The sequence below is a fragment of the Notolepis coatsorum genome (genome assembly GCF_963971535.1).
Source record: "Notolepis coatsorum genome assembly, chromosome: 12".
NCBI classification, from domain to species: Eukaryota; Metazoa; Chordata; class Actinopteri; order Aulopiformes; family Paralepididae; genus Notolepis; species Notolepis coatsorum.
In genome coordinates, this window is record NC_140176.1 from 29365613 (window position 1) to 29490611 (window position 124999).

General features: G+C 43.6%; 2 protein-coding genes across 5 annotated transcripts in view; both read right to left on the reverse strand.

Annotated features, from left to right (window-relative positions):
• Nucleotides 1-9036: 9036 nt before the first annotated feature.
• On the reverse strand, nt 9037-66972 carry LOC311237623 (serine/threonine-protein kinase tousled-like 2). 4 transcript variants are annotated; one of them, XM_084325563.1, is made up of 21 exons: nt 66654-66972; nt 64372-64466; nt 58993-59061; nt 54786-54864; nt 54537-54574; nt 54298-54378; nt 52301-52408; nt 50168-50260; nt 48767-48877; nt 48058-48194; nt 40147-40299; nt 36703-36769; nt 35476-35573; nt 34968-35049; nt 32676-32767; nt 29472-29561; nt 29054-29223; nt 28638-28776; nt 26548-26659; nt 12065-12172; nt 9037-10211 (listed from the first exon to the last, which is right to left on the reverse strand). In XM_084325563.1, exons 2-21 carry the CDS (start codon nt 64462-64464, stop codon nt 10035-10037), a joined length of 2097 nt encoding a protein of 698 aa, XP_084181689.1. In that variant the 5' UTR covers nt 64465-64466; nt 66654-66972; the 3' UTR covers nt 9037-10034. The 4 variants fall into 4 exon arrangements, with proteins under 4 accessions (XP_084181689.1, XP_084181688.1, XP_084181690.1 ...); XM_084325562.1 differs by having other exon boundaries at nt 66625-66972; XM_084325565.1 differs by having other exon boundaries at nt 10039-10211; nt 26529-26659; nt 66625-66972.
• A 21108-nt stretch (nt 66973-88080) lies between these two features.
• Nucleotides 88081-124999, reverse strand: part of LOC311238235 (integrin beta-3-like) — a 97942-nt gene continuing 61023 nt past the window's right edge. The window contains exons 11-15 of the mRNA XM_084326258.1: nt 120462-120684; nt 113394-113494; nt 110954-111070; nt 102397-102563; nt 88081-90937 (exon numbers count right to left, since the gene is read on the reverse strand). Coding sequence (XP_084182384.1) covers nt 90869-90937; nt 102397-102563; nt 110954-111070; nt 113394-113494; nt 120462-120684 — 677 coding nt within the window. The 3' untranslated portion in view covers nt 88081-90868. The remainder of the gene's footprint in view (nt 90938-102396; nt 102564-110953; nt 111071-113393; nt 113495-120461; nt 120685-124999) is intronic.

Sequence of the window (124999 nt, forward strand, 5' to 3'; positions counted from 1 at the left end):
ATGGCGTAGATACAGCCGCCCAACACGGCCACACTGACGTAACAGCGGCGTGAGTGCATGGGAGCCGCCTGCAGCCAGCTGCGAGTGACAGGGTTGAACCTGCACACACTGCTGAGAAAGTGTACACCGTCCCGGCCGCCGACGCAGTAGACCAGACTGTGGAGATAAGCGGTGCCGTGGCTTTCCCGGGGACTCTCCCCCTCAACGTTCACGTCCATCCAGCCACCGGCTCGTATATCGTAAGCCTCCATGGTCATGCTGCCGCCACCGCAGCCTCCGATGGCCAATAGGACCTCCTGGGGCAGGCGTGGACGCATCAGGGGGTTTGGGAGCCTGTCGGAGCCAGGGGGGTTCAGGACGCTGAGGATGAGGGGCCTGCAGTCGTGGCTGTCCCTCACCACAGGGTTGTTCTGGACGTTGTTCAGCAAGTAGTCAGGCCTCATCAAGCCAATGCGAACCTGGGAAGAGACAAGCAGACAGCGGGTACAACTTAGACATCGGTTGTAGACGGTTTCTGTTGCTAGGGAACAGTTTGGACCCAAATGTTTGAGAACCACTGTACTAGGGAACCTAGTGTTGTTTTAATGTAATGCACAGTAATACAATTAGTTACCTTGGGCAGAAGCAAAGGGATGTGTGTTTTACGCTCCTCACGGGAGTGGTCGATCCAACGGAGGACGGCCTCGAACACCGTCTCCTCGCTCTTCACGTTCAGATCATCCCTCTCGATGATGTCCACCAGTTGCTGCAGGGACAGCTCCACAAACTCCTGTGAGACGCGCAACATCTCCTCAAAGTGGCACACGATGAAGAGATGGGCCTTGCGCCTCAGGTCAGGGCAGTAGTAGATGCCCGCAAACCTCCAGATGCCGACACAGTTTTCCAGAGACAGCTGGCCTTCTAGGAAGTCAGAGCACGCTCCTACTATGCCAGTGACACGAAGCTGGTCTGCAGCCACCAGAAGCTCTTCCACGTTCTCTGCTGTCACCGGCACAAAGCGTGTGTAGGAGTACTCTATGATGAGCTGCATCATACCCGGGGACACCCCAGGGATAGTGTAGACTGGTTTCTCTGAGTCGCTCCAGCGAGTGAAGAGGGCTCTGTCGGACGCAGAGTATAGAGATATCTGATGAGTAAACAGTAAGCAACATTCTGTCCTGTGTAGTAATATATGTTCACTGTAGAAGTATAGGGTCTTAGCACAGTAGAAGTATAATATCTGTTTACAGTAGAAGTACAGTATAGTATCTGTTTAGAGTAGAAGTGCAGTATAGTATCTTTTTACAGTAGAAGTGCAGTATAGTATCCGTTTACAGTAGAAGTACAGTATAGTATATGTTTACAGTATAAGTACAGTATAAGTACAGTATAGTATCTGTTTACAGTAGAAGTACAGTATAGTATTTGTTTACAGTAGAAGTACAGTATATTATATGTTTACAGTAGAAGTACAGTATAGTATCTGTTTACAGTAGAAGTACAGTATATTATATGTTTACAGTAGAAGTACAGTATGGTATATGTTTACAGTATAAGTACAGTATAGTATCGTTTTACAGTAGAAGTACAGTATAGTATATTTTTACAGTAGAAGTACAGTATAGTATCGGTTTACAGTAGAAGTACAGTATATTATATGTTTACAGTAGAAGTACAGTATGGTATATGTTTACAGTATAAGTACAGTATAGTATAGTTTACAGTAGAAGTACAGTATATTATATGTTTACAGTAGAAGTACAGTATAGTATCTGTTTACAGTAGAAGTACAGTATAGTATCTGTTTACAGTAGAAGTACAGTATAGTATCTGTTTACAGTAAAAGTACAGTATGGTATCTGTTTACTAACAAAGTTAACCTGAACCAAGCTAACCTGAACCAAGCTAACCTGAACCGAGCTAACCTGAACCAAACTAAACTTACCTGAAATAGTCACTGCAGTCACACAGGAGGGCCTTGTGGGCATTCAACTCAGTGCTGTTGACTTTAATAACCACATCACAGAGCCTTCCCTCATTAAGGATTGTACAGGACATTGTTTCCTTTTGCATGTGGGGATTTTAAATTGTATCTACAGAATATATTCAAGCTTACAGACAAATAGGACAAATAGCCGGAGACAACAAGTGATATCTTCACTTGTCTTCTGAGATATGAGATCTTCTGAGAGAATTGTTGAATATATACTGTACACAAATGTTCTAGAATGTTCTATTATGACATCATACTGCACAAATGTTCTAGAATGTCCTATTATGACATCATACTGTGACATCACAAATGTTCTAGAATGTTTGATGAGATTATACTGTGACATCACAAATGTTCTAGAATGTTTGATTATGACATCATACTGTGACATCACAAATGGTATAGCATGTTTGATTATGACATCATACTGTGACATCACAAATGTTCTAGAATGTTTGATTATGACATCATACTGTGACATCACAAAATTTGTGATGACATTTAATGTTCTAGAATGTTTGATTATGACCGATCTATTTGAATAATTTAAATAATATGTTGACGTTAAAAAAGAACAAATAAAATGATAAAAAAAACTACATAAAACAATGATACAAATTATAATAAAATATTTAAGTAAAATGTATAGAAATAAAGAAAAATAAGACAATGAAATAAAGATAATAATTAATTTAAAAGCTATTTTAAAAAGGTAAGTTTTGAGCAGTGCCAACCGAGTCTGCTGTCCTAACAGACTTGGGGTCTGTAGGGTAAGCACTTATTCCCTCCGCCCTGAACATTTATGGAGATGTATGGGCCTTTTAAGTCAGTGATAAAAGTGTCTTTCAAGGATAAGTGAGCTGCTGCACTGATTATTATAGTTCAATATTCAATATTTGATCACCAAAAACCCCTAAAAAGCATAAAAAGGCCCCTCCCGCCCAAAAAGGGCCCCCAAAAATAGCACAGGCCCAGTGCCCTTTTCAGCCTTTGAGCACCTGCCCCTCTAAAGTCCTGTGCACGGCCCTGAGTGGGAGGCATAGTCTAGCAACGTTCAAGACAGGGGAGGGGAGAATTGAAGGGGAGAATTGGCGATAAAAAACGTCCACTTTCAGCGCCAATCACGACTATAGTCGGGTTATCTCGCCATGCGCCAGTATAGTCGGGTTTTCATCGTTTTTTCTTTTATTCGATCTCACAGACCTTGGTGTATCATTGGGACTCATTCTGAGACCGTGAGATTGCAATACCGGCTGAATCCTGCTAGGTGGCAGTATCGCCTACCATTTGAAACCTTATTTCACACTGTGTTACATTTTATATGGTCCAGGCGGAGAAATGGTAACCGGGCAAGTGAAAGGCTTCATTCGAGCCAATTGGAACGCATCCAGCACACGTTTGTCCCATTTCATGTCAGGGACACGATGGACATCAATACTGGAAATCGCGATCAGACAATTGGAAAATTCATTTTGGAATACCTCCTAGCAACTGTGAATCTTTATCTGCAACTGTGAAGAAAAACCCCATTGGTTTAAACAGAATGAATAGAAAAGAATATTAAAAAATATATATATATATATTATTAATTTTGTATTCGTTTTTTTTTTTTATTCAAATGTTGATTTAGAATTCAAATGCCAACGTAACGAACGAAGGTTCAAACGTTCGAACGTTTGGGCTCAGCCCTATATGGTATATGTAATAATAAATGTTTGTGTTCAGGTTGCCTGGCAACGGTCGAAGTTCGAGAGCGCATTTGTGTAAGTATTTGTTGGCGGAGCTAAATAAAAGATTAAATAAACAAACTAATCATAATCCGTTAGCGTTATGCTATAAATAGCCTACTTGGAGGAAGTATACAACTGATTTTCGTCTGGGAGATCGGGCGAAAGTCAAGGATTCACTGAAACACGCAAGCCCTCTCGCCTCGCCGCGACAAGGAATCAGTTAAGAGAGGGAAAAATCTACTTATTTACTCCTCTCACAGTCATACCACTACCAAGAAGAAGCAAAATAAGGACCCGTAGGTGCCAGGGGTACAGTCAGCTACCTCTCCAGAACCCGCCCCACCGAAACCAGAGGCCAAACCCCTGGGCGAGGTAGCTTCATCCTGCACCTGCACACTACCTGCACTCCTTAAGAGTGGCTGAGCAGTAGACAGCTGCGAGCTTATATAGCCTGATGGCTGATGACGTCTCATTATGACCTGTCTGAGCAGCCAATCAACATCAAGTTCGCTGATGAGGATTGATTGATTGATTGATTGAAAATTGTATTAACAGATTGCAGAATGGGTACAATACAGTACAGCTCAATACACACAATTGTTAATGGGATGCAGACCAGAGAAAGACTTTAGTCTTGTTTACATCAGGGTCCCCCATTTTCAATTCATCATAACATGACATATGACATACAGATAGACAGTACTGCTACATCTATACATTTATGACATACCAGATTTACAAATACAGCCTACTGTTTGTGATACAAAAAGCGTCTAAAAAAGAGAGTATATACATTTGACATAGAAACTGTACATTGGAGGAGGTTGGGTAGGTGGGGTGGGGAACTGTACATTGGAGGTGGGTGGGGTGGGTAGGCGGGGGGGGGGGGAACTGTACATTGGAATATCGACAAAACCTTACTTGGTCCCAAGAAGAGGGTCTTGTGTATTATTGAGTTAGGACATTTACTGTACATTGGAGGGGGTTGGGTTCGGACATTTACAGGGGCCAGTTTCGAATTGCAGTCTCCCGTAGGTGCTCTTTGAGAGTGGTTTTGAAAGTGGGTAGTGATTCACATTACTTTACAGCTTTGGGTAGGGCATTCCACATTGATGTGGCATAATTGCTAAACGTGTTTAGTCCCTTGTTTGAGCCTAATCTGGGTTTAACATGATTTGTGGAGCTCCCTCTGGTGTTGTGGTCGTGGTATTCACTGACCTTTGGGAAGTATTTTGACATGTACATGGGTACCTTAGTCGTGTGGTGTATCTTGTAGACCAGGCCCATTGCAAGTTGCTGTACTCTGTCGTCTACTCTAAGCCATTTTAGGTAGTCAAAGTGTGCAGGGGTGAGGTGGGTTCTAGGAGTAAGGTCAAGTAGTAGTCTGACCAGTTTGTTTTGTGATGTTTGTAATCTTGTTTTTAGCGCCTTTGAGGTGCTTTGGTACCATGAGGTGCAAGCATAGTCGTAGTACCCTTGAATGAGTGCTCCTGCCAGAGTCTTCAGGGTATTCTTGTTTACCAGAGAGGAGATCCGGTACAATAATCTAGTTTGTTGGTTGACTTTTTTGATTACATTGGATGCCATTTTGTCACAGGAAAGATTTGCCTCTAGGATGGAACCGAGGTATGTAATTTCATCTTTCCTTGTGACAATATTGTCACCCACTGTAACTGAGTCGGTCTTGCTGAGTTTGTTATTTGATCCGAAGAGAATGGACTCTGTTTTACCCAGGTGTAATGATAGTTTGTTATCAGCGAGCCAGGTGCAGATTCTGCCGAGTTCTGAGCTGAGGGTTCGGTCAGGAGCTGCTGTTCGGTCACGGTGATGGATTTCTGGATTTTGCTCCTATCGTATTATTTCGTATCATGTTCATTAAAAAAATACATGGAGCAAATAATTTGACAAACTATTTGCAAGTAACGTATATTTAGTTCCTACATGGAGCAAATAATCACACATTTGCAAGTGATGTTAGTAATTAGTAATCATGCTACATGTCTGTGACCTGACCAGCCTAGTCAAGTCGGATGCAAACAACTCTGTCGCTAAATAGATGACCGCGTCAAAAACAAGAGGTAAATGTCAATGTATTTTCTATTTTAGATTAAATGTTGATTATTTTACCTCTATAAATAGGGAATGCTGGAATGCACACTATTAGCAGGGAATAGTTATGTTAGTAGCACGGTTAAAGTTACGAGTTACGTTAGGCAGGCAATTTAAAAACAAAGCATTCTGTTGCTGGTCCCTGCTGTAACAGGTGGCTGTTTATGCCCCTAAAGTTAAAAGCTGATGGATGTCTGTCTCTCTTTGGCTTCGCGTTGTGCGATAGATCAGGAGGGTTGAATTATGTCACAGTTCCATGTGCAGCCCCGCTGGGTGGTCATAGATCAGGGTTACTGTTTGAGCTAGTCAAGTCAAGAGTTTTATTTGTCACGGTATACAAGTATACAATGAAATGCGGGGGGGTCTTGCCCGCAACGATTGTGCATAATACAATAGTAATATATAATAATATAATAAGAATCCAATAGAATAGAATCCAATAGAACAACGATTAGCTATTGGCTAAGCTAATCTTTAAATTCAGTTGTTAGTACTTATAACATGCACTGGGATAGCCTTATATTATATTTTGTCTACTCAAGTCTTATGAGCATGCTGTTTTGATTTAAATTTAGGCTTATATAAATAATATGTTAGACTGTCACTTAAAAGGGATGATTCTTGGTGTACTGGCTGAACATTCTCCGCCATTTAATATGTGCTCCTGTGCTTATTGATGTGACCAAAGCTCTCAGCAAAGATCCAGGAGCCTTTCAATGTCCCTGTCACAGTGTCACACCCTCATATAAGATGAAGCTTTACAGCAGCTTTCAATGTCCCTGCTGTGACACCCTCATAAGATGAAGCTTTACAGCAGCTTTCAATGTCCCTGTCACAGCCTCATATAAAATGTGGCTCAGGGGTACACATCATGTCAACAGATCTAAGTAAATTGATTTGTATAATTGACCCCTATTAATCGATTAGTCGACTAATCGGTCGAAAGGGGCCGTAGTCGACTGGCCAACCTTAGTCGAATATAATAATAAAAAAAAAAAAAAAGTATTAATTTTTCTCTTTTTTTTATCATTCTTTCCAAAAGAAAATAGGTCTAGAAGCGTGGCTAACGCTAATGGCATGCATACCAGAGGCTAACTGCCTATGAAAACAGGCACAGAGGCACTGAAAGAGGATTTCACCCATCTAATGAACACACTAGACTAGACAAATATCAAGATGTATCCATCAGTGGACCAATTGCATGCTTTTGCAGAGGACAAGAAGCCTTCAGTCGACTCCTTCAGACATTAAGCACCCCCCACAGCCCAAAAAATTAAATAAATAAAACTTTAAAAATATTATACGTTTTTTTTTTTTTTTTTAAGTCAACCAATAGTCGACTAACGGCAAATTTTGGCCAATCCTAGTGGACCATCCAAATCCTTAGTCGGGGACAGCCCTAGTATAAATAAGCATAGTGTAATGATGCATATCAATCATGAGACAAGAGGAGTGCAAGAAAACAATAAACGCCCCCTAGTGGGCTAGTTAATACTACCAGCCCTTCCAATACACAGAAGAATATTACAAAATATACACTATATACAAGATAGAACCATTGTACAGCTGAACATCGGAACCCAAAGGGCTTTCATAAGAAGCTGGACATGACCAGGCATAAGGAGACAGAATATTCAAATAATAAATATAGAAGTTCTCCCTTAGATAAAATATTCTCTAGTCTAGATCACTGCTCCTATGGAGGTATAGACCTTTTTCTATACCTATAATATATTATATCTAAGAGAGGAAATGGGGTGTTTTTCCTCTACAAAGTGAGCTGCTACATGGTCATTGAGATTTTGATAGCCACATTTCTATACAGGTACTATTTATACTGGTTTTAAATATACAATTTGATAGTATCTCCCATCTTTGCTGAGCAAGAGTTTTGGGTGAAAGGAATAGAGGCCTTGTGAGGAATGTTTGTGTAGTTCTCTTTCTTACAGAATGGCTGCCTGTAACCATTGGTAACCACTTTCAAAAGAAAATGCCAAATTTCTGTGCAGTGGTAGAGTAGGAAAACACTGGAAAAGCACAATATTGTTATTCTACTGTGAATAATTTTCAAGATCCAGTAATAAGACACCAAATTATGTTTTCTTTTCATATTTATAAGACCTAGATAAACATTCCATGCAAGGCCTCTATTAAAGGCCGGTTCCATATAGACGCCCGTCCCAAATATAAGCCGGTTGTGTTCAATGTCCATTCATATGCACGTAGACTACAGTATGCGCGCGCGTGTGTGTGAGCGCGCTGCTGCGGCAGGTGGCCAGGAGCGCGCAACAAGATGGTATAAATCTGTGTTGTTGAATCAAATTGTTTGCTCCTTGGGTCATCTGGATTATTGTACAGTGCACACACATGACAAACGCATGGTACCAGAGCGGCCAGCAGAGGGCAGATGACTATCCCCAACCTAGAACAAATCACCTGAAAAACACTGTAAATGACAGGGCTGTGAGGTCATGGAATAACCTTCCAAGTAACATTAGTTCCATCAGTGGAAAGGCATGTTTTAAGAAACAACTCAGAATCTACCTACATTCTTTAGTTTAAATAGAATGAATGTGTTTCGGTCTTTGAATTTAAATTTTGTTCTATGACCAATGAAATTTATTTGATCTTTTTGTTATTAGGATTATGTATGCGTTTATGTTTTATGTTTGTGTATGTCTGTCCAACTTGGACCCCAGGAAGACTGGCTCGACGTCAAGGCGTCCAGCTAATGCGGATCCTTTTAATAAACAATAAATATGGAATATTAATACTAATATTAAGTCTATTCCACTATAGGTATGTAGTGTGATGACAATACACTTGAATCTAATCTAATTTTGATCGGTCGCAAAGCGCTTCCTCGCTACCTGTTGAATACGGGGCAATGCCGACGCTTGTTTTCCGCACGGCCCTCGCATTATAATGAGCTGGACGGCCGTGCCTGTATGCAAATAAAGTAAAGTGGAACGCGCGTTCAAGTTTGTGAATGAGTGACGCATCGCCGCTGTAATTATTTTGGCAAGTTAAGACAACCTCTCCACACGGTGAATCCGGGGGTAAATGTCTACTTTCTCTTACGACTATCCAAGGAGGTTGTCGTAAGAGAAATCGTATGACAATGTTGGTGAATGAGGTCCATTAAATCCTTGTGTTAATTACAGATCAATGAAACAAACCAGAGTTTGAACCAAATGTTGGTTTTAATGATTTCATAATGCAGTTCAGTAGAGGATGTTCTCTCCTCTCATCCCTTCAGTCGCCCCCCGTAAAGTTACCAAGACATTGAGGAAGGGGTCATGAAAACATCTGAATCAGTGAAAAGAAGCTGATTCCAGTTCCATATCCAAGAAAGTATTCAATAAGGGTGAAAGTCAGGCTTCCTGTAGAACTGACCCTTCGCTTCAGTCATTCCTGAACTTCTAAACGGTGCCGTATCATCAAGGGAAGCCTTGAACTTTGGTCATGAGAACCCCCCCCCCCCCCCCCCATCAGAAACTCCTCCCCCCAGCTCACAGGAGCCTAGGTTCTGACTCAGAGAGAGGGGGGCGGGACACTTCTTTGAAATTGATAATTCTAGTATTGAGAAAAATAGGTTTTTGATGGATGATACATTTCAAGCAGAGTTCTGGGTGCATGTCATTGCAGAACCTCCACAGAACGGAGGTGGTCGATCTTCCCAAGAGCGGCAGGACCTTTATGCCCCTCAGCTGGGGACATGGAGTGCTTTCGCCACATAGTGCCTTGCGGTGGGCGAACAAGGGGTGGGGGGCTTCTTTGCAGTAGGGGTGTGCGTGTTCGGGATGGTTAACGCTAGATCAGACCGCCTTTTATTGAGGGAGGTGGTCCGTTTTTGGCTAAGCTGCAAAGCCGCATGTCATTATAATTTTAACCATAAAAGGTTGTTTATAAACCTATCCCTATGTAAACATTTTCTTCCAGGGTGTCCGATCTAGCATTTATCCCTAACCATAACCCACTACCTAAAAATGTAAAATACATGTAAACATTTTCTTCCAGGCCGTCCGATCCAGCATCTACCCTTTGAGATCCACTGCCCCAGACAGGCCCCCTTCTGCCCCCCAGCAGATTCCTTGCTCTCTCTCTCTCTCTCTCTCTCTCTCTCTGTGTAAGTTAGAGAGCTGAGGAGGACTCTTGAGGAATAGGGTGCAGCGCGTCCAGGTGGCTTGGTCCTCGTCTTCCCCGGGTCTGTACCGCTCCCTTCAGTTGGAGGCACTGTTGTTGTAGGAGCTGGAGGTGGAGGCTGCGGGGGCGTTCAGGGGAGAGCTGCCGACGGCCGGGGTCTTGCGGATGTGGGGCATGAGGAAGGGGTCGCTGGCCAGCTGCAAGACGTCCACGCGCTCCTCCTTACGGTAGGCCAGGCAGCGGCGAATGAAGGCCTGGAGGGACGAGACACAGGGATGAGCATGCCGTGTAGTTTAGTAATAATAATATAATAAACTTTATTTGTATAGCACCTTTCATACAAGAATTGCAGCTCAATGTGCTTCACAGCAGTAAAAGAAGAGCACAAAATGGGCAGATCAAGAGCAATGCATAAAATAGACAAAGTCTAGGTAAGACATAGATCCTAATATGAAAACTATGTGATTTTAACATCCCCACAGGCCTCTTTGTTCACAGTTTGATCATCACATATAATATAGAAAATGTTCAAATAGACCAGTCATAAAAGAGCAAAATAGAGTAGACAAGAGTAAAATAGTGCAGTTCTCAGTAGTGTTGACTTTCATACCGGTTCTAAAACTATACCACGGAAAAAACATACAATATCAGGACAAGTAATGGGATATAATATTAGATGGCAGAACATGGAAAAATCTTTATATATATTTTTTGTATTAATGCTGTTGAAACTTAAATAATAAAATGGTTGTTACAGCTGCTGAGCTATAAACTAACCTCCATGTATTGTTATGAGTTATCTCGATACACCCTGCTCCAGTCACGCATCCACTCAAATACGGCATCAGGCTATTATTCTAAAAGTATCAATACTAGAGTATTGGCCTGTTTTTAACGGCTGAGTATCGCAGTACTTTTCTAGTATCGGTGTATCGTGCAACCCAATACTCAAGTAACACATGAAACATGAGTACCGGTACTCGTAGAGTCAAGTTGGAAGGCAGGAGTCATGTGGCCATACGGCAGTCTGATGAGCATCATCAGTTCATTCAGACAAAACAAAACCTTCAAGCACAGGCTCATCAGAGAACATGAATAAAGTTCTAATGGACCACAGGAAGAAAGGTACATAATGTACGTTATGTTAGAGCCATAATATATTTACATGTTGTATTGGGAAGAGTCCAAAACAAACGCTGCAACCAGGAGTTGAACCAACAATTGGTTGTCTAGTACTTTGCTAGGAAGTACGCAATTATATCAGTTATTATTACCAGCCTAAAACACAACTGCATGGTACTTCGTTAAATTGATGGTAATAGTGGAGGTTTTTCTTAGTACTTCAGCTGTAGTTTCTCTGTATTTACCTACTTATTTACTACTTGTCATATAGTCATGTTATATGGTTGTGTCATATGGTCTTACACTATCTAGAAGCACACAGGGTGGCGGCATTATACCATCTGTTTGTTTGTTTCAGTGTAAAAAAAAAGCTACGCAGGCAGAATGGCCGTTCTTCTTAAGGTAATATTGCAGGATCTCCGTTTGACCACAATCTGTATTATCCACATTATCTCGCTTTCACTTGCTAAATATTCACAGCACAAAAAGCCGCCCGCAGCAGCTAAGAAGCCTCTGACCCAGGGCTCCGAAAGTCAGATGAGCAGCTCCTACCTTGAGTAGGGTATATCTGCAGAGCCGCAAGCCCAACGTCTGAGCGGGGCTTCGGGGCTTGTACTCTGTGTGAGGCGGGGCTTCGGGGCTTGTACTCTGTGTGACTGTGCGTAGGCGGGGCGTCTGGGCTTGTACTCTGTGTTGTTTCCTGTAAAACCCGGAAGTAGTCAGTTTGTGCCGTTTATTTTTAACCCTAACCATAACCCGCAACACAGAAATGCAAATGCTGTCGAGTCCTCACTGCTTGTAAAAATAAACAGCACAAACGGACTACTTCCGGGTTTTACAGGAAACAACACAGAGTACAAGCCCTGACGCCCCGCCCAGTCACACAGAGTACAAGCCCCGAAGCCCCGCCTCACACAGAGTACAAGCCCTGAAGCCCCGCCCAGACGTTGGGCTTGCGGCTCTGCAGATTTATGCTATTGCCTACCTTGGCTTCTGTGGAGACCACAGGCTTTGGGGGGAACTGCACCTCGGTGGCTTTCAGAATGGTGTTTTCCTGCAGGATGTCTTGCTGGGACTGGTTGTGGCCAAATGGCTGGAGAGACAAAACAAAGTCAGAACATCACCAATATTCCTCTGATGACAATAAGACAGGGACAGAGTAGGAGACACAGGAGAGAACGTTCTTTATTGAGACAGTAGGAAGGCTGAGAGGGAGACAGTAGGGGAGACACGGGAGAGAAGGTTCTTTATTGAGACAGTATGAAGGCTGAGAGGGAGACAGTAGGGGAGACACAGGAGAGAAGGTTCTTTATTGAGACAGTAGGAAGGCTGAGAGGGAGACAGAGTAGGGGAGACACAGGAGAGAAGGTTCTTTATTAAGACAGTATGAAGGCTGAGAGGGAGACAGAGTAGGGGAGACACTAGAGAGAAGGTTCTTTATTGAGACAGTTGAAGGCTGAGAGGGAGACAGTAGGGGAGACACGGGAGAGAAGGTTCTTTATTGAGACAGTAGGAAGGCTGAGAGGGAGACAGAGTAGGGGAGACACAGGAGAGAAGGTTCTTTATTGAGATAGTAGGAAGGCTGAGAGGGAGACAGAGTAGGGGAGACATAGGAGAGAAGGTTCTGGTGGGATTCAAACCCAGGCCAGCAGGAGTACTAGGGCTGTCACTAACGATTATTTTGTTATCGATTAATCGGTTGATTATTTTATCGATTAATCTAAACAAATAATTTACCAGAAAATCAACAACAATTGATTCCATTTGCAATTGAATATTTCAAAATGTTTTACTAGTATCCTCAGGTCACATGGGTAGTTGCCTCTTTGACACCACCTACTGAATACCCAGAGTAGGAGATGAGCCATGAAGTTTATTTATGTCTATAAATGCTGTGTAGTGTGGATGCCTACTGTACATGAGTAACCTATACATTAATATAACAACCGCCCGGCAGTGGTGAATATTCATGTTAGCCAAAAATATAAACAGTTAAAAAAAAATATATATATAGTTTACAATAATAATAAAAAAAAATCATAATTTTTCATCTGTGTTATAATAATTGTCTCTCTCCTGGAGAAATTAACCGAACGAGCGAAACTGTGCCCACTCTCACTGTCACTGACTGAGGCAGCCCATACCGAGTCTGACTGAGCCCAGCAGTCTGCTGGTAGCATTATTTTGAGATATTTGGAGGCTTTTTTGACGCTAGGCAGAGTTTTTTTTGTTTATTCGTCCATTACCTCCTTATTAGCCAATAAGATTTGAGCTTAATAAATGGGTTGGGCTTAGCTCCTAAGCCTAGCACCGTCGCAGCCTGGTACTAGGTTAGAGATGCCAAGCACTCGATTATTCTTCCAATCAAATCACATTAAAAGCTAAACGTGACAACGTCATCGCCTCGCGGGCAATATGATTTAGGAAGGAGGAAACAATGCTCTTTTAATGTTCAGAACTACAACTACAAGAAATAGGGAGATATTTCAAGATTCATTTTCAAGAGGTTTACCGTACTTTTCGCACTATAAGCCGCACCTGACTATAAGCCGCAGCAGCTAAATTGAATGATGTGTACATATATAAGCCGCACTGGACTATAAGCCGCAGGTGTTTTAATGTTTAATTACCATATGTAATTAGCATTGGGACACAATACTGTCCGACAAATAACAAGCATTAACTCATTTACAAGTTGTATTAAGTTTAGCAAATAAGGGAACAGATAAATAACATTTCAATGCAGTCAAAAAAGCAATATTTAGATGTTTACATTTTCGAGTTTGGTCACGTCGAGTCACATATAAGCCGCACCGTTATATAAGCCGCAGGGTCAAAAAATGGGGGAAAAAGCCGCGGCTTATAGTCCGAAAAGTACGGTATTTTCGGCCGGAGGGACCTACTGGGGACCAGCACACCACTGTGGATATTCTGATTTAACAAATCTATCTGTCCAGGAGGACCGACATTGGCCAGGTAAGCTTGCATAGGCTAGCTTGCTTGCTAACTAACGTTATCAGAGTCAGTGTTAGCCCCTTTCGTGACTGCTGATGATACAGCAGTCACGAAAGGGGCTAAGTCAGTGTAAACAAACAAAACAGCATTGTTTGATTGATTGACTGGCATGCACAGGTATAAAAACTGCAGGATGAGAGAGACAAGCAGTTTGAGTGACATTATGGGGTGATTCTGGACTAGGTTACCCATCTCAACTCTATCTTAAGGCGAGACACTACAGGTGAATAGGGTAACATTTTTTACTAATAGATATCACAATGAAACTTCCCCAGTTGATTACTTATATTAAGACAATACTTTATTGTATTACAAGTTTTCTGAAATTGTATGTTTAAATATGCAAATGAGGCATGCTCTACTTAAATATGCACTAATTTGCATATAATTCCAGGACAGAAATCTGAACATTGGATAAAGCCATTTTCAAAATTATAGTTTCATTTTGTTGACATATTAGAGCAAAAAAGTTATTACAGAGGGGATTTTGGATATCTCTTTTTATCACTCCATAAATCAGAAAATACTCCATTCAGTCCATTTTTATGGTAAAATTCCATATTTCGCCATGTTTTTAGGAATAAAATGTGATATAAATCAGGGTATGAATGCGATATCAACAAACCCTTCTGTAAATACCTTCAGAACATAGATATGAATAGAACTGGAAGGTTTGGTGTATGTGAGTGCCAATGAAGTGGAGATTTCTGGCTCAGAGTATGAGGAAAAACTCATTAAAACAAATTTTTGGGAAAACGCCTTCAAAGTTCTGTATTGTAAAATGCCATACTTTTTTTTTGAAACAGATATTTACAAACACAATACCTAATCAAACTATTAGTAATTGACAACCTAAACACATGCCTGATAACTGAATAATAATAATAATGATGTTATTGAACTGAACAGAACTACACTTCTGGAATTTCCCCAAGGGGATTAATAAAGGAATATCTTATCTTATCTTACACACAGGCTACAAACAGTGTAGTACCCCCTAATAGGCAAAGAATATTTGAATACGGTAGATATCACTATGAAACTTTCCCAGTTTGTTATGTACATATAAACTAAGAAAAAATATATTGCAAGTTTTCTGAATTTTATGTTTATATATGCAAATGAGGCACTTCTCCATTAACACTTTCGCAGCCACTGGGACTAGTCTAATTAACACTTTAATCGCCAAAAACGCTGGAACACGTCTTTCTCCGCCATGCTCATTCTGCCAAAGACGCTGGACCACGTCTTTGATATCAATATTTAAAAAATCTGTGATCGAAATCATATTTCTCCCCCGGAGACCTGAGATCTACTGTTGAGCCCCTCTCAACTCTCCAACGGTTCAAGAGCGCCATCTGGTGGCCGATCGGCGGATCGCCCAGGGCGGAAACAGGAAATGAAAGCTGGTGCTCATTTCAATTCGGTCCGATCACTCGGTAATAGTCTCAGGACTCGAGCTGATCACAACGGATAGCAATCCGTTACCAATAACTCGATAAACAACATGATTTGGACGTATAATACTATTATACAACCTGGAAATGGATCGGATATTTCTACATCCCATAATAGGAAAATGTCTGTTCCACGCTCATCGCCCAACGGCGCGAAGAAGATACGGTAAGATTCAACGTTATTTTTCAATGTGTTCGATACTAACTGCTCTAATGATCATATCACCCACACTAGATGAATCATATAACGTTGGCCACGGAATTATAAACGACCCCCCCCCCCCATCCGGTCATCATCAGATCATACTTAGTAACTTCTAGAAGCACGTCCAGTTGAAATTTTTTATCTCGCGCAGATTCCTATCAAACTGTATTTCATCATCAATATAATGCATTTGGGGCTATAAATCAAGTTCTGGAGAAAGCTGCAGAAAACGATAAAAACATACTTATACTTTAGACCAGGGGAGGAAATTAGGCCACTTTACTCGCCAATTGCGAGTATTTTTTACGTTTGGCGAGTAATTCATGAAGAGCACTCGCCAGTCTGGCGAGTATTAGTAATTACAAAACAAAACAAAACAATCATTCTGCAATCTGCTGATTCGCTCACTGGCACAAACCGAACTCTGACTCCCCCCTTGATTCCTCCCATTTGCGCCACATAATAATCAGACCATAACCAATGAACATCATCGTTGTACAGATGCGCTCTAAGCTCCTCCAATGAACACTCATTTTCTAGAAGATGCCGCCCATCTAGGGGAAGTGGACAGACCACTGCGCGCAGACCTACAAACTCCTGCCACCGGCAGCCGGCTTGACAACGTAGACAAACTTACAAAAACACATCAGTGGATGAAAATAATTGCATGTAGAGTCGTCGCTTTCGGATATCAGTGCGGTCTGACATGGGGGCGAACAACAGCACGCGACGCGTCTCCTTCGAGTCGGATGAGAATGACAAGTCAACCAGCATTAGCCGGCTAGCTACCTAGCATGTAACAAGCTACCATAACGCGCATTCAACATAGTGGACTATACTGAGCGGCTTTGCTTAAATGCAGCCGAGTGACATTTTATTATTACCGGGGTTCCCCCCATATCACCACTCGCCCATATGCCCTTCACAACGGTGATGTTGTCATACTTGGCATTCAGAATACACCTGCTGAACCCCTAGCGTTGTCGATTCGGTTCCAATGTATTGTCATCTTACAGCACAAGTACAGTACAACCAGAATACATTTGGCATACAACCAGAGTGCAAATGTAACAAGTCAAGTTCAAGTTGTTTTATTTAGCTATTACATTACAGTGAAATGCTTGGTTCTTTCACTGCCCAACTCAGTCCAACCTAAACCAGCCCAATCCAGTATTGATTGATTGATTGATTGAAAACTTTATTAACAGATTGCAGAATGGGTACAATACAGTACAGCTCAATACACACAATTGTTAAGGGGATGCAGACCAGAGAAGGACTTTCGTCTTGTTTACATCAGGGTCCCCCATTTCAGTCCTGTTTGCTTAATGCCTTGTCCACTTCCTCCACACTCCAATATGCCCTTCAACCCTGCTCCTGTCAAACCTGCTCTTTCCATTCCCTCCATCATGTCCCCCCTTTCTGATGAATATTTCCTGCACTTAAGAGTCAGACACACATTCCTAGTAGTTGAGCTGTGATGAATGAATGAATGAAAACTTTATTTAACAGATTGCAGAATGGGTACAGTACAGTACGGCTCAATACATGCAATTGTTAAGGGGATGCAGACCAGAGAAAGACTTTCGTCTTGTTTACATCAGGGTCCCCCATTTTCAATTCATTTTCAATTCATCATTCAGTATAACCTAGACCAGCCCAACCCAGCATCTTTCACTGCCCAGTTCAGCCCAACCCAGTCCAGAATAGTTCCCTCTTTCATGTTAATATGTGATTTAATGATGTAATATTTTGAAGAGTAGAGACAGTATGATTAATTTACTATGATTGAAAATCAATTTAGACGAAGACGTACAAAGAAGTAATTATCACAATTAGCGATTTTTTTTGTCTGGTAAAAAATCTGTTTGGCTGGTAAAAAAAAATCAGATACTCGCCAGTTGGCTGGTAAGCCAAAAAGTTAGTTTCCTCCCCTGCTTTAGACCGTATTTTAGTATGAATATGTGAATGAAAAAGTATAACGTTGCTACACCCTGAACAATAGATATAGGACGTTGAATGGGCCATAGTAATGTCAATTTAGCAATACAATTTAAAAAGTTATAGCCCTGCAAAGAAGGGGAACTTCTCCATGTTAAATAGGGCTGGCGAAGGATGGTAAATTATGAATTTAACCATGGCGATCAAAGTGTTAATCTCAAGAGGACCGGGAAATGTAAACAGAAGTGGGGCTGTTTGTAGAGCTAAATCTATACTTTATAGTATTGCTATCTGTCCATTCTCATTGTGAATTGAGACCATAAACCGTCCCTTCAAAATGGCTTAAAGGAAAAAAATAATTCATCAATACGTTCTCATTTTATAGCGCAGTGAATATAAGCATTATACCGGATTTGGTCTAGTATATTTCATGGAAGCCGAAACTCAAACTGCATATGATCGGCACGATCCTCACGCATGTACGCGTGAAAGGGGGGGGGGGGGCGGGGGACGTCGTTTCTGATTATTGATTACCAATAACCGCGTTAGCCTCATAGGCCGAACGCCTGGATGGCTATCAAAACAAGGCCCGATCGGGATGTACTTTACGTGAAAAAGATCTTACCATGGTCCGGTGGGATCCCCCCCGAGCATTTCCCCGTTATCGATCGCCATCTGGTAGATCGATATGTCCATTGGCTGATGATAAATCCCCTTATTGCATGGTGAAATCTGCGATGCAAAACGTAATCCAAGCTACAGGCTGCCGATCCAGAATCGAGCTAACATAAAACTCTATTGAAAGTAAAAAAATTAAATAAAAACAGTCCACCGTTCGGCCACAGGGAACACTGCATTATCGCGATAGCGCCCCTAAGAGGATCTGGCCGGTATTACACTTTGTCGAATTCAAAGAGTAGGGCACATCTGCAGTGCCGCTCGGCGACCTTGAATAGGTTATTAAAATGGAATAAAAGCAATAACAACTTGCCACGGATTTATCCGTGCTTCTGTCCACAACGGGTGGAATCGAAACACGGAGATCTCCGTTGTTCGTCCCCATTGTGTTAAATATGTGCACATTTATGGTTGCAATAAGGCAAAATTAAGTAAAATAAACAACTAAATGTGTGTTGACGTTTTATTGTCACTAGTTTCATAGAAGACATGTTTAGGAAGCAAAATATAACAAAATCTCAAAATCAACAAAAAATAAGTATATTTGCCTATTCACCTGGGGTGTCTCGCCTTAAGTACACAGATCGTGATAGCCTGACTATAATCAGATCTTGACATATTCCTATTCCCATTAATAATGATACTGTATATACTGTGGGATTAAATGTATAATTTAGGGGGCTTAGGGGGCTTTTTACCCCCAAATAGGCCGTTATTGAAAATAAGACCTTGTTCTTAATTAACCTGCCTATTCAAATAAAGGTTTGATGATGGTGATGATAATTCACTTTCAATGTTAATTTATAATGTTATTCTGTTTAATAGGTTGTTTATACAACTAAGTGGTTCCTTATCTCATTGTGGTGTCCTTTATGTATGATAAAGACAGACCACTTTGTGACATTATCCTAGTAGTGGCTGTATATAGTTTAATAGGAGCCTAGTACTGCTCTTCTTAACACTTTCAGAGCCACCAGGGGGTGTCGTACTTACCTGGCAGAATGCCAGCACCCACTTCAACGATAGCGTTGTGAACGCATAATCTCTGTCTTAAATTATGGCTATGTGTCTAATCTGCCCGTCGCTTATCAATGACTTGTTTGCAGTCAACATTGTCGAAACGGATTTTTATTTTAATTGCTTAATTTCCGTTTTATAGCATTTTGAAAAGCCCTTGTTTTTCAGGAAAATATAAAGATTCCGTGATAAACGGCATTTACTGGAATATTCTGGCATACACAAAAACGTTGTAATTTTTCGGCCTATTTATGAATAGTTTTCAAATAAACGCTAGATTATCAATAGTATGTGTACTTATGCACGCTATAGAAGCGGGCTGAAATATCGATTCTCTCATTTCCTGATCAGCGGCACACACACACACACATATGGGACACGTTGATATATCTGTGAAAAAAGCTCTGATTATCCCAAGACTGGTAAAATAGATTCCTTACCTCAGATCAGATGTTCTCCAAAAAGATTATTCCAATTCCTGATCGCCATTCCAAATATCGGTCGTGTTTATTGATCCAACACTGGGTACTGGAAATCCATAATCCACGCTGGTGGGCAATGACTGGGATCGTCTCTGGTTACATGCCTGACAAGTAAAATATGGATTCCAGACTATTTTTTTCCCATCCATTTCATTCAGTCCAATCCAATGGGGTGCAATACCATCCGGAGAGACGATAGGGGGCGGTATTTTCCCTGTCCGAGCTCAGACAGATCCCCACTGGTAACGTGAGGCTAGATTGATGGAAAATGAAGGAAATCGATAAAAAAAATAACGATTAAAAACTAGATTTCTCAACGCATGGCATGAACTAACGAGATTTCTCGTGGCTGGCACTCAAGGTGTTAATGTAAAATGTAAAAACCAGTGAATTCCCCTAACAAAGAGCCCTGGAGCTTTTCTTTCAAAAGCCCAGGAAAATGAAATGCTCTAAGGCAGAATGTAGCCTATGCCACTGAGACTTCTTAGGTGTAAAGTGCTGTTGTAGTGTTATGATTTGTGTATGTTAGACAGTTAGTATTTATATTATCTATTAAATCATTTATATCTATGTTCAATACAAATAGTGTACAAGTGTTGAGGCATGTCATTAATCTTGACATTTACTTTTATTACAACTACACTGCAAAAAGAAATGTATCTTATCAAGTGAACATATCTTGTATTTGGTACAATAAGTCTATATTGAGTAGAATTATCTTATCCCACTGGCAGATAATTTAACTTTTTTCTGATTTTGGTAAATCTTGTTTTAAGAAAAAAAGATTAACATTTTCTTAAAACAAGATTAAATTGACAAAAATCAAGAAGGAAATAAGCAAAATTATCTGTGGAATAAGATAATTCTACTCAATATTGGACTTATTGTACCAAATACAAGATATTTTCACTTGATAAGATATATTTTTTTGCAGTGTACAAATATGCAGCTACCTGGGCCTCCAGAGCACTTCTAGTGTCAGCGGACACACCAAAAACATCCTAGCAAATTTACACGCACATGAACATGAATAACCTATCTCGAACAATTCTAAGGTAGTTTTAAGTTATTTCTCCGGCAGCGTGCGCCAATATGGATTCCGGCGGCACGTGCGCATGCACAAAAATGGATTCCGGCAGAGTGCACGCAGCACAGCTGTTGATTTTTTTTTTCAGGGGAAACACTGAATAGTATAGGCATATTATACATTTCCTGAATCCTTATTGGTCAGAAAGATTCACATCTTAGCTTGAATTAAAGATGACATAGTCCCCTTTAAAATGATACCAAAGACAATATGGTGAAACATTGACAGATGTCCTCTACGCGAGTCTAAAGCAGGATATGTACCAGCATCTGAAATGCAATTACCTGAGGGGGTGGGTATACTTCATGACTTGATAATTATGATAAAACTACCACTCCGGAAGGGCTATCATACCAAAATATCATCTACAGACATAGATCTTGATAAAAATGAAAGTTTCGTCACCTTGAGTGGTACAGATATCTGGTCTGGCCCATGGAATAGTAGCTAGCTGTATCTATTGTATATTATTTGGCTTATAAAAAAATATATATTGATCCCGGTACTACGACATTGTTTATCATTAAATACAACGTATCCATACCTGTAGCTAAATGCTGAAAAACAGGGAACAAAACTTTTTTTTAGCTTTACATTTACATTTAGTCATTTAGCTGACGCTTTTATCCAAAGCGACTTACAAGTTCTGTACGACAAGCCATCAGGAAGGGCACAACTCTATCAGCTGAGCAACAATGTTCATCAAAGTGTTGAGTGCTACAGTGTAGGTTAGTTTATTAGGACAGTGCATGACAGTACGGTTAGTTAGGGTTAGATTTTTTTTTTTTTTTTTTTTTAATTCAGATAATGGTTGAAGAAGTGCGTCTTTAGTCGACGGCGAAAGATTGGACGTGATTCGGCTGTCCTAACTGGGGTGGGTAGTTCATTCCACCATTGTGGGGCAAGGACTGAGAATAGGCGACTTCTCTTTGATGACCCTCCCGGAGCTTGGATAGGAGTAGGTCTGAGGCGGCCAGAAGATGCAGAGCGTAGGGGTCTTGAGGGTGTGTAGTTAGAGACCATTGACCGGAGGTAGGCGGGAGCGGTTCCCTTTGCCACACGGTATGCTAGGTCGAGGGCCTTGAAGCGGATTCGTGCAGCAATGGGGAGCCAGTGCAGGTCCCTAAGAAGTGGGGTGACATGGGCCGACTTCGGTAGGTTTGAGATCAGGCGGGCCGCTGCGTTCTGAATGAGTTGAAGAGGCTTAGTGGCAGTGGCCGGGAGGCCAGCGAGCAGTGCATTGCAGTAGTCGAGGCGGGAGATGACTGTTGATTGGACGAGGAGTTGGGTGGCTTCTTTTGTCAGGAAGGGGCGGATCCTTCTGACGTTGCTCAGGAGGAATCGGCAGGTTCTGGTCGTCGCTGCGATGTGAGCAGAGAAGTTCAACTGGTCGTCGAGGACAACACCAAGGTTCTTGGCGGTCGGGGACGCAGTCACAGCTGCATTCTCGACTGTGATTGAAAGGTCGGTTAGGGGGGAGGATTTGGCCGGCAGGTGGAGCAATTCTGTTTTGCTTAGGTTCAGTTTGAGGTGGTTGGACGTCATCCAGGCTGAGATGTCGGACAGACAGGCCGATATCCGCTCAGAGACGTGGATATCTGAGGGAGGGAAGGAGAGGAAGAGTTGAGTATCGTCGGCATAACAATGGTAGGAGAAGCCATGAGACGTGATAATGTTACCCAGTGATTTAGTGTAGAGGGAGAAGAGAAGGGGTCCTAAAACCGAGCCCTGGGGGACACCCGTCCGCAGGGGGCGGGTGGCCGACAGGGTCCCTCTCCATGACACTTGGTAGGAGCGGTCATTGAGGTATGATGACAGCCATGTCAGCGCAGAGCCAGCCACTCCCATTCCTGCGAGGGCCGCAAGGAGGATCTGGTGGTTGACTGTGTCGAAGGCTGCAGATAGATCTAGGAGAATCAGGACAGAGGAGAGGCCTTTCGCTTTTGCTAAGTGAAGTGCCTCTGTGACCGCAATGAGGGCTGTCTCTGTGGAGTGACCAGTCCTGAAGCCTGACTGATTAGGGTCTAGGAGGTCATTCTGTAAGAGATAAGCAGTAAGTTGGTTGGATACAGCACGTTCAAGTGTTTTAGAAAGGAAGGAGAGAAGAGAGACAGGACGGTAGTTGCCTATGACGGTAGGGTTCAGGGTTGGTTTTTTTATGAGCGGCGTGACTCTGGCTTGTTTTAGGGAGGTGGGGACCACCCCCGAGTTGAGTGAGGAGTTGATGGTTGCAGTTAGGAATGGGAGGATGTCTGGTGCTATGGTCTGGAGGAGTGGGGAGGGTAGCTGGTCCAGCTGGCAAGTAGTCGGACGGTTCGACGTTACCAGTGTCAGGGTCTCTGCTTCTGTAATGGGAGAGAAAGATGACAGAGTGAAGGATGAGGTTCTCGATTCAGCATTTGGAATGGGTGGGGGTTGGGAGAAGGAGCTGCGGATGTTCTCCACTTTTTCCTCAAAGAAGATCGCAAAGTCTTCGGCAGAGAAAGATGAGGGAGGGGGGGGTGGGGGGGGAGTGAGGAGGGAGGACATGGTAGCATGCAGTTTGCGAAGATTCTTGGCAGAGGCCTCGATCCTATGGTGGAAGAAAGAAGCTTTGGCATTAGTGATGGTTTTGGAGAATGTTAACAAGAGGTTGTGATATGTGTCGATGTCAGCAGTGAGGCGTGACTTTCTATACTTCCTTTCAGCTGCTCTCAGGACCTGTCTTTGTTCTCTCACTGGATCTGTCAGCCATGGACTGGGTGGGGAACGGCGGGCAGGTTTCTCAACGAGGGGACAGAGCTTGTTGAAGGAGGTTGCAAGGGCTGAAAGGAGGGTGGAGGTTGCCATCTCTGTGGAGAGAGCAGAGAAGGTGTCACTCAAAGGTAGAGCGGATAGTATGTCAGAGGAGAGGGTGGAGGGGGATAGGGAGGGCAGGTTGCGTCTGAGTGAGACTGTTTGAGTTGGGGTGAAGACCTTTCGGTTAAGCATGAGAGTTAGTGAGAAGGATATGAAGGAATGGTCAGATACATGTAGGGGAGTTACCGTGGTGTTAATGATGCTGGAGTTACGGGAAAATATGAGATCCAAGGAGTTGCCTGCTTTGTGGGTGGGAGGCATGGCAGTGGGAGTCAGGTCAAACGATTGTAGGAGGGAGACTACTATGACTGACTGAGATGAGTCAGGCAGGTTGAAGTCGCCCAATAGAAGGAGAGGGGTACCATCTTCCGGTAAGGAGCTAAGAAGCATGTCCAGCTCATCTGTGAAGTGATCGAGTGTACCTGGAGGGCGGTAGAGTGTAACAATGGTGAGATTGAAAGGATTAGAGACAGATACTGCATGATATTCGAGAGAGGAGAGTGACAGTTCTGGGAGTGGTGTTACGTTTGTAGCCCATGAAGGAGATGTCATGAGGCCAGTGCCTCCACCCCGTCTGGAAGGTCGAGGTGTGTGAGTGAAGTTATAGTTTGTAGATAATGCTGCAGGTGTTGATGAGTTATTGGGGGTTATCCAGGTCTCAGTTAGAGCCAGGAGCTGCAGATTTAGACTATGGGCGTAGGCAGTAATGAAGTCAGCTTTCTTGACTGCTGATTGACAATTCCCTTTAGATTTAAAGGGGAACTATTTTACTATTTCTTTCACTATTTGGGCACTTTGCACCGTCGTGTTCACCTGAACATTAACATGCAGCAGTGACTATATGACATCACATATAGGCACATTTTCAAACGACTCAGTTCAGTGAGGGTGAATATTGTGAGAGGAGAATTGGAAGAATGCGCCAATATGAGAATTTTAATATAAGTTCACATAGCTAGGAAACAATGCTAAACACTCAAAAAGGCCATTTATAAGATAGTTCCCCTTTAAAAAACTACCAGCCAGAGAGATTTTTTACCAGCCAAAAATAAATAGCTTTTTAGTATATCTCCATGAATTATTATATTGTGTGTTATCTCTCCACTCCACGCTATGGTAGTGCCAGCACAGGAGATAAAAATTACTTTTTATATATAGGCTATATACATATTTAAATCAATATCTTCCTTTTGAATAAAATAGGCTCAGGAATCAGGATTGTTAAATATTTTACAATATTTGCTAATGAAGTGAAATATTATCATCAACTATCCAGTTATTTTTATTTTTTTTATAAACACACATAAACAAACATGACAACACACGATAAGATACACAAGCATTAATATACAGTGTATATCCAACGAAATTACCATTTATACCAATGTCTTATACAGGATATACCCCTAATACCTGTTAGCTAAAAACATACACACATATGCTCCAGCTCGAACCCCCCCCTCCCGGACAGTACCTCCATTATCCCTCGCTCCTAACCAGACACTACCATTATAAGCTAGCTTTTATTCTCTCCACCACTTCTAACCACATTGACATTTTGGATTCATTGAGACCCAGAATTCTTGCTGTAGATATTTCTTGATAAATCACATCGAGATATGTAAGAAACCAAACTTTCCGGCACATTTTTTCCGGTTGAAACCAGCGTGATGCGATCAGCTTTTTAGCTACTGTGATACCCGATAAAACCAATTAGTTTTTATAGTGTAGCGCTACTTCAAATAATTAAACGTACAGAGAGAGAGACGGGAGAGAGACGGGCTACCCCACCCCCCCCCCCTTTCCTCATTATTGGAACTCTTTCCAGGGTTAGCAGAGGGGCATAAAGGAATGGCGAGAAGCCTGTTAGACGCAATTATTGGACCCGTTGCTCGCGGAGTTTACATTGAAACGGCGCGACTCGCAAGAGGAGTTGTCACAGGCTGTAGAACGCAGGGTAGCCCCTTTCGTGACTGATGCACCGAGTGAATCCACAGTCACTTCCTAGCCCATAGCAAACCAACCTAGGTTTACCATGAAGGACTGGTTCTGCCCAAACCGTTCGTTATACAAGTATCACAAAGAAATTTCTGGGGGGGGGGGGGGGTATCGGGCTTTTTATTATCCTCGAATAGTTATTTATATTTCGAATGTGATTCATTGGGCACTAGTTATATTATATGTTGCACATGTTATGACTTTGAACGTCTGCCATTTCCACCACAACAAGGCATACAAGTAACAACAATACGATGCGTCAATCATGAATATGCAAATCGACGAAATTTCGTCAATTACGTCGACATGAACGACGAATCGTGACAACCCTAAGCGGTACATATACTATCGTTTCAGAGGCAGTCATTACCTAGGGGTGTGGTCATTACCTAGGGGTGTGGTCATTACCTAGGGGTGTGGTCATTACCTAGTGGTGTGGTAATTACCTAGGGGTGTGGTCATTACCTAGGGGTGTAGTCATTACCTAGGGGTGTGGTCATTACCTAGGGGTGTGGTAATTACCTAGGAGTGTGGTCATTACCTAGGGGTGTGGTCATTACCTAGGAGTGTGGTCATTACCTAGGAGTGTGGTCATTACCTAGGGGTGTGGTCATTACCTAGGAGTGTGGTCATTACCTAGGAGTGTGGTCATTACCTAGGGGTGTGGTCATTACCTAGGGGTGTGGTCATTACCTAGGAGTGTGGTCATTACCTAGGGGTGTGGTCATTACCTAGGGCTGTGGTCATTACCTTGCGTCCATACAGGCTCTGGTAAAAGATTACCCCCACAGACCACACGTCCACCTTGTTGGAGATCTTAGGAGGCTCCTTGCCGACCACAAAGCACTCAGGAGGCAGGTACCTGCAAGACACACATTGACAACTCAACAAAGCCTGAATACAGCAGCCACAAAGTAAAACCACAAGGTAAAACCACAAGATGGGGAAGAGCTAACATTATCAGCTCAAATGTGAGTTGAGCCGGGAAGCGGCAGACAAGCAGGAAAGGGGGTCACAGGGATGGATCAAGTAAGATATTCCTTTATTGATCCCCATGGGGAAATTCAGGCATCATAGCAGCATGGGGGAGGGGGGATACAGGTAGTAAAAAGCAGTGTAAATAATATAACAAATCAATATAATTAACATAACATAATTAACTCTGGACATGTGCGTAATGGTCAACAAGGAGCGAGATGAGGGTATGTATGCCCTCTCAGTTATATTTGCCCTACAATAAATAGTTACAATATATAATCTAATCCAATAATCTAATGTATAGTCTGAAAAAAACTAAATCTGTCTGGCAGCAGTCCCTGCCCACTGTTGTGGAGCCTGATGGCCGCTGGTATGAAGGACTGGCCGAGGCGGTTAGTCGAGTGTCGGGGGGGTACGAGTCTGTGACTGAACGTGCTTCTCATCTTGACTAGCTCGTCGTAGAGGGGGTGGGAGGGATTCTCCAGGATAGCAGCCAGCTTCCTTCTCATCCCCCTCTCTACCACCACCTCTAGTCGGACCAGCTCGACTCCCACCATGGAGCTAGCCTTCCTCACCAGCTTGTTCAGTTTGTTGGTGTCCCTCGAGTTGATGTAGCCCCCCCAGCATAGAGGATGCTGGCCACTACAGACTGGCCGCAGTCTATTGCAAACATTGAAGGACCCGAGTCTCCTCAGGAAGAACAGCCTGCTCTGTCCCTTCCTGTAGAGGGCCTCTGTGTTGTCCGACCAGTCCAGTTTATTGTTCAGGTGTACCCGAGGAAGTTATATGACTCCACCACCTCCACCTCATCCCCTCGGATGGTGATGGGAATCGGGGGGGGGGGGGGGGGGGGGCCCTCTTCTTGCCCCTCCGGAAGTCCACCACCAGCTCCTTGGTTTTACTGGTGTTGAGTTGGAGGTAGTTGCTGTCGCTCCACCCCACAAAGCTCTCCACCAGGGCTCTATACTCCTCATCGTTGTGTGTGATGTAGCTTACAATAGAGGAGTCATCAGAGAACTTCTGCAGGTGGCACCCGCTTGAGTTGTGGCAGAAGTCTGAGGTATAGAGGGTGAAGAGGAAGGGTGACAGCACAGTTCCTTGGGGGGCGCCGGTGTTGCTCACCAGTACGCCAGACTGACGTACTGTAGTCTGACGTACTGCGGTCTGTCAGTGAGGTAGTCCTTGATCCAGGCCACCAAGCCGTGCTCCAGCTGCATCACGGAGAGCTTCTCCGCTAGCCGTGACGGCTGGATGGTGTTGAAGGCACTGGAGAAGTCGAAGAACATAATCCTCACTGAGCTGTGCGGCTTCTCCAGGTGTGTGTAAGCTCTGTGGAGCATATCGATGATGCCATTCTCCACCCCGATGTTTGCCTGGTATGCAGTAAGTAAGTATGCAAGGAGTAACTCACCAGGGGCTTGAGGTGTTGCAGGACCAGTCTCTCGAACTTCTTTATGACGTGTGACGTCAGAGTGACTGGCCTGTAGTCGTTGAGGGTGCTGGGTCGTCCCTTCTTGGTTCAAGTTCCAACATGAATCAAGTTCCAACATGAATAAAGTTCCAACATGAATAAAGTTCCAACATGAAACAAGTTCCAACATGAATAAAGTTCCAACATGAATCAAGCTCCAACATGAATCAAGCTCCAACATGAATCAAGCTCCAACATGAATCAAGCTCCAACATGAATCAAGCTCCAACATGAATCACGTATGTAAAAACTCCAGGACCAAGGAGTTTAGTTTTTAATGATTGAAGCTTTTGCCTGCATGTTAAGGTGGATAAACAGTTTTTTGTCTCGCTTTTGCCTGCTAGATGGAGAATAACAGCAGTTGACCCTCTGTGTGTGTGTGTGCGTGTACCAGTAAGTTCCTGCTCCCTGAGACGTTAGCTCCATGCCGTCCACAGAGTTGTAGCTGTCGTCGTCCATGATCTTAGACAGGCCAAAGTCTGTGATCTTGATCTCTCCACACGCCGTTCCATTCACTAGCAGGATGTTCCCTGAGGAGGAAGCAAACACTGGTGGTTACTAGGAACACTGTGGAGCTCTAGTCTATAAGGAGAATGCCTGTATGGAACACTGGAGCTCTAGTCTATAAGGAGAATGCCTGTATGGAACACTGGAGCTCTAGTCTATAAGGTGAATGCCTGTATGGAACACTGTGGAGCTCTAGTCTATAAGGAGAATGCCTGTATGGAACACTGTGGAGCTCTAGTCTATAAGGAGAGTGCCTGTATGGGGCTTTGGTGGTATTATAAATGAGGGACTGGGACTAACCAGGCTTGAGGTCGTAGTGGATGATTGGCGGTCTGATCTGGTTGAGATACTTGAGTGCGTTGACGACCTGCATGACAATGGACCGGCTCTCCTTCTCCGACATCAGCTTGTGCTGCTTCAGGTAGAAGTCCAGGTCGTTGCCCTCACAGAACTCTAGAACCGTACAGAACCTGGTGAAGAACCACAACACAACACTTATTCTCTCTCTCTCACATGTAGTTGTACTTGGTCATTAAAATATGTAGTTGTACTTGGTCATTAACACTCAAGTAAGATGTCATTCTGTAAAATGTGTTGCAACGTGCGAACAAACAACACAAAACAACAGACTGCCCGGTTAAGTGATTAAAACATGTAGTTGCACTTGGTTATTAAAACATGTATTTGTGGAGTACGAGGTGCAGAGTCAAGTACTTACGAGTCTGTGTCAAGCGAGAAGTAGTCGTAGAGTTTGACTATTCTGGGATGGTCCAGTTCCTTGTGGATCCTGTACTCCCTGCAGGCATGTCTGGACAAACACAATGCAGTCAACATCAGTAAACATCAGTATATCTACATATTCAAACAAAACAGTCAACATCAGTATATCTACATATTCAAACACAATGCAGTCAACATCAGTATATCTACATATTCAAACACAATGCAGTCAACATCAGTATATCTACATATTCAAACACAATGCAGTCAACATCAGTATATCTACATATCAAACACAACACAGTCAACATCAGTATATCTACATATTCAAAGTACAGACATGAAGAAAAACTGACAAAAAGGACTTTTTGGAAAAACATAACTAACTTATGGAAGGTGTGAACTTGGTGAAACAACATGGCAACCGTACAAAACGTTGCTACCATGCAACATCTCCAGTCTCTCTTCATCTTTTTTCTGTTCTCCCAGCTGTTAACAGACTGTTATGCTGGCTAGCTAGCTACCTGTATGCTGCATGCTGTTCAGCGATGTAACAATTAATTATTATTATTATTTTTGGATTACCTTCTGGCTATGGTAAGGACCCCCCTATGTCTATTTTACCGAACGTGGAACATGTTTATGTAACTATCACAAGTGGGTTATTGTACCGGTCATAAACGAGGCTTTTCGGTTAGAAACTTTCTGGTTTTCGCTAGTCAACTTTCACCTAGATTCCTTATTCGCTATTCCACTAAAGATTCCACTAAAGGGCTATTTTCGCATCTTTTCCTGGGATTACTAAGAATCACCCAAACTATACTCTTATTCAAAATGGTATAAAACGGAAATGTACAGATGAAAAAACAATCAGTTTTTTGCATGTTGACCAGAAGCAACTCACTGACAATCTACGGTGTTATTAGATCCATAGCTATTATATTTCATATATTTTAAGTAGGGATGCTCGATATTGGTTTTTTTACCGATACCGATATTCCGATATTGTCCAACTCCAATTTCCGATACCGATACCGATATCAACCGATACCGATATATGCAGGGTTTCCCCCCCAAAAAACGGAATAATTTCAGGTAACTAATAATTTCACTGGATGCATTCAAAAGGCTTTCTAAATGTAAGCATTATCTGTGCAAAATATGATAATTAAAAAAGTTAAAATGAACATTTTAAACCAACATGCATACTTTTGACAATAAATAAAATAAGAATTGGTTCTTACTTGCTTGCCTGGGTAAATAAAGGTTAAATAAATGTTAAAAAAAAAAAAAAAAAAAAAAAAAATTGATGTAAACTATCTCTCTGTGTCTTTGGTGGCAGAGCTCTGGCTTTTGGTGCCTTTAGGTAGAGCTGGTGAAAGCTTGTTCATTGCGCTGGTGGTTTCTAGAACCTTATCTTTAGTGTGTTGCTTTTGGGGTATGTTTGGTAGAGCTGGTTAACGCTCTGGTTCATTGTTGTTAAGTAGTAGAAATATCTTTTGTGTTAGCCTTTATAGTAGAGCTGTGTCTTTTGTGTAGAGTTGGTGAAAGTTCTTTGTGCTTTTTGTTGTTTAGTGAACCAGTATCTTTTGTATTCCTTATTGTTGCACATTTCTGCCCTAACCTTGGTATTTGTACATTTGTTTCCCTGTTCACCCAGCCTATGGTGATCGTCTCATGTATATTAATTAGGGGTGTAACAGCACGTGTATTCGTCCCACAAATTTACGGTGCGGCCGTCACGGTGCGGTACGCGCAGCCATACGACGAATACGCCCCACAGCGCAAGCACACCAGTCGCACATGCAGGCACTCGCGAGGTTCCGTGCGAGAACAGTGCGCGGCACACCGAGTCCCCGACTTCAGTTCAGAGCGGGCGAAAGTGCACGGAGAAAGGCACATTTACATTGGAACAGCTGCAGGGTCATTCGAATTTTACAGTTTTCTTTCGTTTTCTTGTTCGCCCAATAACGTTAACCCAATGGAAAGACACACACATGCCGACACACACACGCGTCGCCAACAAACGCATCAACATTCTCCATTAAACATTAAAGGGGCAGTAGGCAAGTGGATGCCTGAACACAGAATGACACCAGTATCACTGACTACCACGGCAAGCCTATAGAAAATTATTCTATTTAATAATAATTATAATCATAAATATAATATATAAATTTAAAAGAAATTACATTAAAAAAATAGTTTAAACAATTATATTAATAATAATAATAAATATTTTGTTTCTGTTGTACCGAACTCGTACCGAACCGTGACCCCGTACCGAACCGTGGTGTACCGTTACACCCCTAATATTAATGTTTTGTTTCGCACACAGGGACAATTGAGGACAGGAAGATACCCTGGGGTCTACATTTTTGCATCACGTAGGTGACCTGATGTTAAAGACACCATCTTAGAGTGAGCACCACCACCTGTACTTTTGGGCGCTTGACGCCTGTAAAGGGGGGGGTGGGTTTCCTTTTCCTTTTTGTGTATTGATTTGGTGCCACTGGTAGTCCTCCTTGCTCTCTGTGTTGCTGTGTTTTTGTAAATAAATATGGTTATTTTGGCAAACTTTCCTGGTTGTGTCACTACACCCTCACCTACCATGTCTGTTGCCTTGTGTTGCGTCCCCATACTGGGGTGCGTAACAGTCTTCATCATCTTCTCTACTAAATGTCTTCATCATCTTCCTTCTTCTCTACTAAATGTCTTCATCATCTTCCTGCTCCTATACTAATGTCTTCATCTTCTTCTCTACTAAATGTCTTCAACTTCCTGCTCCTCTACCAATGTCTTCATCATCTTCTTCTCTACTAAATGTCTTCATCTTCTTCTCTACTAAATGTCTTCATCTTCCTGCTCCTCTACTAAATGTCTTCATCTTCTTCTCTACTAAATGTCTTCATCATCTTCCTTCTTCTCTACTAAATGTCTCCATCATCTTCCTTCTTCTCTACTAAATGTCTACATCATCATCTTCTGTGCTGAGCCGGTGGTGACTCACTGTGCTGAGCCGGTGGTGACTCACTGTGCTGAGCCGGTGGTGACTCACTGTGCTGAGCCGGTGGTGACTCACTGTGCTGAGCCGGTGGTGACTCACTGTGCTGAGCCGGTGGTGACTCACTGTGCTGAGCCGGTGGTGACTCACTGTGCTGAGCCGGTGGTGACTCACTGTGCTGAGCCGGTGGTGACTCACTTGTGGTAGTTCTCCTTCTTCTCTTCCCTCCAGTTCTTGTTGAGTTGGTGGATCTTTACGGCCACGTACCTCTGCTCTGTGATGTCGAAGGCCTGTGAGGGAGACACACGTTACAGTGAAGTCCATCAGGTAAAGTAGAAAGCTTTATTGTCATTGCACAATACAGTACAATAAGATTGGTTCGTGCAGCATAAAAAAAACGATACCTACAGTACATACCCACTCTACCACTAGCATACCGTGCGGCAAAGGGAACCGCTCCCGCCTACCTCCGGTCAATGGTCTCTAACTACACACCCTCAAGACCCCTACGCTCTGCATCTTCTGGCCGCCTCAGATCTACTCCTATCCAAGCTCCCGGAGGGTCATCAAAGAGAAGCCGCCTATTCTCAGTCCTTGCCCCACAATGGTGGAATGAACTACCCATCCCAGTTAGGACAGCCGAATCCCGTCCAATCTTTCGCCGTCGACTAAAGACTCACTTCTTCAACCATTATCTGAAATGATAAAAAAAAAAAGAAAAAAAAAATCTAACCCCGACTAACCTTAATGTCATGCACTTGTCCTAATAAACTAACCTACACTGTAACACGCAACACTTTGATGAACATTGTTACTCAGCTGATAGAGTTATACCCTTCTTGCTGTCTTGTCGCACAGAACTTGTAAGTCGCTTTGGATAAAAGCGTCAGCTAAATGACTAAATGTAAAAATGTAAATGTACCACACAACACATCCATGATGTAAACTGAGGTCCTCAGGTAAACTGAGCTGAGGTCCTAGACTGAGGAGTCCATCAGGTAAACTGATCTGAGGAGTCCATCAGGTAAACCGATCTGAGGTCCATCAGGTAAACTGAGCTGAGGTCCATCAGGTAAACCGATCTGAGGTCCATCAGGTAAACCGAGCTGAGGTCCATCAGGTAAACTGAGCTGAGGTCCATCAAGTAAACCGAGCTGAGGTCCATCAGGTAAACTGAGCTGAGGTCCATCAGGTAAACTGAGCTGAGGTCCATCAGGTCAACTAAGCTGAGGTCCATTAGGTAAACTGAGCTGAGGTCCATCAGGTAAACTGAGCTGAGGTCCTAGACTGAGGAGTCCATCAGGTAAACTGAGCTGAGGTCCTAGACTGAGGAGTCCATCAGGTAAACTGATCCGAGGTCCATCAGGTAAACTAATCTGAGGTCCATCATGTAAACTGAGGTCCTAGACTGAGGAGTCCATCAGGTAAACTGATCTGAGGTCCTAGGCTGAGGCTGACTTTAATACCTTACTTAATACCTTTTAAGGCCTTATATTGAGAATTATGAATTTAATACTGGTTAAGACTTTTTAATACCCTGCAGATACCCTGAATTAGGTGAGGTACGAGTTCACAGTACAATACAGTAGGATAACATCATGATACTTCCTCTCATGATTTAAAGGGGAACTATCTTACTACATTTCTTTCACTATTTGGGCAATTTCACACAATTCCTGAGAGTCTATGGAACACATCTGTACTTTTTCTTTTAAAAAAAATGCATTGTTTTGTATTTCTAATCAAGTGCTTTTGAGCAGCATTTTCTGCATTCAAGATTCCAAGCTGTTTTTTTTACTAGCAATGTGCTTTGAGTGACAGTCACCCACACAGCGTGATACATATGAGAGAGGGAGAGAGAGAGATAGAGAGGGAGAGATAGAGGGAGAGATAGAGAGATCGCTCCGTGTGTAAATGCAGGGGAGAGACAGAGCCTCTCCGTATGAGAGCCTCTCTATCCGTCCGTCTCTCCCTCTCCCTCTCTCTCTCTCTCTTTAGAGGAAGTGTCAGTGACAGGGAAACCGCTTCCGCATTATTCCCACTTGCTCCGTTGTTGAGCGAATTGTTGATTGTGAGTGGTGGAACTAAACCACAGAAGGGGCGGAGGTACGCATATAATTCTGCTTCCGTCACAAAAATTCAGAATGGCTTGCTTCAGTGGGGGAGGATCTTGTCTCATCTGAACTGGAGCAATCCGCCAAAATGAGAATTTGAGACAGTGTTGGTACAACCCCACATTGCTAGAAAACAATGCTAAACACTGGAAAAGGCAATTTATAAGATAGTTCCCCTTTAATATTTCTATAACGTGAAACCTTGTCTTGTCAATATTTTAGACCGTAGAATTTCCAGGCCTTTGATGAAAGATCATACATACTATAATCCAATGTCAACATTGTTGCAGATGATACATTTACCATCTGTTTGACTTGGTTTATTTTTGCATGTCTGCTGCTGATATGAGAGAAAGGAGAGGACGGCTCTGGTTACCTTGTAGACTTCACTGAAGCCGCCTCTTCCCAGAAGATATAATAGTAGATATCGCTCATTCAGCGTAGGGTGGTCTTTAAACCTGCAGGAGCACCAAAGAGTGGTTCGATCAGCCATGCAAATCAGATTAACATCAGTAATTACAAAGTACAATAGTCAAATATTCAGGGTTCCTACCTAATTTAAATGTATCCACTGTTTTTATTACAGTATCGTCCCGAATATAAGACAGTGTTTTTATTACTATATTGTCCTGAATATAAGACAGCTTTTATTACCATATTTTTCCGAATATAAGACAGTGTTTTCATTACCATATTGTCCCAAATATTAGACAGTGTTTTTATTACCGTATTGTCCCAAATATAAAAAACAGTACCTTATGGTCAGGTCAGATAGGAGATGTGATTTTCCAAAGATCTATCACTTATAATCAGGTTGTCTTATAATCAGGGTTGTCTTATAATCAGTGTAGAGCAGGCAGGAGAACAGAAACCAGGCCACGTACTGAGAGTTGTCCTCGTTGTGGATTCTCTTCAGCTCTCGGATGTGCAGGTTCCTGACACGTTCCAAACGCTCCAGCTCCGCCTGGATCTCTGCCTCCTCCTGCAAAACACCACCAGGCACTTCAGACACCTAACCTACTGCTGGAGACCAAGAGGCCACTTCAGACACCTAACCTACTGCTGGAGACCAAGAGGCCACTTCAGACACTTAACCTACTGCTGGAGACCAAGAGGCCACTTCAGACCCCTAACCTACTGCTGGAGACCAAGAGGCCACTTCAGACACCTAACCTACTGCTGGAGACCAAGAGGCCACTTCAGACACCTAACCTACTGCTGGAAACAAACCAAGAGGCCACTTCAGACACCTAACCTACTGCTGGAGACCAAGAGGCCACTTCAGACACCTAACCTACTGCTGGAAACAAACCAAGAGGCCACTTCAGACACCTAACCTACTGCTGGAGACCAAGAGGCCACTTCAGACACCTAACCTACTGCTGGAAACAAACCAAGAGGCCACTTCAGACACCTAACCTACTGCTGGAAACAAACCAAGAGGCCACTTCAGACACCTAACCTACTGCTGGAGACCAAGAGGCCACTTCAGACACCTAACCTACTGCTGGAGACCGTGGGAAAGAATATATATATATAATAAAAAAAAAAAAAAAAAAAAAAAAAAACCTACCTACCCATGGCCTTAACTGACAACCAACAGGAAACAAACAATATTTTCTTTTATACCCTACTACTGGAAACAAACCAAGAGGCCACTTCAGACACCTAACCTACTGCTGGAGACCAAGAGGCTTCAGACACCTAACCTACTGCTGGAGACCAAGAGGCTTCAGACACCTAACCTACTGCTGGAGACCAAGAGGCCACTTCAGACACCTAACCTACTGCTGGAGACCAAGAGGCTTCAGACACCTAACCTACTGCTGGAGACCAAGAGGCTTCAGACACCTAACCTACTGCTGGAGACCAAGAGGCCACTTCAGACACCTAACCTACTGCTGGAGACCAAGAGGCCACTTCAGACCCCTAACCTACTGCTGGAGACCAAGAGGCCACTTCAGACCCCTAACCTACTGCTGGAAACCAAGAGGCCACTTCAGACACCTAACCTACTGCTGGAGACCAAGAGGCCACTTCAGACACCTAACTTACTGCTGGAAACAAACCACCCAATGTTGGTGGTGGTTATGGTGGTGGTGGGTGTTTACCTTTTTTAGGTGACCGAGTCTAAGTTTGAAAATCTCCTCCTGCTCATGGTATTCTGCAAGCGACAACCTGTGTGGAATATAAAATATTAACATTTATATTAATAACACATGTGTGGCCAGGCACAGACTTTGGGGCCTTTAGAGGGAACTTCAAATGTTAGTTTTTTTTACATTATATGAAAGTACAGGTTCATACCTTCAAAATAAGCCATCACTTGTACAAATCAGGCGGATACTTTTCAATCGGTGTCTTATGAATCATGCTGATAACACTAGGGCTGGGTATCGCATGTTTTTTTTTTGACGGCGAGATACAATTTAACACAAACGTTTCTAAAGATATTAAGCTTACTCTGCATATTTTCACACCGTCAACCTACTGGGTCCATTGTCTCGGAATGGATTTGGTAGCTGTCATTTCAGCGTGTCTATCACCTGAGACTGAGCACCTGAGACCTACGACACAACTGTAGTTCTTTAAACAGCGAGGGAAATTATACAGCCGGACAAGTTAACAATAATTAACACATTTACAAGTCATATTAAGTTTTGCAAATAAGGAAACAGATGGAACATTTCAAAGCACTCAAAAATGCCAATATCTATTTCGGCCTATTTCTGAATGGTGCTACGTTTTCGGCTTTTCTGAAGACCACACGAGTCACATATTAACACTTTGAGCGCCGGACCCGAGTATACCGTAGTCGGGTTAACTCGCAGAACGTTAGGCGCCAGACCTGAATATAGTAGGGTTTTGGTCGTTATTTCTTTTATTCGCTATTTCCATTGATTATCCATCCAGGGAGCCTGATGTTATCATTGGGAATGGGTCTGAGATCGCAAACGTCCAATACCACCGCCTGCCGCCTTGCGGCCGGTATTGCACATCCTTGGAAACTCTGGCTTGGGCTGTGCGTCTATCTAAAAAGCCCGGTCCGGGTTTTCCTTGTCGGGCAGGACAAGCATTTATAATGCATGGATTGAGGAGAATCAAGCACTCCCGGTTCATGTTCTTTGGTGGATTATGTTGGCAACACGATCGACATCAATACTTGGAATGGCGATCAGATAATTGGAATATTCTTTTTAGAGTACATCCTAGTCAAGGTAAGGGCTATATGGTATCAATCTTGCGTTGATCCAAGAATCCATTGACAGCGATCCGACCGTATGTGTGTGTGTAACATATTCCGTTGGTGGCGATCAAAGCATGGAAAAACGCCCCGCCCCCACCCTTTCATGCATTCATGATGAAACATAATACCGATATTATAGCGTTGATTTCAGATTGATTGTTGACACAGGCGAGAAACTGCACGGTTTTGAGTGAAATGCACTAAACGCAGGGATTAAAGCAAAAAAAAAAAAAAATCTCTTTTCAGGCCAAGTCATATTCTTATTTTAACCTCCACTGTTTTTTTTTTTTTAGCGTTAGCGTTTTAAGGGAGCCTACTTGTAGAGCCTACTGTCCTGACTGACTATAGACCCTACTGTTGTGGTTGTTGTGCCAGGCAGGGAGGCTGTGTGCTGGAGAGCGTGAATGCAAGTCTTGTGGCTAGCTTCTGATTGATGGCGAGCTAGCACCCCTTTCCCATTACTTTAAACCATGAACTAAAAGGCTTGTTATCATACAAACAAGGGACTAAACACGTTTCGCAATTATGCCACAACAATGTGGAACGCCCTACCCACAGCCGTAAACAAATTTGAATCCTCAGTGTTTCCCACAGGATTTAGTGAGACTGTGGTGGTGGGTGAACCTCGGGCCCTCTAGGGGGGTCCGGGGGCATGTCCCCCCGGGGTTTTTTTTTTTTTTTTTTTTTTTAAGTTAAATGCATCAATCTGGTGCACGTTGAGAGCAAAATTAAGAGGCTAGATCTATGATGAACGTTGTGCTCAAAACACAAAATCGACTAGACACTAGAGCAGGGGTGTCAAACTCATTTTCACAGAGGGCCACATCAGCATTATGGTTGCCCTCAAAGGGCCAAAGACCGTATAAATGTTAATGTAATGTAAAATAAATGTCACAGTCAAGAGGGGCAGAACTAACAACTGTGAGCTGCAAAGAACACGTGGGACAGATGTAGCAGATGTTACAAAAACAAATGGCTGCACACAACCTTGCAGAGGCCATACATCCAACTAATGGAAGATAGTTTAATTAACTTTAATTAACAGATTGCAGAATGGGTACAGTACACTACAGCTCGATACACACAATTGTTAAGGGGATGCAGACTGGAGAAAGACTTTCGACTTGTTTACATCAGGGTCCCCCATTTTCAATTCGTAATTAAATTGCTATTATGTGTCTGCATGAACACACAACTGTAACTGTATTCAAAAATAACAAAATAAGGGTTGTCTCAGTTCACAACTATATTGGTCAAGTTTTGGGTGGGACTTGTTTGCGTCCCTACAGCTTCTTATTCAATTGAGCGAGATGCTTGTTTATGTCACACAGCCAGTTTGCATCAGACAGTTCAGACAATATTTCTTCAACCCTTTGTTACCTATTCCGCCTGGAGTTTGACACCTATGCACTAGAGCATACATTTGAGCCATCAAAGAAATTAAGCAAAAGTGGTTACCTGTGTTGAACTAGTTTATTTTTTAGAAAATAAAAAAAATAGACTGGATTACTATTACGACTACTACCACTGCCAATACTACCGATACATCCCTATTGGCAAACTTTATATAAAAAAAATATAATAATAAAAGTAGGAGATATAATGTATATATATTTTTTAATATAAATCAAAATATTATATAAATATAATCAAATTGACGGAAATCCGTCTCAAGACGGAACGCTTTAATGCCTGACTAAACGCTGCATAGTGTCGTTTTCTGGGATTAGACAGGATTACTCTAAAACTATACTCATTCACCACGGTATAAAACGGGAATGTATGGTTGAAAAAATTATTTCTTTTTCACAAATTGAACAATAGATACTCGGCGCTGAAAGTGTTAAATATTAACAACACATAACATTGCGCATCTTTTCAACTATTTTATATGATATGCTTGCTAGGTAAATAAAAAAAGCCTAAATCTCATTTTAGTGGCTCATTTAGCAACTCCTTCTCCCCTTGTTGTAGCAACAAACCACATTTATTATTAATTATTTCCTTCCCTGCCTCCCACACCCAAGATTAGGTAGGAAGTGTTCCTGGCTCCAAAAACACAACTGATTAATCAAAGCCAATTAATTCAACTGCTTGTTTATTTAGTCCAGTGCTAGTTTATTTAGTGCAGGACAGTCCTAGAGTTTATTTAGTCCAGTCATAGTTTATTTAGTCCAGTCCTACTGTTTATTTAGTCCAGTCCTAGAGTTTATTTAGTCCAGTCCTAGAGTTTATTTAGTCCAGTCCTAGAGTTAGCATCATTCTCTGTGCTGATCGTGAAAAGGATTTGGTTGTTAACTTGTCTTACGCCTCGCTCTCCTGGCCGTTGCTCTTGCTCTTGCGTTTGTTCTGCTCCAGGCTGGGAGGAGGCGTCTGGGCCAAGGAGGGAGGCTTCCTCTTACCCAGCAGCTTCCTCTGGCGCTCGATGTCCTCCCTCTGAGAGTTGATCCTCTCCTGCTGCCTGCAACACACACCAGGAACACACAATATCAGGAACACAATCACAATATCAGGAACACACAACCACAATAGCAGGAACACAATCACAACATCAGGAACACACAATATCAGGAACACACAACCACAACATCAGGAACACACAAGATCAGGAACACACAACCACAATATATTTTTAAGACCCTTTTAAGACCACTTTGAATATAATTGAATACCTATTTCACAGCCATACTGGCGGAAAGGTATGAAGGAAAATTCTTATCAAAGAAGGAATTCCATACGAGCTGCTTACTTTACTACTAATGACTTGGATTTATATATAGCACCTTTCAAGAAACCCAAGGATGCTTTACAGGCAAAGACACAAAGGAATAAATAAAATAAGGGGCGGCTACGTGGCGTAGTGGGCAAGGCACTCGCCACGAATGACGGAGACGCTGGGCTTGCCTGTTCGAGCCCAGCGCTCCACATTGCTTTCAGTTTAGCTGGCCGTCCATACTAATACACATTGGCCGTATTAGGGGGTGGGAAACTGATGGGTGGGTATCGGGCGTTGTGGACAGCGACTCCTACAGGTCGGTTGGTGCGCCTGCGCAGTAGAATCAGGAAGTGTCGGGGGCAGCGTGAGCCTCCCACGCGTTACTCCTCGCCACTGAGAGATCGAGCTGCGCAGGTGAAAAGATGCGACTGCTGTTACCTCAAGTACCGGAGGGGACTTGTGCTATGTATGACTTAGTCCACATTGCAGCCGGCTTGTGGGAGGCAAGAAACAGCGTTCGTGACAGGGGAGGGTTAAATTGGATGATACGAAATTGGGATGGGAGAAAATATAGAAAAATGGGAGAAAAAGTGGATAAAAAAAAAGGAATAAATAAAATAAATAACAAAAGGACAGGGAAATGACTAGTCGATGGGTGGTGATTTGGACGTTGTGGACAGCGACTCCTACAGGTTGGTTGGGGGATGCCTGCACAGCAGAGACAGGAAGTGGCGGGGGTAGTGTGAGCCTCCCATGCGTTACACGTCGCCAATGAGAGTCCGCGCTGGCAGGTGAAAAGATGTGACAGGCTGCCTCCTCGTGTACCGGAGGGGACATGTGATGCAAGGCTTCTATCCTCCCTACAACCGACCAGTGGGGGGCATAGTCGAGCAACGTTCAAGACAGGGGAGGGGAGAATTGGAAACACGAAATTGGGATGAGAGAAAAAATAGAAAAATAAGGAGAAAAAGTGGAAAAAAACATGTACCGGTATATTACATTTTAAAAATATATATAATTTTATATATTAATAATATATTGTTATTGGATTCGCCTGTTCGAATCCAGCTCACAGCTCCGGGGTTGTCACCAGCTTGGCTGGCCGTTCACACTAATACAATTGGCAGTATTAGAGGGTGGGAGAAGCTGGCGGGGTGGGTCCGGGTCGTTGTAAACAGCGACTCCTACAGTTCGGTCGGGGCGCCTGCTAAGCGCGGATAGGATCTAAGTGGGATAATGTGATCCTTCCACACGCTACGCCCTCTCAGTGAGAATCCGCGCTGCCAGGTGAAAAGAAGCGGTTGATTGGCTGGACGTGTGTCGGAGGAAGCACGTGGTAGCCTCCACTCTCCCAGACCGACTGTGGGGGGTAAGTGCGCAGCGACCAGGAAGGGGATTGGGAATTGGCATAACGACTAACATTGGGATGGGAGAAAATTGGAGGAAAAAGGAGGGGGAAAAAGATCAATAAAAAAATAAAATAATAATAATATATTGTTATTCTGTTTCAGTTTAAATTCAGTTAAAATGTTCAATTTCAGTTATTCTTTTTAATAGAATGGATCATTAAAATCAAAGGGTATTGCACATAAATAGGCACTTCAGAATCTGAAGTTCAGATAATCCTTCAGAACGTTGATCGGCTCAGCTGACCGACAATAAATCTAAATGACACCATTCACCATCGTAGCCTATAATAACAGCATTGCATTGGCCTATCAACCGGCTTTAATAAATAAACAGAAACAGTAGCATGTGCATGTTTTAGATCAATTAGGCTATGAAAATTAGGATGCCTCTAAATATAAAAAGGAATTAAATAATAAATAATAAATTTGCTTAAAAAAAATAAGCATTTTATAAAAAATAAAGCAATTATATGAGTCTCAGCAGTCGAGAAAGTTAAAGCCACTATCTAGCAGTGGAGCAGGGTTGGGGTGTTGGTCCTGCAGGGTTCGGAGGTCCTGGGGTGGGAATGGGGGAGGAAATGTCTTTTGTGGCGTCTGTAGTAATATTAAATTTATTTTTAATTTAGATTTTTGCATCTGTATTTAGTATTCTATTGTCATTATTGTTAGTATTATTATTGTCCTGTGAAGTCATGTATATTATTATTGTATTGTGTGGAGTCATGTTTTTTATATTTCACGTAAAAGAAAATAAAAAATGTATAAAGAATATTTTTTAAATGACACTATACGATGTGTCGACTAATTTGTCAAATTGGGAGTTTTCCACAAGTAAACAGTATAATCTAGTGCTTACCAGACATTTTATAAAAGCATGCCTGTGTGTTGATTACAGTCGCTGCTACTGTGCTCCTGTCCATTGATTGGTCAAGCTGCAGTTCTTCAGTCGTCATCAGGGGGTTTGTTGCCGACTAGCCCAGTTCTAGAAGCAGCCATATAAAATACTGGCTTTTCTAAATAGGGTCAGACTTTTCTCAATTGAGCACCTCAATAAAATAACAAAATAAACGAATAGAAAACATGCGTTTTTATTGGAATAATAATATATAAAACGTTTCAATACCCTTTGATGCCTTAAAATTCACTAATACCCGAAACTGGTACCGTACTGAGAGGTATGATATCATCACTTCTAAACAGTCATCAGTTAGCTCCCGGTTAGGGATTCAGGGAATCAAAATGCACTGGAATTGACTCACGGACCACAATACTTCCAATGTGAATCCATGGCTGACCTGCTGAAAATAACTGACTTCTGAAAGAATACTTCTGATGTGAATGTTGGGGGCGAGTCCATTCCAGAAATACTAGTACCAGTGTGTGCGTGGACTGACTTGAGGTTCTGGAAGGCATCGCTAGACCAGTGTGTGTGAGGTACCGCTAGTACCAGTGTGTGTGTGAGTGGACTGACTTGATGATGTTCTGGAAGGCACCGCTAGACCAGTGTGTGTGCGAGGTACCGCTAGTACCAGTGTGTGTGTGGGTGGACTGACTTGATGATGCTCTGGAAGGCACCACTAGACCAGTGTGTGTGTGAGGTAACGCTAGTACCAGTGTGTGTGTGAGTGGACTGACTTGATGTTCTGGAAGGCACCGCTAGACCAGTGTGTGTGAGGTACCGCTAGTACCAGTGTGTGTGTGAGTGGTCTGACTTGATGTTTTGGAAGGCACCGCTAGTACCAGTGTGTGTGTGTGTGTCAGGGTTTCCGTTAGAAAAAATTGTTGCCGGCCTCAGTGTCCGGTACAAATGAGAGAAATTCCGGTCAGAGTTTATTGAGCTTAAAAACAATTGATAGGCAAAAGAATGACAACAAAACAAAAGAATGACATCAAGGCATGTAGATTTATAATATTTTTACTTAAAACTAGGCTACTTTTGCGTATAAAGTCATTATATTCCAAATAAAATAAGTCCCGAGACTCCGTGCTGCTGCCGACTTTAAATCAAATAGGTGTCTGTGGGCAGTCGCCCGACATTAATAAACGGCAGTCTGTTATAATCACATTTTTATGAGCTAACGAATTCCGTTATATTGGACATTTGTATTAATTATATCAAGCAAAGAACTGAGAAATTTGGCAGAGAGAGATGGCAACATTATCGTGGGTTTGCGTGACGACTCTCTCTCTCTCCACCTCCCAACGACTTATTTGCGAGAGTATGTCGATGCAGAGCAGCAGATTCAGCTGTTATTGGCTCTTTTCTGGCTCTATCTGGGAACCGCACAGCAGCGCCCCCCCACCCAACAGCTGAATTGCCAATGGCTGAATTGGAGTACTGCACTGTGCTGCTGCTGCTCCGGCTCTGCAGCTTCACATGCACTCGCACACCCAGCACTAAGCTCTCGCTGACAACGTCGTTGTCATTATTAGAAGCAACGATGAAACAAATGTAATGATTGTTTCGTTGTTTCGTTCATCGCATAGGCTATTTAATTTTAGCCTATTTTAATACAATTCAAATAATCAAATTGTGCTTGGACTCAGGGAATTATTTTCACCAGTGCCACTCACGAGATTTCTCGTGTTTTTTTATAGGTGGTTGCTAGCCACTCACGAGATTTCTCGGAATTATTATTATTATTTTTTTTTTGCGATCTGAAAAATTATTGCATCACCCGAGCCTACCCGAGTATTGCCGAGCTGCGCCGGTGATCACTGTGGAAAAAAGCGCCCCCTGTCGTCTCCCAGATGACATAAGTGATTTTGGAATGGACTCAATGAAAATGAAGGGGAAAAAAATCCGGTACTCGACATTTTCCAGTTCACTGATCCAGCCGGGGTTACTAGAGTTCATTCTGGTGCCTCAGATCCCCGCGGATCATGGAGATCCACTGTGTCGCGTTGGATCCATACACGTATCGATTTTTTCGAATGGTGATCAGGAATTGGAATATACCAGTTGGATACCATCTGATGTCAGGTAAGGACTCTATGTTATCAGTGGTAGGATAATCAGAGTAAGTTTGATGAAGTTATAAGCTGTTTTGTGAAATGTCTTCTTTCGGTTTCAATGTAAAACTCCGAGAGGAAATCAACGAGGCGATTATCCGCGCGCGGCCGTAATGTGCGTGCGTGCACGTATAATATTGATCATCTAGCGTTTATTTGAAAACGATTCATAAAAAGGCAGACGAATATCAACGTTGTGGAATATTCTACTAAAAGACGATTTTCATAGAATGCTCCAGAATGAGCTGTTTTTTATATCAAAACGGGGGCTTTTCTAACTGCTCTGAAACGGCAACGACGTGATAAAAAAACAATCTGCCTTCACAGCACTGTCTGGAAAATAGTCTTTGATAATGCGATGGGCAGATTAGACACATAGCCATAATCTAAAACATAGATTAGGCGATATTAACGTTAACATTGGCGCGGATGGTGGCATTCAAGCGGTAAAATGGAAAACCAGGCGTGGCACTGAAAGAGTTAAGACCGGAGAGATTAAATATGTCGGACTTCAACAGATTTTGCCGGTCAAATACCGGTAATTACCGGCTAACGGAAACGCTGGTGTGTGTGTGTGTGTGTGTGTGTGGTACCGCTAGTACCAGTGTGTGTGTGAGTGGACTGACGATGTTCTGGAAGGCACCGCTAGTACCAGTGTGTGTGTGTGTGTGTGTGTGTGTGTGTGTGTGTGGTACCGCTAGTACCAGTGTGTGTGTGAGTGAGTGGACTGACTTGATGCGGTTCTGGAAGGCACCGCTAGTACTTTCATTTCATTCCAAACCTTTATTTGAACTCGAAAGGCAACTGAGGTTTCCCTCATTTACAGTCACGTCGAGTGTACATACAGAAATGAGCAACAAAAAAAGCATATAAAATCACAACAAAGAGACAACAAGATGAGGCAAAAAGCAAAGATAACAAATCAATTAAAACACGTAGCTACAACTTGATTGACAAAGGTTGGAGACGAAGGCTCCAAACTTTGCAACATAGGGGAGAATCCCAGCTCCAAGGACTGTCTTAGTTCATTCCATGAGCTAGAGGGGCATCATAATAACAAAATGCAGATGTACCCTGTTCAAAGCAAACTCAGGGGACCTTAACACTTTCAGTGCCAGCAGGGGGCGCACGATTTAGTGCTTGAATGCCCACCATCCACTTCAATGTTAGCGTTAATAACGCCTAATCTATGTTTTAAATTATGGCTATGTGTCTAATCTGCCCGTCGCTTATCAATGACTCGTTTTCCAGTCAACATTGTCGAAGCGGATTGTTTTTTTATCGGTTCATTTTCGTTTTATAGCATTTTGAAAAACCCTCGTTTTCAAGGGAAATTAAAAGATTCCATGATAAAAGACGTTTACTGGAATATTCTAGAATACACAAAAACGTTGTAATTTTTCGGCCTATTTATGAATCGTTTTCAAATAAACGCTAGATTATCGATAGTATATGTGTACGTATGCACGCTGGGGCCGCGAGCTGAAAATCGATTCTCTGATTTCCTCAAAGCGATCGTGCACACACACACACACATATATAGGGGACACGTTGATATCTCAGCGAATACAACTCTGATTATCCCAAGACTGGTAAAATAGATTCCTTACCTCAGATCAGATGTTCTCCAAAAAGATCATTCAAATTCCTGATCGCCATTCCAAAAATCGATACCGTCTACTATCGATTGGCTACTGTGAATACGTATATATTCCAGGCTGATTCCCGTCCCGCGATGACTTCCATGTTCATCAGACGGCTTGCCAGCTCAGGGAGCCAGCTGGCTCCGCCTCTACATATCGACTGATCCCAGGTCAGTCTAAGCGACTGACGTGCAGTTACTCAGGGATAGACGATAGGGGGCACTTTTTTCCATTCTGAGCTGCTGATGGGGCTGGTGTACCAACGGGAGACTCGGTTGATGAAATATGAATTCAGATCGCTAATAAAAAAATAAAACGATAATTGTCGTCGTGGGCATTCAGGCTGATAAAACGTCATATGACGTGATGGGCACTGAAAGTGTTAAGGACCAGCCAGTCACTAGAATGGGTTCCGTAGGTTGTTTGTAACCTTTATTTTAACTCGAAGGACATTGAGGTTTCCCTCATTTACAATGACTACGAGTTACACACATGAGCAACACAATGAAAATATAAAAAAATAATAGAAGAAACTAAAAACAATTGCAATTTGACAAACAGAGATTTAACACCAGATGTTTAAAAGCAGAACCAGTACCAGTGTGTGTGTGTGTGTGTGTGTGTGGACTAGGGCTGTCCCAGACTAAGGATTTGGATAGTCGACTTTGATTGACCGAAATTAGCCGATAGTCGACTATTAGTCGACTATGAAAAAAATTAATTGAAAATATATTATTTTTTATTTATTTTTCATCATTCCATTGGGGCTGTGGGGGTGCTTAATTTGTTGCATTTAAACCAGGTGTCCACTTTTTGTAGTTCTGTGTTGAGTAGATCTTGTAGCTAGAGTAGATTTTTATGTGACAGAAACAAATTAGTGTCATCAGCGAATATTACTTTGTGCAGAAGTTCAGATGAGTTGACAGTCATTTATATATAGAATAAATAGTAAAGGCCCTAGAATTGACCCCTGTGGGACCCCATATTTGATGTCCATTTTTATTGATTTGTGATTGTTTATATCGACGTACTGTTGCCTACCATGTAAATAGCTACTGAACCAGTTGAGAGCCAGACCCCTTATGCCATAATGGTGCAGTTTCCCAAGTAGAATAGTGAAGTCAATGGTGTCAAAGACCTTTGATAAGTCCAAGAAAACGCCCACCCCACAATCGCCCTAATCAATGGCATCATGTATTTTTTCAATGAGGTCTAATATTGCCATGCATGTTGTTCTCTTTTTCCTAAAGCCATATTGAGAACTGGTGAGTATATTTAGCTTGGTCGTGTATTCGCTTAATCTGTTATACACAACTCGGTTGGCAGTCGACTACGGCTCCTTTCGATCGATTAGTCAACTATTCGACTAATAGGGGTCAGCCCTAGTGTGGACTGACTTGATGATGTTCCAGTGTGTGTGTGTGTGTGTGTGGACTGACTTGATGAGGTTCTGGAAGGCGTATCCGTCGGTCCACTGCTCGGTGAAGGAGGCTCCGTGCCGCACGGTGGTGAAGTGGCCCAGCCTCAGACGGTCCTGCATGCTCTGGTCCCTGCAGGACATCTTCTCCTGCTTCGACTGCAAACACACATTCAGTCCTTCAGCCGACACTTTACTTTTATCCAAAGCCACTTAAGATAAGACAGTCCTTTATTGATTCCCTTGGGGGAAATTGTGGCGTCGTAGCAGCATGGGGGAGGGGAGGTACAGGTATGGGCAGGGTAATAAGTAAGATCAGAATATAAAAATAAACTGTAAACAAAAAGGTGCAGATGAGGGTCTGTATGCCCTATTGGTTATATGTTACAATAAATATAGGCAATAACTTACTTACAAATTGTACAACAAGTCAGCAGGAGGGGTACACCGCCGACAGCTAAGGGTAAGTGGCATTGTTTGTCAACATTAGGAGAAATGTGCTTATCGTCTCCACAGAGTCAGACAAGAAGATGGATACAAACTTCCAATTTGTGCTCTCAGTAGAAAGCTATCCGTCTGCAAGCTAGCCTAGCTTAGCGCAAATTAATGGAAGCAGATACGGACCAGTAGCACTAGCCTAGCTTAAAACTCTGGGAGAGGTGTTTTTGGCCCAGAGCTAGGCTAGCTGGTCTGTATCCGCTTCCATTCATTTGATGTATCCACACACCCACCTTCTCGACAAGCAGCTTCTTGCTCATGGTCACACACTTGTTGAGTCTCTCCTTGTAGCGCTCCAGCATCTTCTGCTGCTCGTCCACCTGTCGCCGCAGGTCACAGTTGGCCTGGCAAGACACCACACATACTTTACAACACGCCATCCAGACCACGGCACAGAAAAAACTAGTTTCCCGTTATAATTTTTTTTTCATGCGTTTCATTCAATCCATTCCAAAGGGGTGCAGTACCACAGGGAGAGACGATAGGGGGCGGTATTTTCCCAATGGAGCTCAGAGAGAGTTTGCAGCACTAATGTGAGGCTAGATTGATGAAATATGAATTCAAATCGCTAATAAAAAAAAAAAAAAGGAAAAACGAGATTTCTCGTCCGTGGCACTCAACGGTCGGCATGAAATAACGAGAATTCTCGTCCGTGGCACTCAAAGTGTTAAGAAAAAAACCTGAACATTTTCTAAGCGACTTTTTTTTTTATAAACACTCCATTTTAATGAATGAACACATTTTATTTGTATATATTGAACAGTTCACAGGGAAGAGGAAGGTGGGAGAGGAAAGGGACAAAGAAAATGAATCAAATATATCAGTGTCCCCCTAAAAGATTTGAAGGGGGTCATCTTGACCCCTCCCAAGTCATCCTGGCTCAAACACTAACGTTAGAGGACCTTATCTTTTCTTCTTTGCAACCAGATTGTGCAATACCTGTAACTGCCTCTCGAAGTCTTGCCTACTGCAAAGGGCTGCAGTTGGACTAATGGACTCTTTTGCTCTCAGGTCAATTTTGAGAATGAAGGTGGTGACATTTCTCCATCTCAGCTTCTTGGTTATGTCTAGGTTGGCTTCTGTACCTCATGCTTGAGAGTTTGATGTTTCTACAGAGCTTCACATTAACTGGACAATGCTTGCTCTCCCTTGAGTAGTGTTGAGTGGCAGACTGCGGCACTGCTTGCAAGTAACCTTCCCTGGTTGGTCAGTTTTACAAAAGCAATCCAGTGTTAGCGTGTTTCCTAGTGTGTTGACGTCTTTACAGCATCTTGAGCCACTCAACAAAACTGCTAACATTATCGATAGCCAATGAAAATCTGTTATGCAAGAATAACAGGTCTGATAAATGTTGCTTTCGCGTTTCACTTAGACCAGATGGGAAAATAATCAAAACACATTTATAAAAAAAAAAAAATTAAAAAAAAAAAAAAAAAAAATTACAATTGTTTTATTTTATATATGAATATTTATTATCATAATGTTATCATGATTTTAGGTCAGAAAAAAACGAAAATCCGGTTAAAACGGAAAAATCACATCCCTGCTTACTCAGCAGATCAGTGTGTCTCGTCTTACTCTCAGCAGATCAGTGCGTCTGGTCTTACTCAGCAGATCAGTGTGTCTGGTCTTACCCTCAGCAGATCGTCTATTCTACCTTCCTTCTTCTCCAGGTCAGAGTTCTTGTTGTTTTCTAATGTCTTAAGCTTCTCCAACGTCAAGTCAGACTGGAGAGAGAGAGAGGCAGAGAGAGAGAGAGAGAGAGAGAGAGAGAGGATTAAGACTACAGTCATAATGACTACAACAACAGAGCGAGTCATAAAGCTAAAATAAATAAGTTACAGCAGCATTAGAAAGCAAGAGAGATTTACATAACATAAGAGATTTGTTTTGATCACATCTGTAATTTGTACTGGGAAAGCATACCATCAATGTACCATTAGAACTAAGAAAGATGTGAGATTTATTTTCATTAGTAGCTAGGATACCTGGGTAACAGCTAGGGATGCACCGATCCGATATTGGTATCGGCCGCCGATATCAGTAAAATAGCTGGATCGGGTATTAATTTTTTAATAAATTAAATAAGAAATAACCATTCAGTACATTTATATCCATGTGTTAATTTGTTACATTTAGTTTCACTAAGTTAGGAAAGTAATGTTTTAAGTCAAGCCTGATGTTGCCTTGCACAAAAGAATGATCCCAGTCTCTTCCACACAGTGGAACGGGCTACGTTAATATAGAGAGATGAAAACAATACGAGGAAATGGGCTGTGGAACGGAAGGACTTGGGCTGTGGAACTGAAAGCTAGGCGCAACGCGATTGGGCGCTGAGAGAAGCGTCAGTGGCCAATCAGGCCGCGCAAACCGAACACGGAAGGACAACCACATTGGGGAAAGTATTCACGCAGATAGGATACCTGGGTAACAGCAGTCATTAGGTAGCTAGGATACCTGGGTAACAGCAGTCATTAGGTAGCTAGGATACCTGGGTAACAGCAGTTATTGGGTAGCTAGGATACCTGGGTAACAGCAGTCATTGGGTAGCTAGGATACCTGCGTAACAGCAGTTATTGGGTAGCTAGGATACCTGGGTAACTGTACATAGAGCGGTAATGCTCAGATTGCTCATTGAGTCATGACTATAAATGCAAAACGTAATTGTCGTATTTATTATCATTATAATTATTTAATTCCGATGATAGAAACAGTCCGTCTGTAGAATCGACTTGAAGAAGCAATCACCATTTGTTCAGGGGGATTGATATATTGTTATTTTGATATAAACTCCATTGCAGAGATGGTTATTAAGACAGCATTCATTACTCTGATAAAAATAATTTGGTGTCTGACAGCTTGAAGTTTATCATGATGATATGATGATAACGCATAACGTTATTTGAGGAAGCTCTTGGTACCCAAACTCTTGTATCCAATAATAATAATAATAAATATATCTGATAGACGGGACCCGTACTGTAATAAAGTTTTCAATCAATCAATCAATCAAACGTCTCATAACTTCCTCTTGTGGGCGTGGCTGGTGGTGACAACTTTTCTGAGCCAATAGGCGCTTTGCACAACGATAGCAAGTCGTTCCCCACCATGGATTTGCGTGGAGCAGTCGGGTGAGAGGTACTGTGGCGCCTCGCTCTGAAGGCTGTGCGTGGCTCGCTCCCGCGAGAGTTCCGCGCCTCGCCTCGTCACATTTCCAGAGCAAGTCGGACAACATTCTAACAGTCATGCAACGCGCTTGGCGAGGCCGTAGTAAAAACTGTGCAGATCCGTGTCTGCCTCGCCAATCTCGAACACGCCTATAGTCATTAGGTAGCTAGGATACCTGGGTAACAGCAGTTATTGGGTAGCTAGGATACCTGGGTAACAGCAGTCATTGGGTAGCTAGGATACCTGGGTAACAGCAGTTATTGGGTAGCTAGGATACCTGGGTAACAGCAGTCATTAGGTAGCTAGGATACCTGGGTAACAGCAGTCATTAGGTAGCTAGGATACCTGGGTAACAGCAGTCATTGGGGAGCTAGGATACCTGGGTAACAGCAGCCATTGGATAGCCAGGATACCTGGGTAGCAGCAGTCATTGGGTAGCCAGGATACCTGGGTAACAGCAGCCATTGGGTAGATAGGATACCTGGGTAACAGCGGTCATTGGGTAGCTAGGATACCTGGGTAACTTTGTGGTTGCTAGGATACCTGGGTAACTTTGTGGTTGCTAGGATACCTGGGTAACTGTGTGGTTGCTAGGATACCTGGGTAACTTTGTGACAGCAGGAGTAGAGGGGGCCCGTCTTGACAGTAAAGGAAGAGGAAGGGTCTGTGTGGGCGGAGCTTGTAGAGGAGGGACTTCCCTGCTGGACCTATGAGAGAGAGAGCGAGACCTTTAGCAATATAGCTTTCTTTCCAGTCATACCAATAAAGCCCAGTTGACTTGAAAAGAGAGAGGAGAGAGGAGAGAGGGAGAGAGGGAGAGATGAACCGTTCCATTCCTAGTCATCATAACATGAACCGTTCCATTCCTAGTCATCATAACATGAACTGTCCTAGTCATCATAACATGAACCGTTCCTAATAGGGGTGTAACGGTACTAGGGCTGACCTTCGATTTTTTTTTGGAATTCGAAGCTTCGGGGCCGAGATTCAATTTTAATTCGAAGCTTCGAGAAAAAAAAGAATTACAAAATTTTTTTATTTAAAATATATATTTAAAAAAAAAGATTTTAATGTTGTGGGACTTGTACAGCACTTTGTTCAATTTAGTCAGTGCTGTAAAGTTTAAACCTTTTTAAATCTTAGACAAACTAAACACTTTGCTTCCATGAAATATTGTAAGCAGTCATTTGAGGCTTTATAAAAGCAGCACAATGAACACAAATCTGTCATATATATATATATAATATATATATTTTTTTTTATTACATAATTGAATTTTATTTTCATATTCGAATCCCATGCCCATCGAACGAAGCTTCGAAGTATTTAAGACAGCCCTAAACGGTACACAAAAACCATGGTACCTCGGTTTTGAAGTCAAGGTTCGGTACGGTTTTCGGTACAGTGGGGGAAAGTTTGGCTTTCCATGTTCCACTCAGGGGTGATGTAGTGTGCAGTAACTAATTGTACTTCTAGGGCTGTCAACGAATATTCTATATTGAAATTGTAAAAAAAATATATATATAATAATAATAATTAGGGATGTCCGATATTATCGGCCTACCGATATTATCGGCCGATAGGCATTAAAATGTGATATCGGAAAATATCGGTATCGGTTTTCAAAAAAAAAAAAAATCTTTTACATTTCTATAACCTTTATTTACCCAGGCAAGCAAGTAAGAACAAATTCTGATTTTATTTATTGTCAAAAGTATGCATAATGTGTTAATTCCACAACAAGAGATATGTAATGTTAATTACCTGAAATTATTAAATTTTTGGGGGGGGGGAAACCCTGCATACGGTATATCGGTATCGGTTGATATCGGTATCGGAAATTAAGAGTTGGACAATATCGGTATCGGTAAAAAAGCCAATATTCTATTAGATCGTGAAAAAAACAGCCCCTGTGGGCGGTCGTTAGTGGTTAACATACCATTGTATTCGCTCGGTACACTACACAGCCGTTCGGTATGGTACGGTACACACTGAAACTTGTTCGGTTCAGTACGGATACGTGTACCTTTACACCCCTAGTCATAACATGAACCGTTCCTAGTCATCATAACAGATAGATGGATGAAAATTAAAAGGCTGGATGGATGGATGATGGTTAGATGGATGGATGATGGTTAGATGGATGGAAGGAAGATAATTAGATGGATGGATGATGGTTAGATGGATGATGGTTAGATGGATGGATGGATGATGGTTAGATGGATGGATGGATGATGGTTAGATGGATTGATGGTTAGTTAGATGGATGTTGGTTAGATGGATGATAATTAGAAGGCTGGGTGGATGGATGATAATTAGATGGATGGATTGATGATAATTAGATGAATGGATATAGATGGATGATGGACATATAGATGGATGGTTAGATAGATGGATGGGTGGATGATGGTTAGATAGATGGATGATGGACAGATAGATGGATTATGGACAGATGGATGGACAGACAGACATCCAGATAGATGGGTGAATAGATAGATGGTTAGATAGATGGATGATGGACAGATAGATGGATGATGGATGGACAGACAGATCGATGGATGGATAGATAGATAGATAGATAAATGGAGGTGCTCACCGGGGGATTAGAGAGTGAGTGCTGTGGAGAAGAGCGCACCAGAGGAGGGACGCCCCGGGCAGGACTGGTACCACCAGCAAACTGACACAGACAGACACACACAGAGACAGACAGACAAGGTAGTATAGACATATTAGTATAGTATGTAGTAGCATAGACATATAATCCTGCTGATAGAAAACGATACAGTGTTGAGGTAACATGTTCATTCAGCAGTTAGTTCAATGCTTCTTACTCACCTCAAAGTAATCACTTATTTTGTGTCCTCTTCCTTTCCCTAAAAAAGGAATTAAATAAATAAATAACCCAGGCATAGGTTTGGTTCAGCTGGGGCTGTTACTTTCTCCCAAAAGCAAGTTCCAACTAGAGCTCAAACAATTCCTCCAAGAATTATAGTAAAAATCATCAATGTAAATTCTTTAATCCATATAAATATATATACAGTGCAGTGTGTTTCACACGGATGGTTATCACTAACATATACTTACCAGGAGTGCTATCGAAAACCTCTCCTTTCCTCTTCCTGCTCCTCTGGTCGTTGGTCTTCTTCTCTGGTGTCTGGAGGACCTAGCAAACAGAAAAAGGAAACAGAACTTTGATCAGTACCAGAAATCCCCTCCTTAAAGGAACCAACCTTTTTGGAAATTAGCTTATTTGCCGTCTTCCCCAGAGTCAGACAAGAAGACAGGTTCCCTTCTCATCTGTGTCTGCAGTACAGAATCAGACAAGAAGATAGGTACCCATCTCATCTCTGTGTCTGCAGTACAGACTGAGTCAGTCAAGAAGATAGGTACCCATCTCATCTCTGTGTCTGCAGTACAGAGTCAGTCAAGAAGAAAGGTATCCTGAGAGAGAGACCTGCGGTGTGCTAGCTAGCTTACACAATGACTGGAAGTGGATACGGACCATTAGCCTATCGCCAAAAGTAAGGAATACACTCCAACAACTGTCAAAAAATTATAATCAAACAATCATGAAAGTATTAAGCCTATATTACCGTACATATTTTGTGGGCTAATGGCATATCCACATCCAGTCATAATGTAAGCTAGCTAGTGTGCTGCAGGTCTCCATCTCTCTGTAATGTACAGAGATGAGAAGGGTGCCCATATTCTTCCATGGCTCTGGGGAAGACGGAAAATAGCTAATAGTTAAGTTCCTTTAAAACTCTATCAACACAACACCTGGCTCAACTTTACCAACATAATTTGATGCTAGTTCGCACCTTAACACATTGAGTGCCAGCCACGAGAAATCTTGTTATTTCATGCCATGCGTTGAGTGCCAACGACGAGAAATCTAGTTTTTAAATCGTTATTTTTTTAATTAGCGATTTCCATAAATGTTTCATCAATCTAGCCTCACGTTACCATTGGGACTGGCTTTGAGCTCGAACAGGGAAAATACCGCCCCCTATCGTCTCTCCGGATGGTATTGCACCCATTGGATTGGACTGAATGAAATGGATGGGGGAAAAAAGACTACGGAATCCACATTTTACTTATCAGGCATGTAACCGGAGACGATCCCATTCATTGCCCACCCTCAGAACAGCGTGGAATATGAGTTTCCAGTACCCAGCGTTGGATCAATAAACGTGATCGATATTTGGAATGGCGATCAGGAATTGGAATAATCTTTTTGGAGAACATCTGATCTGAGGTAAGGAATACATTTTACCAGTCTTGGGGTAATCAGAGTTTTTTTCACCTATATCTCAGCGCAGGGCTTGACATTAAAGGATAACTCCACTATTTTGGGAAATTAGCTTATTTAACATCTTCCCTGGAGTTAGACAAGAAGATGCATACCTTTTTTGTCTCTGTACGTGCATTTTAGCTTTGGGAATAGATGCTCCGTTAGCATAGCTTAGCTTCATCACTGGAAGTGAGGCAGGACAGTAGCCTTACAGTGCCTTACAGTGTATTGCAAGGTCTGACATTGACCAAACTTGATATGCATGACCTTGGTGGGCTCTAGGTCAACTCCTGAAAAGGGGGTCAATGTCAGACCTTGCAATCAAAAGTTAGGGGCGCACTGAAATTATGGCAAGGGTTATTAGCCCCCTAACTTTTGATTGCAAAGTCTGACATTGACCCCCTTTTCAGGAGTTGACCTAGAGCCCACCAAGGTCATGCATATCAAGTTTGGTCAATGTCAGACCTTGCAATACACTGTAAGGCACTGTAAGGCTACTGTCCTGCCTCACTTCCAGTGATGAAGCTAAGCTATGCTAACAGAGCATCTATTCCCAAAGCTAAAATGCACGCACAGAGACAAAAAAGGTATGCATCTTCTTGTCTAACTCCAGGGAAGATGTTAAATAAGCTAATTTCCCAAAATAGTGGAGTTATCCTTTAAGGCTTGTCCTATTGTCCGGGACAAGTAAATAAAATTGTCGGACAAGCATAATTCAATTTAACTTGTCCGACTGGACAAGTACAAAAAATATATATATATATATATATATATTTTCACTTTCACAGGCTTTTCACACGCCGAGCGTCTTCTGAGTGCTCGCTTAGTTGACACTGACAGTGGCACGAGACCCGCGAAAATGTCAGAATGTTTAATAGAATGTTTTTTTTTTTTAATCCTTTTTTTTATGTTTTTCTCCCGTCCCAATTTAGTCGTTGTGCCAATTCCCCCCCTCCCCTGCCTGGTTGTTGTGCGCATGTTCTCCTACGCTTCCTCCAACACGTGCGGCGACAGCCAGTGACTCTTTTTTTCACCTGGCAGCGAGGACTCTCATTGGTGAAGCGTAACGCGTGGGAGGTCACGCTGCCTTCATCAAGTCCCGCCTCTGCTGAGCAAGCGCCCAGACCTGACCTGTAGGCGTCGCTGTCCACAACGCCAGATTCCAACCCATGACTTCCCTCCCCCTAACTCAGCCAAACGAGTTAGTATGACGATCAGCCCAAGCCAAGGCAATGCTGACTCCGGGAGTAGACTGCAGCCTCTTGCATTGGTGACGAGCGCAATCTCCGCTACGCCACCTGACCGCCTGTTTAATAGAATGTTTAATAAAAGTTGGTTGTTTTGTTGTTACCTGTTGATCTAATGTGCCTATTGTTAAAATAAATTATTTCAAATAAAAATACAATTATTTATTTGAATGGTGTTATTTATGGCAATAACTATACCGTAATAACAACTATAGGTATAGACCAGAGTTTAACCCCTGGTCGTCAAAGAGAGAGGGGAGATGAGGAAGATGAGCTGGTGCTGACGGGGAGTGAAGATGAGCTGGAGGACTGATCATATAGTATATACCCCACACTGTGTTCAAGTTATTAAATCATAATAATTGTCCAAATCTCTTGTCTGTTTTTTCTTTTTTTTAATAGGCCTTTATTTTCACAAGCACATTTCGGACAAGTAAGTTTAGCTTTCGGACAAGTAAAATATCTGAGCCACTTGTCCTTCGGCTCAAAAAGTTAATGTCAAGCCCTGAGCATGTCCCATAATATATTTTTTTTTAATCCACTTTTTCTCCCATTTTCTATATTTTCTCCCATCCCAATTTCGTATCATCCAATTCAACCCTCCCCTGTCACGAACGCTGTTTCTTGCCTCCCACAAGCCGGCTGCAATGTGGACTAAGTCATACATAGCACAAGTCCCCTCCGGTACTTGAGGTAACAGCAGTCGCATCTTTTCACCTGCGCAGCTCGATCTCTCAGTGGCGAGGAGTAACGCGTGGGAGGCTCACGCAGCCCCCGACACTTCCTGATTCTACTGCACAGGCGCACCAACCGACCTGTAGGAGTCGCTGTCCACAATGCCCGATCCCCACCCATCAGTTTCCCACCCCCTAATACGGCCAATGTGTATTAGTATGAACGACCAGCTAAACTGAAAGCAATGTGGAGCGCTGGGCTCGAACAGGCAAGCCCAGCATCTCCGTCATTCGTGGCGAGCGCCTTGCCCACTACGCCACGTAGCCGCCACGTGTCCCATAATATTATGTGTGTGTGTGTGCGTGTGTGTGTGTTGATCAGGAAATGGATAATCGATTTTTCAGCCCGCTTCTCTAGCGTGCATAAGTACACATATACTATCGATAATCTAGCGTTTATTTGAAAACGATTCATAAATAGGCCGAAAAATGACAACGTGTTTTGTGTATTCCACTAAAGAGCGATTCCTGCAGAATCTCTTTTTTCTGGAAGTTTCAAAAAACGAGCGTTTTTCAAAATGGTATAAAACGGAAATGTACTGATTAAAAAACAATCAATTTCGACAATGTTGACTGCAAACAAGTCATTGATAAGCGATGCCTAGATTAGACACATACCCATAATTTAAGATATAGTTTATGCGTTCACAAATGTGCTCGCCCTCTCATTGACTACAGCGCTGGCACTCAAGCGCTAAATCGTGCGCCCCCTGCTGGCACTCAAAGTGTTAAGAGGAGTCCTTTTAATACTAATTCTGCACCTGAACCAGGGTGGAGAATGGGACACCAGCCACTGGCAAGAAAGTACCAAACACATTATCACGTCACCAGTCATCATTTGAAAGTTCTATTCTACTCATAAAAAGATATGGAAGAAATAAGTGTAAATAATAAGAAAAGTAAAGTGACTTTTAGAATGAAGCTAGTATGAAAATAAAATATGTTTTCCTGTCCTAGTTGTTGGGATGGAGGTGTGAGGGAGTGTAGCCTGAGCTGAAGATGTTTAGTGATCTGACCTCCAGCTCCTTGTCGCTGAGAGAGCCCACACTGCACAGGGACTGGTTGGACGACTCGTTGGCTGAACCCTGGGAGACAGGACAGGAACAACCAGTGGTTAAATTCTTGTTTTTAAGTTGTTGAACCTTTATTAATCCCCTTGGGGAAATTCATCCTCTGCATTTGACCGATCCCAACCATTAGGGGTGGGAATCACCAGAGCTCTCACGATACGACACTATCACGATACTTGAGTCACGATACGATAGTATTGCGATACTAAATATATTGCGATATGCTGAGTATTGAGATATTAATATTGCGATATATTGTGATTTATTACCTTTTTTCAACTGCAAAGTAAAACTTTGTCAACATGTTTTATCTAATAAAATAAAGTTCAGTCTGTTCATCTCACTTCAATCATTTTTATTGCAGAACATGGTATTTTCTCAAGCAGACAGATGTCAACACTGTAATCTGTGTTGCATGTACCTGACAAACTGAACTGTTTGTATTACAGTCATATTCCAACTTAACTGAATGCACATGTTTGCGTGTGGACTACTGTACTATTACAGGCAGGGAGCGAAATTAAAGCCCGCCAAGCGCCATTTGCGGGCAGATTTTACGTTTGACGGGTGGGACTGAGAGGTCTGTCCGCCATGTGGCGGGCAACGGAATAGTCATGTGAAAACCGATCGAATAACATGATCCAATTCTTAGCGGAGTTCTCACTCGCTGTCTCAAGCACACAGACATGCAACGCGCTGCTCCTCCCTCCTCCAGCCCCTCCCAACCCCATGTAAACAGAGAGGCTAGAGTCGGGCCGGGCAGTCTGCTGACTGCTCTAACGTTAGCTACCGTTACAAAATGACCCAGTCAACTATTCACTTTTAGTTTAATAATGAGGCATTGTCCGTTATCTAGCCGGCTAGCTACTGATAGCTCCCGATATCAACAAATGCTACAGCAAGTCTAGTAGTGCATAATACCTCCGTTGGATAGGTAGCTATCTAGTACACGTTAGCTCCAGTAGGGTCCAGCTGCAGCGCCGGAGAATCCTTGCTGGAGCTGGAGGCTACAGTATAGGGTCCAGCTGCAGCGCCGGAGAATCCTTGCTGGAGCTGGAGGCTACTCGAGTATACACACAGACAGTGGAGCCGTTTGCAGATAGCGAGCATTTTGACTTGTTGCGTGGTGGCGATGTCTCGCAGATAATACAACTACAAGTATGATTATATAATATATATATTTTATTAAAAACAAATTTTAAAAAATTGACTGGTAAGAAATATGCTTGGCGGGTAGATTTTTCTCATCTACCAGCCACTGGCCGGTGAGTCAAAAAGTTAATTTCGCTCCCTGATTACAGGTATTGAAATGAACAATGCAACTTCCTTATATAAAAAATAATAATAATTATGAATTAAATATCGATACTTGGCGTCCCTGTATCGACACAGTATCGATTCGCCACGCAAAGTATCGCAATACTACTACGTATCGATTTTTTCCCCCCACCCCTACTAACCATCTAGGCAGGCATCCAGTGGGCAGCCATACAGTGAGGTGCCCAGGGACGAAAGATGGAAAAAAAATTAAACTGCCAAGGACACGCTGTGTTGTGGCTAGCTAACTGTTAATGTTAGTTGTGCTACATGGACCCAAAACACTGCTAACCAAAGATAACACATCGTGTATCAAAACACTTGAAAACTGGCAGCTGGGTAGCGCAGTGGACTAAGCACTCGCCTACCACCGCAGAGACTCTGGGATCGAATCCAGCCGTCAGCGGTACCTCCGGCATGGTCAGTCATCCCTACTAACACAATTGGCAGTGTTAGCGGGTGGGAAGCCGGTGGGGTGTGTGTCCTGGTCGTTGTAAACTGCGACTCCTATTGGTCGGTCAGGGCGCCTGTTCAGCAGGGAGGGGATCTGGGGGAATAACATGAACCTCTGCATGTGTTACGTTCCCCCAGTGAGAGTCCTCACTGTCAGGTGAAAAGAAGCACATGTATCGGAGCAGGTAGGGCTGTCTTAAATACTTTGTTCGATGAGCATGGGATTCGAATATGAAAATAAAATTTGATTATTAAAAAAAAGATATATATATTTTTTTTTTCTCAAAATCAACTCTGCCTCCCTTTGTTAACTACAACAAGCAATGCTGTTTGTTATTTAAGATGAGGTCGGACTCTGCACTGACAGATTTGTGTTCATTGTGCTGATTTTATAAAGCCTCAAATGACGGCTTACAATATTTCATGAAAGCAAAGTGTTTCGTTTGTCTAAGATTTTAAAAGGTTTAAACTTTACAGCACTGACAAAGTTGAACAAAGTGCTGTACAAGTCCCACAACATAATAAAAAAAAAAAAAAAAAAAAATTATTTCGAAGGTTCGAATAAAAATTTAAAAAATAATGTTACTTTTCTTTTCTTTTTTTACTTTTTTTTTTTAATTTTTTTTTTCCATGTCAACGTTCACACGCACAATATATGCTTACCTAGGATTTGACTTGATTCAACAACAAAGCAGTTGGAGCAATGGCAAGCCGAAAACGGTCGAAATTGTAGTTATTTGAAGTTAGGATTTTTTTTTCGCGACTGAATAAATTTTTTTTAGACTAAAGTACCGAAAAAAGGTACCGTTGGGTACCGGTATCGATTCACAGGTACCGGTACCGGTACCGTATCTGTTCAAATGTGAAAGGTACCCATCCCTAGCGCAACGACCAGGAAGGGAATTGGCATAACGACTAAAATTGGGATGGGTGAAAAACACAGAAAAAAGTCCCCCCAAAAACAACACTTGAAATCTGTGTTTCCGTGAGTGGAGAGACCTGATGCATACAGAGTGGAGGTAATGTAATGTAAGCATTACAAATGGTAACTGACGATACGCATTAAGCATAGAGTATATTGCTGTGCATTTTTATTGCTGCTGCCATGCTCTTTAAAGGCCCACTTGCAGGTTAAACCCTACTCTTCAATTATGGGTAGTTTACATCATTGGTATCTATTTTCATTATAATTTTTTTTCCATTTGACGCTGGAAATTCCACTCAGAAAGGGTTAAAAATGTCCATGCACGAATAACATGTATGGAGCCAATCAAAAAGCTTATCAGACTCTATCAGTGCCGTGACGTCACTGCAGGTAACTTTCCCCTACTTCTGATCCACTACAATAGAGTTTGACGAGTGCAGAAAGCCATTTCCTTGATCCAAATGGACACCTTACAAGACGCAAATGGGTTTGATCGTCGGAGAGACTTTGATGGACCAGCTACAACTGCATTTTTGGTTGAAACAAGGTAGTTATATATTTGTTTTTTAAGATTAATTTATTGGCGTTTTATCGCTTTATTGCTACTGGGCAGTCCAGTAGAGAGAGACAGAGGAGGAATGGGAGACAGAGTGGGGGGGGAAGACATTCGGCAAATAACGACGGGTTCGGGAATCGAACCCGGGTCGGCCGTGTCGCGGCCGAGCGCGCTGTGGTTCGCCACTGGGGCGCCCCAGTTATAAGGGTTTTAATGTCGTAAAAAAAGAACTACATGTTCCACTAGGCAGTCTGTTGTCAGTACGGAGCCGCTATTGGTCTGTTAGGCTGTCGCCTGATCCCCGTCCGGGTCATAGTACCAAGCTGGCTATATGGCTCTGGCTAACGTTAACGTTACCCCGCTAACGTTAGCATTATGTCTACTGTCGTGAACCATTTTAAATCGGGGCATGTAAAAGAGTTTGGGGAACGAGTAAAATGTGCAGGTCCTCTTCTCAGACCTGTGGGACAAAGCACTGCACACGCATCATGCCGGCTAGCACGCTACACGTCACGGCATGTTGATACGATAGTAGCCCCTCGGATAGCACTCGGTGCATCACAGTCACGAAAGGGGCTACCACGATAGCTAACTAACGTTAACATTACAAGCTCAAACACCTTATAACTACTAACTTACTACTGTCGTGTCCATAAGTTCCCTGGCAGAATACTTTGTTTGTGAGGACAAAGGTATACAAAGAGGAGAGAACCATTTTAAATCGGGGCATGTTAGGAGTTTCGAGAATGCTGGCTACCAAGCTAGCTAACTTAGCTACTAACGTTATATACACAATATGTACAACAACACAATGATTTACATGAGTATTTACAAATATGGTAACGTGGTTGTGGCTTTTACAAATAGTGGTTAGCTTTAGAGATAAATGGCTATGATCAGGGAGCAATAGTGTTAGGTGAAACAGCCACAGATTCCTCGGCTAGTAATAAGAAGGCTCTGCTTCCTGCCACTACCTGCCTGTGATTCGCAGGCCCCTCGCTGCCCTGTACCTGCTGTGACGTCATCATTAAGATGACATGCGCACGTTATGAACCATGGATTAAAATATCCATGTGCGTTGTGGTTGGGTCGACAAATATTTGATAAAAACGCTAAAACTGGGTCAATTTCGATAATTTTTTTCCCCCTCTGCATGAAAGTCACCGTTGGCTTAGGCCCCGTTTAGACGGAAACGCTAGCAGGTGAATCCGCAAAAATATTTTTTTGGATGTGCCTTTCGTTTATACGGAAACGGCGTTTTTACGGGGTGAAACCGCAAAAAAGTGAGACTACCTTCCAGGGTGGAATTCCTAGAAACGCAAAAGCTTTGCGCTCTCGTCTAAACTGTAAAACCGTATAAATCTGTTAAAACGATGACGAAAGGGTTGTCACGGCTCTGGTCGCGCGTACTGCTTACGTCACAGGTAGCAGGTATGCGCCAGTAGCCGAGACGTAAACAAAGCAAGTATGTCTGACTATTATCAACGGAGATCACCTGAAGGCTACATTGGCAGTACTTTTAACCCTTTCACTGCCACACGACAGAAGGTTCACCCTTTACTATCACACAACCGGCTGTCGTGTGGCAGTGAAAGGGTTAAATACACAAGAATCTATCCCGCGGCGTGAGTGGACCCACTGTCTGTGAGTGACAGTAGTGACTCTGCTTTGGTCCAATCACATTCCCCATCCACAGTCTGCGAATCAGAGGCAGAGTAGGGCGGGTCTTCACAGCACGTCATGTGACATATGCGCCAATCGTGTGACAGCGGGGCTCCGTCGTCTGCACGGAGAATTCCACCCCAAAACGCTCGTCTAAACGTAAAATTAAAAGTGAAACCGCAAGATGACTTTTGCGGTTTCTGTTCACAAAACGCTCGTCTAAACGGGGCCTTAGTCACATTGTTTATTGAACAAAAATACAACATGCAAGTGGGCCTTTAAGGTGTGTTCTAAAAACAGATTTCCATAAGAGAGTTCTCCATCACTAGATCTGGGACCATGAGACACTTCGCTGTACTTTGACCCCAAGCCCCGCCTGTCAGTGGTGGATATGTGACCAGAGGAGACGCACCTTGGCTACTCCGACTCCCGTGAAGCGCGCCTCCAGTAGCTCCTGCCTGCGTGGGTCCAGACTGATGGCCTGGTTGTGCAGTTCTTCCATCATGTCTGGAAGAGGACAGACAGCGGTAGGAGACACAGTGGCAACTGGCAAGTCGTTCAAACAGGATGGTTATTGGTTACAGCTGTATGTTGTTACTGGACCATGTGCTGCCTGTCTGAAGCAGCCCGGCTCGCTCAGAACCATGTGCTGCCTGTCTGAAGCAGCCCGGCTCGCTCAGAACCATGTGCTGCCTGTCTGAAGCAGCCCGGCTCACTCAGAACCCGGCCAGAACTTCAACCGCTCATTAAGTCAGCTAATGGCTACACATTGATTACACTACTGGCAAGTATTTCATACTTTTTTTATTTATTTATTCAACCTTTATTTAACCAGGCAGGTCAATTAATAACAAATTCTTATTTACAAAGACAGCCTGACGAGAGGACAAAGGGGCCTCTCAAAGAGTAACAGGGAAAGGGGACAAAAATACACCACAGAGGTAAGGGAAATAATGAACAAATAACCAAAATTACAAGATATGCAATACATGAAGCAGAACAGACAAATTACAGTTAAAAGGCTGGGTAACAAGGCGGCTGGGTGGCGCAGCGGACATTGCGCTTGTCACCAACGCAAGATACACCGGGTTCGAATCCGGCTGTCAGCGTTGCCTCCGGCTTTGGCCGGCCGTCATACTAACTCAATTGGCAGAGTTAGCGGGTGGGAATCGAAGGGTGGTAGTCTGGTCGTTGTGAACAGCGACTCCTACAGGTCGGTTGGGGCGCCTGCACAGCAAAGTCAGGAAAATGGCGGGGGCAGTGTGAGCCTCCTACACGTTACTCCTCGCCAAATGAGAGTCCGCGCTGGCAGGTGAAAAGATGTGACAGGCTGCCTCCACATGTATCGGAGGGGACATGTGATGCAAGGCTTCTATCCTCCCTACAACCGGCCAGTGGGGGGCATATGCGAGCAACGATCAGGACAGGGGAGGGAGAATTGGCACAAGAGGTCAATTGGGATGGGGAGAAAAATCACTGAAAAAGGAGGGGGGGGGAAGTAGATGGGGGGGGAAAAGGCTGGGTAACAGTTGCAGGTGTGGATAAACAACTCTGCAATAGAATCCTTAAAAGTAGTGAGGGGGATCAATTTAGTCCATTGTCAAGTCTTTTGCATCTCGTTCCAACAGCTGGGATACCAAACCTATCCCTTTAACCTTTGGCTACCCATAATACAGGCCTTGACAGTGCAAGCATTTCACTTGCATTTGCGACTGAGAATAGATTGAAAACCATAAGTACTGTGAGCTCTGTTGTTTATGGTATTGCACTGTATTGATAGGAAAGTCTTGATTGAACTAACTTATATAAAAAAGTGAATAAACAGGTGAGATGTGATTTAGATTAGATGTCTGCATTGTGCTGTTGTACATGATAGTCAGCTCATGTTCAACAGATGAGTCACAATGATATATATATTGTCTGAATATATATGTATCTTTGATATTATGCATCTTTGTTTAAAACGGCCTTCTTAGAGAGGCAACACCTTAGGAATCATTTGACAGGGAAGACGCTTCACCGTGCCAATAGGAACAAGTCCTGGTTAACTACCTGACAAGACACTGGTCTCCTGACTGGGGCCTCTGGGTTGGCCACACGTCATCCATTAAAGTCAATTTAACTGGCCTGATGTATCGTTTTTAAAACGAGAACCTAGAGATGAACATCAATATCATGGTTTTACCCAAGCAGCTAACGCTAGCTAGATAGTGGGTAAGCTAGCTGGCTAGATACAAGCCTGTCATGAAGCTTGAACTTTCATAAACACGACATGACATCAACTTTACGAGTTACTAAGGTTACCGTTACCTGGCAAACTGAATACCCCAGTAGCTGGATGTTCAGCATTGAGAATAACTAGCATGAATAACTGAGGTTGGTGACTGACACGAGAATGCGTAACACTGCAATAATAGTCTAACGTTAGTTGATGTTAGCAGGTTGGCTAGCAGCTAGCTAACGTAACGTTACTAGCTATGCAACTTAGAAATCCGCGAATAACGTTAAAACCTCACGTTACTCATCTCCTGGCTTTAACTAATGTTTTTATCACGGACGTTACCTGCTGGACAGACAGTTAAATGTGACGTTAGTGCAAGAATGAGAACGTTAGCTAACTAACTGATTAGATACCGTTAACACTAGCCATTGGCTCTCAACTCACCTGAAAGGGTGTTTTCACTTTTCACTCACCCGCCTCGCTGCTGGGGTCTTCACGATACCTCTAAGCGACAACGACCCCTCTGTTACTCCAAAAATCCTCTTTACTTCAAGGAAAACCGTTAAACTCAGCCATTTATATTTATTTGGAAACCAGGAAAATACATAATCTCAGCTAGCTGGTTTCAGCTAACGCAAATTGCACAGGGCAGTGTGTCTCGCGCCATGATGACGAGGCCCTGGTCGGATCCTCGGGGTTTCCTCGCGCGCCTCGCTGCTCCTGCACGGGCAGCACCGGGGCTGCCGCTGAGTCTTTGGGAAATTACCCAAATATTGTTTTATCCTCGCGTGACGCCTCTTCTCGCCAGCTGTCACGTCTCTGGTGCATCCCGCCCTCTACCTTTTTGGTCGTTCTCTTGTAGTTAAAAAAAATATATATATGTGGAATAACTTGAACCACTTTTATGCCATTCCTGAGTTGAGATGCAAGATCAGAGCCCTGCGGCAGGGGGTCTAGTAGTGATGAGAGACCTGGGCCTTGCAGCAGGGGGTCTAGTAGTGATGAGAGACCAGGGCCTTGCAGCAGGGGGTCTACTAGAGACAGTCTCTGTTTGCCATGCATTACTGCATCAGGGCCACTGTGTCTGGTGTGTGATAACAGCTCTTGTTACATGACAACCCATCACTAGGAGTACTGACGCTGACGGTCACTTGTTACATGACAACCCAGCATCACTAGGAGTACGGATAGTCACTTGTTACATGACAACCCATCACTAGCAGTACGGACAGTCACTTGTTACATGACAACCCATCACTAGGAGTACTGACGGTGACGGTCACTTGTTACATGACAACCCATCACTAGGAGTACTGACAGTCAGTTGTTACCTGACAACCTATCTCTAGGAGTACTGACGGTCACTTGTTACATGACAACCCATCACTAGGAGTACTGACGGTCACTTGTTACATGACAACCCATCTCTAAGAGTATACTGACAGTCAGTTGTTACCTGACAACCCATCACTAGGAGTACTGTGACAGTCAATTGTTACCTGACAACCCATCACTAGGAGTACTGACAGAGTCAGTTGTTATCTGACAACCCATCACTAGGAGTAGTCAAGTCAAGAGTTTTATTTGTCACGGCATACAAGTATACAATGAAATGCGGGGGGTCTTGCCCGCAACGATTGTGCATAATACAATAATAATATATAATAATATAATAAGAATCCAATAGAACGACATTGTGCAATAATACAAGTAATCAAAGTAGGGCATATCGGTATGTACATGAGTTATTTACAGAGCATGGTAGGACATGCTAGGTCCTGTGGTAGTGCAATACACTGTTAGCTACGGATGAGGCACTGGGTCTTTATGTACACTGCTATACAATGCTATATTATACAATCTCAAGTTATACTATTCTTAAAGTGACCTTTCCTTTTGTAAAGTGACCATAAGTGTGAGCGTGTGCAGCATGAGTGTGTGTGTGCTCATGTTAAAGTGGCTGCTAGTGTGTGAGCGTGTACAGTGTGTGTGTTGTGTGTGTGCTCATGTGTGCTTGTGTGTGGAGAGTTCAGTGTTCAAGGCTTGGGGCAGTGTTTCAGTGTTCAGTGTTCATGGCCTGGGGCAGTGTTTCTCAAAGTGGGGGGCGCACCCCCCAGGGGGGCGCAGAGGCATGACAGGGGGGGCCTTGAGATTTATAAAAAAAAAATGTTTTTTTTTTTATTCCAGAAAATTATCACTAAAGTGCTATCTGTTGCAGCTGCACTGTTCTCCATGAAAATACCATTTCTCAAAATCTGAAAATCATTATTTAATAAAACACAGAAAAGGATCACCAAGTTACTCTGGATAAAAAAAACCTTTACAGACAACATTGAGACAAAGCTTCCTGACACATCTCCATCCAAACTCTTGGAAGAACTCTTTGAAATCTCATCTGATACCACCTAGAGAGCTAGTTTCAGAGTGTGGTGCTGAGTAACAAGTATCTCATCTCATGGCCCACCAAGTATCTCATGATGCAGCAGTTAAGGTGTTGATACCATTCAGCACCACATACAGTATGAGTGTGAGGCTGGCTTTTCATCCATGACAGCTCTGAAAACAAAATATAGGGCCAATTTTGAAAGGTCACGATATTGGTGTTATTTCAATAAATTTAAACATGGCCCATTTCATGACTATTTTGTTGGGGCGAGGGGGGGCCCAAAATATTTTGGTCCGCCAAAGGGGGGCCTGACAGAAAAAGTTTGAGAAGCACTGGCCTGGGGGAAGAAGCTGAGCCGAAGTCTCTCTGTCCTAGTTGCTGGTGTTCGCAGGCGTTTGCCTGACCGCAGCAGCTTGAACAGGCTGTTGTTGGGGTGGTGAGGGTCTTTCATTATTCTGCAGGCTCTGGATTTGCACCTCTTGTTGTATATGACCTGCAGGGGTGGTAGTGCAATACCCGTGGTACGCTCGGCTGAGCGCACCACTCTCTGTAGGGCCTTCTTGTCCTGTGCAGTGCTGTTTCCATACCAGGCAGTGATGTTTCCAGTCAAGATGCTCTCTACAGCTCCGGAGTAGAAGGACTGGAGTATCTTCCCAGATACTCTGAACTTCCTTAATTGTCTCAGGTGGTAGAGGCGCTGCTTCGCCTTTTTTACGACTGAGTCTATGTGTGTTGTCCATGTCAGATCCTCTGAGATGTGGACCCCCAGGTACTTGAAGCTGCTCACCCTGTCCACGGTAGCCCCGTTTATCCTCAGTGGTGTGTGTGTCCCCTGCTGTCTCCTCCTAAAATCCACGATCAGCTCCTTGGTTTTACCAATGCTCAGGAGCAGGCTGTTGTCCTGGCACCAGCGTTCCAGTACCTCAACCTCCTCCCGGTAGGCCTTCTCGTCGTTGTCCGAGATCAGCCCCACCACCACTGTGTCGTCCGCAAACTTCACTATGGAGTTGGAGCTGAACTTGGCCACACAGTCATGTGTGTATAGTGAGTACAGCAGGGGGCTCAGAACTGTACAGAGTCAGTTGTTACCTGACAACCCATCACTAGGAGTATTGACGGTCACTTGCCACAGTGTGCCAGACCACCAATGCAACTTTTAATTTAGTAACAGAATCAAAACCACCCTCAACAAAATGATCTGCATTTCCCCCCATGCAGGTAAACATGATTATTCAATGCAGTGTTTGTTGTTTAATTAGGTTAAATAAGGTTTATTTCACGTTGCCACATCAGTGTGTTGGGATTTAGAGTTGACTTGCAGTATGCATACAGTCCAGGGGATGGAGCCAGCAGTGTGTTATATATGACCCTGCTGGCCTGACAGACTTCCAGAAGTACTGTCTGCAACTAAACCTGACGTTGACATGTCTGCAACTAAAACTGACGTTGACATGTCTGCAACTAAACCTGACGTTGACATGTCTACAACTAAACCTGACGTTGACATGTCTGCAACTAAACCTGACGTTGACATGTCTGCAACTAAAACTGACGTTGACATGTCTGCAACTAAACCTGACGTTGACATGTCTACAACTAAACCTGACGTTGACATGTCTGCAACTAAAACTGACATTGACATGTCTGCAACTAAACCTGACGTTGACATGTCTGCAACTAAACCTGACGTTGACATGTCAGCAACTAAACCTGACGTTGAAATGTCAGCAACTAAACCTGACGTTGACATGTCAGCAACTAAACCTGACGTTGACATGTCTGCAACTAAACCTGACATTGACATGTCTGCAACTAGTACTTAGTTAGGACTATCTGACTGTTAGGACAATCTGACTCTTAACTCATTCCCCGCCAACAACGAGTATACTCGTTATTTGATAATTATTTCTTTTATTCGCTATTTCCAATCGTTATCCATCCAGGGAGCCTGTGTAACCATAGAGAATGAGTCTGAGATAGCAAAAGTCCAATACCGCCGCCTGGTGGTATGCGGCCGATGTTGCACTCCCTTTGAGACTCTGTGTATGTGGCTGTGTGTCGATGAAATTCATCCGGGCGGACTTTTCTAGTAGCCTGGACCGATGGCTTTACCCGATCGCATTGAATAGTTTTCGGGACCCCCGATTCATTATGCTGTGGTGGGTTATGTCGTGGCCCAAATGGACATACGATCTAGCAGATGGCAATCAAATAATTGGAATATTTTTTTTGAAATCTCACCGGCTACAGGTAAGAGCAATCTAACGTCAATTTCAGCTTGATTGTGCCTTGTTTTCATAGCCATCTAGGGTGCCCACCTGTCCCGCGAAACAACGCGGGACAGTCCCGATATTGGGACGTTTGTCCCGCGTCCCGCTACAACAAAACAATGTCCCGCAATTCAAAGATTTATTTTTAATTTTTTTTATTATTATTATTATTATTATTATTATATATTGTTTTATTATTATTATTTTTAATTATTATTCAAAGATTATTATTTAATTCTTTTTTAAATGTTGTTAATTTAATGCCTCGTTCCAATACCCTCTTATATTTAAAATAAAAAAATCGGGCGACGTCAAACCAATGCGCAGCCGAGCGGAGCAGCTCGACTCGAGTCGCGCGAGTCGCGCTGCCTGTCACTGTCAGACAGTCCGAGGCTGAGGCAGCTGCAGTGTGTGTGACGTCAGTCATACCTGATGTTTCTGCAGAATAGCCTAAAGCTTTTTTACGACGCAGTGCTTGAAGTTGAGGGGGATGACACAACTGTCTGTGAGCTTTTCCAGCTCATGACCAGTCTAAGACTGAAACTTGAACAACAATCAAAGGACCAGTTACAGTGGGTGACAATATTGTCACAAGGAAAGAAGATCTCTACAGATCCTACCCAACCCCCCCCCCCCCCACTCCTACCCCCCCCCCCCCCCCCCCACCCACCCAACCACCTCCAATGTACAGTCCCCCCCCACCTACCCAATCCAATGTACAGTTTCTACGTCAAATGTATATACTTTTTTTTTTTTTTTTCTGGACTCTTTTTGTATCACAAACAGTACTGTAATTGCAAATCTGATATGTCATAAATGTATAGATGTAGCAGTTCTGTCTATCTGTATGTCATGTATGTCATATATGTTACGATTAATTGAAAATGGGGGACCCTGATGTAAACAAGACGAAAGTCTTTCTCTGGTCTGCATCCCCTTAACAATTGTATGTATTGAGCTGTACTGTACTGTACCCATTCTGCAATCTGTTAATAAAGTTTTCAATCAATCAATCAAGGCATGCGTTGTTCATGGGACGGGGTTGCACTCCGTGCAAGCCCAGATAAGTACTCGCTATTTGCATATCAATAGCGCCGGTCGTCAGGTGTGTTAAATACGTTCTCAGATACATTCACACCTAACTTGTTGTGAATGACATGTGTTACATTCCATTCGTAGAGGCAATTAGGCACTGTCTTTAGTCTGTGCTCAAGCGAGGGGACATTAAATGCGCATTCGCGGGAGCGCGTGTGCACGTGGCGCCATTAGGTGCGTGCAATCCCAGTTGATTTCAATAACGCACCACTGCAAAGGACCGTTATTTTGGATTCGAGACCAGTGCTCTCATGCAGAGGTTTCCTACCGCACAGGCTGCTGCGATCGAACAGGACTTTTAAATGTTCTATTAGAGAGCGCTCGCTTACCTAGACAAATGGTTTGATTTCTCTGATCAGAATGACCTGAAACAGGTGTCATGCTTGGCTCTCAAGAAGAGGGCATTCAGCTTCCAAGAGCTTCGCGAAACAGCTGAAGCTCTTAATATCAGCAGCAAACTGCACTCTGCATTGTTTAAAACATTTTGTGGGTTCACCAGACACATATTGTGGAGACTGTGCTGTCAGCCTTTTATTTATGTTATATAGGGTTTGTGGAGACGTTGGGTCTCACCCTTTTTGTTATATGAGCAACTGAGTGATCCGCTATTCACAATAAAAACATTATTATATTGTGAAGATCAACCATCACATTCCGTCTCCTCTCTTCTACACTTCACTGCTAATAATGCTCAGGAAAAGATGGCTGAAAAGACTTAGCTCCTGCTCTTTCTATTAATGGAGTGATTTTATCAGCTTGGATACCAAGATTGATGGTTACCTGCTTAATGATGAAAGTGTGATTAAATAAAGATGTTGGTGACATAGACAGTAGCGGCTGAGAAGGTGATTGGTGAAGCATCTATACAGTTTAATAAGATTAATAACAAAATGTGCTATATATAGCCTACCGTCTGCGTCAAATATGAAATAAAGGCATTTAAATAATAAATAAATGTCTTTAATTTTAATTAGCAATCAAATAATTTTTTTTTAAATACTTTTATTAATTTTCTTCCCTCACCTACGTGTCCCGCATTGTCCCGCAAAAGCAGTGCTGCTGTCCTGCGACTGAACCATTTTGACCTGGTCACCCTATAGCCATCGATCAGTGTATGCTGTTGTACTAACGAATGCCGTTATTGTTGACAATCAATTAATCAGAAACGACCCCCCCCCCTTTCATGCATTCATGATGGAACATAATACCGATCATATGCATTTGAATTTTCTATTGTAGCGTGTATAGGGACGAAATGACAATGGATTAAGTATAATATGCGTTGCGGCCTATTACTAGCCTCCCAGGAATGACCCTAAACCGCTCTAAAACCATACTTATATTCACCACGGTATAAAACGGGAATGTATGGATGGAAAAATTATTCCTTTTTCACATCTTGAACGATAGATACTCAATGTCAAATGGGCCATAGTATTGCATCCATAGCTATAATATATATATAGTTATAGCCTTGCAAACAAGGTGAGTGACTCCCATCGTTTACAGCAGTGGCAGTAGCTACTACAGGATAAGGCTAATAGCTGGCAGTCAATGAGTTAATAATAAACACTGTTAGGACAATCTGACTCTTAAAGGGGAACTATCTTATAAATGGCCTTTTTCAGTGTTTAGCATTGTTTCCTAGCTATGTGGACTTATATTAATAGGATCTATGTCTCTAATTCTCATATTGGCGCATTCTTCCAATTCTCCTCTCACAATATTCACCCTCACTGAACTGAGTCATCTGAAAATGTGCATATCTGTGATGTCAGAGATTTCTCAGCTGCATAATAATGTGGCAGTTGGCACCAGGCCACACAGTGGTTGGAGCCCAGCCTCAAAACGGCTTAAGATCTTGATGTAGAAAAATGCTGTTTTTGAGTACTTGATTAGAAATACAAAACAATGAATACATTATTTTTAAACGTACAGAGGTGTTCCATAGACTCACAGGAATTGTGTAAAAGTGCCCAAATAGTGAAAGAAATAGTAAAATAGTTCCCCTTTAACTCTTTCTCTGCCACGCATTAGCCTCATCCTTAGCAGCTAACGCCAGCGCTGTAAACGGTGGAAGTCGCTCACCTTGTTTGCAGGGCTATAACTATTTAAATATTATAGCTATATATCGTTTTATACCGTGGTGAGTATAAAACTATAAGTATAGTTTTAGAGTGGTCTAGGATCATTCCTGGAAGGCTAGTTATAGGCCGCGACACATATTATACTTAATCCATTGGCATTTCGTCCCTATTCAAATGCATATGATCGGTATATTATGTTCCATCATGCATGCATGAAGGGGGGGGGTCATTGATGATTAATTGATTGTCAATAACGGCATTCGTTAGTACAACAGCATACGCTGATCAGGGCGTTAGCTATGAAAACAATGGACAACCAAGCTGGAATTGACGTTAAATTGCTCTTACCTGTGGCCGATGAGATTCCAAAAAGAATATTCCAATTATTTGATTGCCATCTGCTAGATCGTATGTCCATTTGGCCCACGTCATCAAAAGCATAATGATTCTGGCATCCCGAAGGCGATTCAATGCAATCGGGTGTATATCTTGATCCACGTTACAAGATAACTTCGCCCGGATGACTTTCAATGACGCACAGCCCCACACACAGAGACACAAATGGAGTGCAACATCGGCTGCATACCACCAGGCGGCGCTATCGGACCGTTGCGATCTCAGACACATTGGCACACAGTACCACAGCATACCAGTAGGGTGACCAGATGCAAAAAGTCCAAAAGCAGGACAACAGTAAGGTTTTGTTGGGACAAAGTGGGACAGATAGATAATGTAATTTTTTTTATTAGAATAACTCGTCTTCACCGAATAGATAAAGGTTAAATCAAAATAAATACAAATTAAATACAGAATTATATCTCTCCACATTCATCTTGGCACTGGCAGCCGGCTTGTTACCACCTAACATCTGTTTTAAATATTCAAACTTCATCACTTGACAGGAATGTCTTGTGTTCGATTATTATTTTTTTGCTTCGAAAAGAGGGACATCCTCTCAATATGTGGGACGCGGTCTCAAATGGTGGGACAGTACAACCAAAAGGGGGACACCTGGTCACCCTACATACCAGGATGAATTATGAATGTAAATAGCGAATAAAAGAAATAACGATCGAATAACGTATATATACGTGGTTGGCGTTCAGCGATTAAACCGTTGTTGGCGGCCATTGAGTTAATAATAAACACTATTAGGACTATCTGACTCTAATAATAAACACTGTTATCTATCTGACTCTTAATAATAAACACTGTCAGGACTGTCTGACTCTTAATAATAAAGGGATCATCCCTATGTTCCCCGGGTCCCATGTTCCCCGGGTCCTATGTTCCCTGATTGATTGATTAATTGATTGAACATTTTATAAATTTTTATTATTTTATTAATTATTAATGTCCGCCTTGTTTCGAACTGGTTAAGCTTAGGCCCTCTTTCGAAGTTGGTTAAGGTTAGAGTTTGGAATCAGGGCTGGTGGTCTAAAATGTTCAATCAATCAATCAATCGGGGAACATAGGACCCGGGGAACATAGACATGCTCCCATAATAAACACTGTTAGGACTATCTGACTCTTAATAATAAACACTGTTAGGACTGTCTGACTCTTAATAATAAACACTGTTAGGACTGTCTGACTCTTAAGAGTTTCTTTAATCGAGGACAAGCTTACTTGATATTTGGTTCACCTTTATTACAGCTGTGTTTCAGTGTACAATATTGGTCAAAATATTAACTTAAATGGGAATTCCACACATTTTAAGAATTCACATATTCCTGTTCCAGTTCAGTCAACATTCACAACATTCCTGTGTCTCAAGACAGTTCAGTTAGTATGTTCTTGCCGTGTCTCAAGACAGTTCAGTCAGTATGTTGTTCTTGTGTCTCAGGACAGTTCTGTCAGTATGTTGTTCTCGTGTCTCAGGACAGTTCAGTCAGTATGTTGTTCCAGTTGAATAGTGTAACTATTTGACTTAATATCAATTAATGAGAAAACAATCACTTGAATTACACACAAACACACACCAATAGGCTAATCCGGAGGTATTACTGAGAGCCCCAGGAGCGGCATGGTGGTGTAGTGGTTAACACCTCGCCTCACAGCAAGAAGGTCCAGGGTTCGATTCCCGCTTGGGGACCCAGGTGGGGTATCTCCCGGGCTTTTCTGTGTGGAGTTTGCATGTTCTCCCCGTGCTCACAAGGGTTTCCCCCCCGATAAGATAAACCCAATGGAAAAACATGCACAACAACATATCACTGACGCTGTGGCGTCCTTGACGGACAGGAGCACTTGGATTGGTCCCCGGGCGTGGCTCACGTTGACGCCCTATCTGCTCCCGGCTGCCCATGGGGGGGAAGGACGATGGGATGGGTTAGGTGCAGAGACTCTATCGCATCGGCGACTGAGAAAAAGACTGTGTGTGTGTGCCGCTCCAATAGCATGTCCAGTTCGTTGCATGCCGATTAAAGACCCCCTAAAGAGGTCCTGCATTATTATTATTATAAGGGTTCCCGGTTCGATTCCCGCTCCTCCCGGGCAGTGAGTCGCGTGTCCTTGAGCAAGACACTTAACCCCTAATTGCTCCCGGTGAGCAGGTTGGCTCCTTGCATGGTTGCCTCTGCCATCGGTGTGTGAGTGAATGGGTACAAATGTGAGGAACAAATTGTAAAGCGCATTGGATAAAAGCGCTATATAAATGCAGCCATTTACCATTTAGCCATTTACAGAATAACAAACAGACAAAACAGATCTTGTGTTCCATCTAGAATGTTGTCAATATTATATACAGTACATCATTCCGCTAATGCAGCAGCTGAACCCTTTATGTCGCTAGGAGTCAGTTAAATGCAACCTGTTCATTCTGTCTTTAACAACACATTGACAACCTAACAAAGACACACAAGTGCAAAACATACTTCAATGAAACATCCAGAGCATTTTGATGAGAATGGTGGTAGAGAGGCAGGCTTGTGACACGGAAGGTCAAATGTTAGATTCCCCAGAACCTGGGTGAGGGAAGTGAATGAGTAACACTCTGGCCCTAAACAACCACGGCTGAAGTACCCTTGAGCAAGGCACTGACACCTCAACTGTTGGGATGGAGCTGCTCAGTGTCAAACTTCTCAAGAGATGCACTAACGAATTTGCAGTGGAACATGTGTACTGGAAAAAATATCCTGCAATTGTGTGGACATTTTCAGTTTGGCAGACATTGAGTTGAATGGGATCAGCCCATTATGTAATTTAAACAGGTTATTACCTTGGATGTCAGAATCATCTAACTAGCTAACGTTTGATATATTGGTTGATGTATATTTCCTCAGCTAGCTGGTATATTTCGAATTTTAATACAGGCTTCAAGAGAACTGGCACCAAAGTCTGACAGCAAGCAGAGAATATAACACTGGTATTCTTATGTGATGACCCTTCCATCTTTTATAGTTTCCTTGGTATATAACGCTGGTATTCTGATGTGATGACCCTTCCTTCTTTGATAATTTCCTTGGTATATAACGCTGGTATTCTGATGTGATGACCCTTCCTTCTCTTATAGTTTCCTTGGTATATAATGCTGGTATTCTAATGTGATGACCCTTCCTTCTTTTATAGTTTCCTTGTTATAGAATGCTGGTATTCTGATGTGAAGACCCTTCCATTTTTTATTGTTTCCTTGGTATATAACGCTGGTATTCTGATGTGATGACCCTTCCTTCTTTTATAGTTTCCTTGCATTCTGTTTTCTTCACTTAGGTAACTAAGGTTTTGTGAGACTTCTTCCTTATCTTCACTGAGGGCCAAAGGTCAGGGGGTGTTGTTCCCTCGTGACGTGAGCCTGTGACGGTCCTCGAGACACATGATTGTGACAGTGGACTGTAAAAATAAACTTTAATTCTGAGAGGCTAAATAACATTTAATCAATATGTGTGAAAATGAGCTCCTCTTCTCTCAAAGCCAGAAACCAGAGAAGTAAGACTCATAGTGATGTCATCGGGTATAACATCTGCAGCTGCTCCATAGATAATGAATGGGAGACTTGGTCCCACAGAACGTTTGTTTCAGTTTTTATACTCAAATGAGCTTTATTCTATATTAGTGTCTCTGTTCTGAAACAGACAATGTACCTGTATACTCAGAACATTCTCCTGAGTGCTCTCAGTGTCATCTATAACATCATATACTCGGAACATTCTCCTGAGTGCTCTCAGTGTCATCTATACCATCATATATTCAGAACATTCTCCTGAGTGCTCTCAGTGTCATCTATAACATATACTCAGAACATTCTCCTAGCTGCTCTCAGTGTCATCTATAACACCATATACTCACAACATTCTCCTGGGGCTCTCAGTGTCATCTATAACATCATATACTCAGAATATTACCCTGGGTAATACCTCTCAGTGTCATCTTTACCATCTAAAATCCAACAACTGCTGTTGGATCGTACTGACTGATACCCTCGCTCCCTCCCGGTGATACATTCGTCCCAAAAAAATGAACTATTAATTATTTCCATAAATAAATAGTTCTGAAAGGTCTTTGACCGTCTCTTCTGCTAATAGTCCGATGGTAGTTGAGGCCTAGTCGTTAGCCAAAAGCCTTCCCTGTTAGCCGAAGCTAGCCCTCATGGCCTAGGAGGGTGGAGGAGGCCCCTCCGCCACCCTCCAGCTATTGCAGTCTCTCTGTCCACCTCCCTACGTGTCAGCCTCGTGTCCTAGTCTAACTTAAACCAGAAGAAACTCACAGCTATAACATCTTTCCCCGTAGCCACGCCCCTTCTCTCGTTACTAAGTGACACGACGCCATGGCAACGGCTATTGTCACCTACTGACCCACTCTAACGCCCTTTCTCTATCTCTCCCCCTCCCAGCGGCCTGCTCTTAATGGTGACCTTGGCCCTATCTCTATCACCCTGCCTGCTGCTCCCTCACCGTCTACCGTGGAAACACACACACTGGCTGCCGGCTACTTTTAAGATCTATAGATCCGTTTGAGTAGATGCTGTCATCTACAGATATTTACATTATGTACACATTGAAAAACAGGGCTATTCTTTCACTGGGTGTCTCTCAGTGTCACCCTTACCATCATATGCTCAGAATATTACCTTGGGTAATACCTCTCAGTGTCATCTTTACCATCATATACTCAGAATATTACCCTTGGTAATACCTCTCAGTGTCATCTATAACATCATATACTCAGAATATTACCCTGGGTAATACCTCTCAGTGTCATCTTTACCATCATATACTCAGAATATTAGCCTGGGTAATACCTCTCAGTGTCATCTTTACCATCATATACTCAGAATATTACCCTGGGTAATACCTCTCAGTGTCATCTTTACCATCATATACTCAGAATATTACCCTGGGTAATACCTCTCAGTGTCATCTTTACCATCATATACTCAGAATATTACCTGGCCTGGGTAATACCTCTCAGTATCATCTATAACATCATATACTCAGAATATTACCCTGGGTAATACCTCTCAGTGTCATCTTTACCATCATATACTCAGAATATTACCCTGGGTAATACCTCTCAGTGTCATCTTTACCATCATATACTCAGAATATTACCCTGGGTAATACCTCTCAGTGTCATCTTTACCATCATATACTCAGAATATTACCTGGCCTGGGTAATACCTCTCAGTGTCATCTATACCATCATATACTCAGAACATTACCCTGGGTAATACCGCTCAGTGTCATCTCTATACCATCATATACTCAGAATATTACCCTGGGTAATACCTCTCAGTGTCATCTTTACATCATATACTCAGAACATTACCCTGGGTAATACCTCTCAGTGTCATCTTTACCATCATATACTCAGAACATTACCCTGGGTAATACCTCTCAGTGTCATCTTTACCATCATATACTCAGAACATTACCCTGTGTAATACCTCTCAGTGTCATCTCTATACCATCTTCTGCAGCTTCAGACTCACACTATATACAGAGCTGTACGTCACACAGCTGCCGCAAGTCTCTTATTACTGTAACAAAAACTGACCTCCGCCACCAAATTAGTTACGAAGAGAATTCGGTTAATGACTTTGAATTGCATGAATACATAGTATCACAAATAACCAGATATTAAGCTTGTCTGAACATGTATGAATTATGCAGCGATACAGTTATCAGAACAATTCTTCTGCGTAAGGAAACCAGACCTTTATGGCTGCGTTCATCATCGTTTCCATGGACACAGTGAATAAACAAGGCTGCACACATGCCGTGAAATTGAATTATTTCACTTTGTCATGTTGTCATTCTACATAGTATATCACTTTAGTATGTAGAATACACTGGTATTTGTTCATCTTTAACCTCTGTAGTGTAGTGTGGCAGTGAAAGGGTTAACCTGCTGTTGTGCGGCAGTGAAAGGGTTAACCTTCTGTGTATTGTCACAGTGAAAGGGTTAACCGTTTGGTAGTGCGGCAGTGAAAGGGTTAAGCATTGGGCAAAACTGGGGCTATTCTTTTATTTAGTTTTTGCCGATTGCATACCCAAACTAACGATAGGTTATGACTATAACCAAGTTCTGTTAGTTAGGGGCGATGCTTGGCATCACTACTGCACTATCTCGCGTACGTGCACGCGTACTGAATAAACCACAAATGTACCTCTAATACCAGTATTAGTCTGACCACACCCCTCATCAGCTTACCTTCATAAGCAGGTGTGTGGTCACCTGCTCTCCTCCTTCCCAAGCTTTCACCACAAGGTGAGGACAAGGGCTGCAGCGGCCGTCTGATGCCAAGCATCGCCCCTAACTAACAGAACTTGGTTATAGTCATAACCTATCGTTCTGTATCGTTAGTGGCTTAGCTTGGCATCACTACTGCACAAGGGAGGCCAAGCGGAGCCACTTGGCTGACAAATACACCCCGCTGACAGCCCCCCAAAACCATCAGAACAGGGAGGGCCGAGCCCCCCCGACCCCCCCTAATGGAGGGTATCCCCCCTATTAGAGGCTTCACGGGAAGGCGACGGACCCGACCGTGCGAAGAGGCACTCAAGCAACTTAACGCACAGGGTGAGCAGACCGTGGGCTGACCCCACGACTACACACACGCACAACCCGCATGCCACCCGGGAACGAACGGAGGAACAACCTCGTTACTGCCCCCAGAATCACGGGGCCAAGGGCAAACCCAACCCCGTGGCAAGGCCGTAGCAGCGGAGCGCGAAGGAAGACCCAGACCCACTAAAAGGACTGGACTCCCTGGAATGGGGGCCCGGAGAAGTCCATGATGCCAGCATCAAGACCCCACCAGGTGGGCACGTAGTGCCCCGCCCCCCACATCGCCAGCGTATTCGGACAAAGGCCCCTCAGTTACTGCACCTGGTATTCCCAGGCGGAATCCCATCCAAGCACTAACCAGGCCAGAACCTGCTTAGCTTCCGAGATCGGACGAGATCGGGCGTGTTCAGGTTGGTATGGCCGTAAGCCGAGCGGGCCCCGTCCCCCCAATAGTACACCGCCTGGCACACTGACCCTGCAGAACAGGCAGTCAGCATGGCCGTAAGCACACAAAAAGGTTAACCAACGGAAGCAGGCAGCGCACCGGGGAAAAACCAGGCAACAGGCTGTTAACCCTAGCCTGGAGACTGCAGACGAGACAGGCGCCAGAGGGGACAGCTGAACACAGCCGCCCCGGCGGAAGGAGCGTAAGCTGGCGGTGTTGCATGACCAAGCCTCCATTTAAAAACCCCCACCCAGAGGGGTCGAGGCAGAGAAGGCTGACACGATTGGCAGACGTCATGAACGTGCAGGGGCACCCTCAAACGGTGAACCCGGGAGTTGACACTGCTCCAACACACCAGGGAATCAACCACCTCGGTGTTACCCAATGCGGTGGTTGTTCCTATAACCCCTCAAGAAAAAACTCCAAAACACACCTGCGGGCATACACCGGCTATACCGCAGTACAAGTGTTTCAGTTTCCAAAAAGGGTTAACCCAGGCCTACGGGTCGCAAACATCACTTCGGACCGGGCCTGGCGGTACGGGAAGCACAGGGTCACCAGAGGAGGTCAAAAAACCACCCCCACAGGCCCCTCTTCGCCATGCATGAGAGAGGAGCGAAAAATAATGGAGAACCAGCCCCTAAGCACACCGTACCTGGTATTCCCCGGCGGTCTCCCAACCAAGTACTAACCAGGACCAACCTGTGTAGCGGCCGAGATCCGACGAGATCGAGCGCGTACAGAATGGCATGGCTGTAAGCCATGACGACAGTGCTGAGTAAAAACATACCCAACCAGGGTCTCCATAGCGCTTAACCCTGTGACACCCAGACCGACCTGGCATTTTTCCCCCTGAAAAAAGCCCAAGTCCCTCAGGGTACCAGAACAGCAGATCTGCATCCCCGGCGGACAACGGGTTCAACTGATCTGGACCAGCGTGACCAGAACCAGTCCCGTGCCCTAACCACGCCGACATGCCTACTCCAGGAGAAGGGCAGATATGCGTGTTGATCTTAACATGAAAAGAAGGCGCCACCCAGACGTTCGGACGAACCGCGCCTGGTGGCCCACCCCAAGGGCGTGAGACCCCACTACATATGTTCAGATCCATCCCGTCATCATCCCCCAGACATGAACGAGAATCCGTCGACAACCCACCCAGGTCATGGGATGTGGTCGTCGGAAGAGGAAAAACCCCCATCTCAGTTGCTTTATAAAAACGCTGTTTCAACCACAAGCAACCAAGGCGTGCCAGTCAATCGCCTGTTTACAGCGAGCTAGCACTATACGTGCGTCGGGACACACCCCCATCAATGAACAGGCTATTTAGACCTGTCATTGAATCCCCAAGGCGCCCAGGGGAACGACAAGAGGGGTGTGACACTCCCTAACTCCAACACTTCTGGAATAGAAAGAAGGAAGCATCAACAGTATGTATCCCAGTCTACACAGCCGGGGTAAAAAATGTTCACATTTTTACATCCCACCACCCTCCCATAGGAAAGAGACGGGGATCCCCAGAGAGACTTCCCACGCGAGCTGTACAGATTGAAAAGAATATATTGCACCTTGAGCCATGTAAAAAACTGGTTTTAGGGCCTCCGGGGAAGAGGCACTGAACCCATACACACTCAATAAACGAATTGAATCGAATATACATACAATAGAAAAGGACCCTTCTAGAGGGTCCACTCACTTTGACAATCTGAGGAGGAAGGCTCTGTACTCTGATGGAGGCTTCCTCACATGGAAGAAGGAGTCCGAACTCACAGAAGGCCTGAATAGGCGCTTGGTGAGGAGGAGCCCTGACCACCCCCCCTGAAAACAGACCCATCACATGGACCTGAACAGCACACGGAAGTCCTACCAACAGAGACGCGCACGGTGACGTACTCTATGGCGGGGGAATTCCTGCGGTGCACACGCCCAATATACCAGGCCGTGGGACCAGGAACTCCCTCCCCCCCCCCCCCCCCCCCCCCCGTAACGTGCCGAACCGCCACGTGACGGGAACCTTGAAGGACAGGGGGTGTACCCCTGACCGACAGAACAATGGGGAGAGGAAAGGTTACCAGTTCACCCCTTTACGACCCCACACCCATGATACGACGTAACGACAAAAAGAGAATATGACACAGTCATAGTCAGCTCTATGAAGCGTTTCACAGCTCCACACAGCGCATGAGCTAACCTGCTATCTGATTTTTACTAAGGAAAAACACAGAATAGAGAGGGCTCTAAGAACCCCGGTCCAACATACACATGTGCTTCTGTGGCCAGTACAACCCAGTTGTAGGTCACATGACACACACAACCCATCATCACCTACAAAAAATGGCAAAAACACTCAACAGAGGAACGCCGTTTTTTTCACAATGAGAGAATACATCATTCTTGATTAGTATCGACCACAGGCCTTGCTAAGCACACATGACAGCAACCAAACCAATTTCCCTTTAGGAAATAAGTTCCTCCAGCAGATTTAGCACAACCTCAGCAATCAAGCTAAGAGTTACATCGTATCCCTACCACACAAAAGACACAATTAATGCACAACATGTCTGATAGGAGGTGATAAAGTCCCCAGGGAACCGGGGGGGAAAACACAATCCTCCTATTTTACCCTCAATACGGCCAGTTAAAACAGGAAAACCTGTTAATGTGTGAACACACTGTTCATTGTCATTACAGTCTGAGAAAGAACATTCTTTTACTCACTTGTCACCAAGCATAGCTTCATAGGTTAGTTACCTTAGTTGTGAGTACACGCCGTGTTACTCACACAACAACCAGATCATTACATCCCGTTTGCACGGAGAAGCTAACTGCCAGTGACAAAAACAGCTCACACATAACCCGCAACGTATCCTAAATGCATTGTGCAACACACGTTTTGGGAAAAACACCGTTATTCACAATACATTTAGCAAAGTAAAACCAGAAGACGTGTTATGAGGTCTGGCCAACCCCGTACCTACCCGGAACGCAGATCAGCGAAGTGCAGTCACAAGACACCGTAGAACACAGCCGTCCTGTGTTGTTCGATCCGGGCAGCGTCGCCGCTCCAACCAGTCGCTACAGTCCTCTTTGTTGATGCAATCCCCGTCCAGGCTCAGGGCAGGGTCGACGAACATCCCCTGTCAAGGATGACGTCGTGGTCAAGAGTGTAAAACATGTTAAAATCAAAGCACGTTCAACAGAATAGCATCAAGCTAACGGCTGCCCCAACCGTTCGGGTGCTATTGCTTCCGCTCGCGAGACGCCAATCTAACGACGCACGCGATCAGAAGCGAGCTCCCGGCGGCGCGCGAGAAGCTAAGCTACCCCGCGCCAGGCCACTAACCGTAAGCTATGAACATGTAAACAATGACATAACACTCACCCAGACAGGCCGCCGTTCTGAACCTCTCCTCACTTTTTAAGAGAAAAGAGAAAACAAGATGTCCACACCGCTTCACAACGGTGACATTACCACATCCGACGGATCAGCACAGTACCAACTGGCCTGTGTAGCTGACTTTAAACATGAATCTGCCGCTATCGCACATTACATGCACATATCCCCTCGTGAAGGAATACTCTCATTTGGATATGAAAGATGGGGCCTTAACACGGTGACAGAGAGAATCCACTCGTCCAGAACACACAGGGATCACCAGTGTCAATGGTCGCGGCCCACTATAGTTAAAACTATAATGGTCTTCAGACCAAGGTCTTCTGTCGCCTAGGTGGCTAAACAAAGGACCCTAGCCTGGGGCCGGTTTCCATAAACTTCGTCAAGTAGCCCCCATAGCACTAACAGACAAGTGGAGCCCGCCAGCAAACACTACTCACCCAACCTGGAACGCACCGCTTCTCACAACAGCGGCATGTCCGACAGTTCAGCTGTGGCCTGACAGGTTTCACCCCAACAAACACAGCAAGGAACTGCAGTTGAGAAGCATGCAGCGGCGTGCTCCCAATACGAAAACCGGTGGAGGGTTTTTAGAATGATCATCATCTTCCAGACACTCCAGTACGAAGACAATATCGCCGTATTTTCTCGAAAATAGTGAGAGAGAAAATAAAGATATGATGTCAACGTATCCTTGTTTCCCAAAGCTGTTCCTAATCCAATTTCTTCCATCATGGTGTCAAGTGTGGGGATCTACCGAGGCACTTCTTCCTTGTGGTGAAAGCGAGAAGGAGGAGAGCAGGTGACCACACACCTGCTTATGAAGGTAAGCTGATGAGGGGTGTGGTCAGACTAATACTGGTATTAGAGGTACATTTGTGGTTTATTCAGTACGCGTGCACGTACGCGAGATAGTGCAGTAGTGATGCCAAGCTAAGCCACTAACGATACAGAACTGGCTATTTATTATACTTTATACTTATAGCACATGCATGAGTCTGTTCTCTTTTGAAAGGTACCATTCTGAAGTTTCTTAAACAATAAAGAGAATGCGGTTAATGACTTTGAATTGCATGAATACATAGTATCACAAATAACCAGATATTAAGCTTGTCTGAACATGTATGAATTATGCAGCGATACAGTTATTAGAACAATTCTTCTGCGTAAGGAAACCAGACCTTTATGGCTGCGTTCATCATCGTTTCCATGGACACAGTGAATAAACAAGGCTGCACGCATGCCGTGAAATCTTATTATTTCACTTTGTCCAACTAATTTCTGGTTCTTATTAGTAAAGTTGGGATAAATATACAGAAGAACAATTAATATTATATGATGTATTCAATATATTGAGGGAAAGTAATACCAGTTGAAAAACTGTATACAAAAAAGCAGCTGCAGTTACTTTACTTTAGTTAGTCTACTTCAGTTAGTTTACTTCAGTAACCTTACTTCAAATGTAGCTACCCATTTACATATTGTTAAACATATTGTTTCTGTATTTATTACTTATTCAAGTTACACATATTGCATATGCATTTGCATAGATAACAATATATGTTAGCTTATGTTATTTTAACAAATAATTTTAGTTGATCAGAACCCCATATTACTCCATCAATCAATGATCAAACCATTCAAGTAAATAACAAAGAAGAATAATAGAATATCATCAAATATCCAAGCTATGACATTAAGTTTGTTCAAAACCTTTTTGTCACAGTCAAGAGGGGCAGAACTAACAACTGTGAGCTGCAAAGAACACGTGGGACAGATGTAGCAGATGTTACAAAAACAAATGGCTGCACACAACCTTGCAGAGGCCATACATCCATGATGGAAGATAGTTTAATTAACTTTAATTAACAGATTGCAGAATGGGTACAGTACAGTACATCTCAATACACACAATTGTTTAGGGGATGCAGACCAGAGAAAGACTTTCGTCTTGTTTACATCAGGGTCCCCCATTTTCAATTCGTAATGAAATTGCTATTATGTGTCTGCATGAACACACAACTGTAACTGTACTCAAAAATCACAAAATAAGGGTTGTCTCAGTTCACAACTATATTGGTCAAGTTTTGGGTGGGACTTGTTTGCGTCCCTACAGCTTCTTATTCAATTGAGTGAGATGCTCGGTTATGTCACACAGCCAGTTTGCATCTGACAGTTCAGACAATATTTCTTCAACCCTTTGTTACCTATTCCGCCTGGATCTTTTTTGTATTTTGGGCTGTAAAATTGTCAAAGAATGTCTGAGGAGTAAGTGCTTTTGGCTTTTTTCCTTTGTTACTTCATCAATACCTCAGATGTTCAACATACATGTATGTGTAAGAATGTGTAATAACTAAGGCTGTCAAAGTTAAAGCTTTATTAACGTATTAACCCACAATTCTTTTAACGCCACTATTTTTTTAACGCAAGATTAATGTTTAAAAAAAGAAAAAAAAAAAAAAATTTACCAGAGCTCTTGTGGGCCACATCAAATGACGTGGCAGGCCACATTTGGCCCGCGGGCCTTGCGTTTGACACCTATGTCTTAGACCATATGAATAACATGTATGAATTTTTTTATTGGACGTAAGTCTCCTTTAATTTATCATTCAGTCCCTGTATCTTCAGCGTCTTGTATCTAAGAAAATAAAAGGTATTTTCCTGGACCAAAATTCTCCACCCGGAGGGGTTTAGATGTGACACACAGTCTGGAACAGGGTTTCAAAGGGTGGGCGATACTGCCACCTACCAGGAACTGGCCGGTACTGCACTCTCGGGTCCCAGTATGCCTTTTTCTTTTCTTTTTTTTATTATCTTTATTCGCTTTTGTGGTCGCGCAGGACCGACAGCATTTTCTTGGCCACGCAGGACCGACAGAGGAGAGAGGGAGAAACAGGAGGAGAAGAGGGGAAGACATGCGGCATATGGCCACCGGGTCTGGGAAACGAACCCGGAGGACCGCTACGCGACTCAGCGCGCTATGTGGTGTGCTACTGGAGCGCCCCCCAGTATGCCTTTTAATGGTAAAATAGAGGTCCGTGACACTGAATAGAATATTAAAATCGAAAAAAAGGAAAACGGACCAAATAACGTATATATACGTGATTGGCGTTCAATGCATGGCGAGCAAACATGTATATATATATGTGGATGGAGCAGATTGAGTTAAACAATAAAGAAGAATTTGAGTGCTAATGAAATAGAGTAACAGAGGTTTGAACACACTGAAGTAAAAGTTTTGTGTACTCACATTTCTGTTTAGTGGTTGCCAGATGCCTATTTTTAAGTTTCAGCTGAGAGGTATAGGAGCTGGAAAACATAACGGTTCCATAGCCTGCAGTCTTATGTAGTACAGGTCCAAAGTTTATAAAAATCCCACCGAAGACTTGGGTTTCACAAAGGTTCTTGTAATTGTGTGTACCGGTAAAAATTCTGAGTGATTATCCAAAATGGCCATCCACTTCCATTCATTCAGACGCACGAGTCAAAACAAAGAGCTTGTTCTCTTCTTCTTCCCCTTTCTCCTTGCAATCAGCACTCGTCTGGGATTGGGTTTTGGAGCAGACGCTCCTTGGCTACAATGGTGGTCAATAATTCTTGCCATCAGCGGTGACTGGTCAGTTCAGAACCGTTTACAACCGGACACGGTCACTCGTCAGAACGGCTTGTCAAATGACGCTCGCCGGATATTTCGTCTTGTAACTCGAGACTCGAAGCACGCAATAGGTTGAGTGTGGTGACGATCGAAAGGTGGCAAATTCAACTTTCAAACAATGTATTGGTTGATTGGCGAAAAATGCAGCCTGGAGCCGGCAGGCGAGCGCAAAGTGCTACGACATGCGCACAAGTGCGTGACGGCCCTCTGATGCTTACGAGGTGCCCTTATTGGTAAGCTACCTCCTTGTACTACATCATTATTGGTAAGCTACCTCCTTATACTACATCATTATTAGTAAGCTACCTCCTTATACTACACCATTATTGGTAAGCTACCTCCTTATACTACATCATTATAGGTAAGCTACTGTACCTCCTTATACTACATCATTGGTAAGCTACCTCCTTATACTACATCATTATTGGTAAGCTACCTCCTTATACTACATCATTATTGGTAAGCTACCTCCTTATACTACATCATTATTGGAATGGAATTTTGGAATTGGAACCCGTTCTACTGACTGGCTGGTCCTTAAGAGGTCCAGTTTGCTCTGAACAGGGTAAATCTGCATTTAGCTATGATGCCCCTCTAGCTCATGGAATGAACTCCAACAGTCCTTAAAGCTTGAGATTATGCCCTCTGTTGCAGCGTTTAAAACCTTGATCTCCAACCTTTGTCAGTCAATGTCATATGCTTTTTTTTTGTTTATCTCTGTATGTACACTCGACGCAGGGACGTGCACAGGACTTTAAAGGGGCAGGTGCCCAAAGGCTGAAAAGGGCACTATACCTGTGTGTGTTTAAACCGAGCGCGCGTAGCGCGCAAGCCCAATTTTTAAGGGCCCTTTTCGGGCGGGGGGCCCCCTTTTTATGCTTTTTGGGGGGTTTTGGTGATCAAATATTGAATATTGAACTATAATAATCAGTGCAGGAGCTCACTTATCCTTGAAAGACACTTTTATCATTGACTTAAAAGGCCCATACATCTCCATAAATGTTCAGGGGGGAGGGAATAAGTGCTTACCCTACAGACCCAAGAAGTGCTGTATATTCTGCATTGTTTAATATAAATGCATTTTTTATTCCAATCCCGATTTGTATTTGAGATTCCCAAATCCCATCGGACTTGACTTCTTCGTGTCCCTCAATGAGTGTAATACCAGCATTCAACTGTATGCGCCACAGCGGTTTCTATCATCATCATCATCATCATCATCACCACCTACGCTATGCATAAAATATATAGGTCCGCGGAGAGGCACGCTGAGGAGGCCGTGCAAACTGCAATGGAATATAGGGCATCTCTCTCTCTTTACCTAATATTTTTATTCTATCCTGACATTTTTCAGTTGGAAGGGCATATGCATATATTTTTTTAAAGTTTTTCAAAAAGGCCAATTTCTTTTACGAGGCTCAGAAAGGCAGGTGCTCAAGCACCCCTTGGGCTCTATGTGTGCACGTGCCTGCCTCGACGCGACTGTAAATGAGGGAAACCTCAGTTGCCTTTCGAGTTTAAATAAAGGTTTGAAATTAAATGAAATATTGTGATCAGCCGGATGAATCAGCAGAGAAAATGTAGGTAAACTCAACATCACAAATAGAAAAACAAGAAGCAAAAGGAGAAGCTGTATGAAGGAGTTTATGTTTCTCCTCCAGAATGTCCCTGGTCTCCATGTTCTAACTACAGAAACACAAGCCCTTCACATCCCAAGACAGGACTCCTCACAACGCTTCAGGAGAATGTTCTGAAACACGACACCAGCAGGCTGTACATTTACTTCCCGATTCATGACAGAAAAAATAACTGGAATGTTTCAAGCATGATGTCGTTGAATTTCTCTGAATATCATGTTATCATTAGCCACATTCTGCGCACACAGGAAGCCATTTATCTACGAAAGCCTACTCCAGTAACGACACAGGTTTTCTCTGAGTGAAGTTGACAGTTCCCGCAAAAATAAACCACAAAACATTTATGTTTCGGACGTCACACAGCCGAGCGTCGACGGTCGTGGCCACACTTCCCACAACCAGGAAGTCATAGCAAGCTGACGAGGAAGTGACAGGACACATCTATCATTCCTCTGGGTCAAAAGTCCTTTGCAGCGCAGCAAGTATCAGTTTAAGATACTTTCAAAGCAGTGAGATTCTGTCCCACATGTAATACGAGTTGTCTGCTTATGCCAAAATCCCTTATACATATTTACAAACACAAAGTAATCGTTAAATCTTCTCTTGACAGTAGAGGCCTGCACATGATATGGCGGTTTTTCCAGAAAGAACCAGAAAGTTCTGATTGAATCCCTCCTTCCTTTCTTCCTTGGTCTCCAGGTTGGCTGGGCGGCTTCAGTCCTTGCCTCGGTAAGTGATGTTGGTGAAGGTGGACGTGGCTCCTTTATACAGAGGGTTGTGACCCTGGGAATCAAATGAGAGAAACAACTTAATTTAATAAAATTTAATTTCAAACCTTTATTTCAACTTGTGAGACACAGATGTCACCAGTGAGATAGAAAGAGAGACAACAGTGAGAAAGAAAGAGACAGCGAGAGAGAAAGAGACAGTGAGAGAGAAAGAGACAGTGAGAGAGGAAGAGAGACAGACAGACAACAGCGAGAGAGACAGACACAGTGAGAGAGACAGACAGACAACAGTGAGAAAGAGACAGTGAGAGAGAAAGACAGACAGACACAGTGAGAGAGACAGACAGACAGACAACAGTGAGAAAGAGACAGTGAGAGAAAGAGACAGACACAGTGAGAGATACGAACAGAAAGATGAACACAAGAAAGACAGAGAGCGAGACACCAAGACAGAAAGAAATGAACACAAGAAAGACAGAGAGCGAGACACCAAGACAGAAAGAATGGAACACAAGAAAGACATAGAGCGAGACACCAAGACAGAAAGAGATGAACAGCATATGCTATTGAAATTCGTTTTCTCTAATATTTCTATTTCTAGTATTTCTATATTTCTTTTTTTTTTAAACTTAAATTTTTATTAACAGTTTTAGACAGACAGCACAATCACATCACAATAAAAAGAAAAAGAAAAAACAGTGCACATAAATATTTACATGGGTATCATGGTTAGTTGTCTGGTTCCCCTACAGTTGTTTTCTAGGTACTTGATACAAAGGCTGATTGTGTATCTCCCTTAAACAGGCATAAACAAGTAATTCCTACTCAAAGATGATAAATACTGTCTAAGGCTTGTATGTGTGATCTGGGTCCAGAGACCCTCCTTGAGCTTCTTTCTTCCCTTATCCTTCGTCCTTTCTTTTTTTTTTCTTTTTTTTTTCTCTTGTTTATTAACTTTCACTTTGCCTTTTGATTCACCCATACACAAACCACATCATCCCTGAATATTAATATCACACCGTTAAACAGACATAGATAATAAAGTATAAAAACATTCAGCAATTGTAATATCCCAAAAAAATAGAAAATACTAACTAAAGCACAGGTGTGTGACATGGGTTCAGAGACCCTCCTTGAACATCTTTCCTCCTTTACCCTTTGCCCTCTTGTGTTGCATTTGGTTCTTCCTCTGTGATGTCGTTTTCGTTCCCTTTATAATCCTCCCACTTTCCCCATCTTTCCCCAAATTTCTCTTCCTGTAACCTCAGCATGTGTGTTATCCTCTCCATATCCTGTATTTCTTCCACTATTCCTACCCATTGTGCTATTGTCGGTGGGTCTTCCTTGTACCACAGTCTCGTTATTGCTTTTCTGGCCGCTATCAACATTATCTTTATTAAATATTTGTCCCCCCCTTGTATTCCCTCGTGTGTCAGGTCTCCTAAGTAAAGCACCAGTCCTGTTTGTGGTAGCCCGTATCCTAATATTCTGATCATTGCTTCCCCTATCTCCTCCCAATACCCCTTCAGCTTCTGACATCCCCAGAATATGTGCGTGTGATTTGCCCCCTCCTTCCCACACATCCTCCAGCATGCTCTTTGTGTTGGTGCATATTTTCCCTTTAGCTCTGGGGTTATAAAGAATCTGATTATGTTTTTCCATCCAAATTCTTTCCATATTCTCGATCCTGTTGTTGAATGTTGTACCTCGCATATGTTCCCCCATGCCTTACCTGTTATTCCTATATCTAGTTCTCTCTCCCATTTCTCCCTTATATAATCGGCCGTGTGTCCCTTGCTGGTCATTATAGCCCGGTACAGTGCTGATATTACCCTTCCTTTCCCTCCTTCGTATGCCCTTACTATCATCCTAATTATTCCATTCTGTTCTTCTTCCTTGTCCCCTCTTATTTCTCTATTATAGTAATCTCTAATCTGTAGATATCTGAAGTGGTCCTTGTTTTCTAGTCCAAATTTCTCCTTTAATTTTTGTAGTGTTTGCATTTCCCCCTTCTCTATCATTTTGCATATCGCTGTTGCCCCCCCCCCCCCCTCTCCCACCTTCTGAATCCATGGTCTAACCTCCCTGGTTTGAATCTCTTGTCATGTGCTACCCATCTCAGGACCCCTGACTGCTTCTCCAATTTGTGTGTTTTTACTACTCTGTTCCATATGTTCAAGGTGCATTTGGTGATTGGATCTAATAGTCCCTCTTTCTCTTTAAATAGTTCCCTATCTCCCACCAGAGCTTGTACCTTGTATCCCTCCCCTTCTTTTTCAATGTCTTTCCATCTTGCCTCATATCTGTCGTTACACCAGCACGTCACTGCTCTCAGTTGTGCTGCATAGTAATAATCTTGTAGGCTGGGTACTGCCATCCCTCCCTCTTCCTTTGGTAGTTGTAGTGTTTTATATCTGACCCGTGGTCTTCTCCCCGCCCATATGAACCTCGATATCAGTCTGTCCCACTCCCTGAATTGATTCTGTGGTATTTGTATCGGTAGTGACTGGAATAGGTACAGTAACCTTGATAGTATGTTCATTTTAATGACCTCTATTCTTGAATTGAAGTCCAAGGGCATTACTGTCCATCTCTCTAAGTCTCTCTTGATGTTCTGATTTATCTGTGTATAATTCGCCTCAAACAGTTTCTCCACCCCTCTCGTGATGTTCACCCCTAAGTATTTAATCTTGTCCATGTCCCATCTTATCCCGTACTGTTCTCTAATTTCCGTCGTTGGGGTATAGTTCCATGCTAAGGTCTGTGTCTTTGTCACGTTTAGTTTGTATCCTGAGTAGTGGCCATATTCCTTCAGTAGATCCATCAGTGCCGGGAAGCTCTTGTCTGGTTGCCTCATGTATACTATCACGTCGTCTGCAAATAGGCCTAGTTTATATTCCGTTCCCTTTATCCTTACTCCCTTGATGTCCTCGGTCTGTCTGATCAGTTGTGCCAGTGGTTCTATGAAAACGGCGAAGAGCGTCGGTGAGAGACAACATCCCTGTCTGGTAGCCCTCTCTAATCTGATTCTATCCGTCAAGCTGCCATTCACCTTAACCCTCGCTGTCGGTTCTTGATATAGCGCCTTGATCATCTTCATCGCCCTCCCGTTCAGTCCGAACCTCATCAATGTTTTATATAAAAATGTCCAGCTCACACTGTCTAATGCTTTTTCTGCATCTAGGCTAATCAGTACCGCGCTACCCCCTTGTTTTTGTATCTCCTCTACTATGTGTAATGTCTTTCTCACGTTGTCCTGTGTCTGTCTCCCTTTAATAAATCCAGTTTGATCTTCATCTATAATGTCTGGCATAAACGTCTCAAATCTCTTTGATATTATCGATGTATACATCTTGTAATCCACGTTAAGTATGGACACAGGTCTGAAACTACTACATAATTCCCTATCCTTCCCTTCCTTCGGTATCGTGGTGATTATGGCTTCCTTCCACGAGGGGGGCATTTTACCCTCTTCCATCGTGTGTCTGAACGCCGCCCCTAACATGGGTGCTAATTCAGTTCTAAATGTCTTGTAGAATTCCGATGGGAATCCGTCGCTCCCCGGAGACTTGTTGTTTTTAGCTCTACTAATTGCCTCTTCCAGTTCTTGTTCCGTAATTATTTTATTTAATTCTTCATTCTGTTCTTTCCCTATCGATGGTAACTCTAGCTTCTCCAGATATGTTTCTATTTCCTCTTCTCCCGCTGCTTTTGGCTGTGTGTATAATTTCTCATAGTATTCTCTAAATGTCCTCTCTATTTCAGCTGGGTCCCTCAATATTTCATTAGTCTTTGTATCCCTTATTGTGTGTATCGTGTTCAACTTCTGTTGCGTCCTAATTCTCCTAGCCAACAGTCTGGTCTCTTTTGGTCCCCCTTCATAGTACATTTGTTTCATGAACCTCGCTTTCTTTTCTATTTCCGTCAATAATTCCCTATTTATCCTGGCCTTTACTTCTTTGATTTCTCCAAGCGTTTCCTGTTCTTTTGATATCTGGTGTCTCCCCTCTAGCTTCTTCAGCTTCCCTATCAGATTGTGATATGTCTCCGTTCTGGCCTTCTTCAGCATTGCTGTTTTTTCCATCAATTTCCCCCTTATCACCACCTTCAGTGTGTCCCATAGAATGTTCGGGTCTACCGCCCCGTTGTCATTTTCTTCCTTATATCTGGCTATCTCCTCCTTGATCTGACTCACCACCCCCTTGTTATTTAATATTCCTACATTTAGTCTCCAAATCGTGTTCCTCCGTCTCCCTTCTAGATCTACTGTCAGATATATGGCGCTGTGATCCGATATGTCCGCCACTCCTATACTGCTCTCCCGTGCCCTGTAACTGTCCCCCGTCGTCATCAAAAAGTAGTCTATTCTCGCATATGTCACGTGTGGGTGTGAGTAATGTGTGTATTCCCTGTCCATGGCGTGCATCCCCCTCCAAACGTCTGTAATTCCCATTTCCGTCATCTGAATATTCATATATCTACTGATGGGTGCCCGTCCTTTTCTAGTACTCGTGGTGTCTAGGTCGTGATTCAGTACTACGTTAAAATCTCCCGTGCATATCAATATCCCTTCTAGTTCCATCACTATCATATCAAAAATGGTCTCATATAAATCCCTCTCACTCTCTGGGGGTGCATAAACATTCACTAACGTAACCATTTGGCCCTCCATTTTCCCCTTCACCAGAACAAACATTCCCTCCTTGTCTCTTACTTCCTTGATCAATTCAAATTTGACTGTGTTTTTGATTAATGTGATTACTCCTCTCCTCGGGTTTTGTTTAAAGAAACTATAGTATGCATTTTCATATCCAAATCTCTTCAGTTTCTCATGATCCTGTGCTACCAAATGTGTCTCCTGCAGAAAAATCACTTCCATCTCACTTTTTTTACATTTCAACATCACTTTGCCCCTCTTTATCGAATTATTCATTCCATTAACGTTTAACGACATCATTTTTATACCTTTAACCATTGTCATCTTTCTTCTTCTTTCGTCTGTCAGTCCCCCCCATGTCACACTCATTCCCCCCTCCGGTTGGAGCCTCCGCTCTCTTCACCGAATACATATAATGATTAACATAAATAAAAAACATAAACTTTACATAAAGTGCTCCCAAGGCGTTCGGGGGGTCCCTGTGTCCCCCCCTGTCCCCTGCTGGTGGGTGAGGGGTAATTGCCCTCCTAGCGAGAGGCCCCCTCCTGACGGCTTGGGGGTTTGAAACCCTTACCCCCAATCGCTCGTCATATTTGTCCAGCTTTCTTACTGTTTTTTTTTGCTGTCGACCTCCTGGTCAAAAGCGCTCTGTCCTTCCTTCTGATCAAAGACCCTCTTTTCTTGGTCCCTCTCAATGTGACTCATATGTTTCATTGTCCCTCCTTCCTCCCATACCCGTGTGCGGTGTCTCCTGTGTACCCCCTTTTACTTTATTTTCCCCTCCCCTATTTTCTATGTGATGTCCATTTATCCCCTTAATCCCTCCCAACTGTGTTACTCACAGCGTGTGTCTATGTATTTGTTTCAGTATGTTCTGTGTCTCGCCTATATCAAACCTAGTTATATTTCCATTTATTTCCTCCATCAGCTTGTGTATTATGTGTCCATGTATACGTTATGTTCATTTCTATATCCTGCCTCTACCTGGGAATGTGTGTTTATGCATATGTTATTTCAGTTTCTATATTTTGTCTCTATTTGAATAGTTTTTTCAATCTCTTGTGCGTGTACTCATCCGTTCGCCTCCTCCCGCCTCCTCTCCGTCTCTGGCCTCCTCATCCGTCTCCGTCCTCGTTCTGTCACGTTTCACCTCGGCCTTCTCCTCTCTCCTCCCTCCTCTCCCTGGTTTCGGTCTCCCGCTCTGATCCATCTGCGTGCCCCCTCCAATCTCTGCTGCAAGCTCCGCGTCTGGTCCTCCTGGCTCCTTCCTTCTCCGTCCTCCGTCATCTGCATCCCCCGTCGTCTCATCTCCCGCTCCGCTTCTCGTGCCGTCGCATACGTCGCCGCCCCTTCCTCCCAGTGAATCCTTAGCGAGGTCATGGGTGACTGGAATCTCATTCCGTTTTCTTTCAGAGTTTTCTTCAGTCCCGCGTAGGACCTGCGTGTTATCGCTACCGCTGTCGAGTAATCGTGATCAAATGATAGTCTTTTCCCTTCGATTTCAATCTTCTTGGTCCACGCGGTTCTGAGTATCAATTCCTTAATCTCAAATCTCAGAAAGTTAATAATCACCGATCTCGGAGGTCTGTCCGGTTTCGGTCTCGGAGCCAACGCCCTGTGGGCCCTCTGAATCTCCATTTTTTCCAGTCCCGTCTCCTTCAATTGCTCCTTGATAAGCTTTTCTACATAATGGGTCACCGATTCCCCTTCGACTCCTTCTTTCAATCCCCATATTCTGATGTTATTTCTCCGTGACCTCCCCTCCATGTCCGACATCTTTGTCTCCATCTGTTCTTGTTTCTGAATCGCACATGTTAATACCTCGTGTATCTCCGTGTTCCATTCCTCCGCTTGTGCCGTCCTAGTCTGTAACTCGGTCACGTTTCTGTCCTGTTCCGCCATCTTCTCCTCCACCCTTTTGAGTTCTGTATTCATTTCACCTCTGAAGTCCTCCTGTTCCTTCCTCAATTCCTCCCGTAGCTTCCCAATATCATTCCTTATCGTGTCCGTGTTCAGTTTTATCGCCGCTGTTATGTTCTCCAGTATCCCGGCCTGCATGACCACGGCCCATCCTGGCATTCCCGTGTCTGCCTCAGCGGGACCTCCCCCTTCTTCCGCCTGTCTTTTCTCGGCTTCGCTTCGGGGACTCTGTTTCTTCAAATTCTCTTCTTCTCGTGTGTTCTCCATTTCTCTTTCCTTCACAATCGTTGTCTCTTCCTTACTTCTCGTGTGCATTTTCATTTTTAATTACTTTTCGGGTCCTTTTTTATCCGTTTTTTCGCTCATTTGACCAGGAGCTCTATCGCACGTGTGTTACTCGTCTGCTCTCATACCGGAAGCCGTATTTCTATATTTCATATAGTTTCTGTATCTACTCCGGCCATCAGACAGATTCAGGAATTCCCCATCCCTGGATAAAAATCTACTGACAGGCTATTTATGTTCTATGTAGGCTATCTTGTTGCGAAATAATAATAATAATAATAATAATAATAATAATAATAATAATAATAATAATAATAATAATAATAATAATAATAATAATCATTAGAATACTCAGTTAGTACTTTAGTTAGTGTCGACACTCAGTGTCGTTAGTACAGTTGGTTGTTTTCAGTGTTTTATGCGCATATCTGTTATTTAGTTAGGCCTACTGGACATTTTAGTAGATTTTTAGTTTTTGTTTATTTATTAAGTTAATATAAAACTGTGTTTAGAATTTTGTTTTGTTTGTTAACCTCTTACCACGCTACGCCGCTACAGCACGTTAGACGATGCGTTTAACGTGGCTACACGGATCCACTGAAACGGATATTTAAAAAAAAACGTCACTTTAACCTCTTAAACCCGGAGCCTATTTTCTGAAAATCCGCCTAAAATACATACCTAAGTAAATGGAATGCTCCACTTCCACAAGGTTCATTTGCATATTCTTGGTATCTAGGGACATCTATGGACCTCAGTGAATGTATTCCCAGTGTCAGAAATATTGTGTCTATTACTAGGCTTGCTTAAATTGTGATGAAACAAAGGAGAATATGAATTATGATTTTTATTTGCATCTTTGACAGTGAATAACACCATGCTAATAATGACCAAACATTAAAAACTGATTCGTTCAGTACCTTCTTGAGATCATGTGTACAAAAAATCTAAGGAAATGAATAAAAGGAAGATGATTAAACAGAAGGTTCTGTAGATACAGTACTGAATTCTCCCATCCGGACCAATGCAATTTGAAATATTATTATAGAATATAGAATAGCAGGCTTATAAATTACCTTATTATAGCCAATTTGCACATTTATATATATACATATATTATCTTTCAAATGGCAGAGTTCAATTTGGATTTAGTATCACCAGGCGTGCATAAGAACAGATAATGAAATCTACTGTAATCTACTGTACTTTTTTATTTTCATCACAGTGCAACCATTTTAAAACTCATTTCAGATCTAATTGTTGCTGCATGCTAACAATAGGGAAGAGAAACTAACTGCGTTTCAATATTTGTCAATAACGTTACGTTTTGTGGTATATTATCCCGAATAATAAGAGTTATTAAAAAAATGCATACAGAACTATGAACCTTGAACCCTGAGATCCTTTCAGGAAGTGTAGTTTTGAAAATTTCCAACGCAGATCCAGAGCTATGGATCTCCACTACAAAATGGCCGCAAAAAACTACAATTTCCATGATTCAAAGTTTTCCAAAATGGTCGCCTCTCACGAAATAAATAGACATTTCGAAAAGGAAAATCTATCTAATAACACTTTAACCTATTCCTAAACTAACGTATTGATGATAAAATACATTATAAATGCTGTTATGACATGGTTATGATGTTTATACTTGAATACGTTTGACAAAAGAAATTATACTTTTGTAGAACATTCTGGGGATATTGATTTATTACATGATGTCATTTGCGGTCCGCCGACGGACTGCACGGGCGGAAGAGGTTAAAATGCGTTTTTGAAAATCTCCATTTTCTTTTCCAAAAATGTCATTCACGAGTGGATGAAAGGCCCAAACGTAGAGGAAAATGTGCTTTTTTCTAAATATCCATACTCGTGTGGACAGGGCCTTAGTCTGACTTGTTAACATCTGAGTTTAACAAAGAATGCCTTTGAGCTTGTGATTTAAAGGACCATAGCAGTCTTTCTGACCTGATTAGCTGTGAACAGATTTTTCTGGCTCTGTAAAAGAAAACACCACTGGTGTTTGACTGTTTCTGCTGTAAAACAGAATGATGTCTCAACAGTAACTCAGGGTTCAGAATGATGTCTCAATAGCAACTCAGGGTTCAGAATGATGTCTCAACAGTAACTCAGGGTTCAGAATGATGTCTCAATAGCAACTCAGGGTTCAGAATGATGTCTCAACAGTAACTCAGGGTTCAGAATGATGTATTAACAGTAACTCAGGGTTCAGAATGATGTCTCAATAGCAACTCAGGGTTCAGAATGATGTATAACAGTAACTCAGGGTTCAGAATGATGTCTCAACAGTAACTCAGGGTTCAGAATGATGTCTCAACAGTAACTCAGGGTTCAGAATGATGTCTCAACAGTAACTCAGGGTTCAGAATGATGTATAACAGTAACTCAGGGTTCAGAATGATGTATAACAGTAACTCAGGGTTCAGAATGATGTATAACAGTAACTCAGGGTTCAGAATGATGTATTAACAGTAACTCAGGGTTCAGAATGATGTCTCAACAGTAACTCAGGGTTCAGAATGATGTATAACAGTAACTCAGGGTTCAGAATGATGTCTCAACAGTAACTCAGGGTTCAGAATGGACTGTGTCTTACTGCAAAAAGTAAGTGTGTGTGTTTGTGTGTGAAAGAGAAAGACAGTGTCAATGTTCTAGTGTGTATGTGCGTGCATGTGTGTGTGTTTTTGCAAGTGTAAAGAATTCTATATTAAAACAGTGCGTGTGTGTGTGTGTGTGTGTGTGTGTGTGTGTGTGTGCGTGTGTGTGTGTGTGTGTATGTGTGTGCGTGTGTGTGCGTGTGTGTGCGTGTGTGTGTGTGTGTGTGTGTGTGTGTGTGTGTGTGTGTGTGTGTGTGTGTGTGTGTGTGTGTGTGTGTGAGGCCACATACTGCAGTATAAGCTGCCAGTAAAAGCTAATTAGAGTCAGCTAGTTTGAGGAGCAGGGCCTCCCTGGAGGGCGGTGCCTGTTGTTCTGTTAGAATCAACACCAAGCCACAACAAATAACTAGACATGTGGTTTATCCCTGAACGCCCCGGTCCTGCGTCCCTAATTCAAGCGAGCGGGAGTCGTTTATGTTTTTAGTTTTGTGAGAATAGTGCCACCATGAGGCCAGATGACTCAGGTTAGGGTTAGGGTTACGTACTGAACGTCTGGCCTGGTGGTGGTGCTAGAGGTCATAGAGAGAGAGAGAGAGAGAGAGAGAGAGAGAGAGAGAGAGAGAGAGAGAGAGAGAGAGAGAGAGAGAGAGAGAGAGAGAGAGAGAGAGAGAGAGAGAGAGAGAGAGAGAGAGAGAGAGAGAGAGAGAGAGAGAGAGAGAGAGAGAGAGAGAGAGAGAGAGAGAGAGAGAGCACTACTCTCTGTAGAGCCTTCCTGTCCTGGGCAGTGCAATTGCCAAACCAGCCAGTCATATTCCCAGTCAGGATGCTCTCCACCGCCGCCGGAATAGAAGGACTAGAGTATCTTCCCTGATACTCTGTACTTCCTTAATGGTCTCAGGTGATAGAGGCACTGTCTCAGATGATAGAGGCAGCGACTCCTTCATCTTTTTTAGCACATCTGTGTGTAGACCATGTCAGGTTCTCCGCAATGCGGATTCCCAGGTACCTGAAACTGCTCACCCTGTCCACGATATTCCCATTTATCCACAATGCCGTGTGTGTCCCCTGCTGTATTCTCCTAAAATCCATGATCAGCTCCTTGGTTTTACCAATGTTCAGGAGTAGGCTGTTATCCCGGCACCAGAGTGCCAGGACATCAACCTCCTCCCGGTAGGCCTTCTCATTGTTGTTTGAGATCAGGCCCACCACCACTGTGTCGTCCGCAAACTTCCCTATGGAGTTGGAGCTGAACCTGGCCACACAGTCATGTGTGTACAGTGAATACAGCAGGGGGCTGAGGACACAGCCCTGGGGGGACCCGACGCTCAGGGTGATGGAGTTGGAGGTGTGTCCGCCCACCCTGACCACCTGGGGCCTGTCTGTCAAAAAGTCCAGGATCCATAGGCACTCAGGGTGGAGCTCAGACCCAGATCTATCAGCTTGTCAGCCAGTCTGGTGGGGACTATGGTGTTGAAAGCTGAACTATAGTCAATGAACAGCAATCTCACATAGCCCCCCTTCTGACTGTCAAGGTGAGAAAGGGTGTTGTGCAGCACCTGGGAGACTGCGTCGTCAGTGGACTTGTTTGTCCTGTATGCGAATTGTAATGGGTCCATGGTACTAGGGAGGAAGGCACAGATGTAATCCTTGACCAACCTCTCAAAGCATTTCATGACCACAGAGGTGAGTGCCACTGGTCTGTAATCATTTAGGCGTGCTGGGGAGGTGTTTTTTGGTACAGGGATTATAGTGGACACCTTGAAGCAGGCAGGGACCACGGACGTGGCCAGGGATAGGTTGAATATAGTGGTGTGAACACTGGGGCTAGCTGGGGCTAGCTGGTTGGCACAGGACCTAAGTATCCGCCCTGTAGACAGATAGATAGATAGATAGATAGATAGATAGATAGATAGATAGATAGATAGATAGATAGATAGATAGATAGATAGATAGATAGATAGATAGATAGATAGATAGATAGATAGATAGATAGATAGATAGATAGATAGATAGATAGATAGATAGATAACTTACCGTGTCCCACTTGGCTCTTGCTCGCTCCTCCTCAAACTTGGCAAACTCGCGGCGGTCGTGGATCGTGACCAGCAGCTTCCAGATCAGCAGTGCCGCCAGGCCCAGGAACAAGATGGCTCCCGCCACCGACAACAACACCACCAGGATGTCAGGGCCCTTGGGGCAGTCTGTAGGGGAGGGGGATGGGTGGGGAAGGGAATGTTTGAAAGAGAGCGAGCAGATGAGAAAATGTCAAATAACCAGTAATATTGTGTCACTTCTTCCACTCACATGGATGTACTACTAGCCCTAACCCTCCAACCCCCACCCTCTACATTTACATAGTAATTTAGCTGAACGCTTTTATCCAAAGCGACTTGCAAGTTCTGTACAACAGGTACAACTCTGAGTGTCAGTAAGAGTGTTCATCTAACAGTGTTGAACTTGAGTGCTACAGACTTGAGTGCCTAGTAGTATAGACATATTAGCATGTTATGTAGTAGTACAGGTATAGTAGCATAGTAGTAGGGTACATAATAGTAAAAGACTATTCAGATATTGATTGAAGATGTCTGTTTTTAGTCAACGGTGTAAAATTGGTTGCATTTCAGTTGTCGTGACTGTGGTGGGAAGCAGTGTTAATCAACGAGTTTAGTTCAGTCATCATTTGACTACATATGGTCGTCAACAAAGCTTTTTCCCCTGATGACAACGAGACGTCACGTTAACACATTGAGCGCCACGCCCCTTCCGGGAAATTAGGCCTAGTATGCCAACGCTTTAATCAATGGGAGGACGGGGATATTTGCGAGTGCTTAAAATATATCTTAAATTGGCGGCCGGGTAGCACAGCGGACTAAGCGTCTGTCTACCACCGCATAGACACTGGTATCGAATCCGGCTGTCAGCGGTGCCTCCGGCTTGGCCGGTCGTCATACTGGCACAATTGGCAGTGTCAGCGGGAGGGAAGCCGGTGGGTGGTAACCTGGTCATTGTAAACAGCGACTCCTACAGGTCGGTCAGGGCGCCTGCACAGCGAGGGAGGGAAATGGTGAAGGTAGTGTGACCTCCCACGTGTTACACTTCACCAATGAGAGTCCTCTCTGCCAGGTGAAAGGAGGCTGCTGGCTGTCTCCTATGTATCGGAGGAAGCATGTGATAGACTTCAGGGCTCCCTAGACCGACCATTGGGGGGCACATGTGCGCAACGACCAGGTAGGGGAGGGGGGAATTGGCATAACGACTAAATTGGGATGGGAGAAAATACAGAAAAATAGGAGGAGAAAAAGTGGATCAAAAAATATATCTTAAATTATGGCTATGGGTCTAATACACCCGTCGCTTATCAATGACTTGCTTGCAGTCAACATGTACGAAACGGATTGTTTTTTCATCTGTACATTTCCGTTTTATACCGTTTTGAATACGAGTATAGTTTTGGTGATTTCTAGTAATTCCAGAGAAAGACGCGATAATAGCCCTTTAGTGGAATACACAAAATACGTTGTAATTTTTTGGCTGATTTATGAATAGTTTTCAAATAAACGTTAGATTATCGATAGTATATGTGTCCTTATGCACGATACAGAAGCGGGCTGAAAATCGTTTATCCGTGCCTTGCTCAGCGCCAACGGCACGCACACACACACACACACACACGCTCCGATGGAGGTGAAAGGAACATCTGATTAACCCAAGACTAGTAACATAGATTCCTTACCTCACATCTGATGTTCTGCAAAAAGATTAATCCAATTCCTGATCGCCATTCCAAATTTTGATCGCGTTTATTGATCCAACATTATATATCCAAAACACATAATCCACGCTGCTCTGAGTGTCCCCAGTCCATCTGTTATAACGGTACTGCATGCCCAAAAAGGAAAACCTGGACCGGAGTTTTTTTTTATGCACATCCCCAGCCAATCCAATCCAATGATGTGCAATACCATCCGAGAGACGATAGGCGGCGGTATTTGCCCTTTTGCGAGCTCAGACCCATTCCCAACGATAACATCAGGTTGGATGGATGAAAATGAATGGATATCGCTAATAAAATAAATAACGATTAAAACCTGACTATACTCTAATATTTTTTTTACTTAAGATGACTTTTTAACACAATCTACCAGCCTTCCATAAATTCTGTGCCTGAAGCTGTGATATCTTTAGATGCAGAAAAGGCCTTTGACAGTGTCAAGTGGAGGTATCTTTTTTACACCTTGGATAAATTTGGCTTTGGTAAGAACTTTACCTCGCTATTGTATTCCTCTCCCCTAGCTTCAGTGAGGACGAATAATACCCATTCTGAATATTTCCCTCTCCACCGTTCCACCAGGCAGGGTTGCCCCTTGAGCCCTCTCTTATTCGCCTTAGCCATTGAGCCCCTCTCTATCGCACTTCGTTGTGACCCCTGCATGAGAGGTATTTTCAGAAATCAGGTAGAACAGAGAGCTTCTCTTTATGCAGATTACCTTCTTCTTTATGTCTCCAATTTTTCTGTCTGTCCCTGCAGCTGTATCCTTAGCTCATTTGGTGCTATATCCGGTTAGAAACTAAATGTAAGTAAAAGCTAATTGTTTTCCTCCCTCAAATATATATATTTTTTTAAATGTACACTATTATTTTATTTTATTACTATTACTGCATGCACATAGAAGAAAAGGGTATGTATCTTAACACTCCAACATTTTGGGAACCCTGGAGTTAGACAAGAAGATGCATGGAAGACGTTTGGAACTAGGCTAATGGAGGAACCTACTTCCAGTGACTGACGCTAAGCTAGGCTAATGGTGTGCGTCTTCCTACTCCTATTGTATGCACAAAGAAGAAAAAAGGTATGTATCTTTTTGTCTAACTCCAGGGTAGATGGCAAATAAGCTAATTTCCCAAAATGTTGGAGTTTTCCTTTAAAGCACCCAGAGTGTGAACTGAACTTGGGAAGTCCTTTAGCTTCTCTGCTCCTGACACCTGGAAGATCATGCAACAAACTCTAAGGCTCAATACTTTGGTCTCATTTGGTCAGTTTAGATCCTTGATCACCAACCATTCCACGATAATCTGCAATTGTTTTAATTGATTGCACATATTTTGTATTATGGGGGACCCTGATGTAAACAAGACAAACGTATTTCTCTGGTCTGCATCCCCTTAACAATTGTGTGTATTGAGCCATACTGTATTTTACCCATTCTGCAATCTGTTAAATAAAGTTTTCATTCATTCATTCATTCATTCATTCATTCATTCATTCATTCATTCATTCATTCATTCATTCATTCATTCATTCATTCATGATTGCACTTATTGTATATTGTTGTATATAGTTTACTTCAACTCGAATGATTTTTCGAGTTGGAGTAAAGATTGATTGAATGCATGAATTAATCTGTGTGTGTACGGAACATATCACCATCTAGTGCAGCAATGTACAAACATGCCAGAGTGAAACCAGAGTGGTTTGGCCTTACCAACAATGTTTTTGCTAACATACCAAATACACCGGACGTTGTTTTTGTTGACACCAGCCACAGGGAGGTGCTGGTCATAGAAGTAGGCTGTACCTTTGATCTGTACATGGACCAGGCCTTCCGGGACAAGTATATCAAATACCAACCACTGCTCAGTGTGATGGCTGACCTTGGGTATAGGTGTAGATATAGTGTACTTGTGTTAGGAAGTCTTGGCCATGTACACAAATGTACCATGACCGGTCTGAGAATTGCTGCAATGTCTAAAAGAAAAGCCAAACAAATTGCCAAATATTGCTCTGTCTCAGCTATTATTGGCAGCTTAGCCACGTGGAGAAGGAGGTGCTATGTGTACCTTTAAGTGTTCAGTGCTGCTTGGCCCCGATACATTTGATTTCCTGTTTATGTAATATAATTTGTGGAACCAAATAAAGTATTAAAATGTGTGTGTGTGTGTGTGTGTGTGTGTGTGTGTGTGTGTGTGCGTGTGTGTGTGTGTGTGTGTGTGTGTGTGTGTGTGTGTGTGTGTGTGTGTGTGTGTGTGTGTTCCTGCTCTGACGGTACATAGAGCGTTGCTAGCTGGCGGCAGGAGGGGATCAGGTTTTACAGCCAGACATCAAAGCTTCTCTCCTCTCCTCCTTCACTTCCTCTCCTCCTCCATTCTTCTCATTCTGCACCTCCCTGACGGCCTCCATTTCCTGTCCTCCTTCAAAGCAGCCGTTTGATCCTGGCAGCAGCGTAACCTGCCGCCTTCATAACCCATCACTCTGAGGGAGGGCTGGTTCTGACTGGAACCTTATTAATACATCAGATTTATATAGAGCTTTTCAAAATGCTCAAATGCTCTTATAGTGGAGCGGCATAGCTCAACATATCAAACCAATTGTTAATTTTGTGATAAAAGCACCAAATTTGGCAGATGTGTTGATACTAGATATATTGGGAACAAAAATGGATATTGGGGCGTTACAAACTAGTAGGGCTGTCCCCGACTAAGGATTTGGATGGTCGACTATGATTGGCCAAAATGTGCAGTTATTCGACTATTGGTCGACAAAAAAAAAATATATATATAATATTTGTAAAAAAAATATATATATAATTTTTTTTTACATTTTTTATCATTCCATTTTGGCTGTGGGGGGTGCTTAATGTCCGAAGGAGTCGACTGAAGGCTTCTTGTCTTCTGCAAAAGCATGCAATTGGTCCACTGATGGATACATCTTGATATTTGTCTAGTCTAGTGTGTTCATTAGATGGGTGAAATCCTCTTTCAGTGCCTCTGTGCCTGTTTTCGTAGGCAGTTAGCCTCTGGTATGCGTGCCATTAGCGTTAGCCACGCTTCTAGGCCTCTTTTCTTTTGGAAAGAATGATAAAAAAAATATTTTTGAATTTTTTATTATTATATTCGACTAAGAGGTTGGCCAGTAGACTACGGCTCCTTTCGACCAATTAGTCGACTAATCGACTAATAGGGGTCAGCCCTACAAACTAGCACCCTGGTGGCCGTGGCAGAAATTTTTCAAAATAGCCACCAGCGCTTGGTCAAACCTTCATGCAATAACGGATATAATCTAGATCCCACTAACCCTGAGAACCAAATAAAATACTCACTCACCATTCTAAGAACATTAGAAAAATATATATAAAGACGGCATTTCAATATTATAGCATACTAAAGTGCAAATGTTATTTAAGTACGTACAGTGTATGATTTTTTATTTTTTATTTAATCTTTTATTTATATTATAAAAAAAATAATTGCCACATAGTGGCGCTGGCGCATTCTCACAGTGGCGCTGTGCCCCGGCCTATACCATTGTTTAGGGACACCCCTGCCTTGTTGCTGCTATTTCCAGCTGGACACATGAGTGCTATATCTATATATATATATAGAAAAGATGTCTGCTCACTCGTCAATGTAATGGAAGAACTGGGCAAGGGGAACCCATTCTAAGAGGTGAGTGAAGACCTGCTTGTCCTTTACAGCAAAGAGATTGCAGATCCATCGGCAGTGGAGACTGTTAAGAACGCATAGAAGATTGGCCAACAACAGTTCCAAGCATTCACAAAGGAATGTCTTCGTCTCTCTCCTACTGTACATAGCTCATTATCACTCTCTCCTACTGTACATAGCTCCTTATTTATCCTACTGTACATATAGCTCCTTATCTCTCTCTTCCCCCCCCCCACCCCCCCCTCCTCTCTCTCTCTCTCTCTCTCGTCTCTCTCTCTCTCTCTCACTCTCTCTCTCTCTCTCTCTCTCTCTCTCTCGTCTCTCTCTCTCCTCTCTCTCTTCTCTCTCCTCTGGGTAGGAGGATTGCTTGGCGTCAGCTAGTTTCTCCAGAAGCTCCAGGGAAGCTGTTTAACAACCTGTTTTTACAACCTGGTCCTTCTTTGTGTTCAAGGGATGTTTGGAGCACTTCTGCTACCTGGTCACGCCTACCATTACACGCACATGCACACGCACACGCACACGCACACACACACACACACACGCACACACACACACACACCACACACACACACACACACACACACACACAAACATCACTTCTGCTACCTTGTCACCCTTACATTACACACACACACAGACACACACACACACACACACAGACACACACACACACAGCACACACACACACACGCACACACACACACAAACATCACTTCTGCTACCCTTGTCACCCTTACATTACACACACACACACACACATACACACAAGTACATGCACGCGTCCATTAGAAACAGACCTGGGGACAGACTTGCTCTGCAAGCTCCAGAGCCCCTTAATGGTTCTCTCACCGCCCTGCGCTCTTCTCGGTGAGGCTGCTTAATGAGGAGGGGAGGAGGCGCAGGGGAGGAGAGGGGAGTGGAGGAGGGGGAGGAGGTGCAGGAGAGGGGAGGAGGTGTAGGGGAGGAGGTGCAGGGGAGGAGGCGCAGGAGAGGGGAGGAGGTGCAGGAGAGGGGAGGAGGTGCAGGAAGAGGGGAGAGGCACAGGGGAGGGGAGGAGGCGCATGGGAGGGGAGGAGGTGCAGGGGAGGGGAGGAGGTGCAGGGGAGGTGCAGGAGGTGCAGGGGAGGGGAGGAGGTGCAGGGGAAGGGAGGAGGTGCAGGGGAAGGGAGGAGGTGCAGGAGAGGGGAGGAGGTGCAGGGGAGGTGCAGGAGGTGCAGGGGAGGGGAGGAGGTGCAGGGGGAGGGGAGGAGGTGCAGGAGAGGGGAGGAGGCGCAGGGGAGGGGAGGAGGTGCAGGAGAGGGGAGGAGGCGCAGGGGAGGGGAGGAGGCGCATGGGAGGGGAGGAGGTGCAGGAGAGGGGGAGGAGGGGGAGGGGAGGAGGCGCATGGGGAGGGGAGGAGGGCAGGGGAGGGGAGGAGGTGCAGGGGAGGGGAGGAGGTGCAGGAGAGGGGAGGAGGTGCAGGGGAGGGGAGGAGGTGCAGGAGAGGGGAGGAGGGGGAGGGGAGGAGGCGCATGGGAGGGGAGGAGGCGCATGGGAGGGGAGGAGGTGCAGGAGAGGGGAGGAAGGGGGAGGGGAGGAGGCGCATGGGAGGGGAGGAGGTGCAGGGGAGGGGAGGAGGCGCATGGGAGGGGAGGAGGTGCAGGAGAGGGGAGGAGGTGCAGGGGAGGGGAGGAGGTGCAGGGGAGGGGAGGAGGTGCAGGAGAGGGGAGGAGAGGAGGTGCAGGGGAGGCCTGTTACTGTTCCGCAACTGTAGCTACTTCCGGGGTAGGCCTGATTGGCCCCGACAGGCACGTGACAGGCGCGGCCACGCCCCGCGGCAGCCTCAGGACGCGCAACGAGAAAGTACATAATAGTTCTACTTTGACGTTTTAATGTTGGACCAAAGCAGCGCATGTAATTAGAATACAGGCAAATAAAAGTCATTTAGTTTAAAGTACAATCTTGGCTGTCTTTTTCTCTCAACGCTTCAATGCGTAGATCTTGCCTTCAACAATGTATGCCTTTCAAATGTTAAATGATAAATGATTGCATGACTGCCGACTGCGGCGCGATTATTATGACTGATGACTGCCGTCGCGACGCTGTACATATGTCTCTATACTATTTCATAAATGATAAATGATTGCATGACTGCCGACTGCGGCGCGATTATTATGACTGGCCTTTCAAATGTTAAATGATAAATGATTGCATGACTGCGGCGCGATTATTATGACTGATGACTACTGCGATGTGAAAGGCGCCGCAAACTCCTGTTCCTGCCTCTTCCTGGGCGGCGTTGAAGGCGGAAAGCCTGTGAACTCGTTGCGTGTCCTGAGGCTGCCGCGGGGCGTGGCCGCGCCTGTCACGTGCCTGTCGGGGCCAATCAGGCCTACCCCGGAAGTAGCTACAGTTGCGGAGGTCCACGGGAGGGGAGGAGGTGCAGGGGAGGGGAGGAGGTGCAGGAGAGGGGAGGAGGTGCAGGAGGTGCAGGAGAGGGGAGGAGGTGCAGGAGAGGGGAGGAGGTGCAGGAGAGGGGAGGAGGTGCAGGAGGTGCAGGAGAGGGGAGGAGGTGCAGGAGAGGGGAGGAGGTGCAGGAGGTGCAGGAGAGGGGAGGAGGTGCAGGAGGTGCAGGAGAGGGGAGGAGGTGCAGGAGGTGCAGGGGAGGGGAGGAGGTGCAGGAGAGGGGAGGAGGTGCAGGGGAGGGGAGGAGGTGCAGGGGAGGGGAGGAGGTGCAGGAGGTGCAGGAGAGGGGAGGAGGTGCAGGAGGTGCAGGAGAGGGGAGGAGGTGCAGGAGGTGCAGGAGGTGCAGGAGGTGCAGGAGAGGGGAGGAGGTGCAGGAGGTGCAGGAGAGGGGAGGAGGTGCAGGAGAGGGGAGGAGGTGCAGGAGGTGCAGGGGAGGGGAGGAGGTGCAGGAGAGGGGAGGAGGTGCAGGGGAGGGGAGGAGGTGCAGGGGAGAGGAGGAAGTGCAGGAGAGGGGAGTAGGTGCAGGAGAGGGGAGGAGGTGCAGGGGAGGGGAGGAGGTGCAGGGGAGAGGAGGAAGTGCAGGAGAGGGGAGGAGGTGCAGGAGAGGGGAGTACACTTTCTGTATGTACACTCGACGTGACTGTAAATGAGGGAAGCCTCAGTTTCCTTTCGAGTTTAAATAAAGATTAGATGAAATCTCTCTCACCAGGCTCTTGGACCACGAACAGGATGGACTTGCCGCTGGCGTCTTCGTAGTACTGGAAGCGCTCCACACAGTCGTCCTCGTCCTTGTAGGTGCAGTTCACTGCTGCGTCATGGAATTCTGGATGGAAGGTTGTGAGCAAATCAAATTTTTTCAGATGTTATCGTTGGGAGAATAAGTTAAAGGGATAGTTCAGATTTGATTTAATCCACAACATGCAGATAAAGGTTTTAACCGTCCACAGGAAACATTTGTGCACTTTGCCCTCGTCTGTCGGCTTCAGCTGTGTTTTTCCTGATCAACCAATACATTGTTGGAAAGTTACATTAGCTGCCGGAACACAGTGTGAGAAGAGCATTTATGCAGGTGAACACCAGGAAAGCGGCTGGCCCAGATGGTATAACAGGACGCATACTTAAGTCCTGTGCCAACCAGCTAGCCCCTGTGTTCACCGCCATATTTAATCAATCCCTGGCAGAGTCAGTGGTCCCTGTCTGCTTCAAGATGTCTACCATCATTCCTGTACCGAAGAAACCCTCCCCAACATGTCTCAATGACTACAGACCGGTGGCACTCACCTCGGTGGTCATGAAATGTTTCGAGAGGCTGGTCAAGGATCACATTTGTGCCTCCCTCCCCAGTGATATGTACCCTATGCAATTTGCATACAGGACAAACAGGTCCACTGACGACGCGGTCTCCCAGGTACTGCACAGCACCCTCTCTCACCTTGACCGCCAGAAGGGGGGCTATGTGAGACTGTTGTTCATTGACTACAGCTCAGCGTTCAACACCATAGTCCCCACCAGACTGGTGGACAAGCTGATCGAGCTGGGTCTGAGCTCCGCTCTGAGCGCCTGGGTACTGGACTTTCTGAGTGAAAGACCCCAGGCAGTCAGGGTGGGGGGTCAGACCTCCAACACCATCACCCTGAGCATCGGGTCCCCCCAGGGCTGTGTTCTGAGCCCCCTGATGTACTCACTCTACACACACGATTGTGTGGCCAAGTTCAGCTCCAACTCCATAGTGAAGTTTGCAGACGACACGGTGGTGGTGGGGCTGATCTCGGACAACGACGAGAAGGCCTACCGGGAGGAGGTTGAGGTACTGGAACGCTGGTGCCAGGACAACAGCCTGCTCCTGAACATTGGTAAAACCAAGGAGCTGATCGTGGATTATCGGAGAGGACAGCAGGAGACACACACACCACTGAGGATAAACGGGGCTACCGTGGACAGGGTGAGCAGCTTTAAGTACCTGGGGGTCCACATCTCAGAGGATCTGACATGGTCAACACACATAGACACAGTCGTAAAAAAGGCGAAGCAGCGCCTCTACCACCTGAGACAGTTAAGGAAGTTCAGAGTATCTGGGAAGATACTCCAGTCCTTCTACTCTGGAGCTGTAGAGAGCATCTTGACTGGAAACATCACTGCCTGGTATGGAAACAGCACGGCACAGGACAAGAAGGCCCTACAGAGAGTGGTGCGCTCAGCCGAGTGTACCACGGGTATTGCACTACCTACCCTGCAGGTTCTATACAACAAGAGGTGCAAATCCAGAGCCTGCAGAATAATGAAAGACCCTCACCACCCCAACAACAGCCTGTTCCAGCTGCTGAGGTCAGGCAGACGCCTGCGAACCCCAGCTACTAGGACAGAGAGGCTTCGGCTCAGCTTCTTCCCCCAGGCCATCAGAGCCTTGAACACTGAACACTGAGTGCCACAGAACACTGAACTCTCCACACACAAGCACACATGAGCACACACACGACACGCACGCTGTACATGCTCGCACACTAGCAGCCACTTTAACATGAGCAAGCACACACTCATGCTGCACACGCCCACACTTATGGCCACAAAGGAAAGGTCACTTTAAAAATAGTATAGCAACAGTAACAGTGTATTGCACTACCAAAGGACCTAGCATGTCCTCCATGCTCTGTAAATAACTTATGTACAAATACCGAGATGCCCCACTATGGTACCTGTTTATTGCACAATGTTGTTTTATTGGATTCTATTATATGTTGTACTACTGTATTGCACATCGTTGCGGGCAAGACCACCCGCATTTCATTGTATACTTGTATGCCGTGACAAATAAAACTCTTGACTTGACTTGTTTGATCAAACCTCTGTAACTCTATTACATTAGCACTCAGAATACATTAGTTCAGAATGTTTCCTTTCAAAAGAGACCAGACTCAAGCATGTGCTATAAGTTGGTTCAAGAATAAATCACAAATAACTTTGGGTATGCAATTGTCAAGCATGTTATGCAAAACTAGCCCCATTTTTGCCTGATGGATAAGAGGTTAAATGATTACTCTACATATTTAATCTATAGCACCTTTAACGGAAAATAAAATCCAAACTCTGAGCCATCTCTTCAAGGCAGCCGTTCCGGGGATAGTTTGCTGGGTGGATGCGTGTCTCACCTAAGTCCTCCACCAGTTCGATCTCGTCACGACAGATGCGAGAGCAGGTGTTGTCCTCCGCCAGCTTGCCCCTCTTGAAGTGTTTACACTCCACACACTCCCTGCAGGAGGGAAGCAGCAACATCACATTCCTGAAGACCTGGGCCCTCATTTATCAACAATTCTTAGAAAGTGTTCTATCTTTGTTCTTAAGCACATAATTTAGAATGTGTGTACGCAAAAAAAAACGGGATTTATCACACGTGCGTACACAGGTCGTACGCACACCTGTCTTGATAAATATCACTTTGATCCTACGCTGCAGCTTGTGCACATTTGCATATAGCACCGCCCGTAATTAACCATATACGGTAATGGAACACCCCCATGAAATGTGGAAAAGTGGACTAAGCCGAGGGAAGCGTGTTATGGAGGAATACGCAGGCTGACAGACATGTACACGAACGGTGATGTCGGATATGATATCTATTAACTTAAAGACCATATTAACTAATAAAGACCGTGCTGGAATATGACTGCCTTTTTCCGTTTTGTTCGATTAATACCCAGGGATTAAAGTTCTCCCCAAATCGCGACGGATTTTCCGTAAATGTTCTACCTGCTGCATATGATTTGTAGATGCATACAATCTATTTTGATGTCGGTATTGGGTAGCCTATATAAACAATAATACGAGAGCATATACAAGAACAATGAATCTCACTGCCATGTATGATGTAGCCTATACGCAATGTGTAGCCTGCCTATATGTGATCAATACAAACTTGCACTTGAATTCCATCATGTCTGTGTGCGGGAGCTCACAAGGCTGTTGTCACAATGTAAATAAGAACGTGCACTGAAAAGTTACAGTATGTAGTTGGTTGATTATTTGTATGACCGTCAGTAAACCCTTGCAAAAAGTATCCGTTTTATTTAATGAATTGAAAACATGCAGCATGCCTTTCCTCCCGGAAGCGACGACATTAAATGAATACATTTTATCAGGCAAATGCCCATCACTGAGTGGAATCCCTTTCTATTCACATAACTGCATTTGTGATGGAGCTTTGACAGCTACATGGGTGGTACAGTAACAGTCTATTGCTCGATCCATCTACAATATCACGATGGACCGTGCCATGTATAGCCTGCCTATGTGATCAATAAAAACGTGAACTTGAATCCCATCATCATATTTATATGTTGTGTGTCTGTCCACTATGTTTATTACTTTGTTATCCCCCCCCCCCTATCTATGTAAAGCGACCTTGCATGGGTCTCTTGAAAGGCGCTATATAAAATGAAGCTATTATTATTATTATTATTATTATTATTATTATTATTATTATTATTATTATTATTATTATTATTATTATTATTATTGTTGTTGTTGTTGTTGTTGTTGTTGTTGTTGTTGTTGTTGTTGTTATTATTATTATTATTATCACATCTGTGCACGGAGCTCACAGAAAAGAAGTCTTTTAGTTGTGTTCGATTGGCTATAATATGATTTGTAGAGGCATATGATACAATCTATTTTGTTGTCGGTATTAGGTAGCCTATATGATATAATAGCAGCCATAGCCTACATTATGCAACAGTAACTTGCGCATAAATAATAGCATGCATGGCACAGCCTTGCGAACCCTGCACAGTAAACTAACTTGATCATTAACACATTAAGGACCGTCCACGAGTTAACTCGTGTTTCGATTCCACCCGTTGTGGACCAGAGCCACGAGTTAACTCGTGGCAAGTTGTTATTGTTTTATTCCATATTAATAAACGGATCAAGATCCCAGATCGACTCTGCAGATTTACCCGCCAGATTTAAATCGGCGACATGCAATACCGGCCAGATCCTCTTAGGGGCGCCATCGCTCCACTGCAGTATAATTGAGGCCGAATGGGATTTTTCTTTTTTTTACTGTCTAGGGGCGTTTCATATGAGCCTGGATCCCAGGCGAACATCCTCCATCTTTGATCACGTTTCGGAACGCAGATTTCAGCCTGGAATAATGGGATTTATGATCAGCCAATGGACATATCGATCTACCAGATGCCGATGAATAATGGGGAAATGCTGCCGGCGATCACATGGGCTGACGGTAGGATACTATTCACCCAAATTACAGCCGGATTGGACATTGTTGTAACACGCAAGCAATCGATCAGTGAATGTGGCTACTTGAACGCACACTGTATTGCTAATCAATAATACTAATCGGCGTCCCCCGCCGCCCCCATTTCATCCATAGATGCTCTGTAATAGTCCGGATGCTAAGCAGTTTGTTTTATTTCATTCGTATATATACAACAGAAATGCTGTTCGATTTAACGTGACTAGCCTCATATCTAGCTTCCCAGAAAAATCAAAAGAGACGAAAACTGCGATAAAGCTTATATTCACGACGCTATAAAATGACAACCAACCGATGGATTTTTATTTTCTTTAAGCCATTATGAAGGCACGGTTTATGCACTCAAGTGACAATGAGAATGGACAGATAGCAATACTATAAAGTATATATATAGCTATCCAAAAGTACATCGGTTTGTTGACAAACCCTGGTCATCTAGAACCATATTACACTGCAAACCGTGGTCGTCAATGTGTTAATCTAGCTGTTGTATCTTTACGCTTATGAAAACATTAAATAATATGTAGGCTATAGGCCGTCGCATTGCATTAATAGCCTATATTCTCAAATGCCATTTAATGGATATCCGACTCCTCGCTATCCTCACGGACGGACGGGACCAGTATACCTTATATCATATCATATTCCTATTCATATTCATGTCATAGTTTACTCTATCAGCCTACCCAGCATGTAATACGTTCTTTGTTAGAACTCAACTCGTTAAGGGGCGGTTAGGTGGCGTAGCGGAGATTGCGTTCGTCACCAACCCCGAAGTTCGAATCCAGCTTACAGCTCCGGGGTTGTCACCAGCTTGGCTGGCCGTTCACACTAATACAATTGGCTGTATTAGAGGGTGTGGGAGAAGCTGGCGGGGTGGGTCCGGGTCGTTGTAAACAGCGACTCCTACAGTTCGGTCGGGGCGCCTGCTAAGCGCGGATAGGACCTGAGTGGGATAGTGTGATCCTTCCACACGCTACGCCCTCTCAGGGAGGATCCGCGCTGCCAGGTGAAAAGAAGCGGTTGATTGGCTGGACGTGTGTCGGAGGAAGCACGTGATAGCCTCCACTCTCCCAGATGATCTGACTGTGGGGGGTAAGTGCGCAGCGACCAGGAAGGGATTGGGAATTGGCATACGACTAACATTGGGATGGGAGAAAATTGGAGGAAAAATGGAGGGGGAAAAAGATTAAAAAAAATAAAAAATAAACTCAACTCGTTATTATTATGCGCATAGATTGCAGAAATACGGGAACGTTTTGATTTATATTAAAAGGCTTTGACATTGTAAAACTATTCTGTAAGCAGAATACAAGTCATATCACCCACACGATATATGCTCTGTATCCAGAGCATGTATGCTTTTCATTCATTTAAGACACATTTATTGCAAGGGTTTTGTAATACACATAAACTCAACAAATAACCTCTGTTCTCGTTGCAATGCGTTTTTTATTCTTTCTTATACAGTAGGAAGTGGGATGGGTGTCGTGTCCATATGACTTGTATTCTGCTTACAGCTTCGAAATTCCACTTGTTTCGTTTAACGTTATGGCAAAGCCTTTTAAATATAATCAAAACGTTCCTGTGTTTCTGCGGTCTGTGCGCAAAATAATAATGAGTTGAGTTACGCGGATCGCAGTCAGTCAGTACACCCCGTATATTCCGATAACGCTATATAAACCATGCTGCATTCATTCGGAGAGAAATACCTATTATTCCAAATGCTATTTATAGGGTTTTGACCATAATCACACTACTGTTGCTATTTTACAATGAACTATAATGAATTACGGTTCATACAGAACACGCCAGTGTTGAAACTAATGCACGGAAGCTTATTTCCGCGCTGTAGTCTTCATATATTCTACCGGTACGCATGCTCCGAGCTGTGCTTAGATATACGCACAAAGTCAAGCACAAGTTCAAATTGATAAGTCCCACTTTGCTTAGAAATTATCGTACGCAGGGGTTACGCACAGGGCCCTATTCCCCGTACCTGGTTCAACTAAGTCGATCAAAAGTCCCATTATCCAGATTCAATTAACCTGATGTTTGAATCCGGGCTTTCCCTGTTCCTCGAACGCTGATTCAGTCTCGTTAATTCGAACCAGACTTGATACTCAGGATAATTGCGCGTGGCCGCCTCACCTGAAAAGACAGCAGGTGTCGATCGCAGAAATCCTGATTTTCTAACGGCATTGATTGATTGATTGATTGAAACGTTTATTAACACTTTAATCGCCGGGAACGCCGTAACTCGTCTTTGCTCGCCATGCTCATTCTGCCGAAGACGCCGTAACTCGTCTTTGATATCAATATTTCAAAAAATCTGTGATCGAAATCATATTTCTCCTCCGGAGACATGAGATGTACTGGTGAGCTCCACTCAACTGTCTAACGGCCATCTGGTGGCCGATCGGCAGATCGGCCAACAGGAAGTGACGCGCCAAACAGGAAGTGCTCATCCATATTTTGTCCGAGCACTCGCGATCGTTAGCCGGACTCCATCTCAACACACTGGATAATCAATCGCTCGCCCTAACTCAATAAACAACGTTATTTGGACGTATATAGTATTATACAACCTGGAAATGGTTCATCTATATCAACATCCCATAATAGAAAACTGTCTACTCCAAGCTGATCGTCCAACGGCGCGAGGAAGATACGGTAAGATCCAGCGTTATTTTCTAACGTGTTCCATATAAACTGCTCTGATGACCATATGACCCACACTAGACGAATGATATAACATTGCCCACGGAATTATAAACGACCCCCCGCCCATCCGGTCAATATCAGATGATACGTAGTAACTTCTAGAAGTACCTCCAGTTGAAATTTTTCATCTGGCACCGATCGCTACCAAACTGTATTTGATCATCAATATAATGCATTTGGGGCTATAAATCAAGTTCTGGAGAAAGCTGCAGAAAACGATAAAAACATACTTATACTTTAGACCATATTTTAGTATGAATATGTGAATGAAAAAGTATAACGTTGCTACACCCTGAACAATGGATATAGGACATTGAATGGGCCATAATAATGTCAATTTAGCAATAGAATTTAAAAAGTTATAGCCCTGCAAAGAAGGGGAACTTCTCCATAGACAAATAGAGCTGGCTAGGGATGGTAAAATTTATTTGGTTATGAATTTAACCATGGCGATCAAAGTGTTAACAGATTGCAGAATGGGTACAATACAGTACGGCTCAATAGCCTCGCCGACAAGTTAAATGCATAATCTATAGGCTAATGTTAAGTCCCTCATTACCCCAATCAATCAGATTATATTTCTTTAAATGTGCCTGCTGGCAGTAGGCTTAATGGAATGAATAATCGAATGAGATCTATTGCTAGCAAAAATAATTAGTTCAACTCTTTCAGATAAGTAGATACAAACAAGCCCAAAGAGTATCTAATTGATATGAATTAATAGATACTTATGAGGATATCTGTACTGTATGTGCTCGGCTTAGGTATCATGTACTTTATATATAAATACATGGTTCGGCGCGACCCCCGAAATAACAGAGAGAATAAGTCAGAGAGGCTTGGAGGGAGGCTATACAGTTTCACTATTAATCAGGTTTTAATCTGTTTTGAATTGATTAACCTTTGGTTTATACCAGTGACACCTCATGTTCATCATCAGATAACGGTGCTTGAACGCATTTTCTCAAATGTATTCATCAAATGTCAACGGCTCATTCAATTTCTCAAATCCGTCAAACAGCGCATCTCATCAGACATTTTAATCCCAGTTACAATATCACAATAACGTGTGAGTGACAGTGATACAATTCAACAATCCACAGATTCAGATTCCTCGTAATTCATAATCCACAGTCCACGCATAAAGACACTTCAATTTATGCTTGAATGAAACACAATCCGGGCGCTCCGTTAAGCAAATACATAAACCGCGGAGAATATGAAACGAATCAGAGCCAAACGCCCGATAGGTTTCATTCAAATTAAAATAACCACAGTGTGTATCGCGACGCGTGAGCGCCGTATCTGTATAAATATGACGTGCATTATTTAGGACAAAGCAAATTTATTATCAGCATTTTAGGTATATTATTTAACTTTTTTTTTTATCCACTTTTTCTCCCATTTTTTCTATTTTTCTCCCATCCCAATTTTCATATCGTCCAATTCAACCCTCCCCTGTCTTTGAACGTTGTTTCATGCCTCCCACAAGCTGGCTGCAATGTGGACTAAGTCATACATAGCACGAGTCCCCTCCGATACTTGAGGTAACAGCAGTCGCATCTTTCCACCTGCGCGGCTCAATCTTTCAGCGTCGGGGTCTGGGCTTTGGAGGGGCCCCGCCCCCGTCGCTTCCTGATTCTACTGCGCAGGCGCACCAACCGACCTGTAGGAGTCGCTGTCCACAACGCCCGATCCCCACCCTTCAGTTTCCCTCCCCCTAATACGGCCAATGTGTATTAGTGTGGACGACCAGCTAAACTGAAAGCAATGTGGAGAGCTGGGCTCGAACAGGGAGGCTTTCCTGTTCGAGCCGAGTCTCCAGTATTCGTGGCGAGCGCCTTGCCCACTGCGCCACGTAGCCGCCCTATATTATTTTACATTTCAAAAGTCCCCTCTAGAAGAACGAAGCACGAAAACATAATTCAGAATGGTATAATGGGATCTAGACTGTGAGAATTATTTCAGGAAGCGAGCTGGCATTTCTTTGCGAGGGTGTGGCCATGCAGGTTATCGAGCTAACTGAACTAAACCCTGCTCTGGAGCAGGTTCAAACGTTCTGATATGTTGCCATAGCGATTTAGACAATCCGACGTCGGGGAACGGAAAGGTCTAGTTTAAGTCAAGCTATGCTGAAAATTATCCGGCTAACTCAGTTAGCCAGGTACAAGGAACAGGGCCCCTGTGTCAGGGCAGGGGGGTGTGGTGTGTGTGTGTTTACTTCTTCATGGTGCAGGCGTCAGGGCAGGTGGGACACTTGTCACATGTGGCACCGTAGGCTCCAGGCTGAGTGCACTCACAGGCTCCACACACACAGACCCCCCTGCCGCTGCACAGCAGACCCAGGCTGGACATGCAGGTGTCAGTCCTCCTGGAACAGTTACAGTTCTCACCCTGCCAGTCTGGAGCACACTGACAGAACCCACAGGAACACACTCCATTACCTGAGGGGGGAGATGAGAGGGGGAGATGAGAGGGGGAGAGAGAGAGGGGGGGAGAGAGAAAGAGAGAGACAGAGGAAGAGAGAGATACAGAGGAGAGAGAGAGGGAGAGAGAGAGAGAGAGAGACAGAGGGTACTTTTTAAGTACTTTGTTTTGTACTGTATCAAAAGCCTTTAAAAAGGCCTTTAAAAGACAATACACAACAATACAAAACATTGAATTTAACATATTCACAATGTTGTTAAACACCAATTCACCACCAATGACATCACAAATTATATTTCCATAACACCATTCCTGAGCAAAAGCCTCCAAATTGCCCATAGCTTTATAAAACCTGAATTCCAGCCAGACTCTAGCCTTCACATTACAGCACCACACTAATAGAGACTCAGGCTCAGCTTCTTCCCCCAGGCCATCAGAACATTGAACACTGATCTCTACACACACAAGCACACATGAACACACACACACCACACATCTGCACTCTCTCACACACAACCACACCACAGGTCACTTTAATCACATGAGAAGAGGTCACTTTAAAGGAAAGGAAAAAGGTAACTTTAAAGGAAAAAATATATATTGAAAAAATATGTATATTGTATAGAAAGTGTACATAGGACTCATTGCCTCTTGTATTTTATCTTTATTTTTATCACCACCTTCATTTCACTATTATGTCTTGATGAATGAACTTCTTGAATCTTGAATACTGCATCCTGGTCCGGTTTATCTTCCACTCTATTTATCCTGTTTACATAGACTGCAAGCATAGCTTCCCGCACCAGAAAGTTAAGAAGTTGCCATTTTTTCTTATTATCTTTTTTTATATCCTGCTCCAAAAATATAACTGATAACAGAAAAGGTTTCACCAAAATGCATGAAAACATTGGTGAGCAGCTCAAATAGCCCTGAAAGCCTGTTACAGTGTAAAAACTGAAAAACATGAAAAACTGTCTCAGTTACCCACAGAAAATACATTTATTCTCCACCACTGGGTTTATGATAGAAACCAAACCGTTCACTGCTACAGCACCATGCAGAACCCTCCACTGAACGTCTGCCATTTTTTTTAAAGGAGGCTTGTATTCTATTCCTCCACACAGGTTGAGTGTCACTACCTGCACACAGCCTGCTCCTCCATACAGTGTCCACTCTGTTATTTAGCCATTTCTTATTGATTCTTTTTACACCGTTTCTGTACCATGATTTCCTGTTCATTTTGTATAGTGTTAAACTTGAATCCTTGATAGAAAGCAGAGGACCAGACATCTCGCCCAGTACAGGGCTCAGATACACATTTGGAAACTCCTCCTGTTTGTCCGGTTTTATTGCTAAGCAATTCCTTGACAGTCAACCTCTGTCTCCAGAGAACCAGCATCCTTGTTGCATAGCGCTGTGACCTCAGGCCCAATAAAGAACACACAGCCTGAGCATCTTTTAACTCGGGTCCTGCTGTGTCCACCAGTTGTCCCAGGCGTACTACTTCTGTAGCACACAGCAGTCCAGTCAGCCCAGGGACCAGACATCTCGCCCAGTACAGGGCTCAGATACACATTTGGAAACTCCTCCTGTTTGTCCGGTTTTATTGCTAAGCAATTCCTTGACAGTCAACCTCTGTCTCCAGAGAACCAGCATCCTTGTTGCATAGCGCTGTGACCTCAGGCCCAATAAAGAACACACAGCCTGAGCATCTTTTAACTCGGGTCCTGCTGTGTCCACCAGTTGTCCCATGCGTACTACTTCTGTAGCACACAGCAGTCCAGTCAGCCCAGGGCCTTATGTCCATTGTTGCACCGTGGACAAGAGGCTCCTCCAGTAACCAGTGCAATGAGTTAATAGGAGCAGTTCTTATACACTTGAAAAGTGTCCATGACTTGAAAATCCCCTGATAAAAAGGAGGAAGTGCATTTAGTCTTAAAGTCATCGGGTCTGTTAAAAACAAAGACACATCAAGACCAAGACTATTAACTTTCCTAAGAATAAAAGAGGCAACTTCTCTCCAAACTAAATCTTTTGGTCCTATCAGATATTGCTGTATGAACTGTAACCTTGTGGACCCCAGGAAGAGTAGCTGTTGCCATTTGTAACAGCTAATGGGGATCCAAATAAACGTAAACTTAAACCTTAAAGTCGCTGTCCTACTTGCTAAGTGAATCAGGCCTTGCCCTCCCTCTTCTCTGGGCAAACACAGAACACTCTGAGGAACCCAGTGCTGACGATCCCAGAAGAAATTGACCATCTTTGCCTGAAACTGCACCAACATAGGAGGCTCTACACTTGCCAACTTATGCCACAAGGTAGAAGCTTACAGGGTTGTTTATTATCAGGACTCTGCCTCTATAGGAAATCTGAGGCAACAGCCATCTATCTCCACTTAAACAGCCTTCCAAACTACTTTCTCCACCACATTATCCCAATTTTTCTGAACAAGGTACACTGCTAAATATCTAAAACCATCCCTTTTCCAGGTCATGCTTTGAGGTAACACAGGTAATCTGCTACGCCAGTTACCAACAGCTAAATCTTCACTCTTCCTCCAATTTATTTTGGCAGTGGACACAGCCCTAAAATGTTCAGCAATTCTCTCCAATACTTACATCATTTAGATTCTTTACAAAAACAACTACATCATCAGCATAAGCAGACAAAACAATGTTCTCTTGGAAACCAGGTATACTGGATTCCAGATAAATGGCATATAACATGCCAGACAGAGCGCAGCCTTGTCCAATGCCCCTCTGTACTTCAAAAGGAGCACATAGAGCACCATTGAACTTTAACACACTCTCAATGTTCTGATACAACACTTTAACTATAGCAATGAGACCATCGCTGAACTCAAAACTCTCCATAACCCTCCAGAGACAATTGTGTTCAACGCGGTCAAATGCTTTCTCCTGATCTATTGAAATAAGACCAGTATTCAAGCCCAACGGATTCAGAGACACCCAAAACATCATGAATTATATATATATGATCTAATATTGACCTGCCAGGTACACAATATGTCTGATCCCGATGCATCCATCTGGTCCATTACTGCTCTCAGACGGTTTGCTAAGGTCTTTGACAGAATCGTATATTTGGTGCATAAAATGTACACAGGCCTCCAGTTCCTGATGTCTTGCAAAGTCCCCTTTTTTGGCAGCAAGGTTATCACTGCTCTGCGACAGGAAAGCGGCAAAGCACCCTCAGCCAGACTTTCATTGAAAACCTTGAGAAGATTATCTTTCACAATGTCCCAAAAAGCTTTGTAAAACTCCACCGTCAAACCGTCAATACCAGGGACCATCCATGCTCTGTAAGGCAGAATAGAGCTCTGATTAATCCAAAGGTCTCTCAAGCAGCACATTAGACTCCTGTGATACCTTAGCCAATCCTTCACAAAAGGTCTGTAGAGGGACATCATTTTACAAAGCAGAATAAAACTGAACAGCCCGTCTCCGGATCTGACTGGCATCAGTGATGTCAGAGTGTGAGTGAATTACTTTATTCTGTCCATTCTTCTTCTCCAGACCGAAGTAGTAACTGGAAGGCACATCCATAGCATTTACATTCATAAAATGGGACCTGAACAAAGCTCCTATTTTGCCACAGTCCCACCACTGCCTAAGAGAAGAAAACTCGTTTTTCCTACTCCTAAACATGTCCCAGTTACAGTGGGTGACAATATTGTCACAAGGAAAGATGAAATTACTAGATTGTTGTACCGGATCTCCTCTCTGGTAAACAAGAATACCCTGAAGACTCTGGTAGGAGCACTCATTCAAGGGTACTACGACTATGCTTGCACCTCATGGTACCAAAGCACCTCAAAGGCGCTAAAAACAAGATTACAAACATCACAAAACAAACTGGGCAGACTACTACTTGACCTTACTCCTAAAACCCACCTCACCCTTGCCCACTTTGACTACCTAGGATGGCTTAGAGTAGACGCACACACACACACACACACACACACACACACACACACACACACACACACACACACACACACACACACACACACACACACACACACACACACACACACACACACACACACACACACACACACACACACACACACACACACACACACACACACACACACACATACATACACACACATACAAACCCACACACCCACAAACGCCTGTGTAAATCAGCAACCCTGGCAGTAAAGTACTGTATGTGTAAAGTACAGTATACTGTAGTTAAATACCAGCCCTTGTAGTAAAGTATGTGTAAAGTACAGTATACTGTAGTCAAATACCAACCCTTGTAGTAAAGTATGTGTCGGTCTGGCTATCACACGTATTTTGACCC

Coding starts and splice junctions, on each gene's coding strand:
- LOC311237623 (XM_084325563.1), bottom strand. CDS start 64,464: ATGATGGAAGAACTGCACAACCAGGCCATCAGTCTGGACCCACGCAGG. Junction 29,562..32,675: donor AAGAAGGAGAACTACCACAA/GTGAGTCACCAC, acceptor GTGTTTGTCCAG/ACATGCCTGCAGGGAGTACA. Junction 10,212..12,064: donor TGGTCTCCACAGAAGCCAAG/GTAGGCAATAGC, acceptor TCGTCCCTCCAG/GCCTTCATTCGCCGCTGCCT.